At 37.9% G+C, this 144,179-nt stretch overlaps 6 protein-coding genes, 1 long non-coding RNA gene and 1 pseudogene across 17 annotated transcripts in view; 2 read left to right on the forward strand and 6 right to left on the reverse strand.

The window, feature by feature from the left end:
• Positions 1-6,889: 6,889 nt before the first annotated feature.
• LOC136856335 (uncharacterized) lies at positions 6,890-16,129 on the reverse strand. Its single transcript, XR_010858313.1, has 4 exons — positions 16,015-16,129; positions 13,323-13,900; positions 12,593-12,698; positions 6,890-10,265 (listed from the first exon to the last, which is right to left on the reverse strand). It is a non-coding gene; the product is annotated as an uncharacterized lncRNA (long non-coding RNA).
• A 2,177-nt stretch (positions 16,130-18,306) lies between these two features.
• On the reverse strand, positions 18,307-22,521 carry LOC136856225 (bestrophin-2-like). Of its 2 annotated transcripts, XM_067133916.1 has the most exons (8): positions 22,466-22,521; positions 21,894-22,132; positions 21,523-21,633; positions 20,901-21,072; positions 20,625-20,754; positions 20,160-20,398; positions 19,629-19,862; positions 18,307-19,326 (listed from the first exon to the last, which is right to left on the reverse strand). In XM_067133916.1, the coding sequence occupies exons 2-8, from the start codon at positions 21,962-21,964 to the stop codon at positions 19,171-19,173; spliced, it is 1,113 nt and encodes a 370-aa protein (XP_066990017.1). In that variant the 5' UTR covers positions 21,965-22,132; positions 22,466-22,521; the 3' UTR covers positions 18,307-19,170. The 2 variants fall into 2 exon arrangements, with proteins under 2 accessions (XP_066990017.1, XP_066990016.1); XM_067133915.1 differs by having other exon boundaries at positions 21,894-22,518.
• Positions 22,522-24,477: 1,956 nt separating this feature from the next.
• On the reverse strand, positions 24,478-42,059 carry LOC136856336 (bestrophin-3-like; annotated as a pseudogene).
• Positions 42,060-45,241: 3,182 nt separating this feature from the next.
• Positions 45,242-61,269, reverse strand: LOC136856337 (bestrophin-3-like). Of its 4 annotated transcripts, none has more exons than XR_010858314.1 (8): positions 52,896-52,999; positions 52,285-52,395; positions 51,912-52,083; positions 51,202-51,331; positions 50,434-50,672; positions 48,184-48,417; positions 46,812-47,494; positions 45,242-46,562 (listed from the first exon to the last, which is right to left on the reverse strand). XR_010858314.1 is itself a non-coding variant. In XM_067134091.1 (8 exons), exons 2-8 carry the CDS (start codon positions 52,964-52,966, stop codon positions 47,285-47,287), a joined length of 1,167 nt encoding a protein of 388 aa, XP_066990192.1. In that variant the 5' UTR covers positions 52,967-52,996; positions 61,057-61,269; the 3' UTR covers positions 45,242-47,284. The 4 variants fall into 4 exon arrangements, 3 of the variants coding, with proteins under 3 accessions (XP_066990192.1, XP_066990191.1, XP_066990193.1); XM_067134091.1 differs by adding an exon at positions 61,057-61,269 and having other exon boundaries at positions 45,242-47,494; positions 52,896-52,996; XM_067134090.1 differs by having other exon boundaries at positions 45,242-47,494.
• Positions 61,270-63,519: 2,250 nt separating this feature from the next.
• On the forward strand, positions 63,520-68,414 carry LOC136856339 (2-aminoethylphosphonate--pyruvate transaminase-like). 2 transcript variants are annotated; one of them, XM_067134099.1, is made up of 10 exons: positions 63,520-63,597; positions 63,909-64,021; positions 64,296-64,435; positions 64,844-64,942; positions 65,160-65,276; positions 65,725-65,848; positions 65,997-66,161; positions 66,892-67,051; positions 67,184-67,344; positions 67,883-68,414. In XM_067134099.1, exons 2-10 carry the CDS (start codon positions 64,006-64,008, stop codon positions 68,032-68,034), a joined length of 1,134 nt encoding a protein of 377 aa, XP_066990200.1. In that variant the 5' UTR covers positions 63,520-63,597; positions 63,909-64,005; the 3' UTR covers positions 68,035-68,414. The 2 variants fall into 2 exon arrangements, with proteins under 2 accessions (XP_066990200.1, XP_066990199.1); XM_067134098.1 differs by having other exon boundaries at positions 63,534-63,610.
• A 183-nt stretch (positions 68,415-68,597) lies between these two features.
• LOC136856338 (organic cation transporter protein-like) lies at positions 68,598-77,907 on the reverse strand. Of its 4 annotated transcripts, none has more exons than XM_067134096.1 (11): positions 77,633-77,907; positions 75,095-75,500; positions 74,738-74,926; positions 72,847-72,950; positions 71,890-72,044; positions 71,557-71,725; positions 70,938-71,258; positions 70,526-70,737; positions 70,194-70,375; positions 69,720-69,883; positions 68,598-69,042 (listed from the first exon to the last, which is right to left on the reverse strand). In XM_067134096.1, the coding sequence occupies exons 2-11, from the start codon at positions 75,359-75,361 to the stop codon at positions 68,976-68,978; spliced, it is 1,830 nt and encodes a 609-aa protein (XP_066990197.1). In that variant the 5' UTR covers positions 75,362-75,500; positions 77,633-77,907; the 3' UTR covers positions 68,598-68,975. The 4 variants fall into 4 exon arrangements, with proteins under 4 accessions (XP_066990197.1, XP_066990196.1, XP_066990195.1 ...); XM_067134095.1 differs by having other exon boundaries at positions 75,095-75,497; positions 77,584-77,907; XM_067134094.1 differs by having other exon boundaries at positions 77,584-77,907.
• Positions 77,908-90,339: 12,432 nt separating this feature from the next.
• LOC136856340 (calmodulin-lysine N-methyltransferase) lies at positions 90,340-118,495 on the reverse strand. Its single transcript, XM_067134100.1, has 8 exons — positions 118,314-118,495; positions 117,257-117,405; positions 107,908-107,969; positions 98,799-98,914; positions 96,728-96,843; positions 96,122-96,196; positions 95,579-95,771; positions 90,340-94,749 (listed from the first exon to the last, which is right to left on the reverse strand). The coding sequence occupies exons 1-8, from the start codon at positions 118,371-118,373 to the stop codon at positions 94,663-94,665; spliced, it is 858 nt and encodes a 285-aa protein (XP_066990201.1). The 5' UTR covers positions 118,374-118,495; the 3' UTR covers positions 90,340-94,662.
• Positions 118,496-135,550: 17,055 nt separating this feature from the next.
• Positions 135,551-144,179, forward strand: part of LOC136856341 (uncharacterized) — a 14,951-nt gene continuing 6,322 nt past the window's right edge. Inside the window, exons 1-3 of one of the 3 annotated variants that reach the window (XM_067134101.1) lie at positions 135,551-135,681; positions 140,511-141,626; positions 143,958-144,068. In XM_067134101.1, coding sequence (XP_066990202.1) covers positions 140,997-141,626; positions 143,958-144,068 — 741 coding nt within the window. In that variant the 5' untranslated portion in view covers positions 135,551-135,681; positions 140,511-140,996. Of the gene's footprint in view, positions 135,747-140,510; positions 141,627-143,957; positions 144,069-144,179 lie in introns of all 3 variants that reach the window. The other 2 variants (XM_067134102.1, XM_067134104.1) reach the window with 2 other exon arrangements.

The raw sequence follows: 144,179 nt of genomic DNA on the forward strand, positions 1-144,179 counted from the left end.
ATGGTCGGAGACGTGCAAAGCTACTGTCCCCCCTGCCCCGAATTCTTCCTCCCCCAGCAGGACAGGAGGTCGGACTAACGTCAGCCTTCGCCGTACACGTGGACCACCGGGCCAGTTTGGGTTCCGTGCGATAACGCCTTACAGAGTCATTCCATTGTCAGGTAATTTAGGTAGGAATGTCCGGCACCTGATTGGAACATTCGTTTTGGTGGTTTGAAGTTTGGGCGTTACCTCAAATTTTTCGGTTTCGGGTTTCTAAGAGATTACGAATCTGACATTTTAGTTTTGCTCATTTAAACAGGGTTGCATGACTAACAATTGCTTTTTCATATTCCTCATCAATTACAAGACGATACAAATGGAGATTTTACATTCAACACAGACAAGTCTATGAAAACTGCAGTTTCAAATTAGCCACCTAAACAGCCCTTCAAAATAAAAACTGCCATTTTGTGTCACTCACAAGAACATTACTAGACCAGGAAAACTGCCACTTTCATGTACCTCACTTGAACAGGGCTACAAATACACTAAAACTGCAACTCTGTATCAACCATTAGGACAGGACTATCTCCGTCAAGTTCAAGAACTTCCTGAAAAGTTTATAGCTTTTCAGACATTAAGAACCGAACTTCGGTTTTTGCCTTTCAAAAGCTAAATAGTACCACGCTGCTGACTAACCTCATGTTTCTCATAACTTCAAGCCACTGTTTCTTGGTCAGCATTTAAGAGATGAGCTGACTTTTTATCTCATTTTTCTAAGAACAATAACCTACATAAAAAAAGCTTTCTAATGGAATAACTCTTAGGCATCGAGCTCTCTCAAACTGACAATTTTTGGGCACAAATTTCATCTAGACTCTCATACCATTTGGGTACAAATTTCTTGCAGACTGACAAAGTATTTGGGTACAAACTCCCAAAGTGACACATCCTGGGCACAATCATACACAGTGACAAATATTGTGGGCACAAAACTCTTCAAAACTGACACTTTAGGTAGAAAACTCTCCTAATCTGACACACACTGGATGTAGGAACTCCAACCTGGCACACTTTTGGTACAAAATGTTATCAGACTAACACACTTTTTAAGGTACCAATCGAACTGATATTATTCAGGCCACAAACTCCCATCCTTTCTTGGCGAAATACTCTTCAAATGAACAAACTTTGTGGTCTTAAACTAGCAAAACTTTAGGGGCCACCAAACTAACAGATTTCCTAAGCAAAAACTTTTAAGGTAAACAAAAAACGAGGACTGATCCATTAAATTAACAAGGCTCAGAAACACCTCTCCCAATTCACTTGGAAATATGGCTCAAGACAATGTCACTTTCCAGGTAAAACTCTCTCCTAAACTTAACCAACTGAACAAAAAAACTTTTTGGTGAGAACTCCTGAACACAAACACACTTTCCTGAAAAAGAAAACTCCCAAACCAAAGTACTTTCTGGACAAAACTTTCCAGGACTTTCAAGGCAAAAACTCATGAACTAACAGGATTTTTCAGCAAAAACTTCAAGCTTTAAATAGAAAAATTGCGTGAATCAAATATCACACTAACTGTAACTGACTTTGGAGCAAAAACAAAAAACTTAACAGAATTTCTTGCCAAAGGAAAATGCCGGACTTTCATTAAAAGCTCACAAATTTAGACACCTTGAGTGCTCATAAAATCACAAACACTGTTGGTAAACTCCAAATCAATGGATCTGAAACAATCTTACAATCCTTTAGCAAGAAACTCAAACAACAGACTTTTAACCCACAAAACTACAAATAAACAAGACACTTCAAAATTCCAAGGTAAAAAGCAAAAAACTTCCACTGTGTTAAAAAAATCTTCTCTCAAAACTTTGTACACACCAAAGAAACTTGCAGATATGTTTCTAAACAAAAAAAAACCTCTTCTGGATCAACACCCTTTGTACATATATTTCAAACTCCTGAACACATACACAACTTTCTTGAAAAAAAAAACTCCCAAACCTAAGTACTTTTGGTGACAAAATACTTTCATCAAAACTGATATTATTCAGACGCAGACTTTCAAGACAAAAACTCTTAAAACGATGAACTAAATCAACAAACTTTTTTCAGATTTCCTAAGCAAAAACTTCTCACTTTTAATAGAAAACAAACAGCTGTTCCTTATAAAAAAAAAACGAGGAAAATGCCCCATGAAATTAACAAGCTCTCTACACAAACACCTCTCCCAATCTGAAACACTTCCTAGGAAATATGGCTCAAGGCAAAGTGTCACTTTCCAGGTAAAACTCTCTCCTAAACTTCCCACACTTTCTAAAAAAAAACCTCTTCTGGATCAACACCCTTTGTACACATGAGAACTCCTGAACACAAACACACTTTCCTGAAAAAAGAAAAAGTACTTTCTGGACAAACTAAATTTGCAGACTTTCAAGACAAAAACTTCTGCAGACTTTCAAGACGAAAAACTCATGAACTAACAGGATTTTTCAGCATAAAACTTACAAGCTACAAGAAAAATGAAGACAAAATTGCGTGAATGGTCTTTCAAATATCACACATGCACTAACTATAAAAACTTACTGACTTTTGGAGCAAAAACACACATAAACAGACTTCCTGTGCAAAACTTAAGAATTTCTTGCCAAAGACTTTTCTTGGCAAAAGCTCACAAATTTAGACACCTTGAGTGCACAAGCATAAAATCTAGCAAGCATTCTGTTGGTAAACTTGCAACAAATCAATGGAATTCCTGAAGGCATAAGCAATCTTACAATCCTTTAGCAAGAGCAACTCAAACAACAGACTTTTTAACCCACAAAACTACAAATAAACAAGACATTTCAAAATGGCAAAGATATAAAAAGCAAAGAATTTCTGAAGGAACAAACTTCCACTGTGTTAAAAAATGTATCACAGTTTAAGAGATATTATAAAAGTGATTCTCTCACATAACAAACTTCTTGTACACAGTGTCTCAACATCAAACTTTCTGACTGTAAAATGTCATTAAGAAACTTGCAGATATGCCCAAATATCATGAAATGTACCACGGACCAGCAAACTTTCAAAGTCCAGGACTATCATAAACTTCCAAGCTTCCAAAATCAAAATATAGTTGAAAGAACACAGACTTTCTGAGTCACAGCTGATCATATAGAAACGCTTTTCAAATCCCAGGCATCATTCAGACATCAACCGACATATTCTGGACAGTAAACTTTACTGATGTTGCAGATGATTGATGAATTCTATCACCAAGCACTAACAAGGCAACCCTAAATCATCACCTGGAGCCCAGATTACCTTCAAGAATGGCACGGAAGTTGAATCTCAAAATGGATATCACAAAATGTCACTATGTTAATCTCAGCTGTTAGAAACTCTGGCAGAACAACCAAAACACCACTGGCATGAATTGATGTCTGAAAGTCAAATTACACTGTCAACTAATTTGCATATGAAACTACACTGTCATCAAGTGATTTCAGAATACACAATCCTGTTATCAATAAATTGCTTGACAACAAACCCACTGTCATCTATAAATTGCTTGACACCAAACCCACTGTCATCTATAAATTGCTTGACACCAAACCCACTGTCATCTATAAATTGCTTGACACTAAACCCACTGTCATCTATAAATTGCTTGACACTAAACCCACTGTCATCTATGAATTGCTTGACACCAAACCCACTGTCATCTATGAATTGCTTGACACCAACCCTATCCATAAATTGTTGACATCAAACCCACTGTCATAAATTGCTTGACACCAAACCCACTGTCATCTATAAATTGCTTGATACCAACCCCACTGTCATCTATGAATTGCTTGACACCAAACCTACTGTCATCAATAAATTGCTTGACACCAAACCCACTGTCATCTATAAATTGCTTGACACCAACCCACTGTCATCTATACATTGCTTGACACCAAACCTACTGTCCTCTATAAACCACAGCACATAAAAACCAGTGTCACAACCTAACATAAGAACATAAAATCCACTGAGGACCAGACTCTAACAAACACCCACTTAACCAACTGCCAATCACAGCAACGACAAACTCATTCTTTCCGAACTACATAATCCATCATCATGAACCAAATTTTTCCTGTGGTCCATATCTAGACCATCATGAAGGCACATTATAGATATCCCATGCATACTGAATAAAAATCCCATCAGTCTATGACACAAAAAAACATTGACTATAACCTCTCACTAGAACCTCCTAATTCCAGAATATTATTACTAAGTTTAATTATATCAAATATTAATCTTTAATTTCTCTCATTCTAACTCATAAAACCACCGTCATACAACGAAATCCTTAAACCTCAACTAGGATAGATTCAGTATAATTTTTGAAATATTCAACAAAAAGTATTAAAACTTCAATATTCATAAAATTCATCCTGAAGATCTGGAATTAAGGTGCAAATCATCTTAAAAAAATATTGCAGTCTTGAATTTTAATTGCCATTTGTCATGTAAAACTTGAGAAATGAAAAAATACCAGTTTGGAATCTAAATCACAAAATGATAATAAACCAAGTCTGAGTCATACTGAAGTTTAATGCTACCATGTGTCAAATCGAAAACAGTATAACACAATTAAAACCACAGTACATTGAAGGCTGATAAAGTACAAGTCTGAAATCACAGGTGGTGCTAAGTTTTTCAGGTAACCATTTTACCAATTTTGTTAGCAAGAAAAGAGCAGCAAATTCCTCAACTCCACAAACCATCATAAAGTGAAGTAAAATCTCCACAATTTGCCTTCAATATCTCAGTACCTTCAAAAAAGGGGCAGCTAACTTATCACCAGCTTCCATTTTTTGACAAAATAGAAATCACACACTTCATAATTCGAATTCCCTCAAAATTATTTCCCTAACCCCACTGAAAGTACAGTTCTCAGAATCAGTTAATTTTTTGTCCATTCTACGACAACCATCTATCAAAATTCTTTTAAGTTTCAGATTCAAACCAGCTTCTGCCTAATTACTGACGATGTTCTAAATCTGCAAGGCTTCTCACACATTCTCTAAAAAGGCCACTGCGGTATCTATCCCTCCTTTATGTCAGGTACACGAATAAAGTGTAAAGCCCGGGATGAGAAGGCGTTTGAGCCGCCAGCTGGTACCCCCTTTTGGAACAACGGCATGTGTCTGACGTGTGATCAAAAGTATTGTCGTTTACATGACCAAGAGGATAACTTTAAACTTTCTAGATGACCTAATGCGCTCGATTTATACTTTTTAAGATATCTGAGGACGTAAATTATATGCTGTACTTAACTTTAATTTTGTAAAACAGTTTCATGCAAACTACTGTAAGAGAAGATCAGCAAGCAATAAAGTTACTCAAATCCATTAAAAAAGAATGATAAATTCTGCCCCAAAAAAATATGGTGTCAAATGTCAGTAAATTATGCTAAACAAGTTTAAAACCTTCCATACTGAACCTGGCCAAGAAAAAGTATCTTAAACTACAGAATCTAATAATTAACTTCTAAGTAAAAAGTGGCAAGTACAAAAATGTCCAATAAATGACAACATTTTTCTTGAAAAATTAAAAGAATTGTAAATTATCTATACCAGTATCTTTACAACTAACTATACCAAGTCATTTTAGCCAGTTCTCCATAGTGAAAATATGCCAGTCATATAAAAATCTCTGAAAGCAAATCTGAATAACCCTATCTACAAATATTAACAAGTAAATTATTCCACAGAGCTCCAAGGTAAGACTTTGATCAGCTACAAAGCCAATTGTTACAAAAACTAACACACTCATAAATATATACAGCATTACATGCATCCTTTGATTACAATTTCTCATTTTCTACATGATTAAATGCAAGACAAGTTCTATAACAAGACGTATAAGAAAATCCCATATGATATCACAATGAAAACATCATGGATTTTCTCGTCATTCATAGACAAAATCAATGAGATTTTTTGGCTGCTATAACTCCGTCTGATACAAAATTCTGGTAGCAACAACTCTAAAGGATCAAGACGCCAGATCGTAAGACACATATCAAGCATTTAAGTACGAAATTCAGTCACAAGAATGGACTTAAGGCTTGTCTCGGTTGTAACCTTACCACAACCCCCTTAGACTCCCTCTACATAACAAGTTTCCTTTACATTTGAAAAGACCCGACATCCTTCAACATATCACAGAAAACACGAATACATCTATTAAGCACAAGGAAAGTACGTTAAGGGATTTTCCCATTGGCAAGCAGCTGTCAGCTTAGAAAACAGCTCATGTCAGCTTCAAAGCGGATAACTGGTTATAATACCTCCAGCTGAGGACACTCCCTCCTCAGGGCATTACAATGTTGGCTCCAAGGAGTCCTTTATTTCAAGTTTTGTCAACAGTTTTTCATGTTTTTGTATTTACACAATGTACATACATAGAGAACTTCTGTACTTCATCTAATGTCGCTGAATAAGACGCAATAATTAATAGTTTTCTTTAAACTTTCAAGGTTTATAGATTAATGGGTAAAGACACTCCTCTAGTTCTCACTCCGCCTTGAGAATTAAAAACAAAAAGTGCCTTTCTTTAAAATTAAGATCAAAATCACAGTTTAAAACATGGCACAAAACATGAAATAATCAGAAATTGTGACAAACAAATTGAGAATCCACTTGAATCTCTTTACAACCCATAATTTACTAAAATTTCATGCCTTGACAACCTTAGATAAAAATAAGTTAAGAGATATGACTATCAGAAAGTATGACTATCATTAGTTATTATTATTATTTCAGCAGATGAAACCTATTCACACGGAACAAGATGACACTGACTTGGAATTCAAGTTTCCAAAGAAAGTTGGTTTCAACCTCCCACCGCAGACCCCACACTAAAGCAATAACTGATTATGATACAGAACCAGTGATTTCATCGCCCCGGGGCAGACGCGAACCTGCGACATCCGAGTGGCATGCCACGACACTAACCACTACACCAGGGGACCAGCTAAATGTTGGAATGAAACGACAAAGACCCCTCCAGTTAGTATGAAAAGGCTTCAGCAATGTAATGCAGGGTGTTTCAGTGTGTTAACTACGACAGAATCTTCAAAAGAGTGGACTGTTCTTACTAATTGGAAGATGAGAAGACACTTCTACATTGCTACAAGTATTCAGTACTGTAGCTTCCATGGTATGCTGTAGATATACAAAGTGTTTTATACTCTAAAGTACAGTAGCCTAAATAAATGCCGCTGAATGAACAGTGCATGTTTAAAAATTCACAAATAAAATCCAGCTGGAATGGATGGGGTGAGATGGTTCCAGAAGCTGAAACAACTTCCAGGCTATTCATAATAACTCAGAAAAACCTCTAAATCGTTGTTTCTACGACTAAACAACACTGCAAAGAATTACAACTAGTTCAGGTTAATGCAGACTTCGGCCAAATTGGACAACCTGTACAGCTCTTTGTCCACAGATTGGAAACTTCAAAACTCAGACAGTAATTGCTATATGGTACAACCAGGGAGTGACTAGATGCTGTTACAAGTCTACAGAATTGATTTTAGGCCCATTACAGTTTAACTAAATTTCATTCTTGCTCTGTTGTGCCATGCGTCTATTAAAATGACCCTAGTCGACTTTCAGAGCTGTGTAAAGTTACGAGACTTTGTGAGAACTGAGGTAGAAGCTGAAGTACAGAAATTCTCGTACAATATCAGTTTACGTTTGGGATTACAACAGCTTTGACATTATTTCACATTTTAGAATTGAGTTTTTAACAATTACAGTTAAATGAATTTGGACTTGATCACATTACAGAAATTCAGTAAGACTTACGAAACATGTTGACAATCCAAAAAAATGTTATTTACACTTAAATCACAAAAGATATTTCTGAAGACACTGCGGCACTGGGAATTCTAAAACTGACAACTTCTCAAGTCATCAGCGTTTGAAAAGGCAAAAAATCTAAAAGATATCTTTAACAAAATACAAATAAAAAAACTGAATGAAATTACATTGCTTGTATGTCAAGATAAAACCTTTCCATTAAAATGTCACTTTTGATAACTATTTGAAATCTCACTAGTTCCCCAAAAGGACCTATGCTGTGCTTGAAATGGCTCCACACAAATCATTCTTAGGGTGACTAAATAAATGATATTCCCTTTGCTTGAAATCAGTTCCCTTATCTCTTCCCACTTTGCTGTTCAACTTCTTCAACCTAACCTTAGTTTATTTACACCTTCCATGGGAAATCAATCTTCTTTGGGAACTTACAAGTCAAAAAATACATGTGACTGGCATAATAATAGCCATTAATTACACAGCCACTCTCCTAACAGCTAAGAAATGAATTTCACATCTGCAACAAAAGCCTCGAAAATACAGTTATCAAGATTAACTTGAATCCTTCAAGAAAATGCACTTGTTATTGTAAGGTTAAGATGAATAAATCTTTCTTGTAATTCAGAATGCTTACTAATTCACATATCAAATATTTCCTAGTCAAATTTCTTCTAAAAGAGCATTTTTGAGTTAACTTACATACTCAAGATACCACAGTTAACACCCAAACTGCCCTCAAAGCAGTATTTTGAATTCGAGTTTACTTAATGTCTTTCAGGTAATACATTCAATTTGAGCAATAATCAATTAATTTACCTAGGATGTTACTGTCAGTGAGATTGGATTCCTCTTTACCTAACACTTTGTATATGAGTTTACTTATCAAATAATCTGACCTATAAAACTATGGCTAACCATACCAGACTACTTTTGAAGTAGAACTTCTAATCTGGGCCCTTCCCAGGAAGCAGTGTCTTGAAATATGGAGAGATGCCATAATAATAATGCTCTTGATAAGATACACAACAGTTCTTGAAACACGGACTCTTAATTTTTGTTTAATGATTAGCAAGAAGCAATATTTGCATGGCAACTCTCGTACAAACTCAAGAGTGTGTCGTCTTAGTACAAGTATATAAAAACCTGAATTTTTTCAGCAGAGTGAGATAAAAAATAGGCTAAATTTACTTGTATGTAACTATTTCAGAATGTAATATTATTCCTGTACACTGAGACCTAGAAGCTATTAAGAACTGAGTTCTACAGGAACTCTGATATAACTGAATCACTCCAACAAACAATGGATTGAGGCTATGTGGAGTATACCTAAAACATCAACACTAGGTCCCTCCTATGATGGAGGCTAGTTGAACCAGCTATCAAAACTTATAGGGAAAAACTATTATGAATCATTTGTACTTTAGCTGAAAACATTAGCTATTCCACAAAGGTTAATACCTCCCAAGTTTCACGCCACAAAACTATCCCTAAGTATACTGACTACCACACGAAAGAAATTCCATGAAATCAATCATACCTATTCTCTTTAACTAATGAATTACTTTCTGAATGAATCATATATGGACTTTAGGGAAATGACAGATAATTGGAATAGCCTATTACAAATCTTACGAGGCCTTAGGTGTATAAAATCTCTGTACCCAGATGCATAAGCACTGAACAATGACCTATGTATAGTGCACATCAATAGTAACATATGTAGGTGAATATGTATTTAAAAATAACAAATATTTACCTGAAAAGTGATACTAAGTTCACAAAAAAAAAAAAACTATCTTTAAACATACTAGACTGCAAGATATGATACAAAATTGTCAACTGAACTACTTTATACTTGATAGTAAAGAAGAAAAATTAAAGAATAAAATAAACTATTTACCCTAAAATACACTGAACTCACAGCTGATATTAAAGTGAATAAGAAATCCTAGTAAAAAAAAAAGTGTCCCTTCAAACATACTGAGCTATAAATGAACCTATATCAAAATCTATAAGACTAAGTAAATGCTTAATTAGTAATATTAAACTGATATGAGTTATTAATGAACCATGCATCCTGAATAATAGTGAGCTAATTATAGTTCCTACTTGGGAATTACAAAGAGCAAAGCTGAATTCGACTCAACTTCGAGCAACCGGCACTCTCACGACCCTGATAGTTGAACGCTTGCACAATACTAATGGCCACTCTCATCATAATTTTAATAGCTAATGAAGGTAAGATTATGATGCCTCAGTGCTATCAAGAATGACTCTTTCAAACATTTGAAAGGGACCACTTTTCTAATACATTTGTATCATGAACAACAAATGACTTGCTTGATGAATAATATTGTTGCTATCTCTTGAACCGAATGCTCTTCTTTAACAGCTAATTCTTGTAGCGTCCTGAGGAGATGGAGAAGAAATTAGTAACACGTCAAACTGTGATCTAATGGCTTACAAGGTATTATAATATGTACTATCTATCATAGCCTGGTTCCAAGCATCCTATACCCAGGATGGGAGAGGCTATTTTAGAAGCGTGTTGAATCTTCTTGGTATTTCATCAAAGTAATCTTACTTGAATTTTATTTAAGTACAGCCAGAGAAAACAATAAAGTAATTACAAATTAGATTACACTGCAAAATTTCACGACAAAAAGCTGATAAAGTTTCACTGAGAAATTACAATAAACAGGTCCACATCTGAACTGAATATTGCTGTAATTATAATTATTATTGCTGATTGGGGTTAATTACAACCTGTGAATGAAAATTCAATAGTTTGACACCTGTAAAATTTTAGCAACCTCTCTGTTTTCCTGAATCCTCCAAGTATTCCCACAGTTAACTCAATGGTAGTCTAATAACAATGTACACCCCACTCATTATTCAGTACAAAAGCCCTTCTTATTAGTAGTAGTCTAAAATGTGCAAATGGATCTCTCCTAGATAGCGACCCCCAACGGCTTTTGGGGGTCGTTATCTAGGACTAATACCTCTTGGGGGTCATTATCTTTATGATATTTACAGTCTTTTGTTTACGTTTTTACTGTAATCCCCAACAGGCTTTTACTAAACACTCTGGAGGTCAGTGCCTGGGAAAGATCTGCGCAAATGGGTAGCATAGCGAAAGCACTATAGAGGAGTTATAATGTAGGTCTTAATGTTAATTTAGTAAAAATGTCTTTCACATTACAATCGGTTTAAAAACTACGCAGTCCTGACTGCGCATCAAAGAAAATACAAAATAATGCAGGCCAATCTGTAATTCTGGTATGAATATCCTGGGCATTGAATATTTTCTAGCACTAACGCAGACTTATTTAATTTAGTTAAATGCAGCTAAATACGTGGTAAGAGGGCAGTTAATGGATTACAATCTCAGAACAAAACTCTCTAACAAAGCCCCACTCAGCAGAAAAGTTAAGGTTCAGGTGAACAAAAGTAGAACCATCCTTGGAGACACTACTTACTACGTTACGCAAGAAGCATTTAGCTAACCACCCGTGCTGGAGAAACTTGAGACTGGAAAGACCCAGTTTTAATTTTTGTGGAGAAGAAAGGTTACAGTTAACACGAAGAGTTTTTTCCCAAGACCTGTGGGTTTAATTTTCCAAGGCAGACCAATTATCCCCTCAAAATATCTTATTACTAATCACACTATAGTCTTTAATGTGAACCTAACCTATAGTTACTTGGCATTTGTGAACTTTTACATACAAAACTTGATCTTAGATTTTAATGATGCAAATATGGTCCAAAAGACATTGAGTTGTGATAGCCCATCATCTAGTTTCAAGTTTGAGTTCACACATGAATTTCTATAAATCAAGGTATTTTCTCACAATTCAGAGTACACATTGGGAAGCTTTCAATTTTGAAAATACCCATGAGTCTATGAGCTTGCAATCAGCTTTGTGTCAAGCTACCTGGGCTGCCCTGTGGGTATTCCCACATTATCGTTTTGCCCGCTGGAGTTTAAACAGATATCGAAACAATTGAAGCCACACAGATTCAACGAGATATACTATACGTTAATTTTAAATCTCAGTTTCATTATATGAAAGCTGGCACAGATTCTCACGTAATTAACCAATGACTGTTGTAACTACAAAAGTGGACAATGATTGTGCACCAATCTGACATTAGTACAAACTTTTATTGAAGATATGTTGGTGCAAAAATAGGCTGTTATCTCTGAAATTATAATTACTTTAATCTAAATGATGCACCATAAAAACACTGTAGTTCATTCAATATTAAATTCTACATACAAAACTCAGTCATACAATAAAGTTTTAAAAACCAACCTCTAATCACACTGCATCTGAAAATGAATCAAATACCTAAGAAAACTGCAGCAAGAATATCCTAAATAATTTCAAGACACAACAGAACTTCCAATTCTTGTTTTGTAAACCAAATTCTCCTTTACAAAGCTCCACCAAGTTACCAGGATTTTTAATTACAAACTCCTCCCTTGCTCAGTTTCCCAGGACAATGCTTTCTATATTTTATGCAAGCCAGTGACTTTTCTATTAATATTGTCCCTAAAATTTAACCAATCCACTCTACTTTGTTCTCTGACCTACTATACAACAACCTGTTTCAATTTTTAATCAGCATTCAAAGCATTAGATTCTACTTTCCACAAATCAAAGTCAGTATTTGAGGGTCTTGCACTGAACTTAAAATTTAGTAGGACAGCTTTAGTTTCATCAACGTCTTACCTTTACTTAGACGACAGACAACTCTTGACTCACTCAAGTATAAGATGCGCAGAGCTCCTCACCCTTTGAATCCTCGTACTGACTGTAGTTTACCAAGATAATCCTCCTGAAAGTACCAAACTTAAATCAGATCCTGGTAAGAAATCCTTGTACATGTCCTCAGCAGTTAAGCGTTATTTTAAAATCTTACTGGAAAAATGAAGCTCATTAGCAAGATGAATCAACAAAGATTCAAATATCAGCATCACTACCTAACTGACTCGCCTTCAAAGCACCTCCATCATTGCTCATAAAATCAGTTTATATTTGAAAGACGTACAGCCTAATGAATCATTTTCCTTCCAAGTTCTACGCACATTACCGTAGTGAAGTTAGTCCAGCATTTTCCAGCAGACAACAAAACTGCAAGTTTAAAAGTTTCCCAAAAATGAAGCAGTTTCTGGTCCTACGTAGCCACCCTGGCATTATTCAGACAGCTATGGTAATAGGTAAAGTAGTCTACAGTGCTGTATAAATGAACTTCATAACCGTATCAGCATTGCTTTCAAGGCTACATGATGCAAAAGGCCTCGCATTACACTACTCCTATCTCAATTTAAAAAAAAATAAATATTTCTGCATACGTATTAACCTTTCAGCTATTGTTAGATTTGAGCAGTCATTATAATCTACTATTTTCCAAGATTATCAAACTAGATAAAAAAAAATATTGTTCATTTCATAAACTTACTGATTTCAATGTTCATAGCTTGATCCTTCTCCATCTTCTAGTTTTGACAATGAAGTCCTCGTTTCAATACAAACAGATGTCTTGATACATCCATACAGGCAATTCAATACAACTCGAAATGCATCGATACTAATACTTTAATTCTTCGTTCCAAAAACAAAATATATAATAACATGCTGAAGAGTGAATTCTAAAACCTTCATTGATAACATTAATTTAAACTAATCATCCATTATCAGATACAAAAAAAGTTTAGGCTCTGAGAAATTAAAAGTTTCGCTTTACCGTTACCACCTCAAAAGAATGTGCCAGCAATTGGACCTGAATAGCACTGCTTTGCTGAGGGGCATAACTAAATTCACTGTCAGGTTTAAACACACTGTCTGCATTTAGCATTCTGAAGGGGGGAAATAGTGCTTTACCAAATGCAATGGCACCTGTAATTAAAACTGTTATACACCTTTTTGTTTAACTGACATAACTTAAGCACTGACAGATGTTTTCAAAGCATTTTGGAGTTGCATAGAATTGTCTATATAGATGCATTGTGGCAATCATAGGTCTCGATGACAAAATGCCTGAAAAAATGTATCTATGTTAATTTATTTGAGAAAGTTTTATAAAAAAATATTTAAGATATGCCTACACAATTACACAAGTACTGTGATTATATAGTTACGGCACTATAAGAATCAATAGTAGTAGTTTCTTATACTGAAAGTTCTATAACTCATTTTTGACATAACCAGAAAAATTGAAAATTCCCTTCAATTTTGTTCAACTCAGAAGGAAAAATGATTTTGTGACCAAGTTCCAAAACTGAACTTGATCTTGAATTAATTCTAAGTTTGATTACATGAATTAGAAAGTCTATTTATTGTATACAAATATTGTCATTTCCATTAAGGAATACTGTTAGTGGCTTTTAAAGTAAACAAATGAAATGCATTGTGACATTTCACAAAATATGAATAACTAAATATCATTTCCACAAAAAACTGTCATATATTGCATTCATATGGAAGATTAAAAAATAAAGTAAAACTGCAGAAATGTTGCTAACATATTTCCATCTGGTTGCATTTAGCTTGAAAGAAAATCAAAGATATATTTCAACAGGGATACATTCTAACATAACCTTCCCTTGACCTAACCTATACTATGGCACTTAGCCCTGCCATGGGGAGGTGGGCACTCTGCCAACCTCGTATGCCCCCAAAAGAGGCATCTTGCAGAGCAACAGAGAGATGTTTGTGCAACTACTCTGCAGTATGAAAAACAATATCAGCAATTCATTTGCTAAGCCCATTTGACGATAACCTTTTGAAATAATATTTATAGTGATTTATTTTAATTATACTAACCTACAATGAGCTGAGCATGTTTAGTGTTCAGGAAAATACATCGGCACCAAGCTTTAATTTCATTACATCTGCTAAAAAATGACCGGGAACTACTAACCTAACTTGTCATCATTAAAAGATTGAATTACTATGCTTATCCTGTGCTTTTAAGCCCAGACTATGGTTTTTATTAGGCCTCTTCTTAAAAAACTTATATCTTCACCTCATTCAAACTGATAATTCTGTTCTTTCCTGCCTACACTGAACCGTGTAAAATTTTACCATATCCTACACCTAACAATCAGATATTTCAAATTCATAATAGCACTGCCAAGCCTACAACTGCATCGTGCACAACTGCCCATGGTTTGTGCAAAAAATTCCACTATTTTGCACACCATTCCTTCTACATCGACACCACAGACAGAGTGGACCTATTTGATTCTGTTTCTAATAGTTTCCTCGGCCCCGCTAAACTCATAACACTAATAGGCTAATACTCAGGCTTTAAACCTGAGCCTTAACCTTCATTATCATTTCTCCGAGCCCAAACAGGCTAGGCAACTGGTAAAATTGAAGACTACCACTACTGCGCCCCCTCTGGTTTTTTGGTAACTACCAGTTTATGTGCAAAATGAGCGCTGTTGGTACCAGCCCCTAAGGCATGAACGTAAAAACGTAAACAAAAGATGGTAAAAACACCAAAGACATAAATATCAAAAAATATCCCGACCCACCCAAAAAAACCTAACTTGGGTCACCGTGCCCTGACCTGACCTGGCGGGGGTCAGAAAATATTTTGTCATATTTCAGGGGTAACCAGGCCATGTGTATTTCAGGATGAAAAATGACTTTTGCACATTAATGTGGTATTCCAGATACGCCTGAACTTGAGTTTATGTCGCTGGCAGGAATAACCTGCTGAAGTTTCCTGCAGTTTTACTAAATTTACCAGTTGCAAATTAAATGATTGAAATGTATTTCATCCTTGAGGAAGATAAGCAACTCAAAATGACACAAATAAAGGAATTAACTTGACACAAGGCCACAGTCACACCCTCTCCTCCCAAACCCCCACTTTACACACCTGAAATAAACAGCTTTTACTGCATTTTCCTTCCTTTACAACACTTTTCCTGAAACTTATACTTATATACAACTTTATACTAAACACTTACGAAATTCTGAAGTATTTTCACGAAGGAGAAACGTCAATTATGTCAACAAAACAATATGGCTGATTAGGACTGAAGATCCCCCACCCTTATTTCAGTCGCCTTTAAATGAAAAAGTAGACGTTTTATATAACAAAAAACTATATAAAATAATTAAATAATCATTATAATTACCGCATATCCCGCCATAATGAATATTAAGCTGATATTCATCAAGAACGAAGTAAAAATGTAACGAAAACTTTATAAATTATTGACGGCCGGACATGTTTGTTTGGGAGGGGATAACGAGCCTATAAAATATTATAGATCGAAATATCAAAAATTATAAAATATATATCTATAAAAAGGTGATTTTAATCTATAATATATCAAAATTAATTATTTATATTATAAATATATTATTTATCTTGACTATTTAGCGATTTAGTAACTATTCGTATTTTGTTTTAGGCTTTTTTTAAACAGTTTAAGGAGACGCAAAGGACATCTATTGGCTGTTTAAAGAACAATAAAATTAAAGAAAAATTAAATACTAACTGATAACCTTTTTTGTTTACTTGAAGATTCAACCTTAGATTTTACTTAATGTATGAGGAATTTTAATGATTTGATATAACATAAAGATTTATGAGTATATAAGTATTTAGCTGAGTTTAGTTTTTATTCATTTATATTGAAATTGTTAATAAAATAAATCAAATTAAAAATATTAATTAACAACTATTCTGTAGCTGGCTTTTTGCAATAACTGACTATTGTTAATGCCTAATATTTTGCAATATAAAAATATTTTAATGAGGTTATTTAATTTTATATAAAAATAATACTAATTTTAATTAGTATTAATAATTAATATGCACTATTAAGGGTATGCTTTACTTAAATATATGAAATCTTAAAGATTTTTTGCTATTTATGTCTGGCAAAATAAAATTCACTTTTAATTTTACAGTAAAACTTGACGTAAATCACAAAAGCATTAAGAAGACAATATAAGGACAATATGATAAAAAATAATAAAAATTAATAAATAATAAGTCCTAAAAACATTAGATAATTGAGAAAAATAAGCATTTTGGGGAGTTTTTAATAAGTCGTTCTGTAAAATGCTTTGTAAACATCCTTTAAAATGGGAAACAGGACTAAAGGTAAATACAATAACATTAAAATTTTCGTGTAAAAAATAAGTTTATTTTATATAGAAAAGGAAGTTCATTGGTTTAGTAAGTGTTTAAGTGAGTCAGACGCAGGATATTGACAAGTTTGACTTAAAATAATGCTAAACAAAGTATCTAGTAATATCTTGCAAAGACACAATATATAATCTATGATTTTAGGAGCTCTGTGAGAGCTTTTTCTTTGTTGAATGTATATTATTATGTAAAAATAAATACGGACTCATTAATTATGAATATTAGTTAGTGTATGTGGGAGAACGTTAGTTGGTTATTTATAGGAAAATTTATGAGTGGCAACTTATTGAAGTTATGTAACTTGTATGCATTTTTACAAGATAATTTATTGATAAATTAGCTTGAAATTAGGTAAATTAAAGCTTAAATATATTAAATTGTAGATATTACATTAAAATAATGGTATATTTATATCTTTTAAAGGTTTCGTCTCAATGTTGTACATTTATTTTAGGCCTGTTTCCCTGCACAAAATTCGTCTGCTTAGTGTCGTCCACTGGTCATTTGCATGAACGGACTATTGTTTTAATTGATTTTAAAAACATATTAAAAATATTTTATTGATTAAATTATATAAATATATATATTTAAAAATATAATTATAGTTATTTTAATGACACTAATATCTTATTTTAATGAAAAATAAATAATCTAAGAGGATTTTTGTTAAAAATATCTTTGGTAACACACAGAAAGCAGACGAATTATTGAAAAACGAAAATACGAACGTCGAACCTCGTTAAAAATACAAATTACAGGACGGCAGTCAATGGCTATTATCAAATAAACCAAATAAATCCAAAGCAGTACTGTTAAAATACATGCATTCATATGATAAGCGAAATTAAGCAAGATTTGTTCAGCATCTTTGGAAATTATTGAGAAATATCAGAGGGTGGGGATGGATGATTGGATATCAACTTCAGTTAGATACTAACAATCACATTGCTGCCCTGAGAATGGCTACCATTAGTTAGGTTATATATATAGTATATATAATAAACTATATACCTCATGGCTAAAGAGTGTCTAGAAACGGTTGTCGACCCATAATGTGAAAAACTAAAACATCTGAACAATCTAGTAACTGTGAGAGAGAGAGAGAGAGAGAGAGAGAGAGAGAGAGAGAGAGAGAGAGAGAGAGAGAGAGAGAGAGAGAGAGGTTTAGAAGAACCACAGAAATTCGAGCTACATTTGAACAGGCGAATGAGATTTTCAGCACAAATTATGAATGAAAAATATAAATGAAATTTATAAATGAAACAAGTGATGACTTATTTAAATTTAGTTTATATAATTCTTATCAGAATAAAGAGTTCTATAATGGCTCTCGAACAATAACCTTCAACAGTTAATGCAGAACATTCCACAAAAATTCACTATATTACAATAATGATCCCTTAAATAGACATTTTAAAAAGTTTATTTTTATTTTAAACTCCAGAATCAACAGTCAAAATGTCTACCAAAAATATATATATTTAAAAAAAATTAAATATCTTATCTTTGAGCCAACTATGACCTCTATACACTTCAGAGTCTCTAACTAAACTGAATCTTTTGAAGTCAGGGAAGACATGGAAGGAGAATTACTTTAGCCAATCAGAGACCTCCACAAAAAATAGCTTTTCTATCCTCTTCTCTCATTGGCTGGAAGCTTCATGTGCTGCCTAAGAGCCTTGTGAGCGACTCTGCCATTGGCTGATGGTGAAATAAACCGGCTTTCGAAAGATATCTATAATTCTTCGTAAAGAAACATATTAATCACGTTAATATATACATATATAATTATTACTGATACATGTGCAGTGTATTTATGTATATGTATACGTGTTTAAATGTATTTAGAATGTATGTATGTATATACATATGTTGATACATTTATTAATACATTTGCATGGACGTATTTATGTATACAGCCACGTGTTTGAATGTACGTTAACATATAGGCCTATGTATACACATATATAAATACAATTATCATTACATACACAACAACATGCGTATGTATACACATGTATAAATGCTTCTAAATACACATATAAGTACTTGTATACATTTTTCTATGAATATAAATAAAAGAAAACGGAATAAATTCAATGGGAAACTTTAATAGACTCTAATTCCCCCTCTATCAGTTGCAGCTGTCAATCGTTTGGAAGGAAGTCGTCCTTAGGAAGTCTCCAGACTCGATAAGGCGACTGTTGTGGGTCGCGGCGTTGTTTTCAGGTGGTTCTTGGATTAAATAAGGCAGTTCACTTTCCTCTGTGTTCCCTAGAAGGTTGGACATCTGGGGAAGATGTGGGAAGGATTGTCAGTCTGATTTAGGTCTAGGATTCCCGTGATAATAATAATAACAATAATAATAATTATCATCATCATCATTATAAAAGGTGTAAAATCTATTAGAAATTCTTTCCACACCTACGCCTATAACCTATTGAACTCATACGCAAGGCAACATGTCGTCCATGTGGTTTTATGTGGGCTAACAGGGGCTGAGAACTGTCATAATTTGGTGATTCTGACACTTAACCAAAGTGCCATGGCACCCATCATGAAGCTGCAACGATAAAACACATCAAAATCTACCTTCAAATGTCTCTCCAAGAGGGGAACGAACTCAAAATCATGGTCGTCATCTCCGAATGGGTTGAGAAGAGCCTCCGCCACTTTTATCCATCCTACGTAGACCATCAACTGGAGGATGCCGAAGATTGGGAAGTAGATGTCTATAGTGTGGCCATCATACCCCTGAGATGGGTCCAGGATCTGCTCCCCGAGGAGGGAGAACACGTAGAACGAGTACACGGCGATGGTCACTACCTGCAAGGAAACGGGGGTGTAGTGATTTTATTGCTACTTCAAGGATACAAATGATGGCTGGAATTGGAATATAAATCTTAGGCCTATGAGGTCATTCAGTCTCGTGAGGAGAAATTGAGATTAGAAAGGTTTCATTAAAGGCGTGACGGGAGTGAAACTTCGCAGCTGCACTAAATCATTTGCTAGAGAAGGAGCGAGATGATATGAACGCAGAATGTTAATTTACAGCCAGGGGCCATCTTGGACTTACAGCAGTGTCATATTGACTCTCCCAATGCAAGAATATTTCTGCCTTACCTGCGTGTACACCAAGGGAATATTGTGCTCGTTCCAGCCCATGAGCTCTCCGCATTTACCTCGGACGTTAAGTATCGCCTCCACAATGACCTTCTCGAGTCCGTCCGTGCGTATCCTACCTTCTTTCCTGGCCTTCTCCACCAGCTTGCACGCCCACAGAGTTGGGACATAGGCTTTGTGCACCCCTACGCGGCTTTCTAATTCCTCCAGAATCTTCAGTTCAGAGTCTGTCAGGTATCCTGTTTAAAACACAGCGGATTTCAGTAAGAGACCAAAGCATTTTGCTGGATAAGGATAATGAACAGGTTAAAAATAAAAGCCATTTACTTAGACGCATTCAGTAGAACTTGGAAGTTGCTCTGAGATGCCTGACATGTGGGAAGAATGGGAGACAGTATGTTAAAAGGAAAAAAAAAACACTGCACACAATCCCCACCTGAAATGAGGTCAAGAAAAGACACAAACCTGCACCAGCAAAATGTTGGAGCGTTGGCAAGCGGTCCTTGACCCCAGGAGAAATCATCGAAAAGGTCATGGCTATTGCGAGGTTGACATACCTGAGGATCGTCGTGCGAATCAGCCTAGCCTCAGGGTCCTGTGGGAAGAAGAAGAAGAAGAAGAAGAAGAAGAAGAAGAAGAAGAAGAAGAAGAAGGAAGAAGGAATATTTGAAATATAATCATAGCTTACGAGTAAGAGACACATGTATTTCCAACTATCCTACGCAGGTCCAGTGACCTCACCTGACCCTTGATGTATGTTGCGACCAAAATGGCCGTCGTATCCGGCCAGGGGATACTCTTGTATGTCCCCCACCAACGATCCACGACTAGGGACACGTAGAACCCCAAAACGAACGACACAGGGATCAGATCTCGAAAGCGGGCGCAAGTCAGGACGAGTTTTTCAAATGTTCTGTGGTGTGGAAGGGAGATATGTCAGTATAGACCTAGTTTTATAGACCTTCCAAACACTGCCTGAGAAATGAAGGTTTTGGGATATGATTACTAACGTTTTAACAAGTAAACCATATCTAAAGTTGTCAAGATATTTAAGATAGGAGTTCTTGATAAGAGGGTCTCCATACACCAAACTGAAATCTAGGGGTATGGGACCTGATCTGAAGTATTGTAATGCATTTTTTTAATGGCGTACAACGAAACCTTCTATTATAGCCTTATAAATTTGCAGTCTCTTTCATTATCTGAACATATGGATGCAGAGAAAGCTGTGGCATTGATACTCCAGGTGCCTATAGCCTATGAGAGATCTCCAGAAGTCTTTCATCCTCAATTTTCAATATGAGAGACTCTTCCCCTACCATAATTTATTCCGGATTGTCAAACACACTTCCTCTATACTTACTTCTTCGACTCTCCTTCGAGGGCCAAGCGATAAACGAGGGAGATGCCATAATAAAGAATGAGATAGACAAGAACGTCTTGCCACACCATCTTGTAGAGCGTTCCACGCCATCTGTCGAGCAGAAATCGAGACTCTCTTCTTAGGGGGTCATGTCTGAAAAACCTCCCGACAGCTTGAAAGAATTGGCTACTTTTCACCATTACTACAAAGCTAAATGAATTTGATTTTGTTTTGACATACATTGGTTTTATTGAAAGAGAGTCTGGTTCTTTGATAGAAGTTTCTCTTTATTACTCAGTGACCTGGGAAGGGACCTGAGGAGGAGTTTGATTGTAAAACTGACCTGAGAAGACTTTTTCTTCAACACTGACCTGAGCAGTAGTTTTGCAAAGGACCCAAATCCCCGTTGACTGGCAACTTTCTGTGTGTATTTCACTGTCATTTTCAAACGTCCCAAACTTTGTTAGTTTTCCTTTGTAATCAAAATTTCTGTGACTTCAAAACAGGCAGTATCAATGTTCTGTTCATTTGTCCTGAGTTTTTATAAACTCGACTCGTTCAGGAAGATGGCACGTGTGAGAATCAATACTTTTTTTTTTTAAATCTGTACCTGAGGTTAGAATCATGAATAAATAGTTTCTCAAAATTTCATTTCAATCAGGCCATTAGATGATTTCCTCCCTTAGAGAGAGAGAGAGAGAGAGAGAGAGAGAGAGAGAGAGAGAGAGAGAGAGAGAGAGAGAGAGAGAGAGAGATGTCACGATTTGAATTCGTATGATCGAGTAAGCGGACAGTTGATTCTCTCTCTCTCATGCCAAGTGTAGAATATCGTTTCCTTCAGGCCTGGGCAAGCAAAGGACTGCAGTACTTCCAGCCCTTTCCAGCGTCCTTTGGACTCAATTACAAAGAACCTGCACACTGAAAAATCACACTTTCCACCCACACTTCCACAGCTGATAAAGTCACACTTGTCTGAGAGGGCCCCGAGAACATACTACTACAATATATATGAATGAAGGCTTCGCAAGACCCTCGTATCTTATCTGTGATATCTTTCTGAAGGCGTTTCAAAATCTGACAGGTGAGGGACGCCATTTATTACCAGATAAAGAAATGGAGGGACATCTAATACACACGAAAAATGTTAAGTGGTGGTGAGGAGATGTTGCAAAATCTGGTGAAAGGGTTTGGAAGACTGTGATGCAGGGAAGATGAGAGTTGATGTGAGCTAGAACATAGGTTTGAGGCCAGATGATTATCAAGTACTTTGAGCAATGATTGTTGTTACAGATGGTGGGCATAAGGTATGGGGCCTCCATACAGCATCAGTGGGACTGGGAGGCCTGACAGGTATAACTCTTGCTCAAAAGGTCACCTAAAATCCCTCGGTAATCCCTGTAATCTTATCACTGTTATGAGAGAGAGTCAAATCCCCAGGTGTCACCTGTAAATGGAGACTTCCATTCTAAAAGGATTGGATTAATCTGATAACTTCGGGTGTTTATATCAGTCAGCTGATAAAGAATTATTACCAAGAGAACGCAACCTTGTTTCTGTCAAACTTTGTGTGTGTTTGTCCGTGTCTTGAATCTACATCTAGAAATCTTAATCATCTACGATTCATGCTGACTACTTTTTGATAAATATGGTCTCTAAGTTCAGCATTTGTTTTGGCATCTTTCCAGCAATCCCATCAGTAATCTGTTAATTCATTCAGATTTGACATATTCTTAGTCAGTAGGCCTAGAATGAGTCAAAATCATATTCTTAGCGTTGCCTTATTCTTAAGCATCACACTGCTTAGCACTGAAAGTATATATATGCCTCTATTGCAAATATGTGCCAATGATTCTTTATTGACAAGCAAAACTGTATCTTAGTTTCAGTAAGGGTCATATGATAGATTTTACGATGGAACAAACTGGTTCATGCCTTCAAGAACAGCCCTAATTGGCATAAAGTGGCTAAAGCGTGCTCAGAAAATTGCAGACTAGTCTGTGTTACCTTCTAAAGATCAAGGAATCCACTTGCCTAGATGCTATACTGTCTGCAGACGACAGCCGAGTAAGAATAACTATCTGTTTACAGAGACAGAACCCACATTAGACAAGTAACCTTTCTAGGCAACTTGTTACTACTACAACTAATACCACAGATACCTCGACTTTCAAGAAGGTATTGACGAGAACTAAGCTCTGTCTACTCCAGAGCAAAGGCTCCAGAAGAATGTAGAGCTGTGGAGACACTTTCTGCCAGGTTCAGGCAGTACAAGAGTGACTTCCACACGACAGAACTTACCTTGTTGGTATACCCCAGTAGTGTCTCCTTCATAAACTGTCAGTTGTCAATCTTGGTTGCCGCTGGAATTGCTGTGAAACTGCTGTGATAGTTGAATCCACAAGTCAGTCTTGATGTAAAGGTCAAGCAGATGTTTAGACTGCTGTAACTCGCAGGCTAGCCATTTGACAACACCTCTTAGAGCTAATAACACTCTCTTACAAGCAAAGCCTACTGAATGGAGCTTCAAACATTGCAACTGAAAACCATTTTACCAGTTCTTCAGGAATCATCTTAGCTTAACAAGTTACCCAAAATTCAACGAGATTGGTGTGAAACTAATTTTATCAGGTACAGTACGCCAGCCCAGCTCCTGAAACCAAACAATGGAAGGGGTTCTTCAGACGAACCAACACCAACAGAGGATTTTGACTAAGTACCAATTACATGCATCAGACACCACCATAGATATACAACAAATAAACTATGAACTTCCTGGGAGCTATTTGGAGAAGCCATTTCCTACCACAGAGTTTGAGGCTAAATATATAAATCCACATGACATAAACTGGCCTGATTAGACTGACACGCCGAGGCTCAGTGGGAATAGAGAAGGGTTAACTCATCTCAGACTAGAGTGAATTTGTCCTTCCCTGGGAGACTGAATTCAAACACACGGGGCTTTGCATTTTTAATTTGACCTTTCTGTAGACAACATTCACAATCACTGATCTGGAAAATGTCCTCCTTAACTGATAAAAACTTTGAGATGGTATCATCTTAATCAGGGATGATTCTGGGATTCCTGATAAGCATAAGTAAATGGGGTTCTTGGGGAGATATCTCGTGGCTATACATATAATATTAGGTTAGATGAGTCTGTTTCTTTTTATAAAAGAATGATTGAAAAAGGGCTTATTTGGCATATTGTATCCCATTCTCTCTTCTGTGGTGATTTGAAGTGTAAGCTTTGTCACTTCTTTTGTTTCATTTCCTCATTTCTTTCATTTCACTGTCACTTCACTTCAACACTTCATGTCACTACAGACCAATGTGAGAGTTGTCCACTGAAATCTTCCCTTTCAAATTAACCGGAATCTCTTCAGCTCTTGAAGAATGGCTGACACACTTCTCACTCAGACACCCCCCGTTCCTTTTACTGTACCTCCTTTCATATTCTCTCTCTGCCACCTTACTTTCCCCAACCCTCTCCTAACAATTGATTCTTCTGACCAAAGGTTTTATTCTGTCAAACCTTTTAATCTGTCAGTTTCCATTTCAGCGCTGAATGACTTCATAGGCCCCAGTGCTTGGCCTCTGGCCTAAATTCTATATTCAGTTCAATTCAGTCCACTGTTTGTTTGTTTTTATAGACGTCACAATAAACAAGGTCCACTATATACAACGAAACGCTTTGTAAAAGATTGAAGACACGGCCTTATGAACAGAATCCATTCATATATATGAGTTTCGATGTCATGTTAAGAGTGGTCAGGCGAACGATACATGCGCACATAGTCACTGAACTGTGATGATTCATCATACAAATGATATATATCAATGCATCAACAAACACAAGACTCATGTGGAAATTTGGCCAGCCATCTTGACGAGAATGATACCAGAACTGATCACAGTAATCTCAGACAGTTCAGATTGATTCCCTTTTGCTCTATCCCTGTTCTGTCACAAATTCATTTGGGAACCATCTCCTAGCAGGCGGCGCTTCTCGTCCACAGCCATTTGTCAGCTGGAGCAAACACCATTTTTAGAAGACCTCCACACCCACTGAACTTCCAGTAACCTCGTCCCCTCAAGCCCCCTGCAGTGGACTGACACAGACTTCCTAATTCTCGCAGGGTGCTTGGTCAGGTCAGGCGCTGCTGTCGACGTGATCCAGCGAATCAGAGGCACCAGCGTTAGGGACCACCACAAATTGGGAAGCCTGGTCATCCTTCTTGGGTTGACCGTTCCGATCTGACTCTCGTATCGAAGGGGGGGAGTCGTCGGCGCCACAGAGCATGTAGGACATCTGGCAAATAGAGAGAGAGAGAGAGAGAGAGTGGGTTACATACAGTGTTGAATGGACGTGGCTACAGCAACCTCATCTGAGGGAATCTGTTGAAAATTCAGCTGAAATACAATACTTAAAATTAAGCCAAGATATTTCAGGAGAGAGAGAGAGAGAGAGAGAGAGAGAGAGAGAGAGAGAGAGAGAGAGAGAGAGAGAGAGAGAGAGAGAGAGAGAGAGAGAGAGAGCTTTGAGAAGACATGGCTACACTTGGTGGAAATTCAGCTGAAATACAGTAATTACAAATGTGCCAAGATATTTCAGGAAATGTGTGGATGATATCTTTAAAAAATGATAGAAAAAGTCTATAAGTGATGGGTTTAATATATAAACAAGTAACATATTAATAAAATAAATATAATGGAAAATTTACTTGAATTCACAACCACCTTTTGGAAAAGGTAAAAATTCAAGGCTACGCGTAGAATAAACTAAAAATAAATAAATACTCAACAGAAGGATTCGAACACTTCAAAGACAACATACAAAAAATATAAATAAATAAATAAGAAATATCTATAACTGTTGTTATTACTATTATTCAGAAGACCCTATTCATACTGAACAAGCCCACCAAAGGGGCCACTGACTTGAAATCTAAGCTTCCAAACAATGTGGTATTCATTAGGAAGAATCAAGAAGAGTTAGAGGGAAATTCAGAGCGAAGAGATCTCACTTATTACAAAAATGAATGAATAAAGTAATAAATAAATAAAAATGTATTAAAATGCAAGAATAGTATTAGGGTAGCAAGGTACTGCATCATCGCTCGAACTTTCGCTCGACATCCTCTGAAGGGAGACCGTCCCGCAGTCCAACGGCGAGAGGAACAACCACGTCGCGTCAAATCCTTAATCCTTACCTCCCTGTGCCTCTCCAACAGAGGGATGAATTCGAAGTCGTGGTCATCATCCCCAAAAGGATTCAGCAGAGCCTCAGCCACTTTGACCCATCCTATGTAGAAGAAGAGTTGGAGGAGGGCGAACATAGGGATGTAGAGGTCAATCTCGTGACCTTTTAAGTCCTTTGTAGGGTCAAGGTACTGCTCCCCCAAGAGCGAGGACCCGAAGAATGAGTACACGGCGATGGTCACCACCTGGAAATGGAGAGGTCATTCAGTATGGAGGGTTGTGGATCCCCTGGTGTGGATGTAGGCGCCGTCTTCCAATCCACAACTAGCACCCAAAACTTAAGGTCTTAATGGGAACATTTTGTGTAACAGACTGAAATCTTTCATCAGGTCGTTCTGTCAAGGGCAAAGAGAGAGAGAGAGAGAGAGAGAGAGAGAGAGAGAGAGAGAGAGAGAGAGAGAGAGAGAGATGTACATGAGGTATCATTTGAAGCTTTTCTGCATCTACTCAACTTACACTGGGAAGGGAAAATGGTTGATGGGACAGCAGCTTCACTCCAAAAAAAAGCTTCATTTATAAATATATATATTCAATATAAAAACAATATACTCAATAAATATACAACATCAAAAACCACCACAAACTGCCTGGGCCATCCCCCAACAAATCCCTGACAGGAACCATAAATCTCTCACACCCAGAGGAAAGTAATTGAAACCAGATGCTCCCGTTCCCGTTTTATGGGAATTCCGACCCCAACTGGCCTGGAATATCGCCTCCTCATGAAACTGAATTATCACCAATAACTCCTGAGTAAATTGGCTCCAGCCTGTCGGCTCGTATGACGTAATTGGTTGACTGATGACATCATCATTTTACTTTCTTGACTTTGGACAATTTCTGTCTAATTCCTGAGTGTGTCTCTAACCACTGCTAAGCCATGTCCCTGAGATCCTCCTGTCCCTAAATATTCCCTAATTCTCCCTAAAAAGTCGACTTCCTTTAACTCGAGCACTCATCTAGGGGAGAGTGTGATAAGGTGAAAATCTCCCTGATTAGGAAGTCTGGTAATATTCTTGATCTTATCGCCTTATCTCTCTTTCAGTTTTTATCTAATTGTGTAGGTTGGTGCCCCTTATGCAAGAGAATGCTGCATTAGGTAAGATTTATCTATGGAAGTCTATGTTTTGAGACTTATCTGCCTCATTCTATTCTTAGTTCTTATTCGTTGGTGTTATTCCAGTATTCTGTTCTTTGAAGGCTTCTGTTCTTACCACACAGAGACGAGATAATCAGAATAATAAGGAGAATGATTATTATTATTCAGAAGATGAACCCTATTCATACAAATCAGGCCCACCAAAGGGGGGCCCTTGACTTGAAATTCAAGCTTCCAAAGAATGTGGTGCTCATTTGTTAGTAAGAAGAAGAAGAATAAGAAGAAGAAGAAGAAGAAGAAGAAGAAGAAGTACCAACCTGAGTATAGACCAGAGGTATGTTATGGTCATTCCAGCCCAATATGGCGCCGCATCTCTCACGGACGTTGTCAATCTCATTGATTATGTTATTCTCGATGACGTCACTTCTTATCCTGCCGTCCAGTCGGGCCTGCTCCACCATCCTGGTGGCCCACATGACTGGAATCCAGGCCTTGTGGACCTTCGTCTTCTTTTCCAGGTCCTGCATCAGCTGCATCTCATTTTCGTTCAGGTAGCCTGGAAGGGTGAAGGGGAGGGTTCAGTGGTCTGGAATACTAGGTCCTGGAACTATTTAGGATATTTCCATAGGTCCTGGAAGTGTTTGGGATATTTCCATAGGTCCTGGAACTGTTTGGGATATTTCCATAGGTCCTGGAACTGTTTGGGATATTTCCATGGATCCTGGAACTATTTAGGATATCTCCATAGGTCCTGGAACTATTCAGGATATTTCCATAGTTCCTGGGACTATTTAGGATATTTCCATAGGTCCTGGAACTATTTAGGTCCCCTGGAACTATTTAGGATATTTCCATAGGTCCTGGAACTATCTAGGATATTTCCATAAGTCCTGGAACTATCTAGGATATTTCCATAAGTCCTGGAACTATCTAGGATATTTCCACAGGTCCTGGAACTACCTAGGATGTTTCCATAGGTCCTGGAACTATTTAGGATATTTCCATAGGTCCTGGAACTATTTAGGATATTTCCATAGGTTCTGGAACTATCTAGGATATTTCCATAGGTCCTGGAACTATTTAGGATATTTCCATAAGTCCTGAAACTATCTAGAATACTTCCCAGCCTTACTAGAAGTCTTCCATACCACAATAAGTGGGTAACCTTCCTCTGATGCAAATTATTGACAAAAAAAAAACGCCAAAATGCTAAAGTTTAAGCCACTTCTACTTAAATCTAACCCACTTAACAGTTACTAAGATAAACTGTAGAGCATCTAAAGTGCTGTTCATTACCTACCTGCCACTACAAAGTGCTGTAAAGTTGGCAGCTTCCTCGTAACAGCAGGTGACACCATGGAGAACGTGATGGCTATGGCCAAGTTGACGTAGCGAATGATTGTCAACCTCTGTTCCTTGGACTCTTGATCCTGTTGGGTATGAAAGGTTAGTTTCCAGAGCTTTTGGCTTGCCTACAGTGTGCCTGTGCCTGCTACCTTTGGTGTCATAATATTAAGCTGGTTAACTTCTTGAACTCTTACATTCATCTGTCTGAAATCGTCTGGGATTCTGGGATGGATTGGTCATATCTAGAACTACAGAGGGTGGGGAATAGGTCTGTATCTTGGACTCTGAGATGGTCTGGTCATGTGAGGAGAAGGTGAGAGAAGCGTAAATATAGACTAGATGTGAGTTGAGAAATGGTAGAGCGAAAATCGGGAACATTTTAGGTTGAGAATTCGAGGAAAATAGTCAAGAAAATTCAATCATTGATAGGAGTTGCCTCTCTCTCTTTCTCTCTCTCCCTCATTCTCTCTCTCTCTCTCTCTCAATCTCTCTCACTCTGTATAAGGCCTGAGAAGTCTCATTCCCCAAGGGAATGAGCTAACGGTCGAAGGCTCCTGTTTCACAAGGAGGGAACCAAATTGCAATTCCTTTATTCATAAATTCGTCATGGAATGGGTTTCAAACATTGCCTTAGCAACTGGGTTTTTCTTCTTTTCATTGGGAATTCTCTCTCTCTCTCTCTCACACACACACACACACTCTCTCTCTCTCTTTATTACTCAAATATTCCAAGAACTCCCGAAGAGAATTCACTGAAACACGATGCATATAGGCCTACGTTCCAGATGGCTTTGTGATAGGCCTACGATTGAATCTTGGTTGATATCGATGAATATCGATCATTTGTCGCCACTGGAACCACTTTTAACTTTGAGAAAGTTTCTCCAGAATATAAAAAACTTTCCATAGAAAGCCATTTTGTGGTTCCAATTGCCCAAATTTATCCACTTTTGGTTGCACAAACGAAGCAACAAACGCCTCTGCTTGAGTTTCTACGTTTGTTTGTGCGTTTCTTAACCTGTCTCTTCCTTAGAGGGACCACAAAGAAAGGTATTCATGGTGTTTGTACAAATCCCTATTCAAATTAGACCCAGAAACATTAAAAGAATCTCGTTCTGTTGACTCAGCCTAACGAGTTAATGGCCGCTTTTTCATTTCTTTGAAAAGAATCTCCTCTACAACACCCGTAGCTTTTATAAAGAGGTTGTAAAGTTATACAGACTTTCCAAAAAAGAGAGAGGACCCTGGGTGCATGCCCACAGTGAAGAAAGAAATCCCCCCAGGGGGAGGAGGAGAAGAAGAAGGAGAAGAATTGTGAGAAAGCTTTCCTTTTAAATGGCCTCCCCTCGTGATGAATGGGAGTGCTGCCGTCTGGGTGTGGCGAGATTTTTCTCTCCTTTTTTCGTTTTTTGCGATTTATTCGTTGCTCCTTTTTTGCATATTGTTTTATTTTCGTTTGTCCTTGTCTTTAAAGTGATCGGTAATTGCTAGATGGTCAATGGGTCTGCTCTCACGGACGGAAAGGGAGAAAGAGGAGTTTGCTTTGCGTCAATGTTGACGCGACCGCCATGATGTTGATAGTAGGACCATCCTATAGATTAAAGGTCTCTCTCTCTCTTTTTCTTTCTTTCTCTCTCTCTCTCAATCAATCAATCAAGCAAGCAAGCAAGATGGTTCGAGTTGTATTCCCGAGCGATGCAGAAATGATCTCGTTACGATAACACTAACCGGTTGCGTCTCTCTCTCTCTCTCTCTCTTTCTCTTTCCCTCTCTCTCTCTCTCTCTCTCTCTTAATGTTAGCTTTATTATCGTTCCTACAATACCAGTTAAAGAAAGGGAAAAGCCTAGTTCCTCTCGCTAATTTCTCTCGGGACTAGTCTCAAGATTTCCCAAATCCCCCCCCTTCTCCTAGCCCCCACCCCCCCAAAAAAGCCTTCACAGGACTCTTAGTGTACAATTTCAAAGCCTTACAGAGAACTGCATTCTTAAATTGGGTCACAGTTGAATTTCATTTCCTCATTTTAGCTAAAAAGCAAAATAAATTCTCCAAACTCTGGGAATAATTAGGCCGATGTCATCTCTCTCTCTCTCTCTCTCTCTCTTCGAAGGCGTCAAAGATGATATCTTGTAATGGGGTTCCATTTTCGCTGGGGGGCGTTTGCTGGGGGAAGTGACAGGTGTGTTTGTGTGTGTATGTGTGTATGTGTATGTATGTGTATAGCGTGACCTCGTACGTATGTGGGAAGCTATTACAAAACCACACTTGGAAAACCTATCATATTTACAAGAACTCTCTATAAAAGTCTATACTTCGAAGAAGAGTCATCTATATAACTTTCTATAGATGTATATATATAGACACCGTCTATGGGTATTTAGCTTGATAAATATGTTACTAACATATCTCAAGAATGGACAGAATTTGATCAAAATTGGCAGCTATATTCGATAGGTAATCAACTAGACAATAAACTTTCTTGTATGAATAACGGGCGTACTTGACGTCAGAGAGAGAGAGAGAGAGAGAGAGAGAGAGAGAGAGAGAGAGAGAGAGAGAGAGAGAGAGAGATTCTTGCACCGTGAGAGAATCCAGCCTTCTAATCTCGTACCGTATTAGAACGAAGAAGAAAAATTGGCTTAATTTCATTTAAAAGTTTCGAAAGAGGTTCCAGGCCTTCATTTTGATAATAGTTTGGTATCAAGGTTTAAAAAACCATTTGAAAATGCTTTATTCCTCTCTATAAAACTTAATATCGTAGTCTATTTACAGGTTCGAATCCTGCCACGGGCATCAAAGCTTCTTCAATTATTTCTGCAATTGATTCGAAGGCTTTGCAGTGACAAGCGTCCTCAGAAAATTGGGTGGAGAGTGGTTTCCACGTTGCATATTTATTACACATGAATAATATCATTCATTCATTCATATGTATTCATTTATTCAGTGCTCAAAGTCCCCAGTGAAGATATGGTGTGTATAGTGTCTATATTTTTGCCCTGTCATGGTACAATATCTTTCCAGGACAAATATTACTGTTCAGAGAATGTTTCTGTACAGACCAGTTTCTTGATTGAAAAATGGGTCCTCTCTCCATCTGTTAGTTTTATTATATACTTTTTTAATTTTTAATTGCTTGAATTTAGTTATTTCTAACTTGTTATATATATATATATATATATATATATATATATATATATATATATATATATATTTTAGTGACATAACGATTCTATGTTTAATAGACTTGCCGTCATCCAGCGCGGGGCTGTTTTCTCAAAATTAGAGGCAAGTGGAAGTTGAAGAAGCTGGACAGCTTAAAAATAAAAGGCAGAAAACAATGCTACTGGGGAAGAACTTACATTACATACACTGTGGGCAATACCATCTAAAGACCTACAGGCATAAAAAAATAGGCTGAATTTGAAATTCCTAAAGAGGGCACAAAGACAGGCCACTGCAGAAGGTGGGGAAATGAGCAGAAGTTGTGCCATCAACAAAAACAAAAGAGAAATAAATGATATTAAAGCCTAGTTACTGGCCAAGAATTGGTGATACAACTCCAGAACTACTCTCAGAGTGAAGTTACCGGCACCAACCTTCCCCTGGAGGTGCGTAGCCAGGAGAAGAGCCGTGGAATCAGGCCACGGGATGCTTTTAGTAGGTTCCCCACCACCTATTGACGACCAGGGACACGTAGAATCCCAACACGAAGGACACCGGGATGAGGTCGCGGAACCTGGCGCAGTTTAGGACGATGGTCTCGAACACCCTGAGGAACAGGAGAAGAAGAAGAAGAAGAGTTTGTTTTGCATCTTGAGAAAAGAAGAAGAAGAAGAATTAAGGGTTTGTTTACATTTTGAGACTGTGGTCTCCAACACCCTGAAGATAAGAAGAAGAAGAGTTTGTTGACATTCTGAAGCTCGTCTCAAGTATTCTCTTACAGATTTTCCAAGCTGATTATGATTAGTTAACTGGTTTATTTTCGGTCTTACCCCCTGTGGTACTGCGACAGGGCGAAGCGGTAGATGAGGGACAGGAAATAGTACAAAACCAGATAGACGGCCATGTCCTGCCAGACCATTTTGTAGACGCTCCCACGCCATCTGTTTGGAGAAAATGGAAGCAGCTGTTATGAAGCAATCTGAATATACTTTACATAATGATAGTGTTATTTATTATTGTTTTTCTCTGAGGATTGCAGATCTTTCCCGTAAACATTTTTGATAATGAAACCTTCTGAATGCGGATAATTAGCAGGTAAATGTGATTTGATGGTGCTTTGCGAATCGTTGTAATGCAGTATCTATCTATCTATCTACATAGATAGGTAGATAGAGAGATAATAGGATGAAAAAACCAAATACAAAGAAGGTAAAAGTTATAAAGGTGAATTGAGAGTAGCCAGGCACCTGATAAAACCTTCTACATAACATTTCACTCCAGTTGCCGATATTGGAAAGGGCCTTTCCTCGGTGCCTGGGTCTTCAGGACGAGAGAGAGAGAGAGAGAGAGAGAGAGAGAGAGAGAGAGAGAGAGAGAGAGAGAGAGAGAGAGAGAGAGAGAGAGAGAGGTTTGTGTATGTGTGTGAGGGAGGTATCCAAGATCTTGAGAACAGAATTGGATGAAAACATTTCCAGTGGATGACCCTTCCTGCTAATTTGACCTTATTTCCGCCTATTGGTGAAGATTTGACCTTTAAAACCATCACGTTTTTAAACCTCTAAATCATTACATTTAATTCCAAGAGCAATTTTTAATGAAATCATCTCGCAATGGCTGACAAGGGCTGATTTTTCTAACCTTTTCAAATAATCCGAGAAAGGGGTCAATTCAACAAAACCGGTGGTTTATAAAATTGACTGAATTCTGGAGGGAATAGTTAACTGGATGCAGTTTGTGTTTGTGTTTGTATATACACTCACCTCATCAGAAGCTTTGTGAAGGACCCAAAGCCCCTCTGATTAGCTACTTTCTGCGTATATTTCACTGTCATGGTTCTGACAACCTGAGGAGGACTTCTGTCTAAAAAAAACCTGTGGCGGGTAGATCCTCTGTTACTTCCTCATCCGTCTAAGCCCATTCTTTTGTCTGAATGCTTTTGACAGGCGTCAGTCGACAGGAGAATATAGATTGATTTGTAGACACGTCTCTGAAAGTACAAAATGGATTCTTTATGAGAACACTGGGGACAGTTATATATTTTCAGTGACTGACAGACCTAGTGTCACATGAGGAAAGTGTGTACAACTGTGTGTTTTCAAGACGGAGGATAATTATCAGTATTCTGGAAAATACAGCTGTAGAGATTTACCTAGAAATTCATTGAGAAATCAAAAAGCAATGCCAACATTTACACCTAGGCTCTTACAAGTTGGTTGATGTAAAACTGGGAAAGGGTCTGTAAATGGGACCTTGTACCTTTCAAAATTGGGATAGGGTCTGTACATGGGACCTTGTACCTTTCAAAACTGGGAAAGGGTCTGTTTATGGGACCTTGCACCTTTCGAAATTGGAAAAAGGGTCATAGATTTGTCTGCTCACACTTTGAAATTTGGGGGACAAGGTCACTGTATAGAATCTTTTCCTTTCCAAGACTTGGAAAGCTTTAACCAGTACTGCTAAGGCTAATTTGACTTTTAATAATAATAATAATAATAAAAATGACAAATGAACTGTAAATAAAGCGCACTATCCCAATATCAAGCAAAGGACGCATCAAAGCAAGCACTGGAGACTAAATTGTCCGTCCATAATCACAGAGAAGGGGCTGCTTTACCAGGAAAGCACAAAATGAAGAGCCACTTTTACGAGCCTTTATCATTGCTCTCTATAACCTTTCCTCTCTTTTGATGGGTCCTAATAAGCATGTTCTGTTACAGATATGACGTCTCTCATTAGGCGTAATCATCCTAATAGGGATTAATTGCTTAATGGGTATTACGTGCGCCCTGGACATATATCGTTAAAAGTGACAAGGTGCCTGGGTCCTGTGCATCTATAATTAGGGTGATTTTGCCTTAATTGTATTTATAGGTGGCCTTTTATTTTACAGTACACATAGACACATATCTATCTATCTATATCTATATATACATATATATATATTTCCCCCCCCTTTATTCTGGATATATAACAGCCTCTTTTGTTCCCTCTCTCGCACACATCCAAGACTTCCTACGGTACATAACTCTATCAGTTAAAAACTCCCGGTTTCTCTACATGCCAAGACCATCTAGTCCATTCTAATCCATATTTCACCTTTGTCAACCTTATCTCTGCATTAAGGAGACCAGAGAGATTCATCAGTGGTCTAGAAAGGTCACAGATATGAAACGCTTTCTTAAAGGAGAAGAAATTGACAGCATAGCTTCTACAATAAAAAATTAGGGTCTCTCAAGAACGGGATAACTGATTTTGATGAATGGAAGTGTAAACATTCATTGAGAACCGTTTTCAAGGCGATGAACTCCTGCTGGACATCAATGCAGATCAATATGATGTCAACATATTAACTATTTTGTTTAGCAGCCATCTTTAAAATGTAATTCACACACTCAGGCTCTGTTTCTAGGGTCAAGACAGCAGGCCAGTGACCTCTTCCTGCCCAGACCCGATGGAAAGCGAGTTAAGATAAGGCATTAGCAAGCAAGCAAGCAGAACATTCCAAAGGCCAACCGTAGATGAAAGCAAACAGCTATGCTTGGCGATCCAAAGATCTCAGTGAGTGAACGCCATTGTGGCTGTTTACACGCGGGCCTTGAAGTAGCTTTCCTTTGACAGAGCATTTTTCTCTCTCACGGGATTTCCGACTCTGTTGCCTCCCCCCATAAGTTCTATTCCCCCTTAATCGAAGCTAGATACGCCACCCGTGTTATTGTCACCTGTGGGCAGGTGAAAGAGCCAATGAATTAGTCACGAGTGGAATCTTAAAGGCAAGTTGTCCCACCATGGGGTTATTGATTACCCCAGGTAACATCTGAGTGTCAACGAGAGGACCAAACCAGCTTCGAGAATCCCTGAATCTTTCGCAAATATTCTCACAGTTTTTATTGATTTTTGGCGTTGGAGAACTTTTGGTAAGGAAGATATATCTTCTAGAAGTTGCTCAGTGGGGGATGGTTTTCGAAACGGCTGTTGTTTTGTAGTAATATGCAAATGAGTTTCAACTTTTCTCAAAATCTGAAACAAGAAAATATAGAGCATTTGCGAAATTACTTAAACATAACTGACATTTTCCAAAAAGAGAAAATATCACAAAATAAGTGGCTCGCTTTGATCCATCCACAACCATTAAAACTCCCTAACACTGACCTTTGACCTTTAAAAAGTACACTTGATAAATCATTAACACCAGGACATAATCGTTCTAATTAGCCCGCGTGAAAAAGACAACAATTACTTAGCTGGTTAAATGAAGCATTTGAACTTCTGAAAATTCGTGACCTGACCTTCGACCTTTTAGCAGGTTCGCCCAAAAGGTCATTTACCTCGAGTGGAAAGCCTAATTAATTTATCTGCCAGGTTTCCTTAATTTTTGTTTGTTTAGTTTTAGGTTAAGTTCATTTTTATCCCTTAATTTTCAAGTTAATTCTATTTTAACGTTTTTGCCTTAAGAAAATAGTTAAGATGTGTCTTTACCTACAACTGGTATTGTTGTTTTCTAGTTGTTGTTGCTAAGGGTTGTAATAATATAGACTATAATATCTCATTACCTCATTGAGTGATGTGATATTTTGCTATATCTTGAACTTGTCTCTACAAATGAAACCACTATTACACAATTCTTGTATTCGAATAATTTAATTACATTTATATCTACTTATTTATTAATTTGTTAACTATTTTTTTAAATAATCGATCTCTTCTTTCTATAATTCCTATTGTCATCTGCAATTTCTTTCAAATGGACACCATAATATTCTTTCGGAAGCTTGAATTTCAAGTCAGTGGCCCCCGTGGTGGGCTTGTTCAATGTGAATAGGGTTCATCTTCTGAATAATAATAATAATAATAATAATAATAATAATAATAATAATAATATAGAACCTACCCCAGCTACAAGAAGTAACGTTCCCCGCTGCAATTTGGAAGCGTTGCTATGAGGAAAAAGTGACCAGCCTTATTTGACATTCCTAAACACTCGCTCACCTTGAAGAGACCTGCCTACCACTGCATATGTTTACGCCAAACTCCGTCCGAATCCGCCTGAGTTACGGACACGGCGACGCGAAAAAGAACGTAACAGAACTCTATTGTCATCGCCGGAGCGCCCTGTACAAAAGAGTTTATTTACAGGTCGGGCCGTTGTGTTTTGATCGCCGCCAAATTAAAAGCCCGTCAAAGGTTGTGTGGAGACCCCGAGGGAAAAATGACCCCCGTGCATGATGCCGCGAGTTGCTGCGACGATCGAATTCCCCGGAATTACCGGGAATTGATCAAAAGCTGCCCAAAAAAAAGAGTGTTAATTTCAGGAATATCTCTTTTCATCAGTGGCCATCGCATTGCCTTGATCGTTATTTTGAACTGTTTCAGCCCAACAGTTTTTTTTTTTTTTTTTTTTTATTTATCTCGTCAGTAGAGGCTGGAAATGTTAAAGGTCTATGCGATCGCTTCTGCTCTTACGTATAACATCAAAGAAATTGTTTTTTTATATATATTTTTTTCGGGGGGCAGATGTTTTTTCCGAAATGTAGGTCAGCGTCAGATAGCAAAGAATTTCTTTTATAAACAGCTTTCACAGCAGCTGTTCCTCTCTCTCTCTCTCTCTCTCCATTTTTACAGAATAAAATACCTAGTCTTGTGGCTCTGAATGTACATTGAAAGCCACAAAGTATATTAGTTAAAAATATTGCAGCTTTATAGGAGTCAGGGAGGAAAGATGGACATTTAATAAGTCTACCTACTGAGCCACAAGCAGCCACTGCCTGGTTTCCCCAGGTCCTAACTTAGGTGGAGATGTGCCTAGGTCTTCAGGCCATGGTGTGATAAAGAGTTATGACCTGTCCACTCTCTCTGAAGCTCAGGGATGATCTTTGACCTTTTAAGAATTATTATAAAACGTAAGTCAAAAAAATATATATTGTTTGAGAGGCAGTTCGTATAATCCTTCGCCATTTGCCATCTCTAAATCTGGTCTGGGCTACATTGGGACACTGGTTTGACTTCTTGTAGGTCTCTCGCATTAGATGAGAATAAATCCAAGATGGAATAAGCAAATAACTCAATAAAGGATGGAATTAGCCACACACTGGAATCTGTTATGAAGGGGAAATCTAATATAAAGTTTGGTCTTGGCTGGATAAAATGAATTAACTCCCTATCCCGTAACGCTCACTCACAGCCCCGTCTCTCTCTCTCTCTCTCTTTTAAATCGTTATCTTTGTTTCTTCAGCAAGTTGGGTCCTTTTGAAGAAAAATTCTCCCACTTCTGACATCTCCATTGTACGTCTGTTTACTTTTGGGAAAGCTGTTAATTGGAACTCGGCCCCCCCAACAACCCCCCGTCGAATTTCAAGTGGAAATACCCCCCTTAATTAGGTTATATAAATATCTATATATAGAGGTCATTAAGGAAACGGTATTGTAAGTACAGTTAACACAGTGATTGGCAAACAGGTGTCTCTTCTATAACACCTGTTGAAGAAGTTTTCAAATAACACCTGTTGCTTAGTTTAATGACCTTTCTTAAGATAACTCTGACCTAAGCTTAGCCACCTGTTTACCATACGACTAAAAAACAGCGACTTAAGAACAGGTGTCTGTTCAGAAACACCTGTTGGAGAAGCTTTCAAAATAACACCTGTCACTTTATTTAATGACCATTTTTATAGGAACTCTGACCAAAAGACATTGCCATGAACAAGTGTCTGCTCAGAAACACCTGTTGAAAAAAAAAACAGACTTAAGAACAGGTGTTTCTTCATAAACACCTGTCGAAGAATCCCTAAAATAACACCTGCCACTTTATTTAATGACCTCTTTTTATGGGAACTCTGACCTAAGCATATCCACCTGTTTACCATTTCGGCCTAAGTGATGCGTCGCTTCAAAGATTCGTCTGAAAGTATTTTAAAAGATGAAAGCCTAGGTCTGATTATCACAGAGGGACACATTGACCTCACAACAACAATAAACAAGGTATAAACAACTGGTTTTTGAAACGGCGCTTGGGTTATATTTAACAGATGATCGAGTCGGTTCATTGGACCGAGTGACTCTGGACGGTCTAAAGAAATGTTAGTTTTTACCCTCAAAACAACTGGTAAGAAATTTAAAACAAGCCAAAAACAAGTCAAGACAACGCTCAGAAGATAGACATTCAAATTGATAATGAACATGATGGCGTCTAATTGATGTCTACACTTGCGAATGATTTCGCAGAACTTGATCACAATCTTGGCAACCATTTGAGTGAAATTTAGTCCAACACAGATGACACTAGTGAGAATATGACCTATGTATGACCTTGTTTGGTCACGTAAAATAAATCTAATCCTTCGGGCCAGCCCTAGGAGAGCTGTTAATCAGCTCAGTGGTCTGGTTAAACTAAGGTATACTTAACTTTTCAGCCTAGTCTACATAATCAAGTATTATTTAACCTAACCTGATATGACCTAGTACACTTAACCTAATGCTAAATGATTTAACGTAATATTACTTTGTTAACCCAACCTATCCCAAATTAACCTTACCTAGCTTAATATAACCTGGTTTAACTAAACATTTTACTTAACCTAATATTAACTGGTCCATCTAACCTTACATTACTTAGCCTAAACTAATACTGACCTAACATCAAACAGTCTGCATAACCTTACCTAGATCTTGACCTAAACTAATACTGACCTAATATTAACCAGTCTGCATAACCTTACCTAAACCTTGACCTAAACTAATACTGACCTAATATCAACCAGTCCGCCTAACCTTGACCTAAACTAATACTGACCTAACATCAACCAGTCCGCTTAACCTTACCTAAACCTTGCTGACCCAACCTAACCTTGACCTAAACTATTGTTACTTTCAATATGGTCATCATCAAATCTTACTTTAGATCATTCTTTACTTAGACCTGAATAAGTACTTTACGGGGATTCTAAGACATAATACTTAAAGATTCTTAAATTTAAAAGATCAATTATTGAATGATTTAGATCCTCTTAGAATATTTGAATGTTAAACATAAAAGGAATTTGGAAATTAAAAAAAGAAAAAATTATACATTCTTTGTGCATGCGTTTGCTAAGAACTAGAAAAAATAGCTTTAATATTCTTTGTCATTGTTAGAAGCAACATTTACCAAGGTCATTCTTTGAATAGACAACTCCTAAGTTGCATCAGTGCTTGCTTTAACAATCAAACTGTTGAACAGCGTTGTTAAGTAATTAACTTATCGTTACCTCTCAGTTGCACTTATAAACAATTGCTAGAAGGTTGAGGAGAGTAAGATGGAATCGAGAGAATATGAACGGAGGTACAGTAAAAGTAATCGTAGCAGTTAGGACCTTGAGTCATACCTACAGTGCACCTCCTACGGGGGTTATTTATATATATATATACTTTATACTTCGTATATTAGTTGTATATTAAGTGACATAGCCGCCTCTGGGTGCAAGATGGCGTGTTTGGTAATTAAGTGGGGTTAATGGGCCTTTTTAGACTATGTACCATAGAAACACTTACTCACGTTAAATAACAAGAACATCCTATTAATTCATAATGGTTCAGCTGCACGCAAGCAGCTGTTTGTGTCTGGAGAGAGAGAGAGAGAGAGAGAGAGAGAGAGAGAGAGAGAGAGAGAGAGAGAGAGAGAGAGAGAGACCCCTAAGCCTACCTCGAATACTTAAAACGTAAGATTTGTAAACACAGGTCTATCTAACCCTGATTCCTACCTGGAAAAATGGACATTGGAACCACAGGTCTAATTAAGGAACGAACACCTTTTAATTATTTTACTATTTAACCATTATTCCGCCATTAAAAAGTCCACGATAATGGAACCTTAAAATGGCAGGAATGCCATTAATGAAAACCGGGCGATTATAATCCCATTGAGTTTTATTTTTATTTTTCCTAAATGTCAAAAGTGCTTTGGGAAAGTCCCTGTAAATGACTGTTATTTAGATCTTGGTATTTTAAGTGACAAAAATGGACGCGTGTGTTGACAAAATGAGACAATTTTACGTTTATACAGATATTTAGATTCTAATTTTGGATATGTGTGTCTTTAATACAGTGTAACATAGGTGTATATATATAATAAATAAATATATAAATAAATAAATAAATATATATATATATATATATATATATATATATATATAATTTAACTGACAAATACCTATAAAATTATCAACATTAATTAAGACAAAAATAAATATATATATAAATATGTATATATATAAATATAAAATTATCAACAAATAAGACAAAAATAAATATAATTTAAATATGGACAAAAATATATTAAAAAATTATCAACAAATAACTAAGACAAAAAATAAATAAAAATAAATAAATAAACAAAACCACGTTTTTACTCACGCAGTTACCGGAAGTAATCAACTTCCTGTCTCCTACGGATGGCACCGGAAGTCAATTAACCCGAAGTGTTGAAATGCTTATCATCATCATCATCTTATGGGATAATTAACGCACAACAAAAGCCGTAATCACTTAATTAAGCGGCTCTACTTTTCAGAGACATCATTATAGAACCGCATGACGTCACAGAACGCATGTTACGTAACGGTCGTTACGACGTAATTCAAATAACCGGATCTGTAGGAGTAAAGAGACCTTTCTTTGACACTGTCCGAGTTCCGACTGACCAGCGATCGCCAGGAGAGCCGCCTTTTATAGACTCCGACGGGTTCGCGCATGCGCAGATGCAAGTTTCCCCATTTCGAACGAGGTCCTGGAGGAAGAAAGTCGCTCTGCCCATGACTTGCGGTTTTTCCTTGTCTGGGTTCAAGGGCATCGAAGGAGGGCATGCAAGTCGTGGGCATGAGAGATTTATAATTAGTTATTTTGTTAATAATTATTGTTTCAATTTAAAGACTCAAATTATCATATAAATTAAGAAAATTAAGAAAAAGAAGAAGAAGAAGAATGAGCGGGAACAGGAATGCACAAAATACCAGAATGAATCGGAATTATTTTTTTATTTTTTTTTAACGCCGAATTCCTCCTAATTCCGCAACATCACTTAGTCAACAAAGATGACGATCCTTGAGGAATGGATTGAGGAAAATGGGGAGGAGGTTGAGGGACGGGTTGAGGTGAGGGTTGAGGAGGAAATTGAGGTTGAAGAGGTGAGGTTCCCTTACCCGGGTCACGGCGACCGTTGAGAACATACCTGTAAAAATGTATGACATCATCGGAGAGAGAGAGAGAAAGAGAGAGAGAGAGAGAGAGAGAGAGAGAGGTCAGAGACTCGTAGGCCTATGTAGAGGCTTCTCCTTACAAACCGAATATTAACGATTTTGAGAGACCAGTGGACGATTTTGAGAGAGAGAGAGAGAGAGAGAGAGAGAGAGAGAGAGAGAGAGAGAGAGGTCATTATACCTCAGCTAATATGTGTACTCATAGGCCTATGTAGAGGCTTCTCCTTACAAACCGAATGTTAACAACACCAGTGGACGATTTTGAGAGAGAGAGAGAGAGAGAGAGAGAGAGAGAGAGAGAGAGAGAGAGAGAGAGAGAGAGAGAGACAGAGTCCTCTTCAAGAAAGGTTAAAACAACACCGAACTGCTGGAAGCACAAAAGACTCTCTCTCTCTCTCTCTCTCTCTCTCTCTCCGTCTCTCTTCAAGAATATAATCACCCTGGCCGAGTTATTTGGGCGCCAAAGCATAAAGGCGCTTGATAAATGTGGGCCGTTCCCAACCTTATGCCTGCAAAGGGCACGGCCCCGGACCTAAGACTGCAACTCTCTGTTTTTTTTCCTCTCTCTTTGTTAAACTCTCTCTCTCTCTTCTCTCTCTCTCTCTCTCTCTCTCTCTCTCTCTCTCTCTCTCTCTCTCTCTCCCCGCTCAGGTTAAAGTCTCTCTCATCTCTGACTCTTCACACTTTTCAGGATGAACAGGCTCTCTCTCTCTCTCTCTCTCTCTCTCTCTGATAGACCTATCTAGTAAGGATTAACTGAATATAAACAATCATTAACATATAATTAAAGTAGCTCACAGGATTTATGTATTATAGGCCTACATGTGTTTGTCAAAAGGATTACTCTGTAATCCCCCATCGTCAATCAAATTACGAATATTAATCTCCGGATGGCACTGGAAATCGGATTACAAGGGATTTATTATCAGACCTATTCTTAAGCGGGTGTTATGGGATTGCATTGAGTTAATCCATAGGCCTACTCTCAAGCAATTGATCGGGGATTACACTGAGGATTTAATATGAGGCTTATTCTCAAGCAACTGCTCAGGGATTACACTGGGGATTTAATACTAGGACCAACGAGAACCAAAATCAAAATATATACAACTACCATTTCCATTCCCTCCTACGTCGGTGGTTTTATAGGCGTTTTATAGGCCTATTAAACTTCATAGGACACTCTTAGATGACAGTAAGAGAATCTATATACATGTAGAGAGAGAGAGAGAGAGAGAGAGAGAGAGAGAGAGAGACAGGTAACAGGAGGAATTTCCTATGAATCATATCTGTGGGAGTGGATGTCTCGCTGAGAGAGAGAGAGAGAGAGAGAGAGAGAGAGAGAGAGAGAGAGAGAGAGAGAGAGAGAGAGAGAGAGAGAGAGAGAGAGAGCATAATCTAGATGGAGATAGAGAGACAGGGAGAGAAAGAGAGACACAGAGCATAAGAGAGAGAGAGAGAGAGAGAGAGAGAGAGAGAAAGCAATATCCATTCACATTCATCTACGATAATTTGTTCATTTATCAATAGATTATCATCGAATTAAATAAGTCACCCATAAAATCAATACCGTTTTCTCTAATGACATTCATAGAAAACGGAAACTTCAAAACAACACCTTCAGCCTGGCGAGTGATTCTTCTTCTTCTTTTCACGTTTTTATTTATTTACCTATCTATTTACTTACTTATCTATTTACTTATCTACTTATTTATTAGTTTAATTATCTATTTATTTATTTATCTATTTATTTCCGTCTTTGTTCCTTTCTCTATTCCTTAAATCGTGAGTTAAAAATTATTACAGGTAAATTAACCTGCAACGAACGAGACAAATTAATGGAAATTATGATAAATATTTAAATAAATAACTAATTAAATATATAAATAATTAAAGACAAATATTAAAGAGGGTATCAAACTGTTACAGCTGACTTCAGGAGACGTCAGCAGCAGAAAGATTTAAATTTAAATTATTTTTTTAACAAGACAAACTTTAGAGGATGAGAATATTATTAAAAATTTTTTTTTTTTGGTAATTTTTGAATCATATTTTACTTTTATAACTGTCATACATTTTATAGTTATAGCTCCATGTACAAAAATATTCCAGCACTTGATTAAAAAATACGATTTCACACACACACACACTTATATATATATATATTACTAACAGGACCTCCTTCAAACTGGATGGTATCTTGAGAATGAGGACACTTTGCCCTAGAAAGCTTGTGACATTTTTTGAATAAATATCTCCACTAGATACCATCCAGTTTGAATGAGGTCCTATTAGTAACTGTACTTATACACAGAACGATTGTGTATGTGATAAAGTTAACACAACAATATATATATATATATATATATATATATATATATATATATATATATATATAATACATATATATATACACCACACTCTTGACCATATAGTATTCGCATTACATCTTAAAATTATTAGCCATTTCATATATAATTTTACAGCATAAAGTGCATTTTGTATCATGTTATATATACACCTTTAAGAAAGAGAGGTAGTGATTACAATATCATAAGCAAATAGCAACAATTGACCATAAAAATAAAGGTATATTATGAATGAGAGAGAGAGAGAGAGAGAGAGAGAGAGAGAGAGAGAGAGAGAGAGAGAGAGAGAGAGAGAGAGAGACCCTTAAGGTCCCTTCTCTTCAAAATGAGAACACTCTCTCTCTCTTAAAAAGGTGTTTATAAACAAACGAATGACGCAAACTACATTTAGAATTGATAATACTTTGATTGAGAACTTTGTGTATAATTTCTATGTATGTATGTATGTATGTATGTATGTATGTATGTATGTATGTATGTATGTATGTATGTATGTATGTATGTATGTACAAGCATCAGTGTATGCATTCTTTGTTAACTGTAATCAATTGTAGATGAATCATAATATCTTCAAAAATGTCCTACAAAAAGGTTTAAAATTAAAATAATCTTTAAAGTATGGACTAAGAATTCCCTGAAAGGACACAGCAAAACCTTTGTCAGAGATAAATAGATCTATGTTACATTAGCCTGTGAGTAAATGATAGGGATTAAATGAAAGTAAATATTATAAAAGATAAAACTGAGTAAAATATCTAAAATGAACTCTCGAAGACAGTCCTGGGCTACACAAAATTTCAAATGGTGCCAATTTTTGGTACAGATGATGACCTGGTCTTTGGAATCTAACCTTGCCAATAAGTGACGTGGGTGGTTGCAGATTACCTCTTGACCTGTCATCAGGTAACTCTGAACGTTCTTTCTGAGAAACCATGTTACAATCTGGCATTGCATATCTTTTTGTTTACATTCATAAGGGATTTCACGCTTACAGATGTCTCCAGCACGCACTTTGTCAGCACACAACAGTAGACATAAAAATTTATGAAAGTACAACACTCCTATATATGCAAAATACTTTAGGTACTGTGTGCCTAACTTTTAAAACACAGACAAACGTGCGTGACTTTACAATTGTCTTCACAAACTCATTACAAACAAACTCACCAGAGGCTTTGTACAAGGAATTCGCAATGGTAGAACCTTGAGGGCTGCAGATTACAGTTTTCTGAAGACAGAAAGTACTGTACTGACATTTCTGACAAATGGTGATGAGAATCTTGGAAGAATGGTAGTTAACTGACACAAGACACTCTGGAGCAGTCTATAGAAAGTTTTTAGAACTCTCAGCTGCAGATCTCCAGTCATTCCGAGGCTCTGTGATAGACCTCCATTGGTGGAACTTTCAACAGAATTCTCCAGTGTAGCCTGATCTACAGTCGCGTTTATTGTGCCCACACACAAAAGGCCAATGAAATCAGGCCTCAGTAATAGGGCTAGAACATCAATCTCTGTGGACAAGTAACAAAGTACAAAGTTCTTAGTTTCCCAAAATAAGTTGGTTTCTCTTGCACTAATATCTAATGCAGAACTGCTTAGCAGTTCTTGCCTACATTTAGTCTTTTTGCATAGACTACACATCAAGTTAAAGAGACACTTTTACCACTATTCTAAATCGTGTTTCAAATGCCAACTGAGTCATATTGTACCATTTCTTTATAGAATGATGTGTCGTCACTTTCTGGTCCCAGCTGGGAGAAATGATGTTAAATTACTCCGCTGTTTAACTCCTCTACATCTACTGAATCTTCAGGTGCATTTTGAGGAACATAATGCAGAAACATTGACTTCAGATACTCTGGGGTTACGAATATATAGGCCCCTCTGTTGGTTGCTTTAAATTTTCCTGAAAAATGGTTGTTACCCAATTTAAAAAATGCCCCCAGACAATACTAAAAATGTTAAAACATTGGGTATGTTCAAAGTTTTCAAGGCAGGTGATTCTCACACTACTTAATCAGTAACTAGACAGTGCTTCATACCCATAATTTCTAATACTAATGAATACTATCCACTTGTAAATCTTCTGATACCCCTGAGGTGTTGAAATTTAAATACCACTTAACACTGGTGGAACACTGACACCATAATTACACTGACAACACTAATCTGACAACTCTCCGTTCACTTTCAATATCCGCAGGTCCTTCGTGACTGAAAATACACTTGATACACTTGTATATCTTGTGATTATACCCTTGGAATCCTGGCCTCTTGTAAACAGAAGCCTTGATGTTCCTCCTCAAGGTTCATTGACCTGACACTTGAAGAAATTCGCCTTCCCGTCTGTCGTGATGACCGTCTCGACCGGGCTCAGACTCCCCGACATCAGGATGCCGGTGCCGTTGCTGTCCCCTTTTGAGGTTGCGGGTTCGACAAGGGCCTTTTCCTTGGCGTCGACAACAGAGTTTGGTAGGTCGGAGGGACTGGGGTTGCAGAGCAGCGCTGACATCTGGTGGGGATAGAGCGGATTACATTGGTAGGACAAGAGAGGTCTGTGATGCTGGGCTGTGAGGACACCTGGTGGCTGTAAGTGGGGACATGAGCTGTTTCATGAACATGAAAATGATTTTCTACATCAAATTGAACCAATAAATTTCTTGACAGTTCCTGCCATTTCATGCACCAAGAGGTGGTTTCTCCATCTTTGTTAATAGTCAGTGATTACTGAGACGTAGTTCCCAAGACAATGAGATCAAAAGAGTAGTGTTGTTACTTTCTACTGGCCATAAAAGTTTCTGATGAGAATCTGGAGGCCAGAAAAAAGTGTTCTGGATTAGTTGATTCTCATCCGTGATGTCTGCTCAAAATAAACAACATACTTAAAACTAATACCTAACTAGAATGCCTCTCTTCTTGAGAGCCATCACAGAAAACAGCTTATGCAAGAACAAACATAGCTGTATTATGAACTTGGGAGAGATCAATGCATTAACAACTTATTGTAACTGATAACCAGTGAGATCAGAGAACTTGAACAGCAGATATTTTGAGTGAGCTCAGAGCATAACATTTCTTGCGACCAGGAACTTTTGGGCAGGACCCAAGGGTAAAATAACCTTGGTATTGTCTGCTACAGTTCAAGGCCCACTGCCTTCGTAATTGACACTAGAATGAGCTCTGCTTGTAGGAACACCTTACCTCTCGATGTCTCCTCAGCATAGGAATAAACTCAAAGTCGTGGTCATCCTCGCCGAAGGGGTTCAGAAGGGCCTCTGCAACTTTGAGCCATCCTATGTAGAAGAAGAGTTGCAGGAATGAGAAGACAGGCACGTAGATGTCGATGCCACGGTCTTCGTACTTCTTCGATGGGTCCAGGAACTGTTCCCCGATGATCGAGAACACGAAGAACGTGTACACGGCTATTGTTACTACCTGGAAGGTTAGAGTGGGTGCATGTTAGCAGAGCTTTCTTGTGAGATCTTTACTCAGATTCCAACAACTTTTACACCACCCTTTCCCAGTTCCACTGGGGATGATTCATACAAGCTTTGAGGTATTGGACACTGGGAATCATACTATCCAAAAATACATCTACGACTAAATACAGCAATCGCCATTGCAAAATCCTACTAAGGGAGACTAAATCACTACAATGCTGCTTGGTATGCACTGATGGTGATGCTTGCTTGCCACTTTCTCCAAAACTACCAACTGAAATGCGATGCCTTTATCCCACCAGACAGTAATTCTTATTATAAGATTGATATAGCTTCTGTATTTAAGGGTGTTGTACAATCATGGATATGAAACATAGAGTAGTCACTGGGTTTCTGACCAGAGAAGACTCAGAAATGTATGTGGTGAAGCTGTGGTTAAAGGGACATAATTTGCAATAGGTGAGTTAAAAAGTTTAAGCAAGGAACCCCCAGGGTTGGTAATAAATTGGTCTCAGTCTAGGATGGTGTGGACTAAGTCTCAGCTTTGTTCTTTGAAACTTTGGCTTTGTCAAGTAGATTCTTCACCAGTTAGGGGCTGATTTGAAGAAGAAATTGGATATACTAGTCTGGAACTGTTGGCAACAGTTATAACACACAAAAACACCTTTTTGGGGGGAATTCTTGCCCTAGCAATGACACCTGGGCATGCCTATACGACCAAAGAATCAGCCAATGGAGTGACAGTGCTCCACCACAGCTGGACCAAAGACATTCAATAGCCAGTACACAGCACACAAGGTTTACGGTGAATGTCTTCTGGGAGGACAAGGGGGCGCTTTAACTATACTTTGAACTGGCCACTACATTACACCACTACACAAAAGAAAAGCACAGAAACAGATTGTTATTCAGTTTTGCATGGCAACACATGACCCTACAATTCTTTGGTGACATCTCAGGTCACTGCACAAGTGGGAAGGTCTGTGAGGTCACATCTAACTAACAGCCCCAGTCTGGCACCGTCAGACTTAACTTGTCCAGTCTGATGAAGGAGAGCTGTCAGGGATGATGCCTCTAATGATTCAGGCAAAGTGGGTGAAGCTGCTGGACACTAGACCATGGAATGCCTGAGAGTGTTTTTGCAAATTGGATTCAAAAAGTGGGTTTAAAAGTGGCACAGATGCATCACCTTGATTAGAAGCTACTTTGCAGACAAGGGGTTGCTCTACCAATGCATTTAATTACAAATTTCTCATGTTTTTAAAGGAGGTTTATGACACGGCATGCATAACTTTTAGTACAACTGCCGTACTATCTACTGCTGTTATGGATATCACAACTCAGTCATTAAATATGATTGAAATCAGACCAAGTGAGTCTTGCTGGTAACAATGAGAGATGAAAAGTGAATTTGTCTCCATTTGACGTCCTCAAATTCTTTTTAATCATTTGAATCTTACTGGTAAGTCAACAACTAAGATATTTGACACTGCAAATTAGTATTATCACCTCAAACTAATGTCGTTTTTGCATGTAACCTGATTGAAAATATGTCTAAAATTGATAAATCAAAGTTGCTTTAGAACCAGCAGCAGAAATTCCATTTACCCAAGGCAATGAGATCAGAACTGTTTTGACTCTTATCTCCACTTCATTGTAAACTTTTCCGCAGTGGAACTTGTGTCAAGAAAAAGGGATGAAACAGCGAATGCTGCTCTCAAAAATCCAACATAAAAGATTATCTGTATTCCAAGAACTAGGCTTTGCAAAAGGTTAGGTTTGATACACTACGATTCTTACTACAGTATAAATGATGGAAAGCTGACCTGACTGCAATGGTCCCTTGGTGAAAGTACTGGAAAATAAAATCAAAATGTCTGTGGCAGGTCAAACTACTGGCTTCATAGATTTCCAGTCTTCAAACATAATCAAAATCCCACAGAGGTCCATAAAATTACTCTGAGGTCAGACTTTTCAAGTACAACAAACCAAGGCTTCAGAGGTAACTTACCTGAGTATACACCAAGGGTATGTTGTAGGTGTTCCAGCCAATAAGTTCCCCACATTTGGTTCTCACAATCAGAATCTCTCCAATGACAGTCTTCTGATGCGTGTCGCTGCTGATGAGGTTGGCTTTACGGGCCTTGTCGACTAGCTTGCAAGCCCACATGATCGGGACCCAGGTCTTGTGTTCCTTCGTCCTGGTGTCAAGGGTTTCTATGACAATCATTTCATCTTCTGTCAAGTAACCTGTGATGGAGGAAAGTAAAACACCAACTTATGTCTGGACAGTTGACTGAACAAGCATGGTTTAAAGGCATAAGTCCAGCTTGACTTGAAGCTGGAAAGTTCTCCAGAGACTCAGAAAGATGGCAACTTTCAGTGTGAACTTTTGATAACATCATTTCTACATTTACTGAATTTAGAATATAGGAAATTACATTTAAAGGGTGAACAGGAACTTAGGACAAGTGCTAATTATCACTGGCACTTGAATTGGATTTGCACTGTGACATGTATTGAATGTACTTCAAGAACAATGTTCTCTATGTATGGGTACTTTTCTCATTTACAGAGCAATTGTTTTAAAGTCAGAGCAATAGGCTTTTAAAGTTAATCTCTCATTGTGCTGACAATTGCTTTTTCTGTCAAATGTCAAACCACTGAGCCTGTTGCAGTTCTAAGATACCTTGCTTTTGACAAATGACTGCTCAGCAAGCTGCTATTCCTAACCACAGGTCAAAACTCCACAGTGAATAAACTGTCCACAATTCCTCACCTGCAGCCACCAGGCCGTTAAGTCCCTTGAACTTCTTCTTCACTGCTGGGGATACCGTGCAAAACGTCAGGGCGATCGACAGGTTCACATATCGCAGAATTGTTCCTCGGATGGCGCAAGATTCTGCGTCCTGGGAGAGAAGAAGATTGAGATGTGTCTCTGAGTTTGTTTACTGTAATTTCTCTGGCCGCTATTCTAAAGCTGCATTGAATATTTACAAAAAGGTAGATGATTATATTTCCTAATCAGGATATAAATCTTCCTTAAGGTGAGCATGGGTAGTTATAATCTGAATGTATCTTGTCTCATACATGTTAAGTATCATACATTTATAAGTAATAGAATTAACCTGACCACCACACTTTGATAGTGATTCCTTAACCTGATACTCTGATCCCGTAATGATATCAGTCCTGCTCTTCTGCCAATAAGGTTCTCTACAACACTTGACAATACAAAATTCCTCCTTTCTTCCACTCTGGAGGAACTATGGCTTGCTCTACATTATAAATCACTTTTTCAGCTGAAAATTCAAGTAGAGCCAATATCTCTGATCCTTCTGCTCAAGTCTTATGTCTGCCATCAGAAGGCGCGAGGGATCTACCCATCTCTAAAGACTGGACAGGTATCTTATGTGGACGCAGAACAACCAGGACTACTGAACTATACAGGTACTATTCTTACCCAGAAATGAAGACTGGGACTCTCACCTGGCCTGGTATGAGAGACGACACCACAATAGACGTCGTGTCCGGCCAAGGGAGACTCTGGTACATGCCCCACCACCGGCTGACGACCAGGGACACGAAGAAACCCAACACGAACGATACGGGGATGACGTTCCGGAACCTCGCGCAGTGCATGACGACCATCTCGAAGCTCCTGAAAGATATCAAACCCGAGTCTTATTCCCAGCTGACGTAAGAGAGAATTGGTGAACTTGGGTCCTATTTCCAGCTGACATAAGAGTGAAATCAGTCTTATTTCCATCTTACATAAGAGAGATCTATTCATTACTAGCAAAACTACTTGACTTCAGCTTTCAAAACCACAACAGTTCTCCAGACGAGCAAAGTAACTTACGTTTTCTGTGCGTCGTTGAGAGCGAGGCGATAGGTTAGCGACAGTATTAAAAAGAGGATGGTATATACCAGCATATCCTGCCATACCATCTTGTAAACACTCCCGCGCCATCTGTCGAGAGAAGTGGTTTTGTCAGTATTAAAGCGTTCACATGGACCAAGTCCACCACAGGGGCCACTGACTAGGAATTCAAGGTTCCAGAGAACATTGTGCTCAGTTGAAGGAAGCAACGTAAGGTAACAGAAAATACAGAAACAAGAGATAAGTTATCAGAAAAGAAAAAATAAATTAAGAAATTAATAAATAGAGAAAAATGAAAGTAAATCATAAATACAAGGACATCTGCTTCAGGGTATACCCTTTTGACGCACGAACGTGGAAGTCCTTGGAGACTTAAATGCAAAAGTTATATACATACAGAACTGTACTGAGTGTTTGGCAATACAGAAAATGGCCCACATATTGTGACACGTGATAGATAATAGACTACGTATGCGTAGCACTAGACAAGAGCACGCTCAGACTCACGCACACATATGCGAGTGTGTCTTTGCGCGTACGAGCATTTAAGTCTTTGTGTTTGTGTCTGTGCGTGTCTGCTCTAGACTTACCTGGCCAAAAGCCTCCAGAATGAGCCAAAGTTGCCCTGGCTGGCCATCATGTCTGCGTAGACCACCGTCATCCTGCCTGATTTTCCTCTGACCGCAGTTTTCTGGAAAAGCCACGAGAGGAAATTATCAAACCCATATTCTGGTGAGTAGGAGACTGTGGAAAGTAAGGCGGAAGAAAGAGAATATGAAAGGAGGTACAGTAAAAGGGATGAAAGGGGTTGCAGCAGCTAGGGACTGAAGGGACGCTGCAAACAACCTTAAGTAATGCCTACAGTGCACCGCATGAGGTGCACTGTCGGCACTACCCTCCTAGGGGATCTTTTTAGCTTAATTCCTAGTCGGGGTCGCTGTTTTGAACGTGCATCTTCTAGCTGTTTCTATTGTGAGTGGGTGATTTCGTAATTGGTTTCGACAGATGTTTGATAGACTTTGAAAATGATTCTTTGTCAATAGTTATATTTTTTATTGATTCTACTGATTTCAGGTTACTAACATATAAATATTTTCACCAATACATACAATAATATCACAACAACTTCCATATACAAATTATAAAGACATTTATAAAGATTGGGGTAAAAATAAGTCGATTTCTTCCAAAAGTTGATGATCTAGAAATCTGGCTGAGTCTGTCAAATCCCTCTGACAATGACAGGTTGAAATTCCTCATAAGGAAAGAGTAACAGAAATCTTTCTTTGGTTAAAGCTAAGTCTGTTTAACAGACGGTCTGTAGCATCCCTTTGTCTGTGACAAGCCTGGTGCCAATATGTAAACAAGAGACTGAATCTGAGGCTGAAGCTCTTTGAATACTGGAACAGAAAAGTGGCACTCTGGGAAAACATCAAATTAATGAGACTTTTTTCTGTCGCAAAGTTTAATCTCGACATTAGGGAATAGGGACCTGAAAATATATATTAAATAAGGAAGTCTGGTTCCTGTAGAAGACGCTGGCACTGTTCCAGAAATGGATCTTCCAGTACTACAGGGAACCGCTGGCACTGTGCCAGAGTAGATGCTGAAGGCCTGTGCTATAATGCAATAGTACTGTGTACAGGTCTGGCCTTTGTAACCAGAGAATTATATGTATATATGTATTTATATATATACACAAATAATGTCCGTCCTTTTCCCCACAAGATTTGCATTCACAGCTCTCCCAAGGTCTCTTCAATTGTTGCCATGAACGAGGTACATTTCTGGTCAAAATTTCGTGAAAATTCACACTTGAATTATTACATACGTTTACCATAATTTTACTGGCAACATTTTCTATTTACTTCTCTCTCTCTCTCTCTCTCTCTCTCCCCATGATTTAATCTTCTTTATACCGAGAGAGAGAGAGAGAGAGAGAGAGAGAGAGAGAGAGAGAGAGAGAGAGAGAGAGAGAGAGAGAGAGAGAGGTATATTGATTCGAATTCTGCAGTGCAGTGTTTAATGCCTTTAACTCTTCATTATCAGGTTTTACGGATCTCTCGAGTCACTCTCTGCTACACACACACACACACACACACACACACACTCTTACATACACACACACACACACACAGAAAGGTCAGTGTTACAGAACCGGTTCGAACCACTTCTAAATAACACCCTGGTTCTACGGACAAAAAATAATTTATGTTCGTTGGCTCCTGCATAAACTATTAACACCGCAACGCCCAAAGATTCTCTGTGGTTTATCCTCCTCCCAGTCTCTCTGTTGCTTATTTGATTTTTAATATTAAATATTTTAAACTATATATATGTATATATATATGTAGTGACCCAATTACCCACCTTTGGTTGGTGTAAACAGTGCTTGGTCCATAGATTACTGCTTGCCTACTGCCTACAAGTCCAGTCTATTGTACATGGATAAAGTATTACAATCTACAAGGGTCATCCCTGAAGAACTGGTGAGAAATAGCATTTTGTTTCCCACAGGACTTTAAGGACTAAAAAAAGGGATTTTTTGCTGACTCTCATATTGGCCTATGCCTTTCAGAACAACACTGCACTATACTGATTTCAAGACTAGCATTCACGGTGCTGCTAAACAGCAGAAAGTGAAATTTTCACTCACCAGCAGGACAGGTTATGAAACATGCTACTGAACCGTAGCACAGTATCCTCAAGACCAAATATAAACATACAATCAGTGCCTAAGTAGTCACTAGGAAATTACTACTGATGAATCAGCAGGTGACAGGCCTATGGGAACCACAATGGCCCCATACCTCCCATGCAAACACGCTAAGGTCGCGTTGCCAGTGAAATCAATCAAGCCATGAGCCAAGGTCGAATTGGGGTCACATCTTGGTGAAACTTGGGCAAAATCACTGAGCTACTGTGAAACTGGTCTCAGCAAGGTACAAAAGTTCACACTAAAGATTTTAGCAAGTGATCTGTGTTGTAAAAGATCTGGGAACTGATAAGAATCATTATCAACTCATAAAAGGGTCTGAAGTTATTTTGTCCCAGAATTTGCAGCAAATGCTATAGCTAGCCATTTACCAACAAACACTGATTAAAATTACCATCACGTTTGAAAAGGCATTTAGTGCTGACACATACATAGTAATATTCTTGTTTCTGTAGCTGCAACAAACATTGCAGTGAAGTATGAATACCCTCCTTATACATACATACATACATACAGAAATATTCTTACGTTCCTCAATTCTCCAGACGACTTTTGACCTAAAATCCAATTGGCTCCCAAGTCCAATCGTTCTTGACCTAATTTTACCTTTCTCTCGCGTGTTCCACTGCATTAGAGAATAGGGAATATGCCTTCGCTGGTTGGGTGGTCACGAAAACTCACTGCTTTATTGATTAGACAGACACTCACTTACTTCCCTCGCCCCCACCTCTGAGTGGGAGTGAGTATTTGGGAGGGGCCTGATGAATGAGGTTCCAGTTTGACTGGAAGGGGAGTTACGTATTTAGGTACCTTCTTTGTACCCCCACGCAAACAGACTTAGTGAGTGTGTGTGATTGAATCAGTCTTTGTATGTGTACATCATGTCTTCAGCTAGAAGTAAATTATTCAGCGTTTTTCGACAAGTTTGCCATAAATTTCACTCCACATTGGCCAGTCTCAGAAGTTTCTTCTAGGTCTCAGTTTTCTGCAAAAGAAAACTATTGTCCGTCCGCACATTATTCTGTCAGAATTTTTCTGTCCACCCTCGGATCTTAAAAACCGCTGAGGCTAGAGGGCTGCAAATTGGTATGTCGATCATCCACCCTCCAATCATCAAACATACCAAATTGCAGCCCTCTAGCCTCCTCAATAGTTTTTATTTAATCAAAGGTTAAAGTTAACCATCATCGTGCGTCTGGCAACCATATAGGATAGTCCACCACCCGACCATGGTTAAAGTTTCATGGACCGCGGCTCATACAGGTGTACAGTCGATAGATCGATGCCTGTGGGAATAATACATTCAATTCTGACGCTAGATAAGTCATCCGGTCAATAGGAATCGCCGACATGCTGGAATCCTTTTCAACAAATGGTCTTAATTTTTTTTTCCTGGTGAATTCTGAGTCATCATAATTATGGGTTATCGATGCTTCGAGTTATCTTACTTAGCGGTTATCGATAACTCTGAATTATTATAGATCATGTTAAGGATTGGTTTTTAAAATGCACGTGTAGATGTATATTGAAGTAAAGGTTATGGAAAATTATTATTATTATTATTATTGGAATCTAAATTGACTAATATAATCGCTGTCAGTTGAAAACCTTGACAAAACACAATTATCGAATCACAAAGGTTTTTAGACAGCATTTTATGGTTTTTAGACTAAAAACGTCAGGTTTTTATATTAAAAACTTTGGGTTTTTGGACTGAAAACCCTAAGACTACGTAGACAGCAATTCATCCAAAAAACTGCTGTAACGTGGACCTCTTGAACGCTTATCTCTATAATACGCACCGAATGTCCTGTCGACTCATAGCTTTATCAACAATCGTATCCTGTCGAGTCTTCAAAACTCGAGTAAAAGGTTATAACAAAGAACTATAACAATTACACTATAACAGTGAAGGCTTAGAGAGGTTTAGAAGCTATATCTAATAATAATAATAATAATAATAATAATAATAATAATAATAATAATAATAATAATAACTAAATATCTTAAAAAGTGATGCAATTTCAACCAACCAGCGGAAAGATTCTGACAAATTTTTTTTGTCTCACATTCTCAAGGTTCCGTCGGTTATACGTTTCGAGAGAGAGAGAGAGAGAGAGAGAGAGAGAGAGAGAGAGAGAGAGAGAGCGAAAAGTTGATCGTATACTGCATGATTCCTGTCTAGTTAAAGACTGTCATTATTCGGTCTTTCAGTTTTACGTCGGTGGGCTATTGCGCGCTTGTAATCATCTCTCTCTCTCTCTCTCTCTCTCTCTCTCTCTCTCTCTCTCTCTCATTATCAAGGTCATGTGGAAGGGGAATGAGTTTGCTCTTTTTTTTTCGTCCAGAATGGAGTGGGTGGGAGGCGGGTGGGGGTGGCAATTTGTATTGGTGTGAATTTGGACAGTTACACTGCAATGCTTTACATGCAAATTGTTTAAATACGTATTTACTTTCGTATATCTGTCTCTGTATACATACACATGCACATAACACATGTGTATGTATGCATGTATATATATATATATATATATATATATATATATATATATATATATATATCTGTTAGTACTGTGAAAGCAAAAATGTTATTCAACAACCAGAACTTACTTCCATCTTTCGTTTTCCCCATAATTCCGAAAAATAACTGTGAAATTCTCTTTCTTTCCACGTCAGTATTTCTCAGTGTGAATGGAGGACCAATATTGATAAAAAAATACCAAGAGGAAATGCTTATAAAAAATATATTTCCAGGGACATATAAACTGATCTTTCTCAGACCCCTCCCTCCAGCAGGCGAGTTTTTCAGTGCATTCCTGTACAGAACGTGACTTGCTAGTTTTCACAGAGGCCTTGGGCATGTTTGTACCCAGTTTGTACATTCAGGAGAGTAGTGTCTGCAGTAGAATTTATTATTATTATTATTATTATTATTATTATTATTATTATTATTCAGAAGAGGAACCCTATTCATATGGAACAATCCCACCAAAGGGGTCACTGCCTTGAGATTCTTCAGGCTTCCAGAGAATCTGGTGTTCATTAGGAAGGAATAAGAGAGGTCCCACTTATTAAAAAGGAAATAAAATAAAAGAATAAAGAGATAGATAGATAAAAATGCATTAATAACTAGATGGAGCATCTAGTTAGGATGCCAAAAAATGGCAGTTTTCATAAATCTTGTCAGCTATGGTGTTTGTGTTCAATCAAACACTGTACATCACCAGAAACCTGTCATTTGTAAGCTTTCCAAGTTATCGATCGTTGCTTGCAAGCATCATCGACATTTTTTCTCGCGTAGGTAGGCTGTAATGATACTTTTAAAGTGATGGGTACCATTACAGTCAAAATTTTTCGTTTTGCTACTTTACCCAACAGCTGTTTATGTTTTGGTGGAACCGTTTTTTATTTTGGAAGCTCTGACGATGGTGTAACTGACGACTTCTGGTGCAAGGAACAGTACCTGGAATGCTCCTGGAACGTTCCTTGTCTTCCTGAAGTACAGATCAAGGTACATTGATTCTCCAGTGATGATAAATGTTGAAATGTTAACCCTAGGCCTAAAGACGAGGTTTTTTTTATAGGTCAATGCACCCTTAGACCGTAGTGTTCTTGCATAAAGGAACTCAAATTTCTGTTGGAATTTAATTCTTAAAATAAAAGGGTCAGGTCAACCATAGCTCTTCAGATGAGGAACAGTAGTTTGAATCCAGGTGTTGGATTAATCAATAAGTGGTAAAGGATTTTAACCGGGATTACCGCGTCTCATCAGAGAGAGAGAGAGAGAGAGAGAGAGAGAGAGAGAGAGAGAGAGAGAGAGAGAGAGAGAGAGAGAATTTACCACTGAGAGAGAGAGAGAGAGAGAGAGAGAGAGAGAGAGAGAGAGAGAGAGAGAGAGAGAGAGACTAGTCAATACCAGTTGAAAGTAGTACTAACCAACTCAACCGAAAAAATATACCGATTTTGTCCGTTCGCGTGTGTCCGTTCGCACGTAACGCTTCGCGCCTCCTTTCCGCCATCGCTCGCTTCGTCGAGGATGAAGCGTCGTTGTGTAAAACGAGAACCCACGAACCCGTGAAGAGGAACAGGATGTATCGGCCTAAACCAAAATGCTTCTTGGAGTCGACTGAATCTATGGGATTTCTCGGAAATATATTATTATTATTTACATATGTGGATTTTGGAGTAAATTTAGAAGGAATTTAGTGTGCGTGCGTGTGTGCGCGCTCGCGTGCGCATGGTTTGTTGTGCGTTATTGCTTTGTTTCCAGGAATCTGCCAAACCGATCGATGTACGAGAATGTGCAACTTTTACACGCACGAATGAACTCGTGTCGGTTCATATTTCGTCAAATAACTCTCTAATAACTTCAGTAATGATCAATATTAATGATGATTGAGATGATCACTTCAATGATCATTTGATTTTGAGAAAGATCACGTCATTATTAATAAAAATTCTGGTCGAAATTAAGAAGAAAAGAAATTATCTAAAAATGATTTCGATGACGTCACGCGTAAACAATAGATATGATTAGCAATTCTAGATAACAGACAATGTTTAGAATTCCTGAATTTGGAATTGACAGGCAACGGGAATTTTTGGAATCACTGGAGGTAATTGTTTTTGCTCATGCTACCTCTGACCTGACCTCCATTTGACCTTCTTTGAGAGGGCATACCTACTTGCTATTGATCTATGAAGATAAATTTCTGCTTTCCTAGGAAGACAAATAGGAGAGAGAGAGAGAGAGAGAGAGAGAGAGAGAGAGAGAGAGAGAGAGAGAGAGAAATGGGAATATAATATTTACATAATATAAAGCTTATCATCCATTCTTTTAAGAAATTCCTAGAGAGAGAGAGAGAGAGAGAGAGAGAGAGAGAGAGAGAGAGAGAGAGAGAGAGAGAGAGAGAGAGAGAAATATCTACTTATACAAATCTTATCATCCATTCTTTCAAGAAATTCAGAGAGAGAGAGAGAGAGAGAGAGAGAGAGAGAGAGAGAGAGAAATATCTACTTATAAGAAACTTATCATCCATCCTTTTAAGAAATCCTTGAGAGAGAGAGAGAGAGAGAGAGAGAGAAGAGAGAGAGAGAAATATCTTATCATTCCATCCTTTTAAGAAATCCTTGATAAAGAGAGAGAGAGAGAGAGAGAGAGAGAGAGAGAGAGACCCGCATCCACCACCCCTTTCTATCCCATTCAACGTAATTTTTCCTAATCTGGGCCATTTTACATTCAAAAGCCTTCAACCGGATTTGATCCAATTCCCTTATAAGTAAATCTAAGATAATTTCCCTCATTTGCATATGAAAGATATTATTTTCTATTACAAAACATTATTCAATGTCATTTCAGATTTTTCTTTTGGGGGGAGGGGGGAGGGGGCCAATCAAGCTAATATATATTAAAATAATGGCTGTGACTGGGTCCCATATTACAGTACAGTGGGATCATTTCAGGTTTTTTTTTGGGGTGGGGCAAAGATTTAGAAATTTTGGTATGGGTGGGGTGGCCAGCGAAGCGAGGCTTATCAGCTGGAGGTAGGGGGCGTTGCTTTAAGGTCCCCAAAAAAATTTTTGGATAATTTTGCAAATTTGGGAGCATTTTGAAGCCATACAAGTTCTGTATTGAGTTGATAGAGCAGGAAACAGGTATTATAATTATAATAATAATAATAATAATAATAATAATTATTATTATTATTATTATTTCAAATGCTGTGTCTAGGGGTCCATCCAGTATCTTGAGGGGGGCAGTGCCCCCCTAGATGACGCCAAGCAAATCTAGAGTGGATAATACCAAGGTAAAACTCACAGAGCTTTAAAACACACGAAAACTCCTTCTCAACAACAAAGAAGAATGAATGAATAATTAAAACACGTATGAAAACTCTCTCTCGATTAAAATATATAAAAAAAAGTATTTAAATCTGGAATTAATTATATTACAGAGTTATATTAAGGAATTACATTACATAATTACATCCATTGTAAGCAAACAGTTTAGGGTAACAAAGTAATTCATCCCTTACCGGAAAAAATATATAGTCGTCGTGAAGTTTATATAGATTCTTCTATGGCGTCTTCATGAGTGATAAAATCCTCCTTAATTGTTTTAATTAATTAATATTAAATCGATAAATTCCTTTTAAAATTTATACACATTTTTGCGGCGATCGAGAGATATGGAGAGAGAGAGAGAGGAGAAGCAGACGTCTTCACTCCACCACAGTCAGGACGACACTGAAGACGTTGTCGCCTTGTAGTAGGGGTAGGCTAACCCATCCACCCCCCCGGGAGGTATCCCCACCCCTACCCCACCCCTCCCCACCACCAGGACGTCCATCTTGGGAATCACAATCCCGCGTCCTGAATAGTAGGATTCAATACGTATATCCTACGAAATCCTACACCAATAGGAATAGATAAACACGTTTAAAATAACTTCGATACTTATACTGCTATTAGCAACAGCTACGAGCCCAATAGCCCCTACGGCTATTGAGCAATTAGCTGTTGAAATAGCAACAGCTATTAGGAACTTTTACAAGGTCAATAAATTAGGTTTCAGACCAAGTGCTGGTACACATGACGATGAGGTCATTCAGCGCTGGAATGGAAACTGGCAGTTAAAAAGGCGTAAGAGGAAGGAAGGTAGAAGAAGGAGGACTTGAACGGAGGTACAGTAAAAGGAATGAAAAGGGTTGTAGAGTGGATTAGATAGGCCTACATCTCGATCATCAAATATGGCGCCTAGAGAATCATCAGACAATATCTGTTCAGATCACAAACCAAAAACCAAAAAGTACGATATAATTTAATAGAAAATTACTCTGATCATCAGAACGTTTTAATGCCACAAAAAACATAATTAAAATAAGAAAATATGAATTTTTATAATAAAAAAACAAGTTTCAGACATTCTCGAATTTTTATTTATTAGCGTTTAGTCGAAATACTTCCATTCCTGTTAAGTATATATATAAAAAATCCGTCTTTCACATATATAAATAATTTTAAAAATAGCTTTTTAAACTCATATACTAAAATTTAAAAGAATGAATTACATTAATTTTATTTATTATATTAATTTATATTGTATATTAAGAGACAGATTTAAATCATATGGATATTAATGTATGATAAATGGTTAAATTCGATGTGAAATTTGGTTTAAACGGATTATGTGAAGGATGTTTTCTTTCGTCATAGAAAACGTTTTAAAATCAGATTTTCTATCGAGAGAGAGAGAGAGAGAGAGAGAGAGAGAGAGAGAGAGAGAGAGAGAGAGAGAGAGAGAGAGAGAGAGAGATTTTTGTTTTAATCAATTTATTTCAGACATTTAAGTACATGGTGACAATATTAGTAATTACATCTATATATTAGAATTCATGTGAAGTTAATATCACACACAGTCTATTTGATGAAAAAATACCTGTTCAGTGACCACCAAAGTGAGGATGGCGCATTAGAATTTCATCAAGCAAATTATAGTCTGTTAACAATTGCTTACATACATCAACTACTGTGAATATTTGTGGTAATAAATTGGTAACAAGTGGACATTCCAGGCAATAGTGTTCTAGGGTGTTGGCGTTGGGCGTCAGAACCTACAGGAAGAGAGAGCCCCATCTTGCCCAGACCTGCCAGAGTTATTTCGACGAACCATGAGTCCATTGCGGCGATACTTGTGTTGGTGAGGAAGGAAGTGGTCAGTGTTGTATTGATACACTGGTGGCCCTCTCTGCAGACGAGAGAGAGCCTGGTAGAGAGGAGAGATGGAGATCGGCATCTGGAGGATCCAGTTGGCAGGCAGCCTTCACCAAGACAGTCAACAGTGCTGTTAGCCAGAAGCCCCACGTGGGAGGGAATCCACAGGAAGTGTACTAAGTGAGCTCCATTGGCTGTGTCTAGTTTTCTAAGTATTTGTGTAACCAGGCCTTGGTAAGCTGGTTTATGTGATGAGAGGGCTTGGAGTGCTGATCTAGATGATCAATCCGTTGTTTCTTGTTTGTGTGATCAAAGTAACTGCATCTAGAAGTCCAAAGACCTGTCCAGCCCTCTTGTGGTGGTTCTAAGGTGGGGGAAAAACAGCACATCCAGCGCTGCCATCCTGCTGCAGGGAACCGTCTGTGTAGTAATGGTGAGCTATACTGAGGGACGAGGACAGTCTGTTGATGGTCTCTAATGCACGTTGTCGTTGAAGTTGAGAAGTCAGTCTTGGAGACTGGAGTGTAGAGATTGCTGGCACAGGAGTCTGCCAGGGTGCAAGGCCATGAGAGAGAGAGAGAGAGAGAGAGAGAGAGAGAGAGAAAGCTTATCATCCATTCTTTCAAGAAATTCCTACAGAGAGAGAGAGAGAGAGAGAGAGAGAGAGAATGTTGCTAAGACATCAAATTCCCATAATTTATCACTAAAAAACAAACAGATAAAAGATAACATTAACCTGTCCCTCTGGATAAGATACAAGACACTTAAGATAGTGTATCTTCAGAGTATCTTCATCCCAGGGACACTGACAGCAGGTGCCCTCAGGTGCCATCTTCTGCTCTGCAAGGCAGGTCGTCTGTCAGGTAGGATAAAAAGGTATTTATCTTGATTTCTCATCAAATTTGGTTTAATTTTTGTGATTCTCGTTTAGATTCTGATTCGTCAAGGCTGTTATTTTAGGTGATTCGTTTTCCCAACATTGAATCTTAGTGGTTTGAGCTACTTTTTCTCTGAAAGGTGTACATACAGGTCTATGCCAATCTCTGGTAGGGTTAAAAAGCTGGTAGCTTGTGCTATCAAACATAGGCATTTAACCTAACTTCTATTGAGGTCCCTGACTGACTTTTTATCTAATTTTATCTAATTGCTTTATCTGTTCACTTCTGGTTCCCAGTTTAAGATCGACTGGCTACTTTGGATGGTGAATCTGCCCCCCATCAAAACTAGTCTCCAGAACTCCAGAACTCCAGAAGTTACCTCAGGATTTCACGATGCCCATCCATAAAGGTAGGTGTGTCATCCTGATAGACACCTCTCCCAAACTTTGATCCTTTCCTTGCTAGCCACCTTGGGTCAAAATCCTGCCAAAATCCACACACCACTTTTTTTGTAAACCTGCTAACAAGCAAACATTGAACAGACAGAAAATTAGAGACCTAACCTCCTCCAATTTCAAGATATAACAGAGGTTAAGAAGGATATCTTTTAGATCCTGATAATTAATCAGATTTTGTTTACTTTTTTACTTTTCTGTTCCAAATTCCTTTTTTGCGTTTTCCAGAGAAGAAGCTCTTCACTCCAGGTCCCCTGTGTTGTTCTCGCTCTGTAAAGGAGGCTATGCTGTATGATGTGGGGTCCAGGGATGTGAACTTTGTGAATTGCGTCAAGTACATCAGGAAGACTCTCCTTGAAGTGGCTCAGGTCAGAGATGTCTGTTCTTTCTGCTGTACAGACAAAACAGGCATCTGTTTTCAATACTCAAACTCTCTGAGTTTTAACCTTTCTTTTGGCTGATGTGTTCAAATATCTCCGTTGCTTCATTTGATGATGAAACAACTGGAATTTGGTGAAATTTTACTCATTAATTCATTAGAACGCCTTCTAGAGTTGATTAGTTTCGGGGTGATATCAGCCCAGAACTGACAACTTACCGTCAAGGAAACAAACAAACCTTTGATCCTCATTACCCCAAAAGTCAGAAAACCTATTACTTATGTTGTCATATGAAAAGAAAAGGACTTTCCTTTAACAATAAATGGTAGCCTAAGTTACCTGACAGATTCAGTGAATAGGTCTAAATCTTGGCGTGAAATTCCTCTTCCCTTACAGGTAAGCCCTGAGGAGTTCACAACAGTTCCTCTGCAGGGCTCTGGAACCTACTCAGTAGAAGCTGTTATCAACACAACGTCCCCTCGCCAGGGAGCTAAGGTAAGCCAAGAATCCCAAAAAAATCATATTCATTTGTCCCATATCATAGCTTAGAAAGAAACAGTAGAGTTAAAATCAAAAGATTACATCAAAGCTGAAAAGATGGATGAGATTCTTCTGAAATGGTATGGTCATGTGGAGAAATGTGTTAGGTTAGATTAGGTTAGGTCAAGCTGGCAAAAGGGATGTTTAACTCACAATTTTTATGTTTCCTCAGGTACTGATCTTATCGAATGGTGCCTATGGACGTAGGATGAACAACATCTGCTCTTGGGCTGGAATAGAGGCCAACTTCCAGGGATTTCCAGAGGACAAGAGGCTAGATCTCTCTGCTGTAATTCATTACCCTTCTCTGTTATCAATGTACTCCTTCAAGATACAAGTTGTCTTTGTGTATTTTCTTTGGAAGTAAGCTAAAATGCGAAGTATGTTTACCTCAGGAAAGATTACACTGCAGGAATCACTCACAGGTACCTGGTATTTGCAGAGCAAACTGATTGCTTTTCAGTGGCTACACAGGTGTTCAGCCTTTCCAAAAGGTCGATGTAATTGTTCATTGAGACACAGAGGGCCTTATGCTGTAGGTATTACCTTAAACAACATCTCTGTAACATCACCTGATGGAGGTTGTACGAAAGAATCCTATACCTGATCATCTTGTTCAGACCAAATCTTGACTGATAGACTTTAAAATTTTACCAACAAGGGTTCTCTAGTCTATACCACCATCATTCACTGGCACGTAGGTTCCATGACCACCTGACAGTGTGATTCTCCTGCAGGTGGAGTCTCTTGTGATGGGCAGCGTCAGATACACCACAGTCTGCGTCGTCCACAGCGAGACGTCTTCAGGAGTAGTGAACCCAATCAGGGAGATTGGACAACTCGTCAGGAAGTTCCAGCCAAGTGTGTACCAGTATTGTCTCTAAAATATCTTGGTTTTTAGTATAGAATAGCTGAAAAGAACATTGGTCTGTGTAAGAAAAATGAGCAAGGTCTGTAGCATCGTGTAACTACATATTTGAAGATATAACTTTATATATATATTTTCCAGATGCTGCCTACGTTGTTGATGCAATGAGCAGTTTTGGCGCGGTTCCCATAGACATGAGCGCCAGTCATATTGACTATCTGGTTTCTTCTGCCAATAAGTGTCTTGAGGGCGTTCCGGGATTTGCCTATGCTATCTGCAGGACACAGCATCTCCTCTCTTGTAAAGGTTAACTCTCTCTCTCTCTCTCTCTCTCTCTCTCTCTCTCTCTCTCTCTCTCTCTCTCTCTCTCTCTGTGTTTAGTGTGTTAGTTTGGGATGGGTCCCTTCTGTCTTCAAATTTGAGAAAATTTATGAGATTTTACCCCCACTAGACCCTTTCGACAGTCAGCTCATAAATTCATAAGGATGAATGTATGAATTCTTCATGACTTCATATGAATGGATGTATGATTTATTCATATATGGAAAATTATTAATCTACATAAAAGGTGCTATAAATGTGTATGGGCTTAGAATCATTCAAACTGCCAAAAAATCTATATAGGGGAGATTTTTTTCAATGGCATCATTACATCAACTCAGAGCTGATTTCTCCCAAAAATAAATATTTTTTGACAGTCAGCAAATGAATATATGTGCCATATTCCATCAAATTCTGCCCAGAAGTGCTTGCAATATCCTGTCAACACACACACACGCACACACAAACAAGGTCAAACTTTGCTTAGTTCTAAGTATGTGAGATGTGATTTGATAATTTCAACTGAGTTTGCATATTGGAATTTGCTTACCTTTTCATTGACTGATACCAGAATTGGCATAATTATTTTGATCTCTCCTTCCTTGGCTTTTAAATTCTTGATCATAATAGCTACCTTTCATACAAGACCAATTCCTGGGCTGGTCTAGAAATGTACCACAGTGATCACACTAACACCTGTCTTTGTGTCATGCAGGAAACTGTAGAGTCTACAGCCTGGATCTGGTGGACCAATATCTGAATCTTGAAGCAACAGGTCAGTTCAGGTTCACACCCCCGACCCACGCCATGCTGGCATTCCAGCGAGCTCTGGAAGAGTACCAGAAGAGCGGAGGTCTGGAAGGACGAGCTGGAAGGTATGGAAAAGGTTTTGGCTAAGAGTGTTTCCAGTTAACACCAATTCAGTCATCGTTTAGTTCCTTGGTGTCAAAGTTTGCAAATGTATCCAGACAATACCAGGTTCTCAGTCACAAGCCTTCTTCCTTCAGGTACCAAACTAATCGTAGGATTCTGAAGGAGGGAATGAAGGATCTGGGCTTCCGGGAGTTGCTGGACGACTCCCACGAAGGATACATCATCACATCCTACTTCTTCCCGAAACATCCTAAGTTCTGCTTCACGACTTTTTACTCAAAACTTTCCGAGTTGGGTGAGTGAAAGGATGGGGGATGAAACAGGGATCTTGCATGGAGTATGGAGTGGCTGATGCTTGCAGATGAAGCTGGGTTAGGTGGTGATGGTGAGGAGAAGTTACAGAGTGGTGAAAGCTTTTTGATTTAGTTGTTTGAAATGGTAACAGGATCTCACTGACAGTTTTGGAGGACTAAAAGTGTACCTCTGATACAACATTAGGATATAGGAAGGGATTGTTAAGCCACTTCTCCATGTTGGGAGTGAAGTATGGATACAGGTTGCAAGATGGTACAGAATGCATTGACGTGGTTGAGGTGAATGGCACACTGTTTGCAGTGACAGTTCAACATGATATGAAGAAGATAATGTTCTGAAAATTGTCCGTACATTAGTCTCTTTCTAGATCAACCATTTGAAGAATGAATTTACCAGTGAATGCTGTTGAGTTTTTCTCCAGAACAATCCTGTATTTAGGTGTAAAAATTACAAATACTTATTTTATGACTAGCCATTCATTTGCCATACATTCTATTCTTGCTTGTTTCCCTGAACAGATCAAGTCATATACCCAGGCAAGGTGACCAAGGCCGACTGCTTCAGAATAGGCAATATAGGATACCTGTTCCCAGAGGACATGGAGCATCTCCTCAAGTGCGTACGGCAAGTCCTGGAGGACATGGGGCTCCCGGTACCCTTGGATGCTTGAGGCCTTTATAGCTGGTGAGCAGAGTCCTTGAGGATGCCAGCCTTCCAGAGCCCTAGGACACTGGTGCCTCAGCAGAGCAGATAATAAGGATGACAGAGGAAAGCCATTGGGATGTTTGTAAGATGTCAGTTTCTAGGAAGAAGGGAAGTGAACAATGGAGACCGCTTGTCAGACAACGCGAGACTTTCAGAGACTGAGAAACCAACTGAGAGCAAGAACCGACAACTCAGAAACCTCCACTGTACAGAGCAAGACCCTGTTCTTTTACTGCATCCCAATTCCATACTTGACACAGGCACTGTAATACCTGAAACATCAGCATTCTAATGCATACTCAACTTACCAGAAAGTGGAAAAACAAATAAAGTGAATGCAATCGAGATGGTCATTTGATTTAACATTAGTGATGCCACTGATTGTGATTTTGTACAATAGGGCATTCCCTCTCTGGGGTTGATTTTAGAGGTACTGAGAGTTCTATCCATTGTCTCTTGGGCCTAGTCATTTACTTTCTGCAAAATTTCCTTTTGAAATATAGGATATTTATAGCAGAATACAGACGATTTACTGCAAAATACATGATATTTTCTTTAAAATACAGGATATTTACTGCAAAATACGATACATGATATTTTCTTTAAAATACAGGATATTTACTGCAAAATACATGATATTTTCTGTAAAATACAGGATATTAACCTGTATAATACAGGATTTACCCCTACTATGACTAACCAGTACAAAATTCCTTCAAAATAGAGGTAAAAAATGCCATTCATAGTCATTTTACTTACAAATATCTTTCAGATATGGGGACATGACAGCACATTCACAAAAATACCAAATATCGAGTATATAGAGGTAAAAAATGGTGACAGTGCCTTCTGATTGTCGTGGATGGCGAACTGTTGGAAACTGGCGTCCTACGTAGTATTCCATCATCAGGCAATTTCTCCCTCCTTCTCATCCGTCTTGATGGTTGTGTGGGATTGCGGTGTTGAGCTCGTGCTGAAAGGGAAAAGTTTTTAATTAGAGAGAGAGAGAGAGAGAGAGAGAGAGAGAGAGAGAGAGATAAATGAAGTGTTTCATCATGATTTATGTCAATAGAGACACAAAGTTGTCACAAGATTGTAAATAACAAATACTTGGTTGATATCTTGATGCAGTAATGAGTTTTGCTATGTTTAGGAAGTTGGAGAGGGTGGTTGTGCTGGGTGACAGTATGCAAAAGTATGTGACACTCACTGGAACAGTGAGAGTTAGAATCAAAATTTCTCGATAAGTCTCAGTCTGTACTTTGCTGTAAGGTTAGATAACTAAAGAGTATGGTAGTGCTGGGTGATTTGAATGGAAATGCTGGCAGCAAATAATTCTAATTACTTTTCTTACTAGCATTTACAAGAATGATAGTGAAGGAAAATATATCTAGAGTCAACCTGTACCTGGTTAACTTTTGACAAGGAGGGAGGATGGTTGTGCTAGGTGATTCAGATGCCAAGAAAGGTGATAAGCATTACTTTCCATTTCTCTTACTTATAAGGAACTGATATGAATGGAAGTGAAAGAAAACGGTTCTGGGAAATACGGTTTATAAACATTTAGTTTTACAGGAAAATAGGTAACTGTGCTAGGTGATCTGAATGTAAAGAAAGGTGATATACAATACCGATAATCCTTTTACTCACCAACATGGAATTGCAAACTGTGTGGTTTTGGAGAACAGCTCAGCCTGGATCAGTGTTTGGGGCAGTACAACTCCTCCAGTCTCTGGTAGTAGGAGAGTTGCCATTCCTGCTATGACCGACAAGCCTCCGAACACCAGCAATGGCGCTGTTCGGTGGGTTTCGCCCTTTGAAAAGGAAGAAAGAAGGTACGATGAGGCAATGTGTAAGTTATCAAACAGACTGAGAGGAATGCCCCCCTTAGAACAGCTATGCTGGCTAGCCTGACAACACGCAAAGAAGTATCTGTACAGGACGCTTTGTTTATCTGAGTTCTCATGTGATTTATTTTTGCTTGTGATCAAGGCTATGACAACCCCATTTCTTCTATTTTCCCATAACAACCTCGGCATAATAATCTAGTACTTTAAACAATGCTACACATTTTCCTTCCAGTGGTGGAGAGAGAGAGAGAGAGAATGAGAGAGGAAAACTCACTAGGAACACAATTGCTGGAGACAGGAAAATAGCCACGCCACCCAGAGTTTCCGACAGGGCAACGCCCTGACCGCGCACCACGGTGGGGAACACTTCAGGGCCGTACTGGAGTGTGATGTAATAGGCAGCTGTGATGCTTGCCCTACCCAGCAGGGCTGTAGCCAGCACCACCCAGGTCACATCTGTCGGAAGCAAGAGGTCATTGTATAGGTGTGGGGTTACGTAACCGGATATTACCAGAGTTGTTTATAGATAACCCGGCAACAAATAGACAGCGACACAAGGTAAAAGTCTCCTCACTGGCTGATGTCCAGAGGAACAAGACGACTCACCTTGAGGAAGAACTGAGTAAAGAAGGCTGGCTATGCCAGCGATGAGGAAGGCGACGATCAGCGGCTTCTTCCTCCCAAACCGGCTGATCAGCCACGGCGCGGACCAGGAGGGTATCTCGACCACAGCTCCCAGGAGGTAACTCAGGAACAAGTTGCTTCCCAAGTTGGCTGTGTTCTGGCAGTGGCCATAGTAGCACATGCAAGACAACATCCTGTCAAAGATGGAAAAAGTTCAACCCAAACATACATCCTCAAGAGAGGTATGAGTTATCATCACAAATATCTCCTGCATGAACTTTGTATCCATGGAAGGACCTGCTTCTTGACATGACACATGCAAGGTCATGATGAAGACTGTTGTCACTGGACTTCACTACAGAACAGTGTCAATATTATTGCAAATTCAGCTTACCATACAAGGAGCACCATCAGGACGTTCCTCCTCAGATAAGGGTATCGGAAGACGTGAATGATGGAGCTTCTCGTTGGACTCTGGGCAGCTTCCTTGGTCGTCCGTACATCCTGAAGTGGGACGTCCTTGCTGTCACTCTCGCCTTTGGTAACCTGGCTGGTGGACGGCTGGTTCTGGCTGTCGCCTGTGTCCGCGAGGAGCTGACCCAACATCTGGTAAGGGACTTCTCGGCCGTTGACCTTGGCAACTCTTTCCAGCTGCTTCCGGGCAGCGTCGCTTTTGCCTCTCGTGATGAGCCATGACGAAGACTCTGGGATCCATCTGGAAGAAGAAGAGTCACTACCGTTACCTGCTGTGTAAATGCTGTCTTACTTTCTCAGCGGAGGCTAAACCCAGAAGCCGTTGACACCAAACTTTGTTTTTTCTTGGGGAAATTATGATTTACCTCTATTTTAGACTTGCTAAATCAATTCTGAGGCTTCTCCAACAAGTGACAAATTAGTGACATCCCTCAAAGAAGGGTATCTAGGCATCGAAGTGACAAACCACCATGGCTTCATCGCTGACAACCAAAAAACTGCTTGAACGATTTCAACCAAAATGAGAAATGAGCACTCACCTGTAGAGCAGAACGAACAGAAGAGCAGGGACTGATGTGATGAGGGCCAGGTGTCTCCAGTCCCAGAGTAGCCATGCGAGCAGAGGAGTCAGAATAGAAGCTAGGGTATAGGTGGCCATCACAGTCAGCAGGGGTACTGTCCTACTCTTGAGTCCGCAGTACTCCACCACTTCAATGATTGATTGGACACTCAGAACCATGCATACATACATAAACATTCATGTATAATGAATTTCTAAGCTTATTCTTGCTTCATGTCTAATAAAATCACAAATATGAGGAGTTATCATCATTATTACAGCACAAACCAAAGGCTCCAAGGATCCATCTTACCCAGAACGAAAGGCAGGTGAGTGACCGTGTGATGGGAGAATCCCACCATCGTCCTCAGGAACAGAAACCCGTAGAAGTCGCTGACGAACACAGAGGCCACTCCGGCCACGCCATATATCAGGTGGCATAAGAGCAGCGTGGGGCGTCTTCCATACCTGCAGAAGGAGAAAGAGTTTAGTCGCACATTCAGTCCTGCCTGAAGGGTTGTGGATGAAAATAGTGCACAGAAAAATTCTATGTAACTTTTACATAGATTCTATAGTGCATTGTGGGTAGTAGAAGGGGAGCACTGTTTTGTCCTTCTTGTCAAAAGGAAAATGGAAAGAAGAAGTTTGGAAGGCAAAGAACTGATTGGTAAATAGGCCTACACAGGCTTTGAATAAAATTGTTGAGAAGGAAATAATTCCTCTGAAGATATTCCAGTTATTGATACTAGGTCTACCCCTAATGCAAACGCCAATTTTGCTGATATAAACAGCAAAATAATGATGTATATAATTTCTGTAGTGAGGAGAATTATGTAGGTGATATTAACTGACAAAAAAAAAAGTCTATACAATCCCCTGTAAAAGAGATAATATTATTTGAAAAACTAGCTGAAGTAGGTCTACCCAGACCATTCTAAAATGTAAACCTCCAGTTCCCAAGACTATTCAGGAAAATGGTTTGAAATGGTGTTATGAAAAGGAACATATAACATATTATGTATTGTCCTGTCTCTGTACTGTCAGAGATATGGACGACTGGGGGAGGAATACAAGAAAATAGAAGATTTATCTCTGTAGATTCTAGTCTAAGTGTGACCACTTGCTCAAGGGTATGGTACAACCAAGTGTAGAAATGAACTGTACTTGAGACAACACTAGCTCCATCTTTCCTGTAGATTCTGATCTACAGAGAACTTAAACTCAAGGTACTGCTGTGGTACCGCTGTGGTACCACTGTGGTACTACCTACGTGTCAGAGACGAAGCCAAAGACCCAAGACCCTATGGTGTTTCCAACCCAAAAGAGCGTGGCCACGAGGTAAGGGCGCCAGGCATCCTCACAGACGTAGTCTTGCTGTTGAGAGAAGAAAAATCAACACAGAAAAATTAAAAGACATATAATTGCAATTAAGTCAATGAGAGTGTGTAGGCCTAGGTCTAACAGTCACTAATTACGGCTGCCTTAATTCTTTTTTATCATTTGTTCACTTTATTTATCACATTTTCTTGTAAATTTCTCTCTCTCTGAGGTTGATTTTCCTTTGGGACCCTTTTGGGTTTATGTAAGTCTGTTGACACTGCCTCCATTAGAGAGAGAGAGAGAGAGAGAGAGAGAGAGAGAGAGAGAGAGAGAGAGAGAGAGAGAGAGAGAGAGAAGACCCATTGTGTACAAATTGGGACACATCGCACCTCAAACACTCGAAGCGTCTGTTAATCTCTGTCTAAACTGTCTCTCTCCTATGATAACATCTTTGGATAACAATAAAGCCTTTGTTATCACAGCATTACTCAATAACTTGTTATTATAACATCCCTGAGATGTTTGTCTCGAGGTTGTGAAGGTCAAAGCTTTCTCTCTCTCTCTCTCTCTCTCTCTCTCTCTCTCTCTCTCTCTCTCTCTCTCTCTCTCTCTGTTGAGAATTTTTGCCAAATATTTGAAACTTTCTCCTTTTAACTTGAGTTTTTCATATTAATATCTCAATAAATGTTGTGGATTTTTAGTATATGTAAATATATACATATTTCTACATAAATATTAATCCATAAATATATTTTGATATATAAAAATACCCTGGAAATAACTTATATACCAAAGGGGAATTATATAACTGAATAAACGAACTAATGTTTGTGGGTTTAACACCTGTTTGTGTGGAAACACTGACGTTTGTGCATGGATATATGTATGTATATATGTATATGTGTTTGTTTATGTATACTTCCCCTTCTTAAAAACAGGAATAGAACAAGGGGAATGGAAAGAACAAAAGAATAACGTGCAATAAATAAAAAAAATAGGAGAAAATACACTATACAAGTCACTGTGACCAGATTAGTATCGGGTTACAGTTGGAGACTCGACTCCCGGTTGCCTTAAAGCCCATGTTTCTTGATATAACTTACTTGATGTTAGTATCTTGATGGATCTTATGTGGTACTGTCTTTATTTATGTTATGTGGTACATTTTACTTGGTACTATCTTAATATATCTTACATAGTACTAGTTTCATAAATCTTATAAGGTACTCTCTTAATATATTACTCAGTACTATCTTTTAGATAGTACTAAGTATGATTCACACCTTACAATCTTACTTTCTTATTTATCTTAATTTCTTTACGCAGTTCATTGCTTTGTTCTTACAAATATCAGACTTAAAAACTGCGCCCAGAATTTGTATATAGGTCTATCTATGCCTTAAGCAGTTTGTCATATTAAGTTACACCAAAATATATCATATTTTCTTTAACATATATCAGTTTTATCAAGAAATAAAGCAAATCAAGATATAAATATATACTTAGTATTGACTTTTACATTCACAGATCTGCCTGAAATATTTCATGAGATACAAAAAAGTGTGAAAAAGATTGATAACTCCTATATCTCATACTATGAGATGGCCCGGTCATGTGAGGAGAAGGTGAGAGAAGCATAAATACAGAAAACAAGATGAATTTTCCATAAATATTGAACTAAAGGTCACATTTGTCAAAAATGGATCCTTAACAAAAATCTAGACAATTTTAGAGATAGAGAGGGATTCTGGCCCAGAGGAACTCCTCTCAATTTTGAGATCCCAGACTCATTTCAAAGACTCATTTCACCCCTTTAGTACCCCACCCAGGACACAACGTACCTCGGAGGTGTAGGTGGGGAACATACGCCCATTGTCGAAGTCCCATCCGTTAATGCAAGCCTCCGTAGGGGGCGGCACCTGGTCAAGAGATGTCAGGTTTCTGACCCAGTCTTCGTCGCGTCCTTGCCAGGTCAGGGGTGACCTGAGGTCATGCTGGTGGCAGGAGTATGGCTGGAGGGCTTCTGATTCCTGCAGGAGAGAGAGAGAGAGAGAGAGAGAGAGAGAGAGAGAGAGAGAGAGAGAGAGAGAGAGAGAGAGAGAGAGAGAGTTCATCTTACTGTTTATGAAAAGAATTATGTCCAATTATCATCATTTTTTCATATAACAATTTAATATAAACTCCAATAATTTACTCACGACGTCCGTAGCATTCAGGAGCCCCGACACCTTCGTCAGGAAGTCCTCCTGAAGGGGGGGGAGAGGAAGAACCTCCTGTCTGCCGCCGTCGCCGCCGTCCTGCGGAGGGCGCAGCCTGCAGGTGTGGAGGGGCGCCGTCAGGACGAATATCTGGGTGTAGAAGGTCAGGGCGACTATTCCCGTCGTGAAGGGGATCAAGACGAATGACATCAGCTTCTGGTAGCGGCCGAAGGAGCCGATCTCCTCCAGGAGGTCTTCGAAGTGCATTTTTGTTAGGTCTGGCTAGGGAGTCGTCCGAAGCCGTTCTCTGTCCTCTCCAGCAGGTCGTAGAGGTCCTCTACAGCAGGCAGCAGGGAGATATAGCCTTCCCCTGCTTGAATCGGCCTCGAAACTGCTTAGTTCTCTGCTGAATTATGGGGGAAACTGACTCTCTCTCTCTCTCTCTCTCTCTCTGCTGTATATTATGCACTGTACACGGTGCACGGTACACTGTACACTTGAGATAAGATTGGTGTAGCGTCCTCCAGTCTATATTACGTCGTTGTTATATACCAATCAGCTGTTTATCCAGCAGAGAGAGAGAGAGAGAGAGAGAGAGAGAGAGAGAGAGAGAGAGAGAGAGAGAGAGAGAGAGAGAGAGAGAGAGAAGTCTTATGAGTGGCACAAGCGTCATGTCAACTCTAAAAGAATATCGCTCTTATGATGACATCATATTACCTTATTCTGAGAGAGAGAGAGAGAGAGAGAGAGAGAGAGAGAGAGAGAGAGAGAGAGAGAGAGAGAGAGAGAGAAACAAGTGGTCACAATTGGTGTAATTACATTTTGTACCGCCAAGTTGTTAAGTTCAATAACAGAGGCGCCGGTCTAGAGAATGCGACCGAGCTTAAACTCCTCCTCCTCCTCCTCCTCCTCCTACACCTCCTCCTCCTCCTCCTCCTCCTCCTTCTTCTTCTTCTTGGTAACAATGGCAGCGAATTATCTACATAACCACTTGTTGAGACGCTCCAGAATTAGACCATTCGAGGGCGAAGAGATTGTGGGTCTAGATAACACCTCTTTTCGAGAGAATATATTTCAATATTCTCCTTATTTATCTCCGCCATTGAGGTCATGAAGTCTCTCTCTCTCTCTCTCTCTCTCTCTCTCTCTGACCCTCAACGACCTCAGAAAATCATCTCGAGGGCATCTGAAATTGACCTCTGGACCGATATAGTACTTTTAAAATTATCTTTAGCCCGAAGGAGCGGTTTGGTGACCTAGGTCACGTATGAGGAAGGTGACCTTTATTTTAATATTTCTAGGGTCACCCCCTTGTTTAGGAAGCAGGCTGAGATGATGAGGGTATACATATATACATACACATATACATTATACATATATATCTCCTGATATGAGGAAAGTTCTCATTCATTGACTGTTTGGCTATTTGGCTATTTATCGCTTTTATCAGGTTTATCAGCCTGAGAGCAAATCATGCTACTCTAACAGCTCTCAGAGAGAGAGAGAGAGAGAGAGAGAGAGAGAGAGAGAGAGAGAGAGAGAGAGAGAGAGAGAGAGAGAGAGAGTCTTTTCCCTTTAATCTAAGGTATTAAATGTAATATATTCACATAATAGACTTACATAATAAATGTAAGTAGCAAAACTGTTTACAAAATACCACGTATGAACCGTAATTAATTATATTAGGGCTTAAAGTAGACCCTAAATAGGCCTACTTATACTTCTCTATTTAAATCTAGGCCTATTCCACCTTGTACAAATGACCTATAACATCCCTGACCCCTTTTTTCCCCCAAATTTATTCTCATATGACCCCATCTACATATAAAACAGTTCAACAGTTCAATCAATGGATTCATAAGCAGTAGGCCTACATAGCAGTTCAACAATTCCCATAGATTCCCATTCCTAATCCGTTCAGTCAACTGTACTTATGCCTGATGAAACTGCCGTTTCACAATTCCTGATCGTAATTTCTCATTGATTGTTCTTTCTACAATCTTCAACGAATGTTAATTTATATTTTCTACAATCATAACACACGGTAATTGTTCCCTTAATGTTTAGACACACTTACAATCGAACTTTCCTCCACTTATCAGACTTTCCAGTCATTTAGTTTCACTTTTTCTTTCCAGAATTCCTTTGGAAAGTTCCAGTATTCACCCTTCCTATAGATCGAGTATTTTCAATTAGAACCTTTCAATAAGCACATTGAATGCACTTTAGAATCACTTAATATCTTCATTAACTATTCGTTCCAGATTCACATCACGATTCCAGATTCCAGTTCGACTGGAATGGTAATATATATGTCTACTTCAAGTATACCGGTTGGGAATCTTGTCCGTGGTTCTATAGAAATTTGTTCTGAATAATCACACTTATAGAGTGAATAAACTTATAAATATTAATAAATTTTGATTATTAAACATCCCCAGTCCTCCCTTAATCAATCCCCCACCCCAGAACAGGGCCAAAGGTCATACCTTTTGCCCAAAATCGTCCCAAAATAGGTCCTGATTGGCCAGCCCTTACTGCTTCTGGAAAGACGCCTGAATCTCCAGTCCCTCTGTACTGTAGGCTAGATGGCTTGGCTTCAGAGCGACTTAAGCGACCACGCTCTTAGAGCGACTATGTCGTATACGGCGACGTGCAGCAATAACAGCAAAGACACAGCAGCTGTGGTGGATGTAGGATAGCTGCCAGAAGTCGCCATTCGATAATAAATGCTTCTTCTGTCGAGTGATTTTACTTTTAAAATTCACCATTCGCCACTTCTTCCGTTTATCGTTGAATTTTTCGCCAGAAATGGATCCTATTTCCCGCTTTCCGTGCGTTTTGAAGGCACGGTTACGTCACCGAGAGAGAGAGAGAGAGAGAGAGAGAGAGAGAGAGAGAGAGAGAGAGAGAGAGAGAGAGAGAATTTTAAAGCTGACGTAGTCTTACCCAGAAAGAACGATTCACTTACGCTAAGTTCCTACAGTAATTCCCCTCGGTATGTCTTTCTCGCGATGACGTTAAGCCTATTAATAATAATAATAATAATAATAATAATAATAATAATAATAATAATAATAATAATAATAGGCCCAATGATAACAGCGGGTAAGATTCTCCCTCAAGCCTGGACATATAAAAGTGGCCATTAGATTGCCTTTCTCGAGAAATTTCTTCTCAATCTTGATCAGAAAAGCAAGACACGTCTCCGGCTCATTATCTCGATGCAGGGAGAGAGAGAGAGAGAGAGAGAGAGAGAGAGAGAGAGAGAGAGAGATTGCCTTTCTCGAGAAATTTCTCAATCTTGATCAGAAAAGCAAGACACGTCTCCGGCTCATTATCTCGATGCAGGGAGAGAGAGAGAGAGAGAGAGAGAAACAACTGTTTAATCAGCCTTTCTTTGTCCTCAAACGTTCTCGCTCACACCAAACCAAACTCGTTCACAGCGACCTCCACCAGTCAAAAAACAAAAGAACGTCGAAAGTGACAGTGGACGAACATGACCCACAATTTAATATCTCGGTCAGCAGTGGAACTTTGTCTCCTCACGTCCTACGAACAAAAAGAGACGAGACGACATGTCACACGACCATTAGGCGGAAGACACGATGTGCCAGGCTCCAAAAAATCACATAATTCAGCACATCATTTTTTCGGGGAACGTGCACATACGCCATTCTTACAACGTATGCGAGGTCATGTCCTTCGTGGTGTTGTAAGAATTATGATCGGGGATAATGGATTCCTCCTATTTTAAAATCTGTGCCAATTTGTTTGGAAAGGGCTTGGAAACTCTTTTACTTAAATATATATTTGTGTCCATTAAAATCTAAGTTCATATGCTGATATCTTTGTACAGTATTCCTGTATGACTTCTGTAATTCATTATTTATAAAATTATCTCACGTAATTTATTTTCATATCAAATTGAAGTCCTCTCCATAATGTTTTTTTAGAGGTACATCAGATATGTCTAGATATTTTAGCCTGATTTTAAGTATTAAGTCATTCCTCTTATCTAAACCAATGTCAGATGATCTAGAAGCTCCTGTTAAAATCACAGGTCAGAATAGGTCACATACATCCTATGACCTTGTACCCTTCTTCGTTGGGAGAAAGACCACACATACTAAATTTAGATTTGCCCAAAAAATGGAGAGAGAAAATCCACTTGATTTACAAACTTTATTATCTTTAATCCTATGTTACAATTAAAACTAATAGCACAGGGAATATTAAACTAAAAAAAAAAATCATAGGTATAATAACCAAAATTAAAAGAAACTCAAAAGAAAACCAACTAAATCAAAAAGAAAATTGTTGATATTCGTAACATCAACTCGAAGACGATCGAAGCCGTTTTGAATTCCGACTTCAAAAGCCTGGCTGATTTGCTGACAGTCCTCCATCTCTTGCCAATATTGAGTCCCCAACACTTTTAAAATTGTGATGATATATAGGCTTGCGAAGATCTGTGACTAGTATCCTATATTTCTCATCATTGTTTTTCACGACTTTTGTGGAAAATTGATTTAAATATACTGTATCTTGTGGAAAGTTTGCATCATTATACTATATTCTGGTGAGACTGTCACAAAATACAGAGTAGGGGTATTATGTGTTCAATAAACTTCAAAAACCGTTCTGCAGTGGTACAGAGAAAGGAAAAATGAATACAAGAAGCCTTGGGAGGTTTATCGGTCTCTCTGAAATAGATAAACCTTTTTATAAAGTCCAAGAGACATATAAATGATCATGTGATAAAAATTTTGTCTGGGACTTTCATTACTTAGTTTCAAACCTGAATTCACTGAGGAAGGTAATCTTTTATAGCAACGAATATGTCAGCAGTACAAATGACCTAGTAATTTCAAAATACATTCATTTGTCTCCAATACATAACCGTTAAAGCACATTCAGAATTCACTATGTTTGGCATCAACTGACCTTTGGTGTTACCAAGACAAATTCTTCTGAGGGTAGTAGAATTATTTCACATACAGGACATAGCTGAGATCTTTGGGAGAGATTTGGCCTGAGTTGAGTTTTATACCTTTACGGAAAAATAAACACTTTTTTTTGAGTGTCAAAGTTACTTCAGAGTTTGATGAACATGACACATTTAAAACCTAACACATTTGGTCAGGTTTAGACATGAGACGCCAGTGCTTAACTTTGGTCTAAATAAATATTTCAACGTTAGAACACGATTTAGAAATCACTCAAAGATAAAATATAGTACAACTTATTATCAAGAAATCAGAGCACCATTTAAAATCCTGACTACGCAGAAGGAAATCTCACTTCAACACAAAGTTTCTTAATGGCAACCACTGAATTTCAATCGGGTTTAACAAAGTCCTCACTTTTGCGACAAATGCACCCATATTTTGAAAGGTCAAAAATGAGACTATTCACCTTAAAACAAGCCTATAATTGAGATGAACAAAACCTTCAATTTGCCTAATTAATTTTGTATGTACACTGACAATAAATGAGTTTTGAGAGGATGTAAGGGAGGCTTAGCCCAGTGATTAAAAGCAATTCAAATTCTGAAACAAATCAATAAACAAGAGATATAGCGTATTCAAATTCAAAGAATTGAACATCTCTCGGGGTCTACGTTGGGACAACTGAGATGAGATATGCAAGGCCACATTTACAAATCGTTAAACGCTACTTTATGCTAAAGTCTGCCCTGTGAAACGAATAGCGCTCGCATGAATTACGAAATAGAAATGAACTGAGAAAGAAGCATTCAGCAACGCTTTTCAAATATAAAAACAATTACCCACCAACTGGTTATAAAACTTTATGACCATACAACCAGAAATCTCAGTGATTGATAGATAAACAAGAAGCAATAGTTTTTAACTGACCAACTGATAACAGATGGGTGTAAGAAAGTGAGAGGAGGAAGTATACTGCAATTTACGGCCATTCCTAAAAGCCTCAAGTATACAATGGCTTCATTTTTACATATTGTGTGCTCAAGATACTCTGCTCTTTGAGTAAAAAGTCATTAAAAGCAATGATTTACAGATTCATATAAACGGCGTAACAATTTAACATCAAGAGGCCATTTCCATTTACCTTCAGAGAATGATGAACCTTTCCTAAACTGCTAAGGTGTACAGGTTACTTCTCTATCTAGTTGTGCAGCTAGCATCTGATGTCCATAAGCCTCTTGATTTCCTAACTGGAGATAAATTACTCATTTTTTTTCATTCTGGAACACCAGGGGCACTTAACAATTAAGTCAGTTCTTGGAGCAACTGTCAAAATGAGTCACTGTCATCATTCACATTTTTGTACCAGGTTTTGCCTCAAAGGGGTTGCACAGACATCAGAAGAGTTATCTTCACCTTTTATCTTGTTCACTTTCTCTCAGGATTCCCATCACCTCAAAGTCCTCATCCGTCTGTCTCAGTTGTTGGACAAAAACCAGTGGTACAAACAAGGCCTCCTGTACAAGGACTGCTCCTGACGTAAGGTGGACTTAACCCAAACCGGCCAACTCTCGTTTACAGATGTGGTATGCACTCGCCACTGGTCAGTATCCAGCCACTTTTATATCTCACCACTTCTGAAAGTGATTGCTCAGCTCTCCCAGGCCCCCTTCCGATCATCTCGATCTATTTTCAAGCTTCTGAAAACTTCATCTCAGCACCTCCTCAGCAGAGTTCTGTTTCTTGTCCCAACTTTCAAACCCTACATAATTTTCTTTCTATGAGAAGAATGCACTTTTTTCTCTGCTTACTGATGAAATACATTTATTGACGTTTAATCAGGTAATCTATTCCCACTGGATGATGTCTGGAGAATTACTGTAAAACTCCCAACGTCACGTTAACATATTCCCAATAGTTTTCAAGGTTATGAGATACTACTATCCTACTTAGATGTCAGCTTCCGAAAGGGATTATCTTTCAGGTCTAATCCCTCACCATCTGTTAAACTAACCTCTGAAGGCTAATGTAAACTGTATACATAAAATCTTCAAAGTTTGGTACACAAATTTTAACCCAACTGGTAATACAAGCCAATGATTGGGGATATACGCACAAACTGTAACAAGTGTAACCTCAGACAATACTTTGTAAGCTATTATCCAGAAATAACAGCCGTTTCTAACGTTGAACAGCTAAACATGCATAACTTAGGTTAAAAGACTTTTAATACTTTCAAATACTGATAATCATCACATTTAAAAGTGGGGAACATTTGTTTTATTTTTCAATTCTAAACCTTGATGTTAAGCTGCCCACATCCACATGAGGTATTTAAATACTATGTGTCACAGATGCCTTTCAATGTACCCATTTCAAAGATCTAGAAATCAGCGACTGTCGACTATCAGAATTCAACAAAGGGAACGGAATAACACTTGGCAAATCTTACACGTCTTGAAGTGAAATGCTGTACGAAGCCAGCAGTTAATTACGCCAACAACCATGTAGAACTAATAAAAAAAAAAATAAAAGCTAAGGATGTTTACAGCCTCGAAAATATGCACGAACCACCCACACACACTATAATTACAACTATGGATAATGAGATCCCCTCACTTTGTCCTATTTCAGAAACTTAAAGAAACGGCGCACTCAATCGTGACCACGTGGCTTCGTTATTCACACATTCTTCGACAAAAAGCACGCGAGATCCTACGTCGAGATCTTTGTAAGTACGGAGGATAAATAAACCTTCCTCGCAGTCCTCCAGAACACAATAACGACTCCCACTCAGCCTTGTTCTCAAGCCGGCCACTGACCGAGTGAAACCGAACGGGGTGAGGAAAAACATGCACTAACAGAGGAAATTCTCGACAAGTCAACAAGTTCTGGTGCGGACCTACTCTATCGTCTATTCCAGTTAAATACTGTCCACGCACGACCATGCACATTAGCATGTTAGAATGGTGTTAATACATCAAACAGACCTAAAATAACGATAGATTAGAGTGATACGTTAGAATATTTGTTAATCCTTAAAAGTCACACGGACTTTTTTGTTAAATGTTTGTAGCACTTGTCCGTCTACACTGGTGAAACCATCAGTTTTCTATGTATCAAGATCGACTCTTGGTTGAAAGTAAGTAGAAATAATTGGTAACAAACACATTTGTTCAGCCTACGTTGTAAAACTCTCTCGGGAACCGAATCCTTCAAAATAAAACCTTAATTTTTCTGACACATGAAATATTTTACTACTATGCATATATTTCATGTGTTCAATCATACTTTACGTGAAATAAATAAACCAAACAAAAACTTCCCAATTTGTCATTATCAACCTACAGTATCACCTAACTAAACATGAAAAAAGATTGTTAATGACCCACTGGTGAATTGTACATACATCTAAGAGATTCAAACAGAAAAAATAAAAAACTCAGTTTCTAATGAAGAAGAAGAAGCTAAATGAACATTCCAAACCAAATCGACAAAGGTTTCCAAAATGTCATTCACAAAACTCCCCAGCGAAGAGGATTTCTTAACCTACAAAAAAAAAAAAAAAAAAAAAAAAAAAAGAGCTTTGAATGTCGATAGATATCTTCATTTTCGGGGAATGAGATCATCTTTGCACTCTGTGTAAACGCTGGAGATGAGACTAGCATCGGCAGTCCACGTCTCCGACCACCCGTCGGAGACCTGCCACTGTGTCGAAAGTTAGGGCAGTGTTTTACGTGACGGCTGGCAAAATAATTAGACTCCTGCTTGTCTGCTAATGTGACGTCACGGAAGCCGCGTGCTAAGCCTTGTTTTTGCCGTCGATATCGGCTCCTTGGTTGAGAGGCTGAGCAGAGGGCTGCCAAAGACACTAGAAGATGCCAAGTAACACTGCCGTCAAGCATAAATGTAGCGTAAGACATCGAAGCACTTAGGCTGAAGTACATTAGCTGGAAGTGGCACACATGCGAATTTATAATCAATGAACTAACCATGACATATCTTTCTTCAGTGTTGGGTTTCTTAAGAAGCGACAGACAATGCAAGGTAGCATACAGTAGTACAGTACTATAATAATTGTGAAAATAAAAACACATTAAAATAACAAAAACTTAAAACAAACCAGGGTTAGGTTAGATGGTAACTTCCTACTACCAGCTATCTATGCAAAGCGCTTTGATATCAGAATAACTTTCACAATTTTCACAATCTACTTCCACTTTGTCTCTTAAGTTGTACTTTCACTCAAGGGGGTCATGATACCACCTTCAACTTTCACGCAAGAATTAAGCAATCGTACATAACAGTATAAATCACACCCATTGGTACGACCCTGAAATATGAAGAGAGTATGCTATGTCTCAAAGCAGCGACCATCTACGTTAAAGACAGTCCTGCACGCTAGATTCATCGTAATTGTGTCGTACACTCAAAAAATATAACGTATTTGCTCTACTTACAAGGGACTATTATTGTCATTTGATAAGAGTACAGAACCTCTGTTTTGACGGAAGTCCACAACAGATTTGAGAAATGCACGGTACATTATGGTACCATGGATCGTTAGTGACCAAAACCTCTTACTTCATTTCTAGTTGTTGATTCAGGTGTTATAATGCGATTAAAGCGTTATTATAGTGTGACTAACGGCGAAATTAAGTCTTTAAAGACGTCATTCTGTAAGAAGCTAAAGAAAGAGAGATTTCTGTTGAGTAACGGAAACAAACTGTGGCAAAAATTGACGGTTACAACTAATTTCAAATCTATTCTACTGTAACGCACACAAACATGGGCTTACCAATGCTGTTTAGGAAGTTGGTGTACTTGTTTATATTTACGTTACTGTCCAGGCAAGGAATCTTTTTTTCAAGTTGTCAATAATGAAAGCTATTTGAATTTTCGTTGGCGCGACTGGTCTTATAAAATCGGCCTAATATCTCGGGTCTGGGCCAAATCAGGATGCTGGAGTTTCTCACTGTGACAAGTCAAGTTACACTCACAAAAAAATAGATGAACAGTCTAACATTTATTGAAACTAGATAGCCACTGCTTAAGTCTATCACACAAGATCTTATGCTTCTCAAATCACCAGTTTGAGGAAAATATTTTAGTCTGCTCAGGGAGGTTTTACAATATAAACAAAGACTTGGTAGATTACATACTTGCCAAAATCATTATCTTAATACTTTCTATTTCATAAAACCTAACTACCTATTGCGTATGAAATAACTTTATTCTTCTACGATAATCCAAACTAGAAAGTCACTTTCAATCTACTGATATATTTGTACATTATCGAGTTTGTTTTAGTTAATGAATCAATGGCGTGAATAAGTTTGGAGAATTAGGAGGAAAATAATCATTACATGCACACAGTGGAGAATCAACAAGCCCTGGATAAATCATTAGCAACACGTATTATTCAAGTCACGAGATCTAGAATTTCTGCATATAGTCTCACTCTTACTTAACTTCAATCTTCATTTGACTCACGATAATCGGAGGAATGCTGGAAATTAGGACTTACTAGAGAAATGGGCCGACAACGTCCGATACAATCGGCTCGCTTAGTTTAGAATCAATGAACCATTTTAATGTTGAATTCAAGCAAGACCATGTTTCCTACATAATTACTATTACGGTAAACAAGGAGCTATTCCAGAATACACTGAAGGGTTAAATAACTAAATGCCACAATGATAATTTTCCGAGACCAAGCACCAATAATGGAATTACTCTTTCATGAGGAAAAAATACATTTTTTAATACAGTGCCAATTCCAATAAATTTATAAACTGCATACACAGTCAAGCTAAACAAAACATTTATAATAATCTTTTAACTTCAAGAAATACAAGACTCTTCTCGTGCTAACACCTCGACATCCGAAAGGAGTCGATTATCAAAGCAGCAATTGCCTCCTTTAAAACTAACATGAAGTTTTAATGCAAAGAGGAACCTCTGCTTTCAGGGTCTACCTTTGGACCAGAGGTGTGTACAGTGCCGTGCTTACCAGAAGGGCTAGAAAGTGGGAACTTCCATTTAAATGACAAACCAAATGTTTATCGCTACGTAAATTCAAATGCACTGACTAGGTGAGAATGCAGTCTTTCTTCGCAACCAAAACAAAAATGAGTTCTCGGATATTCTTGTATGGGAAACATTAAAAGAGGTGCAAAGTCTGGAAGGACTGGGTCTACATAATCTCATCCACTTCTGTAAGCCTGGGACTTACTTTCTGCCATCTAAACACTACTGAACAACAACTAAAAGTAAGTGCTGTGGATAAGGCACTTGCCAGGATCAAGGGAAACATATCCACTGTAGATAATGACTGACTCACTAATCGTAAGGAGGTCAAGGTCACCCAGAATTACAGCATAAGTTATAGACTGCAGAAGACTTGTTGGTTCTTCCAAATTTTCATTTCATGACCACAAACCTTTAAACTTATATAGGTTGGGCATACTCTGTGGAAAACATGCAGGTTAATCAAGTGAATTACAACATTTTTCCACAACTAAAGTTCTGATAATGAATACTGACACAGGATATGTTCCTAACCAGCAACACAATTCATTGCAAAATACACAAACTTTAAAATCAACCTTCTTGATACAACATAATATAAATTTTCATAAAAATCTATTATTTGGATACTTACCTACTGTCAAAGGTAGCTTATATTTCCTCGTCTATTGGCAGCTATCTTTAGCAGTAGGTAAGATTCACCCTAAATAAATACATATGAATACTACTGATTCTTCTGCTTAGAGGCATATTAAAAAGTGGTTTAACCAGACCACTGGCGTAAGATGACACTCACAACATTATTTAAATGACTCACTACTCAAACTGGAGGCCTTACCTAACCTAATAAATCTGATCAAATTAACACTAGAAATACTTCAAGCTGAAGAGAGTCAAGTACACCTTCAAAAGTCAATCGACCCGAAAGCTGCAACTGCAAAATCCAGGCAACGTGTCGAGAGTCCTTCTGTACGACGCCAACATATCTACCGCAGTGGATACGTTATTCTTAAGGCATACTGTGCAAAGCCCTAGGGTCTAACCTCCTAGATTCATTCTCAACTACAATTGTTCAGGGGTGAATGTATTCAACTATGAGTGAGTGCAGCAAGCTACCAGATTTTGTGAAGGGTTGAACTTTTAGACGATGTTTCCATCTGAATTGTCTACTGCTCAATGAGTTTTGTAATTTTCTCACATGAAGTCTACCCTAGTTCTCAAGTGGCTAAACTTATCAATCACGACAGGATACAGATACAACAAAATTAATATTAAACAATCGATGAGATAATTCAACCATCACTGGGAATCCAAACATTTACTTTATTAGAAGTTCAATACCCTGCATTAATTGAAATAAACATTAGGCTAGTGCTATCTGAAGCTTATTTTGACGACTGATCCCAAAAAATCTAGCAGACTTGATACTTTGCACTATGAAAGACCTAACCGCCCATACTTCCTAAACCTTGCAAGGTACACTGCAGAGTATAAAGATTCTTTGCTATGCCCTTTTGGGTCCAAAACCAGCGTCTTTCGAACTTGATTCCTTATGCCCTTTTGGGTCCAAAACCAGCGTCTTTCGAACTTGATTCCTAACTTCTTTAACTTCCTCCTCAAATTTCTGTCCCTCGTTCCCTCCTGAATTCACAATAACTTAAGGCTGAATTCATAACAATTTAAAGGGTGTGAATCCCTTGCCTAGCTCTGTGAGTGTCAAAACCTGACTTGGTGGCCTGGTTAAAACACTTTACAATAAATGAGGAGCTTTACGTGCAAACGTACACTCCTACTTCTAATCAACCTGGATAAAATATCTGAACATCTCAACAGAAACCTAATACAGTATATTATTTACATGATTCAAATCTATTTGTAACACTGAACACCTCACTTACTTGAGAAATATAACTCAAGACTTATAATATCAGTGCTGAAGTAGGCCTAAGCTTAGGCATGAGATAGATTCTTGCTAGTTGCGTTTACATATATTTTACAGTGAGTAAATCAAGTTATGTTTCTTTCCAGTGACAGGAAATTACCTCTGAAAATGGTCAATTGAAATTTACATGAATATACAGTCACAACTGAACTGAATTTATATGAAAAATCGCACAGCAAGTTGCAATGCAAAACTATATTCTTATCCCGTTGAAAAAATAAATATTATTAAATAGTATATCAAAGCTGTAAATCCTATTCATTCTGTTTTAAACAACAAAATAAAATATCGGTTCTTTACACAACAGAAGAAAACGCACTTTCATTCTGTATTCAAGGCAATGCATGCAAGTACAAAGCAATATTAAGTTGACCGATTCCCTCTCAGACAACTTCTATAAGCATAATGACTGGATCAGGCTCCGGCAATGGCCCTCTGACGAGAACGACATTCAGCTTCTGAAATGCTGTTTCAATGTTCAATGAACTGACTAGAATAGTTTTACGCATTCCTTCACAGCCCTCCTATGTCTTTTTTCTTTGAGTACAGGCAGTCCCCGGTTAACAGCGATCCGGTTTTATGGCGCTTGTCTAGCGCCGAAAATTGCCGATTTCCGCTTATCGGCGCCAATAATTGGGTATTGGCGCCGATACGTACCTAACAGAGGTGCCGATAACTGAGAATCGGTGCTTTTCGGCGCCGATAACCCCCGAAAATTGCCGATTTTCGGTTATCATCACACCCTCAGATACGGAACCACGCCAAAAACCGGGGACTGCCTGTATGTATTAGGTTCTACAGCAAGTTATGGTTTCGTTAAAGGGTTACATATTTACTTCTTTTCGTTCTCTCAACATAATTTGCAGCGGTGGGAATTCGACCTAAGATCTAGCACGCAAAATAACTCCGTGTTTCCAGAAACACAAAGCTGAACCAACGGTGTGATAATTTCCATACTTAAAACTCACTAGCACACGCTACCCTGATTCCATCTTTGGCTATAAAACTTCCGGATGAGGGAAATAACATCTCAGCGGCAGCACTAGATGATTAATGGTAAACACGCACAAAATATACACATTTAATAATTTAATAATAAACAATTATAGATGCCAATTTCTGTATTCCGGATAAAAAGAAGACTCGATAAACTTTAAACTGACCTTCTTCAAGCCACACACCACAAGCTAACTTACAGAAACCCCATTAACGAACTCCAAGGATCAAATCAGAGAAAAAAAGTAAATATGTACACCCTTTTTGCGGAAGCAATATTCAGAGCATTTCAGAACGACAACCAATAAATTCTGCTTATTGTCTTCAAGTAACATAAGCACAAGACCGAACACGAAATACAAAGCAACGTTTCAATACGCACGGCCACTGATAAGGTGCACTTCAGCTATACGTCTCGTAATACCGTCTCTCTAAACATCCTTACTAAAACCTACAAAGAACGTACCACTATTGTCTTTTACTCAGGAACTGGAAAAGAAAGTGAACACTGTTTACAGCTCTCGCGAGAGCCCCGAGCAGCAGGGTGGTCTCACAGAACGTAGCCACAACACTTTACAAACGCAGCAGAGGTAACAATGGAGGAAAAATTGAAAAAAAAAAAAATGACTACACTTCCTCAACATTTACAAGGTAACAACAGAGTATCATAAGGACTTTTTGTAAGCAAGTATCGCCTCATTCCTCTGACACGGGCGTTCAGCTGAAATTGCGAAGCCACGCAGCGGCCTCTCAAGGAAAATACTGTCGCAGTACGTACGGAGAATGAAAAGTAAAGGTAATATTTAATATTCACTGATCAAGTGCAAAATCTCACTACAACCGTAGTTAAGGCAAATTTTAATACTCTTACGACAAAAATCAGTCGGCCGTCACAGATACGATTTTGTGACGGCACGTTACGCAAGGAAAACCTGAGTATTTATATTCGACTACGACTAAAAAAATTCCTCATTGGAAAATTTATACTAAAAAAGGCATTCAATAACAATCAACATACGAAAAAAATAGTTGACAAAAAATGAAGCAAAATTAACAGCTAATAAAATCAAGAGATTACATATCACATACTTATAACTCAACTAAACACTACAAAACAGCTTTGAAATCTGGTGTCCCGTTGACAAGGACTTCACGAATAATACTGCAGAAACATGCAATATGCAATGCCGTAATTCAACGAGTGTCAGCTGGTTAGAACTAGTCTACAATACTGCATCCAAGAATATGCAAAACTGGGGATTACTGACAACCGTCTTGAAAATACATTTGTTTGTAGAAACCGAAGACAAAATGGAGGCTAATCTTCATTTTTAAAGAATGTGGTACTTTTTCCCCCCCAAGTAATATACAGTGAAATAGGCACCAGTGATCTAATATCTACATATGCATTGGCTACTTTTCAAATAATGCATTACATGTCCGATAACCTTCGACTTGCATTTGCTAAAAAAGGCACTTTGCTCTAAAGAAACTACAGAGATAACTCGTCATCCTGAGCTGAGATCTCTTGACGATTTTCCATCCAACCTCGCTAAGCTATGACTGATTACGAACGCAAGTGAAAATCTGCTGGCACAATACAATTTACGTATAAGAATCTTTATTTCTTATATAAAGACCCAGCTGATCTAGACAAGCAGGTGACGCAGCGCTATCAGCACAATTAAGTTCACTTCGTAAAGTTATAGCACTGACTCCAAACCCTGGATAATTACGGCTTCTTTTTAATCAAGCGAAAGTCCTTGATGACTAAATGTAAATGTTGAAACAAACTATGGGCTACTTTCTCAACTGACTGCATAAAATTTAAAGAGGTTTAACTTGTTCTAGGACCTCTCATCAAATGAGGCCCATTCGTTAACTCCTGAACTGAAGTGAAGCCCTTTTCAAATTACCTCCCAAGTTTTTCCTAAAGTTACAAATCATTCATCACAAAAGTGAAATGAGTTTCCATCACAACTTTCTTTACATGTCCATCATGAGGAACAAATCAGGATAAAAAGGGCTCCCCATTACTGAAAAGGAAAGTGCTATGACATTGCAACAGTAAGAATTATTTTCTCATGCTAAAGTGTTGTAATATTTAAACGGCAGATGAGCCATACCAACCACTAAAATCCACAATCAAAAAAAGCACTTCAACTGAGGGAAAGCAGGCGTTTCCATTTTGCACACATGACAGAACTGGCAACACTCCCTTTCCTTGTTCCAGTAATTTATGACATGAAGACTGAGAATCATCAAATACAGGTTACAACACATGTTCTGGGGTGACGAAGCTGACGACACCAATCCGACAGAAGAAATAGTCAATAAAAATGCAGGATTAAAAGTAAGGTTTTCTTCAACAAAACACCGAAAACCTGTTACCACGGTTCCGACATAACCCAAAACCTGACATTACGCTAACCTGACACTACCACAGTTTTCACATAAACCCGAAAACCGGATGTTATGCCGCAAATTACTTATTGTTCCGACTTTCGCCGAATTTCGACCTTACAACAAGCCGTAGTAATGGATCTCTGTCATACCCCGAAGACTACCTGTGCTGTGAGCAAAATGATTTAACAGACCCTAAAATGGCTGTGGCACTGACTAATGCCACCTGGATCCATACCTCCTTCCCAGAAGAGCCGGAGTATCTAAGCCATCTCGCACCTATTAAGAAATGTCAAAATAAACTTTCCTTCTCTCACAGTTCTTTATAGCTGCCATATAATGAAATTCATTAGGAAATCCAACTGCAATTGTTTCAGGACAATCTTCAGTACGTCAGAAATATCTCTTGTAAACTGACGATCCTCGCCTCATCTTTCACTCGAATCCCCCTTGATAGTTACACTATCGTGACTACTGAGCCTCGTCCCTGAGTTGACTATAGCACCAACTTAGCTGCGCTGAGAAGCAAACTACAAACAGATTTCTTTGTCTTTCATTATGTCACATTTCCATTCCATGAAAATGTAAATTAGTACCTTGGGAAAAATTTCTGGACACTGCAAAGATTAAAGTATAAGTCATGTAATTCAATGAGATACAGTACTGCTTTTTATCAAGAGATTAATTTGTATTACATATGACGTACTTTTCCATACAAACCCCTCAATCATACTGAGCTTTCGCAGTCCACAGTGTCCCACACACCTACATATTTTCTTAAGTCTTAAGAAAAGCCAAGAGCAACAGTTCATGCACGCATATCACGGACCCATCAATATGAACCAACAGAACGAGAGGTGAAGAGATTGGCGGTTCTCCAAATACTAAAAATGTTGTAAACTACAAAAATATAAATTGTTCCATCGTACAACCCTCAAGGGTAATGAGTCCGAACAGATTCAGAGGAGGACTTGAGAGACTGCGCAGGTCAGGTACAAAGCCTCAACGAGTTCTCGCAAGGGATTTGAGCAGAGGTGCTACAGAGCATGTACAGGTCTGTCTCTGACAGGGACTTGAAGACAGTGGACTCTCCCAAGAAGGCCCTGACACTTTTACTGACGCATACTTGCAAAGACGACGAACACAAGGTAAAACAGCGCAAGCACAAGTTACAAAATACATAATAATGATAATAACATTTGGGATCAGGACAAAACTCACAAAACAATGCTAAAATACGCCAGTGAGCTTACACGAAGGTGACAACAAATCTGTAAATAGCGTTGGTTCCTAAAGATTAAAAACACAAAAAATTATGTACAAAAGGATAATTATGTACAATGGATTAAGATGAAGACAACTAAATCAATGACAAAATTAGCTCTGAAAAGCATAGGCTTGATTCAAAACAGCCATGCAAAGAAAAACCCTGGGAAAAACCCTGCAGATCTGTCTAGACACCACCACAACCATACAAATTATGAGGAAAACTGTTGGTTTCCACCAATGGGTCCATGGTACATGCACAAATAGTCACTCACAGGTCCGTTTTTCTTTAGTCTATGAGATTTAGAGGTGTACCTGGTTGGGGACATAACAGACTGTGTTTAAGACTTATGATGAAACAACATGTTTTGAGCATTTAGCAAGAACGTACATAACAGCCTACATTTGATCACACAAAGGTGTGAAATAAACAGCCATCAACCATCCCAAATAGCCTGAATGAATAGCATTCTGCGTCAGACATAATGGATACTATACGAATCATTGTTTAAAACTAAGAAGCACCATAGGAAGCTTCCCCTTACAGAGTGCCAGGCCTCTTCAAACTTAGCTACGATCCATAGCTTAACCTTGCTGCATTCTCGTTAGAAATCAGTTTCTGTTTCTATTGCACCCACAACAGACACCTCCTCCATTCAACTACTTCAAACTACTCGAACCCATTGTGACAATAACTGGTAAAACTACCGTTGCCTTTTGAATCGCAATCCAGACGTCCTTTGCAAGAACTGGTGAGTCTCTAATGTTGCCTTAGGTGCTATCAAATGCCTCGACAGACAACCTTCTCGCAGCCTTTAGTAGGACACGTCACAGGAGGGGGAGCAACTGTAACTTGGCTGTTGAGACATTCATGTCACCTGTTTAGTAAATGTATGTTCTCATTATGTTTGTGCTACACACACTCGGTACATTACACTTCTATAGGTGATATCTTCTTCTGAATTACAGCTCGGAAATCTAGTCACTCCTGGAACAGACGAGACATAACCGGACTAGCCCTACAAGTCAAGGACAGTCTGCGTACGGATCATTCCACCGATAACCTTCGTAATGACGAAACACCAACCAAAGACAGAAAAAACTGAGGATCTCAGAATGCCTAGTTCCTGTTGAATGTACCAACAGTGGTTTGCAGGCCAGATGAAATCTGAGAATGAGCACCTTTCATAGACCTGCCAAGGATGAATGCATAACGATTGTTGCCATGCTTTTCTAAGCGTTTAAAATCTACCTGAGAACTCAATAACAACGGCATGGCTCTTAAAACACACGTTCTTGAATGTCCGCAAGAGAACCAGGTCGACACGACGATGAAAAAAAAGGCACTGTAACGAAAAGTTATACACAACGATTTTCGTACGTGGTAATTATCAACTGACAACCTGAATAAAAAAAGGCATGAATTGTAACAGCCCAAAAGACTCGTTGTTACAAGATTAAAATATTTTTTTACATCCTTAAATTCATTGCATACTCATTGCATGAGTGCGAATGACAATCACTACGGAAAGATTGTGAAAATATGCAAATGTGGTTAAAATAAATGAGCTCATACAATATACAAGAGATTCGAATACTGAGAGGTTAGCGATTTAATCTCAAGCAAGACTTTAAAATGTCGCCCCAGTTTCACTGGGTCTGACTTGGCGATACGACTTACAACGAGGAGAAAACCGCATCGTCGAGAGGAATGAGACAATACGCGTTGTCTTTCGGAAAACACGAAGTCTGTTACATCAACGCTTAAAATTAAAACGTAACTAGTGTACCCCCTAAGTCAGTACTGCACGTGAACAGTACCAAGTATTGTCAGTTAAAATACCTGTCGCACAGGGATAAACAGTTCCGATTCATTTCCGCAGTTGAAAAAATATATACGACTAGATCGGTAACTTCTGAAGCAGAGTGGAACTGTTCATCTCTGTGGAAACAGGTCAACAGCGTTTCTATCAAAACGGCATTCATACTGGGTAAGAATCACTTAATTTGGTGAGAATCATGACCAAAGGCAGGTGCAGATTTTCATTGTAGTGGGACTCCATAGCACTCTGAAACATCAAAAATCTTTGTGTTAAGAACAAGACAATTTTCTATCCGTTTTCGTCAACTTGTTACAACTACAATACTCACTTTGAAGAGATTACAGTATACAGTACACTGGAAAACTAACATGAACAGCGTAAAATAGAGGAGATAAGTATGAATGACCTTTTATCAAGACACGAGCAAAAATATCTTAAACAATAAATCTCTGTGTATACCATTACCCTAAAGATTTTACGCAATGGACCCCCTGTATACTAATATAATGTAGTACTTGGCAGCCAAAAGTTAATCAGTACTCCAATAATTTTGATTACGGGAAAATTATGATAAAAGGGAAAAACAAATGATGTTTCCAAATCCTAAAGGAAAACAAATTGCTTCAAGTCCATAGGAAAAAGTGTTTGCAATTTGCATTACTGTCCAGCTATAATCTCCTCCAACAACCTGTCACAGTCAGTACCAAAAACTATTATATATTTACCTCTTCAATAAACAAATAAACAAGAAACATTAGGGAGGATTTTAATGCAATGCGTTATTACTCTCAAACAATTTCCTTGTCCTTATAATACTTTATTAACTTTTACATCTATTTAATGATCAATTTATTAATGTATCTTTGCTTTTTAATAACTGACCTTTCTGTATTTCTGATTACCTTCTGTTATGTCTTTCAAATGAACACCATCTTCTGATCAATAATAATAATAATAATAATAATAAAGAATACCCATTTCTTAGTCACTAGCAGCAAAGAAATGACCACAATTTTACAAAAAAAAAAAAAATTACAAATCAAATCAGACTACGCCATACCACTCCGGCACTGACCTTTCGAATGTACTGTTCGATCACGCAGTCGTACTTTTCTAAAACGGCAACAAGGAAGTGTGGGCGGCACATAGCGGCAAACAGCTGGAAGGTTCCGGAGCGGGCGGGGGCGACAACAATTGCCGTGCCGCCAGGACGCAACACGGCTAGAAGGCTACACAGGAGGCTCTCTCTTCCCTCGTCGAAAAACAAACTGGAAAGTTTAGTAGAGTCAGGTTACATACTGATGCACGAATGGTACGGAATATAAATATTAGGCTTATAACATTACACTAAGACCAATTACGACCGAAATGTGCAACAAATTATGTACAGGAGCCGTGAAAATTCAAGATTCTCCGGTGATTAAAAATACAGTATTGCTTAAGCTTCTAATGATAAAAAAAATGACTAAAAACTTAGATTTTTAAAATGACGTCCAACTTTTACAGCTCGTGAAAAGTACCTTTACGAGATGCAAAGACAGTTATTTCATCAAGTGGTTTCAGGCAATTTTGGCAAACTGAACCTGGTGTTTCAAACAAACGTTACAATGCAACGTACCAATCTGCACACATAGCAATGTCAAACTTTCCATGGTGCATCAGTAATTCATCGTGTGCACCCCATCGAAGAACTCTGTAGAAAGAGAAAATCTGTCAGTGAAGGATTTTAGGAAACGGAACATTTCTTGTGATTTCATAATTTCTAAACTACTGACCTGACATCCTTACAACTACACAATCATCTGAAAATTTTTTTAGTAATTACATCTTACTGCTACTGTGACATCAAGAATCTATTCTGTTGCTACACTTGATAAACAATAAATGTCTTTTCACTTAGGTTCCTTATATATCACCGCCTGATTTAGTGTCATAAATTAGCAACACAGCAATTGTTTTAATAAAAGGAAATACTGATACTGTTATAAGATGATTACAATACAAAAGTTAATTTTAATTTCCTCCCATTCTACAATCAGATAATCACTTCTACTTAAATTAAGGTATTCCCTTTATAAACTTCTCAGGATGAAAAAGAATTCACACATTCAAAAGGCATCCATAAACTGTAGTCACGGCCACCTTGTCAAAAATATCTGGTCTCACAGGTTACGATAAAAACCGATTCATAAAATTCAATTTGATAAACCAAAAACTAACGTACCTAGTTGACACATCTGTAGGCAGAGTGTTCTTCTCTAAGGACACTTTGACGTTTGTAATGGATAGAGCGTTCCCGTCGGTCAGTACCATTTTCGAAGCCACCCCACTGGCTGCGACCTGGAGATTAAGATAAGTGGAAAAAGTCGAGTGGAAAATCTGTTTCATACTCATTAATTCAAACAAGACTCAGTTTCTCTGTCGAAGGAAGGTTTCGGCAAAGAACGTAGCTATGAAAACACGAGCAAAACATATGAGGAACTTGACTTAAACAGAGAGATGACAATGGAACATTGAGCAGATGAAATCTGACCAAAGAAATTTGATAACAGATGGGATATAAAAATTCATAATACAAATCTAGCTTAATAAAAGTTCAAGTGATTATCTTTTAAATGATAATGAAAACAGTGGGCCACCGCCTATTGGATGTTCTGGATTCACGGCTTCACCTATCCATGGATTTTTCTGTAGAATGTATATACACATTATTTGTGGAAAATTCGCCTATTTGAGGTATTTTTCATAGAGAAATATTCACTAATTGCTGTATTTTCAAATTGTTTTCGTGACTAAATGTATTTATTATGATAAAACTATTAAAATACTCAGGTATAAGCATTTTTAGAGGGAGGTTTTGGTGTCTGAACTATCAAAATGGGTAGTTATAAGCATTTTTAGAGGGGTGTCAAATACCAGGGGTCAACTGTACATAAAGATATTAAATAACGTGTTCCTGCAACACTCCTCAAAACTTTAATCACAGTGTAGAAACATATATAACAGACATTTGTGAAAGACACTAGTACAATCTTTTTGATACAACCACCTGGTGAATACTAGTTAGAACCTCACTTTCGCTTCCTCAAGAATTGCTGAAAAGAATCTATTGTACAGTATTCTTCATATCATTGTGTCTGCGCGATATGAATAAATGAAAAAAAGTGAGTATTTACAAACTGTGCAATAATAAAATTACTATATTACAATCTGCTACAGCAGACAATTCACTGGCACCTAACTTAACCTAAGTAACTCACAAAACTACAAAATGTTTAAGAAAAAATAAAAACTTCAAATTCTGTACATTTTCAGCCTGAATTGCAAGAAAAGAGTGACCGGTCTTTCTGTACACAAATGTCACTGAATACCCTCCGAGAAGTCTTGAAAGAGAGGAAGTATTGTCGACAACCTGTCACACACACGTACAAAATTGTAACAGCTACAAAAAAAAGTCTATAAATATGCAAATCTGTACATTAATATAAAAATAGATGCTGATGGTACCTACAAAAAAAATTCTGTTCGTTACCTCAAAATGAGAGTGTAAAATTCTAGACGAAAAATGCTCTGCACTTAAAAAAAAAAACTCTGTAATCATTAAAAACACTACCCTTTTCATTCACGTCTTCGAGAAATGAACAGGACTTACTACAAGCATTATTGTAAAGGTAAGAAGGAATATAATCAGGCATTTACACTTGACGGACATTTCCCCACTCACACCAAGACGCCACAAACATCCATCTGCAGGTTCTTCGTGTTGCAATGAAAATTAAATCAGCAGTTTTAGGCGCAACACTTACTACAGCAACACATCAACAGTTTTTTGCCACACTGCAACACCTATGGAAAAGTTCAATTAGCCAGTGGACCACTAGCATCACACTGAATGATAACTTGTAATTTCTTCAACACTGACTGTGAAGAATACTGACAATTTTTATAAACACATGAGACAGTTTTATGAATACCAAGGACCTATATTTGATAAGAAGGAATTTTGAAGGTGAAACACTTAGGGAGATACTGTTACTAAACATATACTGCTTCAAAACTACTCAGAAAGTAAAATCTGAAAAAGGGGACGTGACATCTCAAAGTTCTCCAACCAGTGAATTTCAAAAGCAGTACCACTGCCTGTTAATATATTCATATTTTTAGCATTTGGATGAATTTCTGTACCAAATAATGACAATGGAGAACAGCAATAACAATCAGATACAAATCTAGTTCCTAGAATACTTTTATAAGGTTCAAAACATCTGTGAAAAAGGACAACAGACTCTACTCACCAGCAACCCTGCTAAGCACGTCATTCCACCTCCCAGTTCTAGCACTGATTTTCCAGAGAAAAGCTGGAGATTATTAAGGCAGTAATAAGTCAGGATTTCTTCTGAAGGCCATATACCTATGGTGAGAAAGCATTCATTACCATTATCGAGAATGTTGTAGAAGAGCTTAGGGAAACATCAATTTCGGAATGATATCCTGTGGCATAATCATGAACCTTTTAATTTCACTTGTGCTTAATGCAAGGAAAGGCAGTCTAACAGTCTTGCGGCGTTCTCCGACGAACAACATAAATCACGAGTCATTCTCACAACTGGCCGTTCTCCTGCCGCTACGAAGGAGCGACCTTACCAACTGTCATCGTATGATATGTAAACATGCTGGAGACACCGCCGCACAAACCGAATGCATCGGCTGGGAGAGAAAGGGTACCCTTGATAAAATAACAATTCGAAGTGCTGCTAAGGGACCCGAATAGATCAACAAATACAGCAGTCTGTGGAGAATGAAGCTTCACACTTGTATGATTGATGTTTTGCTGGTCAGCTGATCATATGTTATGCTTTTACTTCACGACTTGATTTGGATGGGCACCATTACTAAGTGATTCCGAGTATACCAGAGGATATTCTGTGATACATTCTGCTACAAACTTTACTACAGCATGTAAATACATAATGTCTACTCATCACGAACATTTCTAAGCTAGGGTTTTCCCGCAATGAGAAACGGATACTTTCTGTTGTCCTACGCATACCTGCTGACTCAGCATATAGTCCAGGTCTTCATCAATATCCTTCTGCATAGATTTTCTTGGCACTCCAACCAAACTTCCTGTCTGTATTCCCCACTTCTGAACATCATACGCTGTCGTAAAAATAGGTATTGTTTGCTATGTGTGCAGTGATGACGGTATCGACGTCAGATACTTTAGAAATTTTGTTCTAACACGGATGGAAACCTGGTGTAAGATATCCTGACTAGACACCGTCCGTAAACTATATTTATGCAGCGAACTTTCTATAGAGTGAAAAATATTTGACCCCAAATGAGTGTCTACGTTCATCCTGCGATACCCAGGAACAGGTCTCTTGTAAAGTCTACAGTATAACTATTTAATGATCTTTCGAAACTTAGATGAGTGATGACTTATAACACCATGGAACAACGCACCTAGTTTTCCCAATAAACATATGGATATACGTACAGTAATTTATTTATCCGAGAACCTTGTGGGTGACAAGAATATCCACCAGACAGGGAGCTGCTCAGTTGAGAGAATGACTCATGTGCTTTTTCTCCTGAAGCGCTTATCGATCGCGAGGTCTGTCTGTCCCAGTGGCAGAGCTATGATAAGAAACATTTTATTTAATTAGTTCTGTACGTTATCTATGCTATGATGCTCATTCTAATGCCATTTTAAAGTAGAATACTTGTACTTTTTTGTGGGATGTTCAGAAAAAGCTAAAATCAAGATAAAAGGTCTAAACTGGGACTTGGAAGTTTCCAAAATGTGAAAGATAAAAGCATCGTAAATGACTCCTGTTGGGTCCTAGAGTCACCGAGTCATCACGGGATCCAAAGGATTACCTGAAGGTAGTTTAACTGTCTCACTGAACCTTCAGACCAACTCAGAGGACTTGTTTTTAGATGAGGAGAGAAAACTGAAGCACGAAAACGGCGAAGAGGCTGCCGAGCTAAAAGGGACAGGAACAGAGGGAACAAATATAAAGTCAATGAAAGATTACATGCAGACGGGGCCATAAAAAATGAAATTTTAGTACCACTTCCAGCGCCCTGCAAAAAGCACACTGTTAACAGTAAACCTCCCGTCCGGGAAGCACTCGTGACGAACCACCTTTCGGAGCATTAAGCATAAATTTCCGAGCAAGAACTTTGTACGTGGTATATTGCACAGCTATGTCTAGTAAACACTTAAATTGGTTAAACAATCAATGCAAAATAAACATGCACAGTGTGGGAGTTCTGTCTCCACGATTAATAACAAGTTCTGTGCACCTGAACACATCTTACATCATCCAGTGCCAACGCGTATTCCACAAGACATATACAGGTAACGTACAAACATGACAGACAAATTCCTCTTCGTTCCACGCGACACTCCTTCGGGCCCAAATGTTCGACGGATCGTGTCGGCGGAGGGAACGAAGGAACTCAGTGGGTACAATTTATGTTCAATTATGAATACCAGTACAAAGCACTTATGAAGAAGGGGCAATTCAACATACAAACACTACAGTTTTAAATGACGGAACTATAGCAGGTCCACTCATTTTATCAAACACATGTAAAAGCATTTCGTTGATGAAAACAGAAGGTAACAGCCATCACATACCAGCTGATCAACACTCTTGCAATATGTCTAACTCCCCATAGTCTAGGGGGTGGAAAGGTAAAGATAACGAGGTACTGGAATTCACAAATAACTGGGTCTACCTTTTCCATCAATCTGCAGGTTTCGGGCCAGCCCTAGGAGAGCTGTTAGTCAGTTCAGTGGCCTGGTAAAACTAAGGTATACTTTTTTTTCTAATCTCTAGCAACTGAGAAGGTGCGGTATTAACTTGTAATAAGGTTTTTTCAAAACGTTCCATAAGATAACTGTCAACTAAAGGTCAAAAGGTTCCTACAACACTGCAATATCATTAATGTAACATTCTAACGTGACATTCACCTGCTCTGTTATTTGTGGCCTTACTAATAATTCAAATACAAATTAAAACTACCATGTTTCATATACACAAAACGCTGTCTCTTAAACAGATCACTCACTGATCAACAAGGAACCAGATGTACTCATTCTCAAAGAGAAGAAGTTACATTAAGTAGTCTCATAATTGAGTAGTCTACCTACTAGATTAGAAGTCCCTAGAGACCGCACTCGATGTTCTTCACAGCCTCTCACTGGCCACGGTTGTGTTTTTTATTCATTAAACTTTACCCAATCCTTCAAGAACAGGAAGAGTTGTAAGTCTAAAAGTGTGACTTCGTAGTCACGCCAAACTGTTGGTAAGTTATAATGATGATAATGAGTTATCAACTGTCAATAGTTAGCTGAAGATCAGATTTACTCCAAATGGCGAACGTCCGACTCTCCGACCGGCCAATGAAGAATCAGAGGAATTTATTTCTGGCGATAGAAATTCATTTCCCGTCACAATGTGGTTTGGATTCCACAATATGCTGTAGGTCCCGTTGCTAGGTAACCAGTTGGCTCTTAGCAAAAATAAATCTAATCCTTCGGGCCAGCCCTCTTTAGGAGAGCTGTTAATCAGCTCAGTGGTCAGGTTAAACTAAAATATACTTACTTCATTCCAACTGACAGAGCTATGAGATGGGCACCAAGTTAAATCTTTTGCCAGTTTATTCATGAAAAACTTTCTTTTTACTAAGTCATCAACTTGAGAAGGATTTTCAGGCTCATAAACATTCTGATCAACTGAAGATCTAACAGGGACCTAAATACAGTACTTTCTTCAAGGATCTACAGTACTACCTTAGAAGATGCTCTCTTCCTAAGCAGTAAAACACTGATGTATTCAGAGAAACAGAGAATTCTTCATCACTTGATATCAAAGACTACCCTAGTTTCAAAACTGGGTTGAAAAAAAAAAGTTCAAAATTGACAATATACAAAGAGAGGCAGAATATGGTTTTAAATAACCACTCACATACCGTGCCTGCGATGGTCGTTGTGCTATCAAAAGTGTACCTGTGTGACAAGGATTTAGTCACTGAGGTAAAGGGTACGACTTTGCTAAGGGATTCATCTGCAGAGGTGTGTGACAGGGTGAGATGCAGTTGCTTGTACGAATGAAGCCCTTGGAGTACAGGGGAATAGAGAGTTTTTGTGGAAATCTGTGACGAAAGGCAGAAGACAATTTACTAACAAAATCATCAGTATACCTAGGGCAAAAAAAAATAGCAAAACTACTGCAAGACTTAGTGACATTATAGGTTAGTTCAAAATAGATGGTGGAACAAAATGACACAATAAGGGTGAGGAATGGTTGCAGGTAGATCTTACAATCTGGCTCCGTAAGAAGTAAAATTAGATGAAAGTTTTAATTGGAGAAAGAATTTGAAACGTGGCTATAACCTAATTAAATGATCTTCATGAGGAAATGAAAACTGCTTTTAAGGAGATGAATAATAAAGTGATACAGTTTAAGAAACTAATGAGAAAGGAGTATACAAAAAGTGAGTCTAAACAATGCATACATAAGGGTCACAGAGCCAGCAGGGAGTGTTTGTAAGTTAGGAAGGCAGGAGTACAGTCGACCCCCGCCTATTCATGGTTTTTCTATGGAACATATACCCACATTATTTGTGGAAAATTCACCTATTCACGGAATTTTTCACAGGGAAATATTCACGAATTACTGTATTTTCATATCGTTTTCGTGCCTAAATGCATTTTTTATGATAAAACTATTAAAATAGTCAGTTATATGCATTTTTAGTGTTTATAAAGGGGGGGTCTTTGGTGTTTGAACTATTACGAAAGGGCAGTTATAAACGTTTTCAGAGGGGTATCGAGTATTCACGGATTTTATCGATTCACGGGGGGTTGCGGTACCTAGCCCCCGCGAATCCAGGGGGTCCACTGTAAAAGTCCCCAAATGGTGGGATGAGGAACGAAAGGTTAGCGAAAAAACAAGACTAGGGTTTAAATACACGAAAAAGTGACAAAAAGGCAGCAAAAATCATAAGACTGAACTGTACTGGGGAAAATCTGAGGAAATATTTTTCCAGGGGGGGTGAAAGTTGGTCCAAAGGGAATGAAATGCAAAATGAGAGGTAAATGAAGAATCCTGCCCCCTAATCAATAAGAGTTTTCTCCTCAGGCAATCAGCAGCTAGCAAGCACCCTAACCTCCTGCTGACTGTCCAGTGTATAAGGATCAAGACTCACCATGATGGATAGTGGACAGAATTCCTCGCGTCTCTTGGCGTGAAAATGCTCAGCAGAGGCCAAGCAAAAATTGGTCTACGTCAGAGAAATCACAAAAAAACAGAGAAAACGAATAAACTGTGAGAGACTCATGTGAGCCTGATCACTTTAATATAGTTCCTACCTCTATACCCTGCAATATTCTCGTAGTACATTGAAGAGGTTTTCAGTGAGCCACGCATAAGTCTATGGCTGACTCCTGCTTTTGCACTGAAAAGGGACTGAAGTGCTGTGGAATTCACTGACCATGAAACTTGTCTCATTATAAGATAAAGGTTTGTTTGAGAAGTTTTAAATATCTTCATATTGCTTGTTAATTCCTATATGAAGTAACACAAGAGTCTGATAGGGGTCTTTTAGTTTTCGTGTGAAGTAATCTTACTCTACAACAGGGGAATTCAGTTTCGTAAGTAGCAATTACCAAAACAAACTCACGACAATAATGTTCTACATTTGGCCCCTAGCCCCTTGTTTTAGGACGAGTGGAGGAATCACACTGTAAGACGGTAGCATTTAGATAAATACCCTATTACGTAACTCACTGCAATTGGCTGAGACACCACTTATACAACCTAGGCTAGAATGTCTGCGGTCAAGAAGGAAAAAGAGGGGCAAGGAGATACCAGTCATCAATCATGTTAGCTTTGCAACTTACGACCTACAGGCAAGATGTCTCCTGTTCACTGGGGCTCAGGCAATCACACAATGTGCTGGGCAGCCATCAAAGATTCTAAGAAAATAACTGAAGAGTGGGTGGCATCCCTCACGTGGAATAAAGGGACGGTGACCTGGCTGTGCCAGACCACAGCCCTCAGTACCTGAGTCACTGAGTAAAGTTCCTTCTGAGGACGTGAGGCAGTAGAAGTGTCCCTCTCGCTGGGTGACTGGTGCACTACTTTTCAGGTATCACCTCACAAAGCCACAGGGAAATGGCATTTTTAGACACCCCATTCTGCCAGTCGAGTTAATGAACAAGCATCGACACTCAGCCCGAAGGGCTTGTTAACTGCGCGCACTACCTTTGCACAAAGGAGTTTGATGCTATAGATGTTTTTGCAAAAGCTATTCCTCCCTAATTACAGTTTTAAGGACTTGAAGTGGAACTATTTCCAGCAGACCTCAGTGAGAAAAAGACATTAGGCTACTTTTTGCATTGATTAATGAATTTAAATAGTTAATCCATGCCGCCACACCACTTCAGCATCAAGTATACCTCACTCAATTACAAGGCTGCAAATCTGTTGGTTGGCTGATAGTAAACACGGAGTTTTGAGTGAAAAACCTTGGTTAATTGTAAATCAGGACTTAATCATTCTTGGCGGAAATCACCGTTGGTACTTCAATTCTCAAGCACACAAAAATCACTTACAAATGCACTACAGTACCGTACTTCAACATACCTGTTACTTTTTTATATCAACTCTGCTTCTCCAACTTATACAAAGACATACCAAAGTCAATATACAGCAAGGGTTTGCCAGGTATCAACGCCAAGCTCATCAGCAGTGACGCTGCACTTGTAAGAGAACATTACACCTAACACAAGCTACTATTTACAAGTCTTATTAATTACCTAGGCGTTGAAAATTCACCTGAATAGCATAACATGACAGAGGAGTTGAACAGTTCTGACACAAGGATGCTGTGTGCTCGAAAGGAGAGTGCAACAAAGTCCGAGCAATGCCGTACATGCAACACAACAAATACGTCAAGGCACATCGCCAACTCAAACGTTCAAACACCATACAGTTATACAAGCCTCAGCATTTTTCTACGGCACCAAGATGCAGCAATGCCTTTACTTGTCGTACACAGATTTACCAAAGCAAGCGTGACACATGACTATGCTTGGCACAGCACAAATAACAAGCAGAGTGAGGTCGCTTACCAATGCAGTATTTTGTCAGAAGGTTTTTGTACAAGTTACTCCAAAACAAAAGAAATGGGACATTACACGAGCAATAGTAAGGCGGCCTCGCCAGTTTCAAGGGGAAAATCTTACGATTTTCCTTCTGCCCGGTAACGCGCCTTGACTGAGAGGTTGAGAGATGCGGAATCCTTGTAATTTGATATGTAAATGGAGGACATCCGCGGGGGGATTTACCTACATTACCACAAAAGATCTTAAATGCACGAAAACTGAATTGTGAATTTAAGGCATGATACCAGGCAGTATATAAAAAGGCAGCGATGTGAAGTACTCTGTTTACGATCCCCCTACGAGAACAAGGCTCCGAAACTGCCGAAGCTCTTACTATTGCGCTTGTAATTCTAACCAAAAGAGTCACAGTACTCGGAAGTGGATGAGATAGACTGAAAACAATGCTCTCGCTAACTTTCCTAGTTCCTCGAGAGAAGAAGAAGAAGATGATGTGCAGAAGGAGTCCTAAGAACCTTTCGTGGTAATAGGATAGATTAGGGCGGCTCGTCTTTCGCTATACGAAAAGATGAAGAGAGAAAAAAAAAAGCACACACAGTTCATGTGACAAAGGTGTTTGACAAACATGCTTTCTGCCCTTCCTCTGAAGTCTCGAAACACTGCACGTCAGAGAGGTGTCTCGTCAACCAAACCAGGAAGGTACCTTTTTTCAAGTGCTAGGACAGTACGTCTGTCCATATTATTTCAGGGCTAAAATGTCAATCAGGGGAACTTTTATGGTGTGGTCACTGTCTAAAGTACATTGTTAAGTATAACATCTACCCTCCTGACATTATGTGTACACAAATACTCCTTCTCTTCTCCCACTAACTAATCTTCCACTTATATTCACTTCCTTGAAAGACTAACTCATCCCCATACCACCAACAACTTACAGATAAGATGTCCATTTTCTAGCCTGAAGCCACTTTTCCTGGGTACTGTGTCTCTAAACCTATCTCTGATCACTTCACAGAAACTGTAACTGTCGATAAATCAAATCCATGTCGTGATTCTCTACAACTTTAACCTAGAAAAGAAACCCAAGTCCTGATAAAAGCCTTTCTTTTCAAGTGTATTCAAGTGGCTGCTTCTATCTCAGTCCATTTTCACTGTCCGTCTATGCTTATCCTTGCCGTAAACTAATTGCAGATTTGCAAGACACCTTTATCCCATCAACTATTTCCACCTCATATCCCTGGCCACTTTTCCTACAGAAACCTATTTCATCTGAAACATATATTCTGCTGACTTTTATATTTTTCATGAATTTGGTACTTATACAAATTTCCCCAATGTGTACCATGTACGATTAATCACACTTTCAGACCTGTGATTTTTAAACTCAATGTTCCTAACAGTTTTAGCCTCTACCTACCCAATTTCAGGTTCATTAGAATTCTTGACCTCAGAACATTTCATTCATCCCTTACACTCTCTAAGATTTGTATATAATCCCCCAAAATACCAAGTAAATCATTTTCAATGGCTGCTCTTAAAAAGTCTGACTCATTCATTTGATTCATATTTGAGTGTGGGCAGAGTACAAATAATAATACTGTAATATCTCTCTGATTGTATAATTACAGTACTGCAGGAGAGAGAGAGAGAGAGAGAGAGAGAGAGAGAGAGAGAGAGAGAGAGAGAGAGAGAGAGAGAGAGAGAGAGAGAGAGAGAGAATCAACTGTAGTTGTTTTCAGTCGCTCACAATTTCCCGAATACTGTACCCTACTTTTCTGCCCAAGTCCCTCCTGCCCCCACATCTTCTATAACACCTGTGACAAAGATTATCCCACATAGTTGCTGTCGACTTCTCTACAACTCCCACTCCTAAATCCTATCAAGTATCTTATCACTCTAACCTAATCTCCTACAATTACAAAGTCCAGCACGCCTCCTTCACCTTCTACCTGTTGAATTCTCCATCATCTGTCCTTCCTGCACATTGAAAGTTCAGGGTTTCATATGCTTTGTGACACTTCTAAATGTTAGCCCTTTCTAACGAGCGACAATCGTTCCACACAGTACCTTACGCCTGACCTCTGTACAATACCGTTCAGCAGGTATGTCTGTACCTATACATAGATATTTTGTATCCTTCCAAAACTTTACCCTAGTGCCTGTAACATCAGCACTATTGTGGCAGGTGTGCTATCTGTAAAATTCTACTGTGAACAATAAAAAAAAAAAAACGTCATTACAAAAGAACAGAATCAACTTACAAATGTTGCCTGTATTGTTGAAACCCGTCAACTCACTGGGGCTGAAGTCTCGACGTAATAGCCTAAGAGACATGCACAATATGTTAGCATGCTCAAAAAAGGTCGTCCCCCAAGGAGGCATTAGTGGTCGACCATCAGATACTCTTTAAATCGAGAGTGTCGCTTTTCGGGGGACAATCGCGGGGCGTTCGAGTCTAAGATGGGGTGCTGCTCGGCAACATCGTCGAAATACAAGAATACAAGCAATTCCAATTTGGTTCTTACAGTTCATAATCTACTCCGCAAGTGCCGTTACCTATGCAACCACGTGACATTACTGGAAATACATGGTTTACTGAAATGTCTCTTCATTACAAATTTCAAAAAGGGCATTCAGTGAAGTTTTTAAGAAAGCAAGATTTCATGCTGTCTAAGAACATTTAACTCTGTAGAAACTGCAATGGGAGCAAGAATTTGAGTAAACGTCATGTCCAAAGCGTTTTATTCTACTTAAGCTACATTTTTAGCATTTTCAGAACTATGTGAGGTAAGTCATACTAAAAACAAGAAAGTGACACATGATAATCTACATGAACTTTGATATCTTTTAAAATATATCAAAAACTATAAGAGAAATTTAACATTCAAGACGGTCTGGACATCACATAAAGAAAAACATTACGAAGGTAGTACGTATTATAAGTCAAAGTTGTATACAATTTAAATATCAATTCACACTTCACAATTTTCCTAAAAGGAACTTTAGTGAAAATATTCAGTTAAGTACGATTTAATAACATTCTTAAAATCTTTCAAATCACTGTTGAGTATCAATCTAAATATAAGTAAGAGTGTTTAATAGCTGGTTCATTAATTTTTTTGTAAACAGTCTAAAACACCTTCACCATGAATATATTTAATTTAAAATTCTGTAACACACTGAATGACACGCTATGGATGTGACGAGAACGTACGTTCTTTCTCCCGTTAAGTCTTCTAAAAGACATCCCTATACCGGACATCACACAATACCAATATGAATCAGTACATACGAAGAAAATGATAGACCTATGAGACAAAAGTGATTCTATCATGCAAAAAGCAACAGATGACCTGATAGTGGTGAAGAAATTACAAAATGAGGTAGTGAAACTATGTATACAAAAAGGACGATACTTCTCGTCTTACATTTTCAATCATTTTTTACTACAGCCTTTACGCTCAGCTGGGGGGGGGGGTAATTTGCATGCCAAATCACTAGGTAAAATTGCTGGAGTGTAGTTTACAAGATGAGTGATTACCTCCGACCACGGCAAGAGCCTATTTCACTTCACCAAAACCTCAAACTTGACTCAGTGTGGCAACCTTAAGTCTGTGCCAATCAAAATGGTTTGGGAGAAGGAACTCGTAGTGAAAGTAATAAGTTCATCTGTAAAAAATATATGAAAATTCACAACCTCTGAGATACATGACTGTCTGAATTATTTCTTGTTCAATCTCTGCTTGTGTGTCAAAAATTTTTCTGAAATTCAAAGAACCGCAAGACACCTACCACCACGGCCTATAGGCAGTACCCAAAATTAAATTTGCTAACTGAAGATTTGTGAACCAAATGCTGAATGTTGACTGGTTAGGAGCATCAAGAAGTTTAAAAATAACTAAAGAGGAAAATGACAACTTGCCTTCAGCTACGACTGCCCAAACTGCGAAACTAACCATACGCCTAGGATTTACGTCTACCATGAGTGAAAAACAGGTTCAAAATCAACTCTAAGGCTGCAGGAAGCTGAAAGTGAAGAGTCTGCCTCTATAGCTCGTTCTCGGATGACGGTATAGTCAGGGATTTTAGCCCATTCAAGGATAGTGCTCTCGGGATGATGAACACAATCACATCAACAATAAAAGAGGAACGATCTACAAAGACATGGAACAGCTTCTTTCCCTTCAGACTGAACAGCATATCTGTCAGTGTACCCAGTAGGCCAGCTGGTGATTCGTGTGAAAACTTTATCTTCGTTTGCAAACCTCGAAAAGAAATTACCCAGTGAGAAAGACGGAATTCAAGGGATGTATGAATAGCATTTCGAAGAAGCTGCAGTCCCGACCTGTTTACGATTTCAAGTGCTTTGCCCAGGTGGATGCGAACGAAGCCTTGGTGACGATGAGCAACGAGCCTAAATTTTATGCTACGACACCCAGGTTACTTCAATTATATTATTCTAATTCACAAATCAAAACCATATTGCGTTGCGTATATTATCCAAGACATAAATGGTACAAACTTACTGCTCATTCAAATGGCTCGATCGATATTCCTAACATGAACTGAGATTGGCACGGGCACAATCTTTTCTTCGTAATTCTCGTCCAAAGGACACTCCAAGAATTTCTCCTTACATTTAGATATGCATCTCTCCTGAAGGAAATCTCCCTAAATGAACTTTAAGATGAAAAGGAATACTGAAGTGAATTTGAAGGCATTGACAACTATGGGTGAATCTCCTGAGTCTTTCCTAGGTAACTACCCTACACCAGAGCTGTAACAAGACTGACTTCACGACCGTTGTTGACCAACACCAAATGTTCGACTAACAAATGAACCAACAAACAACTCACAACCGATAATTTAAGCAATATTACACGTATACTAACAATTAAATACATGAAACAGCTAAACTCAATGCTTTTAACAACTAAATACAAACACATCAAAACATAATATCCTTCTTCCACATAATACGCCTTTCCACTTTAGTTAAATAAGGAAAACACAAAACTAAACGACAACTTGCGGAAAAACACAATCTCTCTTGTTGATTAGTGTGGTTAAGGTGAAATAAATAATATAGCCTGTACCATGTTGAACACAGTTTTACAAAACAATACTGAATACAATATCTAACAGAGTGAAGACATTTTAAACAACTGACTCAAGTAAGCAAACTGCAGTGAAATATTCCAGCCACTGAACTGGACTCTCTAGCCGAAAGGTAATAGCGTATTAATTTGCCGGTACTGTATTCCTTTTTATGGAAAATGTACTTGAGTTTTGGGCTGACACCCTCTGTGGGTATGACAAATTATAATTCCTTTTCAGGGAACAAGAAGTTACTTTCCTTAACTATAAAACTCTACGGGCCCATTTACCGTCATTTTCCACGAATAAATTGCACTTTGTAATCTATTATAACCAAAGAAACATCTAAAATACGTGGCAGAATAGACATAGAGGCACAACTGACATTTAAGCAAAAGTAAGGAGGGCCCACAGTGACAAACATTTAGACACTAACATAAAACTTTGGAACACTGGACCACCTAGTCCATGACTGCATTTTGAAACCTTGCTTCCAAATTTTAAAGTATTCAGAAAACCACAGAAAATTACATATCCGTATGACTATGACAGACAAACATTAAATTTAGACTTTCAACTTTTCAATTTTATCGAATTTATATACAAAATTCTGTAAGCGTATCTATCTTAATAGTAGTATGTGCTTTCAAGCTAATCATCAAAGCCATTTAAATGGGACTACATATTACTTATTTTCCATTCATAACGCAACAAAGTAATCTGCGAGATACTTCTTTCTCCGCAAGAGTATCTGACCGTCACACCGTAATCCCACAGAAAAAAAATATTGTTCCGAGCCCTCCACAGAAGCTTTCGTAATCTTTGTGATGCTTAAGAATCTCACTTTACTAACAGCAGACCGTGGATCAGTCACATACCGACAACTAGTAAAATGACAGAATCTTGGACAAACTAGACAAGGCAAAGTAATGCCTCTGAATCAGTAACACACACTAAATTACACGGACAAGTTCTATGTGCGTACTTTTGCTTCTAGAGATGGGAACTAAAAGTTATAAAGAGTGAAAACAAATCAGCATTATTTCACTGACATTTTTAAAAGAAGCTTGTTAACCTATAATGTTTAATATAGTGTTTATGTATGAAAAATGATGAGATGAACGAAGTCACTCTGAAACCTAAATATTCATGAAAAGAGAAGCTACTATTGAATGGATCTTTCTGTCAAGAAGTTTTCACTGGCTGCTAACAGCTTCATAATTCAGTCACATGGCATAAAATATAATCACTTACTGACACACTACTGCAATATCTCTGGTGCTTCCTATGCATACATTTTTCTCAGACCAGTTAATATTCATCCGAGTCATTTTCCTTGTACTGATTAATGCTCAACTGAGTATCAGAAAACTTTAACAGCACCTTAAAGATCGTTTAGTACACAAACCATAATTTTACGTGTTTCCTATTACCAATGCTAGCTGGGAAGAAGGCCCACACTGAAGAATGCAACGTAGAAACTCACGGAAGTTCATAATCTTAGCGCAAATACTAAATGCAACGTCAATCCCAACGTATGTGCTGCAGACACTGCGTATCAAACTACCACTGATAAACGTATTGTGATAATCTTCCCCTACCTTGCAAGCTTTCTCGCACTGCCTGGACAAGAGGTCCTTTCTTTCCAATGCCTCTTTCATCCCACCGATCCGACCACTTCTAGACCTTCCTCTCCTCCCTTCCCCCCTACCCAACAATCCTGGATTACCTACTCTTTTCGCCGAGCTATCATGCCCCATTTTTTTCCCAAACGATCGGCGTTCTCGAAATGCTGTTCCACCCTTTCACCTGACCTGACCAATTTACCACATCTACATGTCTCTACATTTCTTACCCTGTCGATTCTTCTACTCTTCATATAAAATGCAAACCTTTAATTGCATTCAACATCCACACTTGACTTCCTTAACGCATGTCCTCGATATACGAAAAATAAGTCAGATCTAAACTTCAGATGCAAAATGCATAAATTGAAGAGACTGGCCCCATCAAATGATGAAAAATTATCTTACTTTAAGAACACAATCTACAGTATGTGCTCCAGCTAGTTGTGATTCTCAGCCGATCCTTTTGCCTTGTTTAAAACATCAGAAGACAGGAATCTATCAAGAACTAGACAATTTGTGACAATTACCTCGTACAGAAGCCTTCCTCCCACACCTTGTTCATTATCAACAATCACTGATAGTTTGACTCAAGATCATTTTATAAAACTAATCCTCGATTTTAGTTGATTGTATAAACTACTTTACAGTAATCCTCACCTCACGGCCACAAGATTGCAAACTGAATTCACCTACCCTGAAAACGAGCGGACTAATATTTCTCGTAAAATAAGCAACTAAATGAGAAAAACTTAAGAAAACAAAGAATTGGGTAAAATCATGAACTCATACAAATCTACCTTTTTAGAAATTATCTTTCTAGAACATCCATTACTTATAATGAGCCTTTACTTATGGTCTTCAAATGTCCTAGAAATTTCCATCTACAGTTTAACAGACAGAACTTACAACAGCAGCAGCTCAGGACACAGACATAAGTTTCCAACAGATATTTGCCTCATTTTGCATCTTGTTTATACTGATAGCCGAGAGAAATTGATAGGGATGGCAGGTAGAACCTTGGAAATAATGACCTTGTATGAAAAACAAGACCACATTGCAGTCTGAGCTTCTTCCCTCAATCTGCGTGCAAATGAGCATATCAGGTTGCTAAAGACGAATGGAAAAATTTAAATACATTGCAATGAAGCAGTGATTCTTCCTGCAAGATTCACCATGACCAGGGCACACAAGGTAACAGTTTAGAAGCTAAAAGGTAATCTTAATAAAATGAACAGACCTAATTTGAGAAAATTACTGAACAAGACCACTGCTGATTAACTAGTTCATTTACCAAGTAAACTAAACAGGTAAAAAACTTGGGAAAAAACTGGAAAATCAGAAATTAACTTGGCTGACACATGTCAAACTGCCCTCTCGAATAAGCAAGAAATGTCAGATACTTGCAATCCTTTCTGGCTAACATCCAGAAAAATGACTAAAGTCCCTGTGCCCTGCAAAGATGTGTAAGTGGCAAAGAATAATCTTTTCTTTCATCAAACTTATAAAGCATAAAGGCATACGAAAGAAATTAACTAACTTATGCACCTGAATGCTTTTAAGCGTCAAGTATAGTACTGTGTAATCAATATAGATCTGGGGAATTCTGCCAAGTTGTTTACAGTGGTGCAGATGCAAAAAAAAAGTGAGGCAATTAACTGCGGGGGACCTAGGGATCTATAAGCCCATTGGCAAGGTTCCCATAACTTTTTTTTGCCTGCTGAACTACGGATGGAAGTGCCTGGGACATCTCAACGCCACAAAAGTGGGCCACTTACAAGAAATGGGACTACGGTGAAACATATTAGAAGATCTACAAGTATATAACAAGAAAAGTTCAGGTTAAAAAGCAAGAGCAACTCTGCAATTTAAACAACAAAATCAAGAGTTGTAACTTATCATCATCTTGAAATACAAATAAACATAATGGCAGATGTAAAAAGGAATCAATAAAAACACAATATAAACAGAGAGGAACTAATAATTCGAGAAAAATGAGCAAACAGAGCCTGAAATCAAGTACAACAAAACGCATAAGCCAATTTGTAGCAAGCCTCTGGAAGCAATGCGACATCTTGACACAAAATATGGAACTAAAAGTAAATTCAAAAGAAACAAACGATAATCACCTTTCTTTACAACTGCTAGATACCACAGCCAATCACCAAAGACAGGCATTCCACTGCCTGAACCAAGGCTAGAAAGTTATTGAAGTATGGTTTCCAACAGAATCCTATTCACAGACACTGAATGCAACAGGGCATTTGTAATATTATAGTCAGTCCTTTTGCACAAACAAGTGTCAAGTAAATAAAATGGGAGTATATGCCTACAACAATGAACAATTTTAATTGCATTTCACACAGGCCTCATTAACTAACTGTCCTAGTTGGTTGGATTAACTACAGGTTCTTTTAAACAAGAGTTCTTTCTGACATAAAACTGATACCGCAACGAATAACATTACTCATACGAAACTTGAAAGAAATCTGAACGGTAAAAATTAATCACAAAGCGGAAATGATGACGTTTCAAGACTGTGTGAAATCAAATTTTCGTGAACAAGGAGAATACGTTGACGGCAAATGTACGAAAGCCTGTGCAGGGCTCGGCACAGAGAGAGACTTACTTAACGAGACCATTCAAGATCCTAACGATTCAATCACCAGAATAATTCAGTCACTCAGACGTAATGATAATATCAACTTAGAGAAAAATGAAGCTGTTCTATACAGGGGGTTAATGGCAGATCAAGAAACTATGGAGTTAAAAGTAATTCGTCAATATCCAATACAAGTGTGCATTGCGACTAAATATAAGTAAGCAGGCATCGTCATCCAATGGCATCAACAAGCACATCGCTCCTTAGGTCCAGGACCTAACAAGCCATTGCCGCTTAAAAAAAAAAAAGGAAATAAATAAACTGAAAACATACAAATCAAATATCTGATAAATCAGGCGGTAAGAAAAATCTACTGTCGTGAACTTACGCCATTTACTGATGCGACAGCGTATTTCTAGAAGGAACTCTGCCTACTTGATGTCTCTTGAGGGAAATTTTAAAGTACTGGACACACGACTCTTGCTTACAAAGATGTATCAATTGTGCTACTAGATATTAGGGGTTACAGAGTATAAAAATACGTAGGAGAAAGTCGTGAAAAAATGTGACTGATAACAGAACTGAATAAACTCTTATCACTTCCCAACAAACTTGACAAGAAGAAGCATAAGCACAGGCTGTGTTTTCTATGAATGACTAAGCTCATTCAAGCAAAAATGACACAGTATTCATAGACAAGGAACCAGACCAACTATTGTAACAGCTATCTAAAAAATCTATAATACCAGTGAAAAAACTGACATGAAAAACTACAATGCAAAATGTACTTAACTTAGATATCATTAAACTACCATTTCCAATCCACGTGATTTTTGTTGGTGTAGAACAATAATCCTTTGTAAACCAGCAAAGAATCAGGCAAGGTGGAACATTCAAACACTACATGATGCTCTACTATCCATAAGCTTCAATTTAAATATTACAAACTAAACACCAGTAAAGATATGGAAGAGAGGTACCATAATAAGTTGTGAAAAGGCCTGTCTTTCAATGTATAATGTCAAGATATCCCATGTCAAATAAAGCTAGTCGCTTTTTAAAGTTGGTCAGAGCTATCGTAACATATTAAGACTGTCGCTGCACATGACAGGCAGTTTCAACAGTACTGACATCACGATATAGTCAACTAAGTACATTTGTAAAGCTAACGAAGGTCAGAACTGGTAAAATTCTTATCTCGGATCTGTCGTCCTTCATGAGATAACTGCTTTGTAAAACATTTCCCTAAATAATCACAAAACCGACCCTGGCTGAAATTTAAGCCTGGCTCTCAATGAGAAAAGGGAGTGAAATGCTTAATCTGATGATAACACACAGCCATCGGCAGAAGTTGCTGACTTCCCACACTTTCATAAACATCACATTTCATACAGTTAGGGATCCAATTTCTGTTTCGAAACTAGAAGTTATATATACATTACAATGCTGTGACAATCCATCTAGTATCTTCCAATGAAATAACTGCTCACAAACTGCTGAGACATTCTCTTAACAATCCCTAACATACAAATTTAATTAAAAATAAAGGACCTTTAATATATTTGCTTAAGCATTCTCTGGCTTTTATAATATTCATCATACACTTTTTTGAACAAGAAAGCCTGCTGACTACATCTAGGGGCTTGCACTGTCATGACCTACAACTAATGCAAGTTAACCATACAAAGAAAAGGAATGTGAGACCACATTAACTAAACTTTTATCAAAACTGATCGGTCAATTGCTCGTGGCATTGTCGCCTACAAAATTCAAGCCAGTTTTATCAAGGCACCTATCCACAAAACTTCAGGAATGATAAAACGAATTATAGCAAACAAGCTATCTTACACTTGAAGAAGAAACAAAGTTATGCTACTTAAAGACATTAGAGGAGTACTTAAAATTAACTCAAGCTCTAACCTTATTTAATAAATGTAAACTTTAAAAAATCAGAGACCTTACAAGTAATGTAAATCTGTGATATCTTTAGCAACTTCCGATTATTTTACACAAGTAGTTACGCATTTGATGTTGCCTTTTTTTTTTTTTAAATGACAGATATTGGCTACAACTTATAAACTGAACTTCTGGGATGTCTTGTAAGCAATAACAGGTTTATCCAGTTCTGAACAATGTGTAATCCTACTGTTTAAACCCAACGTATAAAAAAAAAAAAAAGAAAAATTACTGAAACAATCATCTACAGTTTAAAAAAATTTTAAAAGTTCAACATGAGAATCATTGCCATGAAGAGTTGAGTAACTCACGACCATAACTACACCTTACCTCACGGTGACTTTCAGCTCGGAGTTGACGCACTTGACGGAAAAAAAATCTTGGCCCAGGGGTTCGAACGTCAAGAGCCCAAAGGACTGAAACTTTCGCGTGGAGGCACTGTCCGGTGAGGCATCTCTTGAATTTGATCTCTGAAGGGCCTATAAAATGAAAGATAAAAATATATTAATTACTTATCTGGCTTCTAATGCCAAGTGGTCCAAATCGGAATGCCGATTTTGATAAAATTGCAATAATTGAAAATGGAATATTTTATATCAAAGTCCAAATGTTAGTGAGGTAGGTCATATATGTAGGGCTAAACCATGCCTTATCTGGTCGTAAGGATGAAACGCTCTATCCCGGTTGAGCTTGGCGACCCATTGGCATAGGGCTGCCCTAAAGGTCCGCCCTAAGAAATAAAATTGTGAGTTTTCTTATTCTAAGAGAGGTCACGTGGTCCGGCCTAGGGTATACCCTAGGGCACCCCTTAACTGCAGTGGGCATTTCAGAGGGAATGTGACCTAATCAACTAAAGAAACCTACCTTTGCCTGACCTTATATTAAGATGGCGTGACCTTCCATACCTAACGGGGGGGAGAGTTCACGCCCCAGACCCTACCAAAAGTAAGTCATGACGACCCAATCTAGACACTACCTAGAATACGACATAAACTAATCTAGGATGCTGCATCCTTACCTGGTGGGGGGGGAGGGGGCTTCAGCCCCCCAGGACCCCCAAAGTAAGTCGTGACCCTTGTCTGCTACCTAGGGAGGGGGAGTTCACACCCCAGACGCCCCCAAAATTAAGCCATGACCCTCCTCTAAACACTACCTAAATTGACCTCGAACGTCACGTCCTTACCTGGTGGGGAGGGGGCTTCCGCCCCCGGCCCCCGAAACTAATGACCCTTATATCTGCTACCCAGGAAGGAGTTGGTCTCATCACTTTTACCTTAATATATAAAAAAAGGTAAGAAATTACAAAACCTAAGCTACCGCATAAATACGACCCGGCACAGGACTCGAACACGGGTATCCCAAGCACTCCCACCTCGTAGCATCCTACCTCAGCCAATATCTTCCAGCGTCGCCGAGCAACCGTACTCTTCGTGTTGATTCCTTTCATTTTTTAACGCGACTCATTAAAATACACTCGGCGAGCCTTAAACTATTATATTAATTCAGGTCTTTGAGGCTCAAGTTGCGCTGTCCGACCAATGGACGGTCGGGGACGGAAATGTAAACAAACGACGGCTAACGAAGCGATGCGCCGGGGGTACGGGATCACATTACACCGCAGTTGTCTATTCCCTCGTTTATCAGACTTTTAAAACCGTTTTATAAAAGGAATTTAATCTTATTTACGATACCTATACAAAATTATCTATAATTATTAGGTTTCCGTCTAATATCGGCGGTGTTTTCGGGGTCGACGGCGCGCGATGCGCCGGGGGTACGGGATCACATTACAGCGCAGTTATATATTACTTCGTTTTTCAGAGTTTTAAAACCGTTTTCTAAAAGGGATTTAATCTTATTTACGATATATATATAAAATTATCAATGATTATTAGGTTTCCGTATAATATCGGCGGTGTTTTCGGGGACGACGGCGCGCGATGCGCCGGGGGTACGGGATCACATTACAGCGCAGTTATCTATTCCTTCGTTTATCAGACTTTTAAAATCGCTTTCTAAAAGGAATTTCATCTTATTTACGATATATATACAAAATTATCTATAATTATTAGGTTTCCGTCTAATATCAGCGGTGTTTTCGGGGCCGACGGCGCGCGATGCGCCGGGAGTACGGGATCACATTACAACGCAATTGTCGACTGCTTTTTTCAAAATGCCCTATTCTCAGGCATTTCATCCTTCTTTGCAAAAGATGTATAAAACTCTTTATACCCATTAGACTCCCGTCTAATTTTAGCCGTGTTTTCGGACAGCCAAGTACAGTCAACACGACGTAGTTGGGAAGTATGGTGCCAAGAATACCGTACTGGCGAAAAAAAAAAAATTGGGCACGGAATTAGGGATTGCTAAGGGGATGAATAGGGTTGACCGGCTACCTTTTGCAAAAGTATTTCGGGTGCAATTCGATAGCGGAGCTTATCTCCAACCCCAAATCCAACGAGAACCCGCTATTAAAATCCGGCGATTCAAATACTGGCCCTAAAACGAACGCAGAACAAAGAAGTGCAAAAATAAATCGACCGCAATGTACCCGACCTTCGTGAGAAAGTATCATGAACAGCCAGTTTTTCTGCGTCGCCAGATGTTTCCCCCTTTTGTCCTTCAATAACTTTGAATAACTCTCGGATAAATTCTCAAGTTACCCACCGAAAAACCTCCCCTTTTTTTAATGGAATTCGTGTTAATGTATCCGATCGGAATGACGGCGTTTTTGGCAATAGAACACGCTCATAAACATGCGTTACACACGCTGATAGCATGGTTGGTATGGCTAATGACCGAAGGCTAGGATAGGACGGGGTGGAGATTTTCTCTCTCTCTCTCTCTCTCTCTCTCTCTCTCTCTCTCTCTCTCTCTCTCTCTCTCTCTCTCTCTCTCTCTCTCTCTCTCAGTCGCGTCTCGTCGACGTCGTGATTAATTCTCTGACTAGAATTTAAAAATGAACGAATTGTTTTTATCTAGAATTATCGTCAGTAAATTCTTAGCTAAACTGTGAAAAGAAACGTAATTATCTAGAGTATTCTATCTAGAATTATTATCTAGTACGTTACGGAACAACCTCCACGAAAATATAACCTTGTTTTTTAATATTTTAATAATTTCAATCGCCATTTCGTTTTTATTTCCATACAGGAAACAAAATTACCTTCACGTACGCCTAATTCTAAATACATTTCTTTTTAAGCTCGTTAAAAACAATTTCTTATAAGATTATAATACCGTTTCCACTCTGATTATGCCTAATTCATTTTCTTAAGTTTCTTGTATATAAAAAAACCATTTCTACTTAAGTATTTTTTCTAACGACTGTGAGAAGGAATTCGTCTTCAGTATTAGAACGTCTGTACATAATTGAACAGGTCATTTTTATATGTCACTTTTAATAGGACATTCTAATAGGTCATTCATTTAATGGGTCATTGTTTTAATAGGTCAAATCTACCTGAAAAATGTACTGTCATTCTTATAAATTACTTTCGTTCCGTTCCTGAGATATATATATATATATATATATATATATATATATATATATATATATATATATATATATATATATATATATGTATATATATATATATATATATATATATATATATATATATATATATAAAACAATGGGTATTAGACAATGAACTCTTTTTCTATATAAATTACCATTTATCAGACTTCCCTAAAGTCTAACGTAAAGTCCAATTCTTTTTAGACTGTAGACTTAATGTTTTTACTCTCTCTAAACATTAGACTTGTGTTTCAAACATTATAGGCGTCATTTTTCATAGGAGTATGTTGTCGTATTAGGCCTTTGTTGTAAATATTTGTATATAGAGCTGTTTTTTTTCTTTCTTTAGAGGTCGAGAGAGGAAGACCTCTCTCTCTCTCTCTCTCTCTCTCTCTCTCTCTCTCTCTCTCTCTCTCAGGAGAGAGAGAGAGAGAAAGAGTCGTGTGGATAGCACACTTATACCAGATGTGTTCTATTTGCGGAGAACGTCAGGTGTTTTTGGCAAGGGTCTCCTGAGATCTTAATTCTTCATTTTTATTTTCTCTCTTTCTTCTTCTTCTCCTTCTTCTTCTTCTTCTTCTTCTTCTTCTTCTTCTTCTTCTTCTTCTTCTTCTTCTTCTTCTTCTTCTTCTTCGTCTCTGACTCTCTTTACGTAACGGGGATTAATTTAAGAACAAAATGGTACTAAGTTTGGTAAATGATTTTAGAAGATGATTTTTACGAAGTCTATAATTTTGTGATCATTTACTGATTATTATTATTATTATTATTATTATTATTATTATTATTATTATTATTATTATTATTATTCAGTGTTTTAATTTTATATATATACAATTTAAAATATCTTAATAATTTTATTATTATTATTATTATTATTATTATTATTATTATTATTATTATTATTATTATTATTATTATTATTATTATTATTATTATTATTCTAGTGTCAAATGCTTCAATATTTTTCATATTTTCATAATTTATGACAGAACCATATTAATGATATTGACCAATAAATGCCACTGAGGTCAGAGGTCAAAGCTGGTAGTGACCTGGGGTCATTTCAGTGGAAGAATGACCTTAGTAGGGGTGACCTTGATAGAGAAGTGGGCGAGAGAGAGAGAGAGAGAGAGAGAGAGAGAGAGAGAGAGAGAAGATAAGATAGTGAGATAATTAAAAATTGCGTCTAGGTAGAAAATTAGAAAACTGAATAATAATAATAATAATAATAATAATAATAATAATAATAATAATAATAATAATAATAATAATAATAATAATAATAATAATAATAATTGAATTACTACTCATAAATATTTACAAATTATTTTTTGACTTTATATATATATATATATATATATATATATATATATATATATATATATATATATATATATATATATATAATGTAAATAGGTGCATATGTGAAATGAATGAGAAACAGAGAGAGAGAGAGAGAGAGAGAGAGAGAGAGAGAGAGAGAGAGAGAGAGAGAGAGAGAGGCACACTACCTGACTGACGGACGTGGCCTTATCATCAAAGATAAAGAGAGAGAGAGAGAGAGAGAGAGAGAGAGAGAGATTACGTAATTTGCCTAATTGACAACACAGTTTCATTTTATCTTTCTCTCTCTCTAATTACCACAGCTCCCGAGGAAGGCCTAACGAGAGAGAGAGAGAGAGAGAGAGAGAGAGAGAGAGAGAGAGAGAGAGAGAGAGAAAAAAAGATTCTCCGGAATAAACAAAGAAAGTTGTGACGGGAGGGAAAGTAAACATCATCTTACTTCTAGAAGCCTCTCTCTCTCTCTCTTCTCTCTCTCTCTCTCTCTCTCTCTCTCTCTCTCTCTCTCTCGATACGAGCATGCGCACCGGCATAAATCGATGCTTCGTCCCTCAACGTGCTGGCGACAGCGAGACAATCATGGCGTCCCCATTCACAAAAATGGATCCATATTTCTCGTGATCTCTCCCACTTATCCTCATCCTGCGTCCTTCCTCCGCTGTTCATTAGGTGCAGGGAACATGGGAGAAGGGATAGACGTCCTGGGAATCCTCCTGGTAACGGAGGATGTCGATAAAATACTTTCCTTTTTCCGATCATCCTCGAAGTATATAGGATTTCCTGACGTCATCTTGTGATATTGAACAAACGGAGCACAAGCCGTTTGTTCCTGTCTGCGTATGTGACATAAACTGATTATACATCTGTAAGTGAGTAGGCTGTCTCTGTCTCTCTCTCTCTCTCTCTCTCTCTCTCTCTCTCTCTCTCTCTCTCTCACCATCTAACCTGTTGAATTGAGCCTCAGTGCCAAACGCATTCCATGGATTGAATTATCGGAGGAATTCCATGAATTATCTTGAATAACTCACTAATTAAAGTTATCCGGATAATAATCCCGTCAATTTCAGTTTGTTTATCTCATTTGTAATAGATCATGACAGGATACAATATCCCAGGATTTGATATATTACAAAAAAAAGGTATGAATACATTCCGGATGTACATCGTGATTGCTGGAAAAATTGAGAAGATATTCTCTTAGCTGTAAGAAAGATTTACAAAGATTGTAGACGTTCCATAACAATTCCTGAATTATAAATAAAAAATTATTAATAAATTAATATTTCAGTCAATTAAGGAGAGGAAATGTCATAAAAATACAGCCGTAATTCTTCGCTGAAATTAGAGCAACGTTCCAGGAATCATCAGTTGATTTGGATACAAATCAGTGGAAGTTATGTGAATGTATGTCTGTATAAACGTATGTATTCATGTATTAATGTATGTATACATAGAAGACCACCTCAGGGAACGTATCAGCAAGCTGAAATTAAAATAACATCAAGATTTCTCTGAACAAGACCAAAATTCTAAATCTTTTCCAGAACCAATCTTAGGGGAGATTAGGCCTAAAATTCATCGACACAAGGGTTCTAATTCCATGACATTTGAAGAGCAGATCAGATGATACTGTAGCTTATACACCAGCTTATAAATCAGCTTATACATCAGCTTAATACATCATGCAGTAGCTGGGAGTCTAGGCAATAGATCAGTGTGTCAAGAGCAAATGCCAAACAGATTAAGGTTAGAGAAAGATTTTTTTTCACGTAGTACGAGGTTTAGGCTTGCGTGAGGGGCAGCAATGTATGGATGTATATGTGTCTGATGAGAGAGAGAGAGAGAGAGAGAGAGAGAGAGAGAGAGAGAGAGAGAGAGAGAGAGAGAGAGAGAGAGAGAGAGCGCTTCTTCTTCCAGCGCTCCAGTCCTCAGTAAGGCCTGGACCCTCGTCCGCGCTACTGCAGAGTGAGTAAGCAGATTGGAAGGACCTCTGCCCCCCTTCGAAATCACCCTTAAAAAAAAAAAGGGTGCTATCACCCCTGTCGTGGTGTCGTGTGTCTTGTGTCTGTGTGCCCCCCCAAAGTTACACCATGTCCTCGGCCCGTACCCAGTGACGTGGCCGCGTCAGGGCGACGTGTCCTAAGGACCCACCTGGGGAATGAACGAGGAGGTTTCACCTGCAGAACGCGACGAATGACTCCGACGGACGCGTTCTTCCTTCGCCCCTGAGGAAGGGGAATGCCGCCCAAGGGCGTCCTCCTCCTCCTCCTCCTCCTCCTCCACCTCCTACCCCTCCTTCTTCTTCGCCAGCAGGTGGTTGGGCGAAGGGCGTGAGGGGAGAAAGGTGGTTCCTTCAGGTGGGATTTTTTGGTTTAATTTTCTGGTTAGGATGAAGGTGGTGTTATTATGCTTATAAATGTCTGCTATGTGTACAGAGTTCTGGTCTATGATGATAATAATAATAATGATAATAATAATAATAATAATAATAATAATAATAATAAATAATAATAATAATAATAATAATAATAATAATAATAATAAATCATTATTGTAATAGTTATACCATTATTATTATTATTATTATTATTATTATCGGGGAGAGAACAGAGAACACAATAATATATATACAGCTATATACCTTTACAATAATATATATATATATATATATATATATATATATATATATATATATATATATATATATATATTTATATATTTTTCAAGTGAAATTATTCATAGACCTTCTCTAGAAGCTGTACAATTCTCCTTTCCAATCTGGCTATGAGTGGGAAATTTCTTTAGAAAGTAGAATAGAAAGTCAATAGAAATTATCAACAAGAGAGAACATTGGTGGTCCAATAGGGTTTTCTAATTATTATTATTATTATTATTATTATTATTATTATTATTATTATTATTATTATTATTATTATTATTATTATTATTATTATTATTATTTTGAAACCCTTAATGAATAAAAGCGATGCATATAAAAATAATAATAATACTGCCTGCTATTCTGAAAGCCTTACGTAATTGATAATAATAATAATAATAATAATAATAATAATAATAATAATAATAATAATAATAATAATAATAATAATAATAATAATGTATTGCTGATTAAATGTCCTCTGTTATGAGGTAATTCATTACATGTTATTACGCTTTGGCGTGAGAGAAATGTACATATATATATATATATATATATATATATATATATATATATATATATATATATATATATATATATATTAACACCTAAATTTACGATAAAATTTATGATTTAGGACTAAATTAAAATTATAAGTTTCATATCTATGCATTTATGAATCTCTGGAACGGCTCAGAATTCACAGAATGACGGAAAAATAAAAAATAAAAAAAAATAAAAGAATTTAGGTCTAGAGAAACGTCAGATAAAATTACTATAGTTTACCATATTTAGAAAATGGAATACTGGACTTTATGACAAACTAAAGTATTTAGGTGGATGTTGTAAGGATACCTTCAAACTCCCCTCAGGAATGATTCCTTGGATTCCTTACGTGTCCTTTAAGGTGTAGGATATCACTGGCTTCTCCCTGGGTCTTCTGACTGTAGGATATTGAATAGGATGTCGAAATTAAGAGCAGGATGATGAAAAACAAGGAATAATCGAATATTAGTAGACACCAAAATATTCGGGTGAAATTTCAAAGGATGTCTTCAAAAATCCTTTCAGGGATGAATCCTTGGATTCCTTACGTGTCATTTAAGGTGTAGGATATCCCTGGCTTCTCCATTGGTCTTCTGAGTGAAGGATATTGAAAGGATATCGAAAAATGAAAGCAGGATGATAAAAAAATCTTGGTTTTTTAAAATAATGTCTGGAGAGGTTCGACTTGTTCAGCATAAATAAAATTCAAAATAAGGAAATAAATATACATAATATAACAAATTAAATAGAAATATTAGGCCTATATGCATTATAGTTTAATAAACAATAAAATCTAACCATTAAATACATCAATAAAGAATTCTAGGCTAAAATGCTGAAACCATCTTGCATAGGCCTACACATCTTCAAGCCTGCTTTGAAAGAAAGAGCCCGTGCAAACACATGGCTTCTTTAATGACAAAAACCTTTCAGAAACACTTTAAGTGTAATTCCATGAACTTATTTAAGTCTGTGAGCAATTTTTATATTAAAACTCTTTCCTGAAATATCAGCCTTTACAGAGTTGGCAGAATAAGCCTTAATGGTTTTCTAAGCGCCCGTGTTGCAAAGGCTTTTTCTCCCTGACCTTTTAAAATGGTCAGGAAATTCTAATTACTTTTTCAGAGAGAGAGAGAGAGAGAGAGAGAGAGAGAGAGAGAGAGAGAGAGAGAGAGAGAGAGAGAGAGAGAGAGAGAGAGAGAGAGAGAGTTATGTCTCTGTATGTGGGATAGATGCTGTAAATATTTCTCGAACCAGTCAAATGAAAGGCTATGTTCTACTGAGCTTCAAACTCCAGTCAGGGCAATAAATGCTTAGCATAATCTCGAAGGGAGAAGTAGTGGAATATTCCTCACATTCTTTATCTCTCTCTCTCTCTCTCTCTCTCTCTCTCTCTCTCTCTCTCTCTCTCTCTCTCACACACACACACACACACACACAAACCGTCTCCTTATTTTGGCATTAATGATTTTTGCCTTAGGAGTCATCTTGAGAGAGAGAGAGAGAGAGAGAGAGAGAGAGAGATGATGACGATGAAGGTGCTTGAGAGGTGGCTCTCTCTCTCTCTCTCTCTCTCTCTCTCTCTCTCTCTCTCTCTCTCTCGCATTAGTTTAAGTTTAGCACACAATTTAAAACGAAAGGTAAAAGTAGAGATTATTATTAAGAAATCGTGAGGAGAGAGAGAGAGAGAGAGAGAGAGAGAGAGAGAGAGAGAGAGAGAGAGAGAGAGAGAGAGAGAGATGCTGCAACGTCTCTGGAAAATATCACAACTATTCATGGTCAAAATGATTACAAATGAAAAATTATCGCAGTTCGAAATCTTGGGTGAGTGATTCATATCTGAGACCATTCTGTCGTCATTTATAGTCACTGTAAAGAAAAATAAAAATTACTAAAGAATAATATACATTTTAGTTACTTTAGCAAAGTACTTTAGTTACGATTTTGTTAAGACTGAAAAATGGATGAATGAATGCTATCAGAAAATAATTTTAGAATGACATGACTCCCTCCATTCAGAGTTGCTGAACATTTTACAAATAATTATAGTTTCGAAAGCCTGCAGTTGTTACAGCCTTGTAGATTACAGTATCAGACTACAAAATAATTATGTAATAGTATGGAGTGTAACCTTGACTTATACCAAGAAAGGGTTTGTTTGCCAAAGGCAACCAGAAAATAATTGGCACTGCAGTTATTGCCAATCTTCAAATGATATTTTGCTTGTAATTTTTTCCTTAGCTTCTTGAACATAATAATAATAATAATAATAATAATAATAATAATAATAATAATAATAATAATAATAATAATAATAATAATAATAATAATAATAATAATAATAATAATAATAATAAGTAATAAGTTGATTTAACAGGAAAAAAACAAATTTAAATTTTCCCAACAGAACGAATTAGAAGGCGTGTCGCTTATCAAGGTCAACACAAACAAAAGCGTTGGAGTTTGCAGACCTCCAGTCCCAATCCCCCTTCTCCTTCTCTCCTCCCTCCCACAAGGTCCCTCAAACAGAATAGGACCCACCCCCCCCAAAACCTAACCATATTAACTGAACTAACGGCATAGCCTCTTGTCGACACTAGTCAGAATCGCCAACACAAAACGCTGACGTCAGCATTTTAATTCAAATATTAATTTATTATTATTGTTATTATTATTATTATTATTATTATTATTATTATTATTATTATTATTATTATTATTATTATTATTATTATTATAATTATAATTATTATTATTATTATTATTCAACTATATCTCCTAAAAAACAGGTTCATTAAAAAAAGTTCATGAATGAAAATATTATTATTATTATTATTATTATTATTATTATTATTATTATTATTATTATTATTATTATTATTATTATTATTATTATTCTCTGTAACACCTACAAAAAAATTAGTTGCATTAAATAGACAAATATTCATAAAAAAATCTACCAATTCGAAAGAAAGAGAGAAAAAAATGGCATAAAAATAAGTCAATAAACAGTAAAAAAGTGTTGGAGCCAAATTCCCTCTAGGGAGAAGGAGCTCTCACCTTTGACCTCTGCAAATGACACACACACAGTGCTTTAAAAATCTTGCAAAGGAGACTGTGTACTGTATATATATGTGTGTGTGTGTGTGTGTGTGTGTGTGTGTGTGTGTGTGTGTGTAATAAAAGAAAATATTAATATTTTAATAATTTTTCTCGCAATTTTCTACAAATATTAATCCCCACTCATACACTTCCTGCCTTTTCCAGGTCTGTCGCTGGAAACTCGACCCTCCTGGAAGAGGGAAAGAGAGCGAATCAGCGAATCCTACACCATCACAAGGTTCCAGCCAGTCTGGAACCAGTCTGGAAACCTTGTAATTGGATTTGGAAACTGGAAAACCGAAAAAGAAACATTTGAAAAAGAAAATGATATCCAGGAGGATGACTGAACCCCAGATCAGCTTAATTTGGAGCTCGTGTTATGCTTGATGATTCCTCCTGGAATAGAGGGAATTCCAGGAATTCCAGAGAATTGAACTGGAATGATGATGGAGTTTGTTTTTATGGGCAAAGGTACAAAAGAGATGGCGTAGTTTCCTCAGGGTGTAGCCTCCATTACGCTTAAAATTTGAAAAGCCTCAATACGCTTCAAGGTGGCCATAAGTCAAGTCTTTCTTGGATGTGTGAAGTGAGATTCAAATGTAAACAAACAGTTCGAATCGCTTGTGAGAATCGTAATTTCCGGATTAAAAATTGATTTAACTTATAAAAATCATGAAACTATATCATAAAACATCTAAAATATGATTATTTTGCTTAAATAGTGAAATAAATACGTCAAAAAAACGAATAAATACATTTTTTTCGGTGCAAAATCGAGACCAAGTCATTCGCCATGAGTTCGGACGATTTCAACGACGACGACGTGTTCCTCTCCCCCTCGGCGGAGGTGGGGCGTGAAATGTGTATGGGCGGCGGAGCCACCCACGTCGTCAACGGGTCACGCCCTTCCTCTGGGTATTATTCCAGGCAGACGAGTGGGTATACGGCCAGCCAGGATACCCCTCCGACTTCCGCAGGTAAAGGAAGTTATTTATTTCTCTAGGGTATGGTATTAGACTTGAGCTTGTATATCGTAATTTCTTATGTATAGACTTAATGAATACGTAATCAGTGAATGAAATGTCAATGTAAAATGAATGATAGAGACTGAATAATCAAGTGAGTGAGTGGGAATGAATGAGTAAAAGCCTTACAAACTCTCTCTCTCTCTCTCTCTCTCTTTCAAAACGATTCCTAAGTTTAATTTCCTCTTTTATATCTCTATTTTAAAATTATATTCAAGGTCACATAATCAGATTTTGGTGTCACGATGCCATATTTCTTGGGAGAAATATCACGTGACCTGTGTGACCTGACCTGCCCTGACCTCGTAAGATCTATGAGGATTAAATTAGCAAATGACACATCTTTCTCACTTTCTTTATAAGGTCATAAAATTTCATGTACATTTAAATCTTTGGGCAGCTAATCATGTCCCAAGCAACGTGACCTAACAAATTAGGTCAGGGGTCAAATGTCACATTTTTCTGGAAAAGTATAAAATTTAATATATATTTATATATAAAATAAATTTTAAAGTTTATTCTGTGTTAAAATTGCAAAGTTTAATCTTGATGTATTTTGTTGCTGTGGTCAAATAAAGATTTTTTGCTTATGAGTCAGAGGGTTGACCCTATGTGAACTGATGTGACCTTATATGACCCTATATTACCCTACATGACCTATGACCTCATTTTGACTCTATATGACCTAGTATAACCTTATATGACCTTACATGACCCTGACCTCATATGACTCTATATGACCTTACATGATCTTATGTGACCTTATATGAACCTATGTGAAATGATGTGACCTTATACGACCCTAAATGACCTATGACTCCATATGATTCTATATGAACTTGTATAACCTTATATGACCTTAGATAACCTTATATGACCTTACATGACCTTATGTGACCCTATATGACCTAGCCCCATCCATAAAAACGAGAGAGAGAGAGAGAGAGAGAGAGAGAGAGAGAGAGAGAGAGAGAGAGAGAGAGAGAGAGAGAGAGAGAGAGAGAGAGACGGTGTATGGCACACTGCTTGACTGACAGACGCAACCTTATCACCAAAGATAACGAGAGAGAGAGAGAGAGAGAGAGAGAGAGAGAGAGAGAGAGAGAGAGAGAGAGAGAGAGAGAGAGAGAGAGAGAGAGAGAAAACATCAAATCATATGATTCCCTGAATTGGTTACACAAACAATCAGTAATCGTGATAAATACACCCACGTAATGATCACTGACACATGTGTATGTGTATGTGCATATGTGTATGTGTGACACATACACACACACACCTATAACTATGACACAAAGCCATACACAGTAATTTTACACGTATATACAAACATTTCAACACTTACTTAGAGAGAGATATACATATAAGTATAAAGGATGTTTAAATACACATGTATACATGTATTTATGTATGCATATACATGTATATATGTATGTGTGTATGCATATACATAACAAGGCGTGGCGTAAGTATATCAGTTATCGTACACCTGGCAGCGTGACTCATATTGTAGATACAAGTTTCCCTTAAAGGAATTGTACTCTTACCATTAGCTTACTCTCTCTCTCTCTCTCTCTCTCTCTCTCTCTCTCTCTCTCTCTCTCTCTCTCTCAGTCCAGAGATTTCGCAGAAACTGGTGAAATAAGTGAAAGTTTTTGCAAGAGGAGAGAAAGTTGAGAGAAAGTGTGAGTGAGAAAAGAGGGAATCGTTGACTGGCGGAAGGATGGAAGTGGTTATTCGTAAGGGAATTTGAATTGAGAGAGAGAGAGAGAGAGAGAGAGAGAGAGAGAGAGAGAGAGAGAGAGAGAGAGAGAGAGAGAGAGAGAGAGAGAAACCCTGGAATTCACAATTCATTTCCCCCCATCCTAAATGAGTCCTTAGCCCTGACACCCTGAAATCCTTACAGGATCATTACGAGATCCTTGAAGGATATAAAAACCATATCCTAGAAGGGTATAAACACTTAGAACCTCCTTGGTGAATGTGGAGAGAAGCTGACAGCCCCAGGTTGGGGAAAAAGAGTTATAAGACACCATCAAAGAATACCCTTGAATATTATATTATATTTATATATATTTTATTACATATTATATTTAATATCTTTATTTATTATATATAAAGTAACCTTCAGAATGACTCATCTCATTTCATTCACATTTTATTTGCTGTAATGTTTAAAGCATAATAATGAATATCATGGCAAGACTTGATATGAATTATATAATGATTAAAGTAGAGTAATGATTATGTGATGATTAAGGTATGATGATAACTGTATAATGATTAAAGGATAATAATGGTTATATAATGATAAAAGTATAATAATAATATAATGATTACAGAAAAATAATGGCTATATGATGATAAAAGTACAATAATAACATAATGATTAAAGTATAATATTAATTATATAATGATAAAAGTATGATTAATAATATAATGATTAAAGGGTAATATTGATTACGTAGTGATAAAAGCAATATAATGAATAATAATAATAATAATAATAATAATAATAATAATAATTAAAGTAAAAATAATAATTATATAATGAGGAAAACATCATAACTACATAATAATTAAACTGTAATTACAATGACATAATGATTAAAGTATAATCAAAACATCCATTTATTACGCGCATGCGCGTCCGTCAGCGTAAATAGGAGACCTACTTACGGCAACAGCTTAGATCAAATGGGCAGTGACGTCATCCCCCTTCTCTCTCTCTCTCTCTCTCTCTCTCTCTCTCTCTCTCTCTCTCTCTCTCTCTCTCTCTCTCTCTCTCTCAGATCGATATGTCTGTCACGGACGAGAGCTGGGATATAATGAGTGTCATAGACGAAGTGTGGAATGGCGGTGGTTTGTGGAAATTGGTGGTCTGAAAGTGTGGAGAAACTGTGGGCACTGGTGAAATTGTATATATATATATATATATATATATATATATATATATATATATATATATATATATATATATATAATATTTACTTTAAGGTTTCTTATTTAAATTAAGAAATGTCTCTCAGCTCTAAGAGTGGACGAGAGTGGCAACGAGAGACAGCGGACCCCCAGTCCCACGGGGTACAGGGGACCCGTCCCCATGGGGCCGGCCCTCCCCCTCCCCCGAGGAAGACGACATCATACACAAAGTAAGGCATTTGGGGAATTCCTTTTTGGGGAATTTAGGAATTTGGGGAATTTGGGGAATCGGGTGGAAATATGGGAATGGAGAATTGTGGAATTTAAGGTATTGGGAATCTGAGGAATTTGGGGTTTGGAGTATTGGGGGTATTTGGGAATTTGGGGTATTTGGGAATTTGGGGGATTTTGGAATAATGAATTTGAGAGTGGGGAACTTAATTTCCATTTTTATATTGGGGAATCTAGAATTTGGGAATTTCCGAATGGGGAACTTGCGAATTGGGGAATCTGGTAATTGTGTAGTAATTCCAGAATTCCTTCTTTTCATTGGATAAGCTCGGGAATTTGGAGAATTGGGAATCGTGGAATTGGGGAATTTGGGATGGGAAGTAGAAACGGGAATTTGGGAATTTGGGAATTGTAGAATGGATAATTGAAGAGTTCTGGAATAGGGAATTTGAATATGTGGGATTGGAGGAATTCAGGAATGTGGCGTTAGGGAGCTGGGTAATTAGGGAATTGAGAGTGTGGGAATAAACGATTTGATAATTCAGGAATGAGGAATCAGGGAATTGGGTAATTAGAGAATTGAGAATGTGGGAATTGAGGATTTGGTCATTCAGAAATGGGGACTTTGGGGAATTGGAAATTCAAGAATATGGAATTGGAAATAGGGGATCTTGAAATTGTGAAATTGGGGAACTGGAGAATTGAGGATTTTGAGAATTGAGGAAATTGGAGAACTGGAAACCACGGAATTGGAGAATGGACGACTAAAAATGGGGAACCGAGGAATTGAAAACTGAGGAACAGGGAATCGGGGGAATTGTCAGAGAACCCAATTTAATGACCTGGGGTAAAAAGTTCCCCCTTTGATATTTCCGCCTCCGGGAGAAATGAAAGGAAGAGGTAGGATCGATTCGAATGATTCCGAACAAAACAATCCAATGTAGGCGCAGGTGGGCAGCTTTAGTATCCAACCACTGGACTCCCTAAAAGTTCTCTGGGCCCCTAAATGTCTACTGGGCTCCCTAAAGGTTCCCTGGGCCCCCTAAAAGTGTTCTGGTCTCCCTAAAAGTTCTCTGGGCCCATAAAAGTCTACTGGACTCCATAAAAGTTCTCTGGGCCCCTAAAAGTGTTCTGGTCTCCCTAAAAGTTCTCTGGGCCCCTAAAAGTCTACTGGACTCCCTAAAAGCTCTCTGGGCCCCTAAAAGTCTACCAGACTCCCTAAAACTTCTATGGTCCCCTAAAAGTCTACTGGACTCCCCAAAACTTCTATGGTCCCCTAAAAGTCTACTGGAGCCCCTAAAAGTTTTCTGGGCCCCTAAATGTTTACTGGACTCCTAAAACTTCTATGGTCCCCCTAAAAGTCTACTGGGCTCCCTAAAACTTCTGCGGTCCCCCTAAAAGTCTTCTGGATTCCCTAAAAATTCTGTGGACCCCCAAAACTTTTCTGGACCCCCTAAAACTCCTACGGCCTCTGCTTTTTTAGAGTAAATATCTTTTTAAATTCTTTCTCTCATATAAAACTAATATAATCTGTCAGCGCAATTTGGCTAAAATTTGATCAATGGTAAGTCTCGTTTTGGTCAACAATTGATAAAATTTTCTGGAGGTCCTGGATAAAAGATCCATTTTGGGGGAGGATGGGAGTGAGTGTCTAGTTTGGGATGGATTTGTAGCCTTGGTGGAGGGTTGTGGTCTCAGAAAACTATAATTGCACGAAGGATTTTATTTGATTTTATTGAGATTGGATATTTTTATATTTTTCTACATTTGATATATTTTTAAATATTTGTTCTTTGTCAAAATATTTGCTGAAAGACACATTTCGAATTTGGATGATGTCCTGTGGTTAGTAAATTGTTTCTAAACATACACACATACACACACACAAACCATTGTTTTACTCCCTGATATTGTCAAGAAAATAACAAACAATTCTAAGTTGACGCAATGGTCCTTTAATTACTAATTATCTATAAACATATTCACACACAAAGCATTATTTTAACCCCTGAAATTACCAAGAAAATAAACACAATTCTTCCCCCAGACGATCTTGCTGGGAGACTCCGGAGTGGGCAAGACATCGCTGTTGGTGCAGTTCGACACGGGCAAGTTCCAGCCGGGTACTTTCTCTGCCACCGTGGGCATTGGCTTTACGGTGAGTAGGATCTAAGGTCAGTGGGGGCAGGTACCCGCTGTCAGGTGGTACCCGCTGTCAGGTAGCGGCTTCCAGGTGAGTTGAGGTGGATAATCAGGTACCCATTCTCAGGTAAGGACCTCAAGGTAATTAGGGATAGGTACCCATTCTCAGGTAAGGGCCTCAAGGTGATTAGGGATAGGTACCCACTAGCAGGTAATGGCTTCCTGGTGAGTTAAGGTGGTTGATTAGGTACCCACTGACAGGTAATGGCAGGTGATTAGGATAGGTATCCATTCTCAGGTAATGGCTTCCTGGTGAGTTAAGGTGAACAATTAGGTTTCCATTCTCAGGTAATGACCTCAAGGTGACTTAGGAGAGATACCCATTATCAGGTCACGGTTCAAAGGTTACTTGCCTTCTCTCTCTCTCTCTCTCTCTCTCTCTCTCTCTCTCTCTCTCTCTCTCTCTCTCTCTCCAAAGGATGTTTACACCTGGTGGGCTTATTATGAGTAATACCTGTCCAGATATTTTGCCTCTTTTCACTTTATCTTTATTTCTTGTTTCTTTGTTTTTTCTTTATTTTTTCTTTTGTTTTTTGTCTTGTTTTATTATTGTTCTGTTTTTAGAATTCTGTTGTTATTTTGGTTCGTTTTTTGTCGTTGTAAATAATCTGGACAAGTAAATTTATCTGTGCAAGACCGTGGCCTCTCTCTCTCTCTCTCTCTCTCTCTCTCTCTCTCTCTCTCTCTCTCTCTCTCTCTCTCTCTCTCTCTCACAAATATATATATATATATATATATATATATATATATATATATATATATATATATATATATATATATATATATATATATATATATACATATATATACAAAAAGTGCTTGTGATTACATACCTACCATTAACACAAGCACGTATGCCCGTGCATGCATGCACGCAACCTCTCTCTCTCTCTCTCTCTCTCTCTCTCTCTCTCTCTCTCTCTCTCTCTCTCTCTCTCTCTCTCTCTGTGAAAGGAAATGCACAAACAACACGCAGTCTCGTATCTATTGTACAATTATCAAATCCTGTCAACAGAGTTCAAAGGGAGAGAGAGAGAGAGAGAGAGAGAGAGAGAGAGAGAGAGAGAGAGAGAGAGAGAGAGAGAGAGGGGTCCAGCCACGTTGTAATGAGACTAACCTCTAGACCACAGTGCCACTTCGCCCGTGGCACTGCGTTGGACCAGTTCTTTCTCAATGGTCGTTTGAAACAGCGACGTATATTTGAGTATGTTTCAGTCTTTTGCAGTGACTGTGTGTGTTTCAGGCACTGGAATCGCAGTGTATATTTAGGTGTGTTTAAATGGCAGCGAATCTTCCAGTTATCTGCAAGAATAGTGTATATTTCGGTCGTTCGCAATAACTAGTGAATATTCCAGCCTTTTCCAGTGACTGTGTATGTTTTGGCTCTTTGCAGTGACAGTGTATATTATGGCTGTTTGCAGTGACAGTGTATTTTATGGCTATTTGCTGTGACAGTAAATTTTATGGCTATTTGCAGTGACAGTGTATATTATGGCTATTTGCAGTGACAGTGTCTATTTTGGCTGTTTGGAGTGCCAGTGTATATTTGGGCTATTTATAGTGACAGTGTATATTATGGCTATTTATAGTGACAGTGTATATTTGGGCTATTTGCAGTGACAGTGTATATTTTGGTTATTTATAATGACAGTGTATATTTGGGTTATTTATAGTGACAGTGTATATTCGGCCTATTTATAGTGACAGTGTATTTTTGGGCTATTTATAGTGACAGTATATTTGGGCTATTTATAGTGACAGTGTATATTTTGGCTATTTGAGTGCCTGTGTATATTTTGGCTATTTATAGTGACAGAGTATATTATGGCTATTTGCAGTGACAGTATATATTTGGGCTACTTATAGTGTAGTGTATATTTTGGCTCTTTGCAGTGACAGTGTATATTTTGGTTATTTATAGTGAAAGTGTATATTTTGGTTATTTGCAGTGTCACTATATTTAATTAGTTTTTATATAAAAGTGTATAGTGCAGTAATTGGCAAATATAATGTATATTTAAAGCAAGAATAATTCAGTTGACAGAGAACGAAATTACTAAATACAAATAAAAAGAAAGGAATTATCATTAATTATTATAATTAACAATTATGATACAAAAATTTAACATGTGAATTGATTTCTTTTAATGAAAAACAATCACCACAATTATTGTAACATGTTAATTGATTTCTACCCATTAAAAACAATCACTACAATTATTTTAACATGTTAATTGATACATATCAATTAAAACCATTTTATTGGGAATTTTCAAGAGACCAAAACTGAACCATCTCGAATTCACGTCTCGCGAGATAAGTCTTTCACAAATCACTTAAAAGGAAGTGTTATCAACTTGGTGTTTCCTGTGGCCCCGTTCAAGTGCTGAAGAAAATACCACATTCTTAACAAGTGCCTGAAGTTGCCGGCCCTCGCTGCCCTCGCGAAGTGCTTTCAAGCGATGTTAAGTGATGTTAGGTTTATTAAGACATGAATAACCGAAAGGTTGTTTTGATAAAGTGGAATCTCTCTTTATCTAAAGTATTAAGACTCTGTCAGACTATATCAGCTGTCAGGATGATAAGGAATTCCTCAGTTAACGCCTCATTTCCTAATGCTTCAGTTTTGATGCTTTAAATTTTGACTCTCTCTCTCTCTCTCTCTCTCTCTCTCTCTCTCTCTCTCTCTCTCTCTCTCTCTCTCTCTCTCTCTCTATACCCTCAGGTTCAAGGTACAACAGTCGACTAATCATCAGGTGTAACTGTTTTTATTCAGTGTTTAAAAAACTCACATTTTCCCCCAAAAAAGAGGTCACGTATTCACTCACTTCCCCACTCTCTCTCTCTCTCTCTCTCTCTCTCTCTCTCTCTCTCTCTCTCTCTCTCTCTTTTTAGATGACGAACCTGTCACTTGGGCAGGTGTGTGAGAGTCGAACACCTGTGGGGCCACACCTGTGGCCCTCAGAAATATTCGGCAGGTGTTTGTGTATGTAGATAGATAGATATGGCATGTGAAGATAGATTGGGTTATACGCCAGAAACATTTGCATGCAATCACGCAAAGGAATTTTGATCATTTTAGTGTGCTTGTTATTATTATTATTATTATTATTATTATTATTATTATTATTATTATTATTATTATTGGTATTCTAATGAATACCAAAATATTCTTTGAAGCTTCTTGAATTTCAAGTCAGTGGCCCCTTCGGTGGTGGACTTGTTCCATATGAATAGGGTTCATCTCCTGAATAATAATAATAATAATAATAATAATAATAATAATAATAATAATAATAATAATAATAATAATAATAATAATAATAATAATAATAATAATCAATGAATGTTGTCATCTCAATCTCATCTCAATACTTCCCAAACATTCACTCTCTAGTTTTCAATCAAAATCTCACCTGGCCAACATCAACACTTCAACATCTCAAACATCTTATTATTTATCATCTTTCCAACGAACCTGGTGAACTCGTGAATGTACTGGGGATGTTATTCTGTCATGCAGACGTGATGTTATTGCGAGAACACAATGTCATAATGTTTGGGGAAACTCTAGGCTTGGCAAATCATCCGCCCGGGAGGTGAGGTGACAAAGGTGCCCAGAAAAAATGGTTTTGAATGAATTTTTAAAAAAATAATTAGAACTAAAAACATGCAGTTAGTGTTTTGGCAGTTTTTTTTTAAATGTTCTTTTTGTGTTAGAGAATATGTAAATCATTTATATTGATTGTTTTAGGGTTTTAAACTTTACAAAAGAAAGAAGTGAGATTGATAATGATTTAAATTTACTGAGTCTAACGTGCGTGAGAGTGTGTGTGTGTGTGTGTATATATATATATATATATATATATATATATATATATATATATATATATATATATATATATATATATATATATATATATATATATATATATATATATACTATTTTGACTTTTTTTACTGAATAGTATAAAAATATTTGACTTTTTTTCACTGGATAGAATAAAAAATATTTGACTTTTTTTCACTGTATTGAACGAAAAAAATATTTTACTTTTTCACTGAATTATGAAAAAAATATTTGACTTTTTTTCACTGAATAGAATGAAAAAAATATTTGACTTTTTTCACTGAATAGAATTTAAAAAATATTGACTTTTTCACTGAATAGAATAACAAAAAACATTAGACTTTTAAACTGAGTAAAATAATAAAAAAAAAACTCTGAAAACTTTCTCGTGCGACTGAGAGTTGTCCCCAAACTATTCAGCAACTGATTTTAGGTCGCGACCTGAATTTGAATGAGAAAAGTTCCGCGCGTCTTTTTTTTCTTGTTCCATTTCATCCCCGTGATTTAAACGCCTCAGGTGAAGTTTATTGCTTTTTTCATACAGAAAAAACTTTATATATTAGAAGATCTGGCTTCTGCAAACCGTAGGACATAATTCCTGCTTTATTCACACTGTAACAGCTGTATCTGAGGCCTATAGAGCCTGTTTTACGAAGTGGCTTCAATCACACAGGCCTACTTATGCCTGCCTCTTACTTATGAATACTACTTGTAATTCAAGATGGCAGCTTGACTGTCATTTGTTTCTCGTAGACTCACTCATTCTCTTTTGTACGCGAGGTTAGGTCAGATTATTGTACGCGAAGTTAGGTTAGGTTAGGTGAGGTTTGTGCCCCAAGCTCACAAAGATAATTGCATGATAGGTAAATTTGAATGTACTTTTAGCCATTTTTATAAGCTTTGCATTAACAAAAATAATTTAATCTTTTCTTTATTGTTGCCAAAACACTGACGAACAAGAAAAAGGAAAATTGATACATTAGATAGAAAAATATATTCTAATATCACATTTTTTTGGCCATATGAAATTAACCTGCTCAAATTTAAGAAATTTTCGATTTTTGAAAATATATAGGCATGAAATTATTCATTACGCAAAAATATAATCTTTAGTGTAACTCCCTGTCTCCATCTCTTTCCGTCTGAAAATATACACTTTACAATGATTGTTAAAAAGATATAACATTGCATATGAATGCAGCATTTATACATATTACAGAAGTATACACACTGTACATTTCATGTTACTCTTCAAATTCCATGATGGTGTACAAGTGTCCAAAGGCACTTACCGGTGAACAGCATAAATTACAAGTTAACGATGATCATTGACGCAGATAATAATTTTACTGCCAGAGTGTGCTCACTGTTAAATCTGTGCCAGGATATCTGGCCTCAAAAAATTACATTATTATCTAGTTGAGCATTTTCCAAGAGAGCAGATATGACAAAATAATTTGGAATCAAACTGATTGTCTGTAGTGCTCTGATAAGGCACGGTAGTCCATCACGGTGAGGCATGAACTGAGTTAAATATTATCGGTTTTCTCTTCAGCAACAGAAAAGAAAGATGGAAAAATGGAGATAGACAGAGACATATAGAATAGGGTGTTCCAGTGAGGAATTGTACATTGAATTGTGCATTTGTACAGTAAGCTATGTACTCTGCACTGTTATCAGTCTTGAAAATACAGCATAAATAAATTGCAAAGGATTTTCCCTTAGCTGTCAAAGTAAGGAAATATATAAAACTTATCATATGTCTCAGAGGGAACAAATCAACATAGCAGCCTTTTCATCTTGAGCTAAGTCACAAGCCCCTCCCACGTGGGCGTGGCTTCTGTCTCATGTAGTAACTGATTGGCTAAGATCTTCTGAAAGTCCCGCCCGCTTGGGTGTGGCCTCCATCTCATGGAGTGACTAATTAGCTAAAATCTCCTACAAGTCAAGCACCTGTATTGTTTATCAGCTTTATGGTTGAGACCATTATAGCTGTTTTAATTGTTAATGAGTTTTTATGTAGATAATTAACATTATCATGTTGCCGTTCACAAGCAGTTACACCAGGAATTAACAAAAAACAAATGCAAGTTGATAATTGCTAAAAATGTATTGAGCGTGTCATCCAAATGTGGTTTTACATTTTTCGCATTTCTCAATCTATGTCGTTAATTTATTTCCAGATGTAACGAAACAATAGTTAATTAAATCCAAAGATTTGCCATCGTCTTAATTACGAAAACCGTTAAGGTCAACATTTACTAATTTACAATGTCGACTAGGAAAGGCAGTTTTTCGCGATGAAGACGAGATTTTAGAACACTGCCACTCTGGAAACTTCCCATCGTATCTTTATAATGGCTTCGGGTGGCTGGAAGTTGGGAGTGTCATCCGCGACTTCAAAACTTCATCTAGAAATATGTATACTAAACGAGTTGTGGTATTATTGGAATGGAATTATCAGCCACTGGTTTTAAGACTGTAAGAGTGGACCATCTTGGTTTTGAGCGGTGCGTTCACTGACTCTTCAGGCTCGTAAGCGACAGGGTTACAGAGTCTACTGGTTTTGAGGCAGGAACTTGTGAACTTCAGGATATCCAGAACATCCTTTTCTCTTGGGACCATCTGGTTTATTTCACGACAGAAACTAGACTGTACAATCAGTGAGGATGGGTGTCGATACTCCACCCTGTGAGTCACCCGTGACCAACGGAACTGCAAATGGCCTCGGTTCATCCGGGAACCGGACCCAGAGGAGGAGCTCCCTAGATGTCAGGAGACCTCAGATGACGTCCCAGAACGGCGTCATCACCATCAACGGCGACTCCGACATCCCGAGGAGCGTGAGTCTGCGAAGGGCCAAATCCCTCAGCAACGGACGGCGGGGTTCCCAGCCTATAAGGTACTCCGTGGTGGACCTCGAGGACCCTAGCAACAACGGCTTCTACGATGCCCGCGTAGACGTCTCCACGTTGAACGGCAGGTCTTCTTACGTTGCGAGGAAGCCGCCCGCGAGGTACAGGATTCCCGAAGACACCGAAGAAGACGAGGTCGACTCCGCAGTCGTGAAGGCCAAAGAAGGTCTCTTCAACACCGTCACCCTGAAGAGGAACCTTTCGGAGAGCTTCAGGAAGGTGAGGGGTCTCAGCAGCCGCAGGGACAGCGACCCCGACCGCGAGAAGAAGTGGTCGAGGAACACCTCCGCGACCTTCGTCCAGTTCCAGGACGACCTCGGGGACTGGCAGAGGCACAGCATCCGTCGGGGGTCTAAGTTCGAGCCCTATGACCTCACTTTCAAGGTTAGGGTCGAGGGTTTTATCCTGAAGAAGGTCATTTCAATATTTTGCTTAGTAGTTGATTTAATTTTATTACAACTAATTGAGTTTACTTGATAATACTTTTAATCTGCATACATTATGAAATTAATTCTATAGAATTACACTCTCTACTTGCACTTAACTATATGTCAAAGTAAATACACTATTTCCAAATCAATTCTGTATTACCCATAAGTAAAGAATTATCTTCCTACACCAGTGATTCATCAGTAGCACGTCCAGTCCCATCTGCATACAATGGGCCACTCACCTCTGCTTTGCATGCACTCTCTCATTCCCCGGATGTCAAGGTCCTTCTTTTATAATACTCTTTAAGGCCATTCATCCAATCGTTTCTAGTTTTTCCTGTCTTTCCTCCTAGTAACACTTCTGGACTGACATCCTCCATTCTCTCCACATGAACAGATCATCTGATAACACTCTGAACCATCCTTCCACCTATACTAACCTTTTAACCACATGAACATGTCTCTGTTTCTCACCCATTACATCTCTAAAGCTTTAACTTATCTGTTTTTATTCGTATTCAACGTCCACATTTCACTTCCATAAAGGAGAGTTGGCTCAACTGCCTGCTGACTTATACTGATGAGTCTGAATGTATTTGAGTCTGAGCAAATTTTGTGATGCAAGTTTATTCCCGCTAGAGACAATAGACCATATTTTGCAAATTGTGTCTTGGAAACAAATTCTGGAAAGCCTCAGTAATTTATTTGAGTCACTATGCATTTGCTAAATTAATGATTTAAGTAATTTGAATGGTAACTGGTCACTTATAGAAGCTAAAATCAATTATTGATGATATAAAATTGAAAAAAAAACTGCAATTGAAAATAAAATTGCCTCAAAATAGCTTCCATATTTATTCAGACATGAAATCTTATGTGTTGAATCTACATCAATAGACGTATCTTTATCACCGTTTAGATAGGACAATTAACTTGCTATTAACCTTCATAATTATCTAATTACCCTTTGATACAGACCGCCAATTAAAGAGTAACCTCGGGGAACACGGAAGTTCCTTAACAATGGCGAGAAAATCCGAAAAGGTCTTGTAATTACGATGCTATTGTGGATGACGTTCCGAGTGTTTATAGGGAGCGTTCAATAGAAATCATATTCCCAATATCCGTGTGAACACGGGATTATAAAGGGTTTATTTGCGTCAAAGTGAATTTATAACATACGATAATTATTGAATACATAATTAGTATGGATTATAGCCCTATTTGGCCCCTAATCTTTGAAGGACACGACCCTGATGACAGGTTTTCGATCAAAGGAACGAAGCCTTGGGCCACTCTCGGACCACTAGCTAGGAATTTAGGTCAACAAATGAGTTTCAGTTGATTATACGAAGTTTTCCAATAGATTTTGCCTCTTGAATTTCAAAATTTAATCGTGAATATATCTCATGTAATGTCTGTAAAGGATTAAAATTATTATAGGCCCAATTTTTTACGTATAGAGTCTATAGACGTATAAATAAATGTGTTTTACAGAGTACCTTATTGTCAGGAATATATCTCGCGCGCTATATACATTAATCATTTAAATATATTCAGTATGTTTACTTATAAAAATGTATTTACAAAGATATATAAATATAGATATATTTCTCAGTGTTTCCCCTTATACGACAATGATAAACTGGGACCGTTTCATGTTTATTAAAGTTCACGTCAGCCAAATCTCAGTTGACAAATCCTTGTTTGTGCTGAATTGTATATAAGAAACCTCTCTCTCTCTCTCTCTCTCTCTCTCTCTCTCTCTCTCTCTCTCTCTCTCTCTCTCTCTCTCTCTCTCGGATGAGAGCATTATGTCATCTGCTCCTCCCAAATGGAGGTAATTAGGCCTTTGTTAATTAAGGGGGATTATATTTGTCCATATTATTTGAAGGTTTAATGTCTAAATAATAGTATTACAGAGTATTAGAATTGAAAATGACTTTTTTATATATTTATTGATAATTTTATGAATTCATTTCATAATCCTATTGACCACCAAGATTTTAGATGAGTTATACATCCAATATATTGACTTCATTTCATTTAAATTTATGTGATTTATAGAAAACGAGAAACATTGCTGTTATTGAGGCATAATTATAATTATTTTTAATTAATTTTTACACATATATTAATCATTGTACGTAAATATAAACATATATACGTGAATTATGTATTCTTAGGCCTATACGTATCACCGCTAGGCCTATATTCTTCCATAGCAACTAAATCACTAACCACTCACGACCCTAATCACGTGACCCGCTATGACCTGACCCAGGTAATGCTCATCGGTGATTCCTGCGTCGGGAAGACCTGTTTATTGACCAGGTTCAAGGACGGGAAGTTCCTCTCGGGTACTTTTATCTCCACGGTTGGCATCGATTTCCGGGTATGAGTATAGGCCTATTTGTACCCAGTTTTCGTTAAGTGTTATGGATTATTTGACCTAAAAACCTCCCTAGTTAAGTAGGTTGATGGTTCTTAAGTAAATCCAGGTTCT

The sequence above is a fragment of the Macrobrachium rosenbergii genome, chromosome 35, assembly GCF_040412425.1.
Source record: "Macrobrachium rosenbergii isolate ZJJX-2024 chromosome 35, ASM4041242v1, whole genome shotgun sequence".
Classification (NCBI taxonomy): Eukaryota; Metazoa; Arthropoda; class Malacostraca; order Decapoda; family Palaemonidae; genus Macrobrachium; species Macrobrachium rosenbergii.

Bases quoted from the DNA above. Each gene is read 5' to 3' on its own strand.
- LOC136856339 (XM_067134099.1), top strand. The intron at 64,943-65,159 runs GTAAGCCAAGAA...ATGTTTCCTCAG, and splicing joins CCCCTCGCCAGGGAGCTAAG to GTACTGATCTTATCGAATGG. The intron at 66,162-66,891 runs GTTAACTCTCTC...TGTGTCATGCAG, and splicing joins GCATCTCCTCTCTTGTAAAG to GAAACTGTAGAGTCTACAGC.
- LOC136856225 (XM_067133916.1), bottom strand. From the start codon at position 21,964: ATGACAGTGAAATACACACAGAAAGTTGCCAGTCAACGGGGATTTGGG. The intron at 21,073-21,522 runs GTAAGTATAGAG...TCCACACCACAG, and splicing joins CTCGAAGGAGAGTCGAAGAA to AACATTTGAAAAACTCGTCC. The intron at 19,863-20,159 runs GTAAGGCAGAAA...GTTTCCTTGCAG, and splicing joins TTCCCTTGGTGTACACGCAG to GTAGTGACCATCGCCGTGTA.
- LOC136856338 (XM_067134096.1), bottom strand. From the start codon at position 75,361: ATGCACTTCGAAGACCTCCTGGAGGAGATCGGCTCCTTCGGCCGCTAC. The intron at 71,259-71,556 runs GTGAGTGCTCAT...TTCTTCTTCCAG, and splicing joins CTGTTCGTTCTGCTCTACAG to ATGGATCCCAGAGTCTTCGT. The intron at 70,376-70,525 runs GTGAGTCGTCTT...TGCTTCCGACAG, and splicing joins TTACTCAGTTCTTCCTCAAG to ATGTGACCTGGGTGGTGCTG.
- LOC136856340 (XM_067134100.1), bottom strand. From the start codon at position 118,373: ATGAAAGGAATCAACACGAAGAGTACGGTTGCTCGGCGACGCTGGAAG. The intron at 98,915-107,907 runs GTAAGTTGATTC...TTCTCACCATAG, and splicing joins CAACAATACAGGCAACATTT to GTATATGGCCTTCAGAAGAA. The intron at 95,772-96,121 runs GTACGTTGCATT...TAAACTTTCCAG, and splicing joins ATTGCTATGTGTGCAGATTG to TTTGTTTTTCGACGAGGGAA.
- LOC136856337 (XM_067134091.1), bottom strand. From the start codon at position 52,966: ATGACGGTGGTCTACGCAGACATGATGGCCAGCCAGGGCAACTTTGGC. The intron at 52,396-52,895 runs GTAAGTCTAGAG...TTCTCTCGACAG, and splicing joins TTCTGGAGGCTTTTGGCCAG to ATGGCGCGGGAGTGTTTACA. The intron at 51,332-51,911 runs GTGAGAGTCCCA...CTTCTCTCCCAG, and splicing joins CGTCTCTCATACCAGGCCAG to GACGCAGAATCTTGCGCCAT.